We start from the raw sequence: 144,179 nt of genomic DNA, 5'->3' as shown, positions 1-144,179 counted from the left end.
GGCGGAGAGCGAGGGGGGCGGAGAGCGAGGGGGGGCGGAGAGCGAGGGGGGGCGGAGAGCGAGGGGGGGCGGAGAGCGAGGGGGGGCGGAGAGCGAGGGGGGGCGGAGAGCGAGGGGGGGCGCAGAGCGAGGGGGGGCGCAGAGCGAGGGGGGCGCGCAGAGCGAGGGGGGGGCGCAGAGCGAGGGGGGGGCGCAGAGCGAGGGGGGGCCGAGAGCGAGGGGGGGCGGAGAGCGAGGGGGGGCGGAGAGCGAGGGGGGGGCGGAGAGCGAGAGGGGGGCGGAGAGCGAGGGGGGGCGGAGAGCGAGGGGGGGGCGGAGAGCGAGGGGGGGCGGAGAGCGAGGGGGGGGGCGGAGAGCGAGGTGGGGGCGGAGAGCGAGGTGGGGGCGGAGAGCGAGGGGGGGCGGAGAGCGGGGGGGGGGCGGAGAGCGAGGGGGGGGCGGAGAGCGAGGGGGGGCGGAGAGCGAGGGGGGGGCGGAGAGCGAGGGGGGGCGGAGAGCGAGGGGGGGGCGGAGAGCGAGGGGGGGGCGGAGAGCGAGGGGGGGGCGGAGAGCGAGGGGGGGGCGGAGAGCGAGGGGGGGCGGAGAGCGAGGGGGGGCGGAGAGCGAGGGGGGGGCGGAGAGCGAGGGGGGGCGGAGAGCGAGGGGGGGGCGGAGAGCGAGGGGGGGGCGGAGAGCGAGGGGGGGGCGAGAGCGAGGGGGGGCGGAGAGCGAGGGGGGGGCGGAGAGCGAGGGGGGGCGGAGAGCGAGGGGGGGGCGGAGAGCGAGGGGGGGGGCGGAGAGCGAGGGGGGGGCGGAGAGCGAGGGGGGGGGCGGAGAGCGAGGGGGGGCGGAGAGCGAGGGGGGGCGGAGAGCGAGGGGGGGGCGGAGAGCGAGGGGGGGGCGGAGAGCGAGGGGGGGGCGGAGAGCGAGGGGGGGGCGGAGAGCGAGGGGGGGGCGGAGAGCGAGGGGGGGGCGGAGAGCGAGGGGGGGGCGGAGAGCGAGGGGGGGGCGGAGAGCGAGGTGGGGGGGGAGAGCGAGGGGGGGGCGGAGAGCGAGGGGGGGCGGAGAGCGAGGGGGGCGGAGAGCGAGGGGGGCGGAGAGCGAGGGGGGGCGGAGAGCGAGGGGGGGCGGAGAGCGAGGGGGGGCGGAGAGCGAGGGGGGGGCGGAGAGCGAGGGGGGGGGCGGAGAGCGAGGGGGGGGCGGAGAGCGAGGGGGGGGCGGAGAGCGAGGGGGGGGCGGAGAGCGAGGGGGGGGCGGAGAGCGAGGGGGGGGCGGAGAGCGAGGGGGGGCGGAGAGCGAGGGGGGGCGGAGAGCGAGGGGGGGCGGAGAGCGAGGGGGGGGCGGAGAGCGAGGGGGGGGCGGAGAGCGAGGGGGGCGGAGAGCGAGGGGGGCGGAGAGCGAGGGGGGCGGAGAGCGAGGGGGGCGGAGAGCGAGGGGGGCGGAGAGCGAGGGGGGCGGAGAGCGAGGGGGCGGAGAGCGAGGGGGGCGGAGAGCGAGGGGGGCGGAGAGCGAGGGGGGCGGAGAGCGAGGGGGGCGAGAGCGAGGGGGGCGGAGAGCGAGGGGGGCGGAGAGCGAGGGGGGCGGAGAGCGAGGGGGGGCGCAGAGCGAGGGGGGGGGCACAGAGCGAGGGGGGGGCACAGAGCGAGGGGGGGGGCGCAGAGCGAGGGGGGGGGTGCAGAGCGAGGGGGGCGGAGAGCGAGGGGGGCGGAGAGCGAGGGGGGGGCGGAGAGCGAGGGGGGGCGCAGAGCGGGGGGGGGCGCAGAGCGAGGGGGGGGCGCAGAGCGATTTGATTTGATTTATTAGTGTCACATGTATTAACATGAAGTGAAAAGTATTGTTTCTTGCGCGCTATACAAAGCATACTATTCATAGAGAAGGAAATATGAGTGTGCAGAATGTTGGGTTCCAGTGGCGCAGAAAGCGAGAGGCAGAAACAGAGAGAGAGGGAGCGAGATTGGGAGAGGGAGACAGAGAGGGAGCGAGAGAGAGGGAAAGGGAGCAAGATTGGGAGAGGGAGACAGAGAGGGAGAGGGAGCGAGAGAGGGAGCGAGAGAGGGAGCGAGAGAGGGAGCGAGAGAGGGAGCGAGAGAGGGAGCGAGAGAGGGAGCGAGAGAGGAGCGAGAGAGGGAGCGAGAGAGGGAGCGAGAGAGGGTGCGAGAGAGGGTGCGAGAGAGGGTGCGAGAGAGGGTGCGAGAGAGGGTGCGAGAGAGGGTGCGAGAGAGGGAGCGAGAGAGGAAGCGAGAGAGGGAGCGAGAGAGGGAGCGAGAGAGGGAGCGAGAGAGGGAGCGAGAGAGGGAGCGAGAGAGGGAGCGAGAGAGGGGGAGAGGGAGCGAGGGAGAGGGAGCGAGAGAGGGGGAGAGGGAGCGAGAGAGGGGGAGAGGGAGCGAGAGAGAGGGAGAGGGAGCGAGAGAGAGGGGGAGGGAGCGAAGGAGAGGGGGAGGGAGCGAAGGAGAGGGGGAGGGAGCGAAGGAGAGGGGGAGAGGGAGCGAGGGAGAGGGGGAGGGAGCGAAGGAGAGGGGGAGGGAGCGAAGGAGAGGGGGAGGGAGCGAAGGAGAGGGGGAGGGAGCGAAGGAGAGGGGGAGGGAGCGAAGGAGAGGGGGAGGGAGCGAAGGAGAGGGGGAGGGAGCGAAGGAGAGGGGAGGGAGCGAAGGAGAGGGGGAGGGAGCGAAGGAGAGGGGGAGGGAGCGAAGGAGAGGGGGAGGGAGCGAAGGAGAGGGGGAGGGAGCGAAGGAGAGGGGAGGGAGCGAAGGAGAGGGGGAGGGAGCGAAAGAGAGGGGGAGGGAGCGAAAGAGAGGGGGAGGGAGCGAAAGAGAGGGGGAGGGAGCGAAAGAGAGGGGGAGGGAGCGAAAGAGGGGGGGAGGGAGCGAAAGAGGGGGGAGGGAGCGAAAGAGGGGGGGAGGGAGCGAAAGAGAGGGGGAGGGAGCGAAAGAGAGGGGGAGGGAGCGAAAGAGAGGGGGAGGGAGCGAAAGAGAGGGGGAGGGGAGCGAGAGGGGGAGCGAGCGAGAGGGGGAGGGAGCGAGAGGGGGAGGGAGCGAGAGGGGGAGGGAGCGAGAGAGAGGGGGAGGGAGCGAGACAGAGGGGGAGCGAGAGAGGGGGGCAGCGAGAGAGGGGGGGAGCGAGAGAGGGGGGGAGCGAGAGAGGGGGGGAGCGAGAGAGAGGGGGAGCGAGAGAGAGGGGGAGCGAGAGAGAGGGGGAGCGAGAGAGAGGGGGAGCGAGAGAGAGGGGGAGCGAGAGAGAGGGGGAGCGAGAGAGAGGGGGAGCGAGAGAGAGGGGGAGCGAGAGAGAGGGGGAGCGAGAGAGAGGGGGAGCGAGAGAGAGGGGGAGCGAGAGAGAGGGGGAGCGAGAGAGAGGGGGAGCGAGAGAGAGGGGGAGCGAGAGAGAGGGGGAGCGAGAGAGAGGGGGAGCGAGCGAGAGGGGAGCGAGCGAGAGGGGGAGCGAGCGAGAGGGGGAGCGAGCGAGAGGGGGAGCGAGCGAGAGGGGGAGCGAGCGAGAGGGGGAGCGAGCGAGGGGGAGCGAGCGAGAGGGGGAGCGAGCGAGAGGGGGAGCGAGCGAGAGGGGGAGCGAGCGAGAGGGGGAGCGAGCGAGAGGGGGAGCGAGCGAGAGGGGGAGCGAGCGAGAGGGGGAGCGAGCGAGAGGGGGAGCGAGCGAGAGGGGGAGCGAGCGAGAGGGGGAGCGAGCGAGAGGGGGAGCGAGCGAGAGGGGGAGCGAGCGAGAGGGGAGCGAGCGAGAGGGGGAGCGAGCGAGAGGGGGAGCGAGCGAGAGGGGGAGCGAGCGAGAGGGGGAGCGAGCGAGAGGGGGAGCGAGCGAGAGGGGGAGCGAGCGAGAGGGGGAGCGAGCGAGAGGGGGAGCGAGCGAGAGGGGGAGCGAGCGAGAGGGGAGCGAGCGAGAGGGGGAGCGAGCGAGAGGGGGAGCGAGCGAGAGGGGGAGCGAGCGAGAGGGGGAGCGAGCGAGAGGGGGAGCGAGCGAGAGGGGGAGCGAGCGAGAGGGGGAGCGAGCGAGAGGGGGAGCGAGCGAGAGGGGGAGCGAGCGAGAGAGACGGAGAGAGAGAGAGCGAGACAGAGAGAGAGAGAGCGAGACAGAGAGAGAGAGACGGAGAGAGAGAGAGAGACGGAGAGAGAGAGAGAGACGGAGAGAGAGAGAGAGACGGAGAGAGAGAGTGAGACGGAGAGAGAGAGTGAGACGGAGAGAGAGAGTGAGACAGAGAGAGAGAGAGAGAGACGGAGACCGAGGGGGGAGACCGAGAGGGCGGGGGACAGAGAGGGGGGACAGAGAGGGGGGACAGAGAGGGGGGACAGAGAGGGGGGACAGAGAGGGGGGACAGAGAGGGGGGACAGAGAGGGGGGACAGAGAGGGGGGACAGAGAGCGGGGACAGAGAGCGGGGACAGAGAGCGGGGACAGAGAGCGGGGACAGAGAGCGGGGACAGAGAGCGGGGACAGAGAGCGGGGACAGAGAGCGGGGACAGAGAGCGGGGACAGAGAGCGGGGACAGAGAGCGGGGACAGAGAGCGGGGACAGAGAGCGGGGACAGAGAGCGGGGACAGAGAGCGGGGACAGAGAGCGGGGACAGAGAGCGGGGACAGAGAGCGGGGACAGAGAGCGGGGACAGAGAGCGGGGACAGAGAGCGGGGACAGAGAGCGGGGACAGAGAGCGGGGACAGAGAGCGGGGACAGAGAGCGGGGACAGAGAGCGGGGACAGAGAGCGGGGACAGAGAGCGGGGACAGAGAGCGGGGACAGAGAGCGGGGACAGAGAGCGGGGACAGAGAGCGGGGACAGAGAGCGGGGACAGAGAGCGGGGACAGAGAGCGGGGACAGAGAGCGGGGACACACCCCTCTCATCCATGTACCCGTCCAAGTTTTTCTTAAATGTTATTTACCACTTTATCCGGCAGCTCATTCCACACTCCCACCACTCTCTGCGTGAAGAAGCCCCCCCTAATATTCCCTTTGAACTTTTCTCCTTTCACCCTTAACCCATGCCCTCTGGTTTTTTTTCTCCCCTAGCCTCAGCGGAAAAAGCCAGCGGAAAAAGCCTGCTTGCATTCACTCTATCTATACCCATCAAAATCTTATACACCTCTATCAAATCTCCCCTCAATCTTCTACGCTCCAGGGAATAAAGCCCCAACCTATTCAATCTCTCTCTGTAACTCAGCTTCTCAAGTCCCGGCAACATCCTTGTGAACCTTCTCTGCACTCTTTCAACCTTATTTACATCCTTCCTGTAACTAGGTGACCAAAACTGTACACAATACTCCAAATTCGGCCTCACCAATGCCTTATATAACCTTACCATAACACTCCAACTTTTATACTCGATACTCCGATTTATAAAGGCCAATGTACCAAAGGCACTCTTTACGACCCTATCCACCTGTGACGTCACTTTTAGGGAATTCTGTACCTGTATTCCCAGATCCCTCTGTTCAACAGCACTCTTCAGAGTCCGACCGTTTACCCTGTACGTTCTACTTTGGTTTGTACTTCAGTAATCACCTTCAAACATGCATCCAGCCCGCTTTTGAAACCTCCACTTGACTGTGCCTTCACCTCTCTCCCTGGCACATTCCAAATCCCGACAACTCTTGGAGTAAAGAAGAGTGTCCTTTGCTCTCTCCTACTACCGGCCCAGTCACTGCCATAGCAACTAGTGGGCACCTCAATGAGGTCAAACAGGTCCATAGCTGCTTGAGAGTGGAGTCACAGGTGGACAGAGTGGTGAAGGAGGCTTTCAGCATGCTTGGTTTCATCGGTCAGAACATTGAATCCCTCCTCGTGAACCTGCTCCTGGGCCTGGCAAAACTTGCCACCTCCAGGTCCAGGCAGCGGGCGACCGAGGGGGGTCGTCCGACCCGACTGTCTGCCCCTCTAACACGGTTATAATCGCGGTGGGGTGCCCCTGGAGAGGGAGCATGCGGTGTCCGAGGACACCGTTATAACATCTTCCGTGCCCGTTGGGCACTGCTGGAACTGGGGTACATTACTGATCTTTAATCACATTTTAATTTAATGTTTTAAGTTTCCTTTCCGCTTTGTCCTTTGTCTTGGGCCGTTCCCCTCCATTTGGGAGCTGCCCATTTTAATTTGTCCCCTCATTAATTGGAGTCAATTGATGGGGCCAATAGGGGGGGAGGGGGTCTTTTCCTTGCATTTAACCGGGAGTGTCAGTTGCTCTGACACTCCCGAAGGTCTCTGCTGACTGATAGCACTCTGTTTACTGCTGTTGGAATTGTAAATAAAGGGATTTTGGTGAAGGGACTTCTGCATCCGAAGATTAATTACAGAAAGAGTACAGAAAAGAGTTACGAGGATGCTACCGGGACTTGATGGTTTGAGTTATAAGGAGGGGGTGGGTAGACTGGGACATTTTTTTCCCTGGAGCGTAGAAAGTAGAGGGGTGATCTTACAGCGGTCTATAAAATAGTGAGGGACATAGATGACGTGGATAATCAACATCTTTTCCCAAATGTAGGGTCTAAAACTAGAGGGCATGGGTTTAAGGTGAGAGGGGAGAGATACAAAAGTGTCCAGAGGGGCAGTTTTTTTCACACAGAGGGTGGTGAGTGTCTGGAACAAGCTGCCAGTGGTAATAGTACAGACAGGTATAATTTTGTCTTGCAAAAAGCATTTAGACAGTTACATGGGTAAGATGGGTATAGAGGGACATGGACCAAATTGGGACTAGCTTAGTAGCTTTTTTAAAAAGAGGCGGCATGGACAAGTTGGGCCGAAGGGCCTGTCTCCATGCTGTAAACCTCCAATGACGCTAAGGTCACCTTTTCATCTTCTCTGCTCCAAGGAGAATAAGCTCAGTTTCTCTAATCACTCCTTGTATCTAAAATTCCTTAAAGTCCAACAGGTTTATTTGGTAGCAAACGCCACTAGCTTTCGGAGCGCTGCTCTGACGAAGGAGCAGTGCTCCGAAAGCGAGTGGAGTTTGCTACCAAATAACCCTGTTGGACTTTAACCTGGTGTTGTTGAACTCCTTACTGTGTTTACCCCAGTCCAACGCCGGCATTTCCACATCTAAAATTCCTCACAGACGAATCATAGAATCCCTACAAGTACAGAAGGAGGCCATTCGGCCCATCCAGTCTGCACTGATAACGATCCCACCCAGACCCAATTCCCCGAAACCCCAAGTATTTACCCTGCTAATCCCCCTAACCAGCAAGTCTTTCGGACTGTGGGAGGAAACCGGAGCACCCAGAGGAAACCCACGCAGACATGGGGAGAGAACATGCAAACTCCACACAGACAGTGACCCACGCCGGGAATCGAACCCGGGTCCCTGGCGCTGTGAGGCAACAGTGCTAACCACTGTGCTACCTGGTATGATTCCTGGTATCATTCTAGTGAATATCCTTTGCACTCTCTCTGGGGCTTTAACATCCTTCCTTAAATAAGGCACCCAGAACTGAACAGAGTCCTCCAAATGTGGTCTGACCAATGATTTGTCGAGGTGTAGCATCACTTCCTTGCTTTTATACTCTCTGCCCCTATTTATAAAGTAAGAAGTCTCACAACACCAGGTTAAAGTCCAACAGGGTTATTTGGTAGCAAATACCATAAGCTTTCGGAGCGCTGCTCCTTCGTCAGATGGAGTGGAAATGTGCTCTCAAACAGTGCAAACAGACACAAAATCAAGTTACAGAATACTGATTAGAATGCGAATCCCTAAAGCCAGCCAGGTCTTAAAGGTACAGACAATGTGGGTGGAGGGAACATTAAACACAGGTTAAAGAAATGTGTATTGTCTCCTGTGTGTCCTGCTGTGAGACAACACACATTTCTTTAACCTGTGTTTAATGCTCCCTCCACCCACATTGTCTGTACCTTTAAGACCTGGCTGGCTTTAGGGATTCGCATTCTAATCAGTATTCTGTAACTTGATGTTGTCTCTGTGCCCTGTTTGAGAGCACATTTCCACTCCATCTGACGAAGGAGCAGCGCTCCGAAAGCTTATGGTATTTGCTACCAAATAACCCTGTTGGACTTTAACCTGGTGTTGTGAGACTTCTTACTGTGTTCACCCCAATCCAACGCCGGCATCTCCACATCATGACTACCTATTTATAAACTCAAGGATCCTTTCAGCCTTCTGAGCAACTGTTTCACCTTGCCTGGCCAACATCAGAGAATGATGCACTTGAACCCTGCTATTACATTGTCACAGAAGCACAGATCTCTGACGGCCCCATCAAGTCTGCATCAACAATAACTCCCAATAAAGTCACACTAATCCCATTTTCGAGCACGTGTCCCATGTCCTCAAATGTTATGATATTTCAAGTGCTTATCCAAATGAGTCAGATATGGATGGCACGGTGGCACACTGGTTAGCACTGCTGCCTCACAGCGCCAGGGACTCGGGTTCGATTCCCAGCTCGGGTCACTGTCTGTGCGGAGTCTGCACATTCTCCCCGTGTCTGCGTCCACCGGGTGCTCCAGTTTCCTCCCGCAGTCCGAAAGACGTGCTGGTTAGGTGCATTGGCCATGCTAAATTCTCCCTCCGTGTACCCGAACAGGTGCTGGAGTGTGGCAACTAGATATTGTCACAGTAACTTCATTGCAGTGTTCATGTATGCCTACTTGTGGCACTAATAAATAAACTTTAACACTGCAATGAAGTTATAGTGAAAATCCTCTAGTCACCACCCTCCTGCACCTGTTCAGGTACACGGAGTGAGAGCATGGCCAATGCACCTAAATAGCATGTCGTTCGGACTGTGGGAGGAAACCGGAGCACCCGGAGGAGACCCACGCAGACATGGAGAGAACATGCAAACTCTGCACAGACAGGTACCCAAGCCGGGAATCAAATCCAGGTCCCTGGTGCTGTGAGGCAGAAGTGCTGACCACTGTGCCGCCGTGATCCCAGTGTAAGCCTACTTGCGACACCAAGAAAATAAACTTTAAACTTAAACAGAGGGTCCTCGGTGTAGCTGTGAGAAAGACGTGCTGGTTAGGAACATTAGCCATGCTAACAGGCGTCGGAGTGTGGCAACCAGGGCATTTTCATAGTTACTTCATTGCAGTGTTAATGTAAGCCTACTTGTGCCACTAATAAATAAAAATTTAAAGTACACGAACAAACAATGTGACGCAGCACTGATTCCTGCGGCATACCACTGCATACAAGCTTCCAATCACAAAAACAACCTTTCACCATCACACTCTGCCTCATCAGAGAATTTTAGATCCACATTGTCCAGCTGCTCTGGATCCCATGGACTCCTACCTTCTTGATCAGATGTGGGACCTTGTCAGAAGCCTTACTACATCAACTGCATTGCCCTCATCTGCACACCCAGTCATCTCCTCGAAACATTCAATCGATTTTGTTCGATATGATCTCCCGCTGACAAAGTTATGCTGACTATCCTTGATTAATCCTTGCCTCCCCAAGTGGGGATTAATTCTGTCCCTCAGAAGTTTTTCCAATAAATTCCTCCCACTGACGTTCGACTCACTGGCTTGCAATTTCCTGTTTTTTTCCCTACTTCCCATGGAAACTAAAGGTACCACATTAGCTGTCCTCCAGTCCTCTGGCACCTCTCCCGTAAGGAGTCTCACAACACCAGGTTAAAGTCCAACAGGTTTATTTGGCAGCACAAGCCACAAGTTTTCGGAGCGATGCCCCTTCATCAGGTGAGTGGGAGTTCGGGCAGCGCTCCGAAAGCTTGTGGCTTGTGCTGCCAAATAAACCTGTTGGATTTTAACCTGGTGTTGTGAGACTGCTTACTGTGCTTACATTGAACATAGAACATTACAGCGCAGTACAGGCCCTTCGGCCCTCGATGCTGCGCCGACCAGTGGAACCAATCTAAAGCCCCTCTAATCTACACTATTCCAATATCATCCATATGTTTATCCAATAACCATTTGAATGCTCTTAATGTTGACGAGTCCACTACTGCTGCAGGCAGGGCATTCCAAGCCCTTACTACTCTCTGAGTAAAGAACCTACCTCTAACATCTGTCCTATATCTCTCACCCCTCAATTTAAAGCTATGTCCCCTCGTGCAAGCCAACACCATCCGAGGAAAAAGGCTCTCACTATCCACCCTATCTAATCCTCTGATCATCTTGTATGCCTCAATTAAGTCACCTCTTAACCTTCTTCTCTCTAACGAAAACAACCTCAAGCCTTTCCTCATACGATTTTCCCACCATACCAGGCAACATCCTGGTAAATCTCCTCTGCACCCTTTCCAACACTTCCACATCTTTCCTATAATACGGCGACCAGAACTGTACGCAATACTCCAAATGCGGCCGCACCAGAGTTTTGTACAGTTGCAGCATCACCTCCTGGCTCCGAAACTCAATCCCTCTACCAATAAAAGCTAACACACCGTACGCCTTCTTAACAACCCTATCAACCTGGGTGCCAACTTTCAGGGATCTATGCACATGGACACCGAGATCTCTCTGTTCATCCACACTACCAAGTATCTTACCATTAGCCCAGTACTCTGTATTCCTGTTACTCCTTCCACAGTGAATCACCTCACACTTTTCCGCATTAAACTCCATTTGCCACCTCTCAGCCCAGCTCTGCAGCTTATCTATGTCCCTCTGTAACCTGCCACTTCCCTCCGCACTGTCTACAACTCCACCGACTTTAGTGTCATCCGCAAATTTACCCCAGTCCAACGCCGGCATCTCCACATCACCTCTCCTGTGGCCAGAGAAGGTTTGAAAATTAGCGTCAGAAGCTCGGCAATCTCCTCCCATGCCTCACTCAGCAGGCTGGGACGTCAGGGCAGCATGGTGGTTAGCACTGCTGCCTCATAGCGCTTAGGACACGGGTTCAATTGCAGCATCGGGTGACTGTGTGGAGTTTGCATGCTCTCTGCCTGGGTTTCCTCCGGGTGCTCCAGTTTCCTCCCACGCTCCAAAGATGTGCAGGTTAGGTGGATTGGCCATGGTAAATTGCCTCTTAGTGTCCAAAGATGTGTAAATTTGGGCAATTAGCACGGTAAATATATGGGGTAACAGGGACCAGGGCCTGGGAAGCTCTGGCGGAGAGTTGGCGCAGACCTGATGGGCTGAATGGCCTCCTTCTTCACTGTAGGGATTCTATCATCTCATCTGGGGATTTATCGACTTTTAATCTTGCTGCAACCTCAAACACCGCCCCCCCCTCGATGCTAATCCATTCAATTATATCACTGTACCCGCCCCCCCCCCAAATCCCCGCATTCTATAACTACATCGTCCTTCTCCACAGTGAACGCAGATGCAAGAATATGCATTTAAAACCTCACCATGTCTTTCAGCTCCATACACATTGCCACTTTCATAGAATCATGCAGTGCAGAAGAGGCCCTTCGGCCCATCGAGTCAGCACCAACATGTTAGAAATACCTGACCTCCCACCTAATCCCATTTACCACCATTTGGCCCAAAGCCCTGAATGTTATGATGTGCCAAGTACTCATCCACACACACAATAATCTCAATGTCAGTAAAATGAAGGAGATAGTCATCAGCCTCAGGGAGGACATACATCTGGGAGGACCACATCTACAGTGATGAAGTGGAAATGGTTGAAAACTTCGAGTTTCGAGGTGTCAAGATTACCAACAACCTGTCCTAATGCCTCCACGCCAACGCTGTAGTTAAGAAAGCCCATCAACTTTCTCAGAAGGCATGTCCGCTACGACTCTCACCAACTTTTACAGATGCATCATAGAAAACATTCTTTCTGGTTGTATCACAGCTCGGTATGGCTCCTACTCTGACCAAGACCACAAGAAACTACAAAGGGTTGTGAACGAAGCCCGGTCCATCACACAAACCAGCCTCCCATCTATTGACTCTGTCGACACCTCCCGCTGCCTCGGCAAAGCAGCCAGCATAATCAAGGACCCAACGCACCCCGTACAGACTCTCTTCCACCTTCTTCCGTCGGAAAAAAGATACAAAAGTCTGAGGTGACATACCAACTGACTCCAGCACGGTAGCACAGTGGTCAGCACTGCTGCTTCACAGCTCCAGGGACTTGTGTTCGATTCCCGGCTTGGGTCACTGTCTGTGTGGAGTTTGCACATTCTCCTCGTGTCTGCGTGGGTTTCCTCCGGGTGCTCCGGTTTCCTCCCACAGTCCAAAGATGTGCGGGTTAGGTTGATTGGCCAATGCTAAAATTGCCCCTTAGTATCCTGAGATGCGTAGGTTAGAGGGATTAGTGAGTAAATGTGTAGGGATATGAGGGTAGGGCCTGGGTGGGATTGTGGTCGGCGCAGACCCGATGGGCCGAATGGCCTCTTTCTGCACTGTAGGGTTTCTATGATTTCTAATTTCTTCCCTGCTGTCATCAGACTTTTGAACGGACCTACCTCGCATTAAGTCGATCTTTCTCTACACACTAGCTATGACTGTAACACTACATTCTGCACTCTCCTTTCCTTCTCTATATACGGTATGCTTTGCCTGTATAATGTGCAAGAAACAATACTTTTCACTGTGTACTAATACATGTGACAATAATAAATCATTCAGATACTTTTTAAAGGATGAGGAGGCACGGTGGCACAGTGGTTAGCACTGCTGTCTCACAGTGCCAGGAACCTGGGTTCGATTCCCAGCTTGGGTCACTGTCTGTGTGGAGTTTGCACATTCTCCCCATGTCTGCATGGATTTCTTCCGGGTGCTCCGGTTTCCTCCCACGGTCCAAAGATGTAACGGTTCAGTGGATTGGCCGTGCTAAATTGCCCCTTGGTGTCAGGGGAACTAGCTAGGGTAAATGCATGGGGTTATGGGTATAGAGGCTGGGTGGGATTGTGGTCGGTGCAGACTCAATGGGCCGAATGGCCTCCTTCTGCACTGTATGATTCTACGTGAGGCAACCCATCTCCACCACCCTTCCAGGCGGCGCATTCCAGACTGTCACCACCCTCTGGGTAAAAATATCTTTCCTCTCATCCCCCTAAACATCCTGCCCCTCACTTTTAACTTGTGCCCCTACGTGGCTGACCCTTCAACTAAGGGGAACAGCTGCTCCTTATCCACTCTGTCCATGTCTCTCATAAGAAAGGATGTACTGGCCTGGAGAGGGTCCACAGGAGGTTTAAGAGAATGATCCCAGGAATGAAAAGCTTGACGTATGAGGAGCTAAACTCAATGGAGTTTAGAAGGTTGAGAGGGTATAGAACAAAGAACAATACAGCACAGGAACAGGCCCTTCGGCCCTCCAAGCCCACGCCGCTCCCTGGTCCAAACTCGACCATTCTTTTGTGTCCCTCCATTCCCACTCCGTTCATGTGGCTATCTAGATAAGTCTTAAACGTTCCCAGTGTGTCCGCCTCCACCACCTTGCCCGGCAGCGCATTCCAGGCCCCCACCACCCTCTGTGTAAAATACGTCTTTCTGATATCCGTGTTAAACCTCCCCCCCCCCTCACCTTGAACCTATGACCCCTCATGAACGTCACCACCGACCTGGGAAAAAGCTTCGCACCGTTCACCCCATCGATGCCTTTCATAATTTTCTACACCTCTGTTAGGTCACCCCTCATCCTCCGTCTTTCCAGTGAGAACAACCCCAGTTTATCTAATTAAAACTTACAGAATACTGAGAGGCCTGTATAGAATGGATATGGAGAAGATGTTTCCATGAGTAAGCGAGACTATGATCAGAGGGCACAGCCTCACCGTAAAGGGACGACCCTTTAGAAGGGAGATGAGGGGGAATTTCTTCAGCCAGAGAGTGGTGAATCTGTGGAATTCATTGCTGCAGAGGGCAATGAAGGTCCGGTCATTGAGTGTATTTAAGACAGAGATAGATAGGTTCTTGATGGGTAAGTGGATCAAAGATTACAGGGAAAAGGCAGGAAAATGGGGTTCAAAAACTTATTTGATTTTTGATTTGATTTGATTTATTATTGTCACATGTATTAACATAGTGAAAAATATTGTTTCTTGCACGCTATACTGACAAAACATACCGTTCACAGAGAAAGAAACGAGAGAGTGCAGAATGTAGTGTTAGTCATAGCTAAGGTGTAGAGATCAACTTAATGCATCAGCCATGATCAAATGGCGGAGCAGACTCAATGGGCCGAATGGCCTGATTCTGCTCCGATATCTTATGGTCAGAGTCCTGACTGCCAAAGCAAATCTTCTTCGTCCAGCTCAAAGAAGACTCCAGAAGAACAGGAGGGCAAAGAGTGCTTCAAAGACACGCGGAAGACTTACCTCAAGTAATGCAACGTAGACATCAACCCCTGGGGGACCCTTGCTCAGAATCCCTACAGTGCAGGAGGAGTCCATTGGGGCCATCGAGTTTGCACCAACAGAGCATCTTAGTCACGTCCCAGCCCCATAGCTCTACGTGTGTACCCCACCAATCCCCCTAACCCACACATCCTGGCACACTGAGGGACAATTTACCACAACTAATCCATTTAACCTATACATCTTTGAATCTTTGGACACGATGGGGCAATTAAACATGGGCAATCCACCTAACCCACACATCTTTGGAGTGTGGGAGGAAACCGGAGCACCAGGAGGAAACCAACACAGGCACAAAGAGAATGTACAGACTCCACACAGTCACCAGAGGCCAGCATTGGACCCAGATATATGAATGTGAGGTTGTCCACTTTGGTAGCAACAATAGGAAGACAGATTATTACGTGAGTGGGTGTAAATTGAAAGGGATGGATACACAACAAGACCTTGGAGACCTCGTGCATCAGTCGCTGAAAGTAAGTGCGCAGGTACTGCAGGCAGCAAAGGAGGCAAATGGTATGTTGGCCTTCATAGCGAGAGGATTTGAGTATAGGGATAGGGATTTTTTGCTGCAATTGTACAGGGCGTTGGTGAGGCCACACCTGGAGTATTGTGTGCAGTTTTGATGTCCTTATCTGAGGAAGGATGTCCTTGCTATAGAGGGAGGACAGCAAAGGTTAACCAGGCTGATTCCTGGGATGGCAGGTCTGCTAAGACCGAAGTCAGCGAGGATTATATTAATTGGAGTTTAGAAGAGTGAGAGGGGATCTCATAGAAACTTATAAAATTCTAACAGGGTTATACAGGACAGAAAGAACGTTCCCAATACTGGGGGAGTCCAGAACTAGGGGTCATAGTTTGAGGATAAGGGGTAAACCTTTTAGAACTGAGGTGAGGAGAAACTTCTTCACCCAGAGGGTGGTGAATGTATGGAATTCACGACCACAGAATGTGGTTGAGGCCAAAATGTTGCCTGATTTCAAGAAGAAATTAGATATAGCTCTTGGGGGTTAAAGGGATCAAGGGATATGGGAAGGGGGGGGATCAGGATATTGAATTTGATGATCAGCCATGATCAAAATGAATGGCGGACGGCAGGCTCAGAGGGCCGAAAGGCCTACTCCTGCTTCTAGTTTCTAGCAGTGAGGCAGCAGTGCTAACCACTGTGCCGTCCGAGCAGGGACCTCCTGACTGAAGGGAAACAGTACTTCGGGGACACCCATTGGTAAGGGGAGAGCAGGAGAGGAGCCTGAGAAAGGAATCCCAGCAATCTTGTGTCCAAGGACCGAAGCCACTCCTGGAAACACCTGCCGAGTGCGCAGTCGGAGAGGTGGCTCTAGGATTGGCCTCAAGTACCTCCAGAACCTGCGACCGGTAACACCGAGTTTCTTAGATGGACATAGTTAGTCGTTCACGAGAGATCGCCGAAGATATACGACCACAAAACCGTGTTAGCTGTCATTGAGTCATACAGCTTGGAAACAGGCCCTTGACCCAACGAGTCCACGTCGACCAGGTTTCCTAAACTGAATGCCTCCCATTTGCCTGCATTTGGCCCATATCCCTCTAAACCTTTCCCTATTCATGTACCAGTCCAAATGACTTTTAAATGTTGTAATTGTACCCACCTCTATCACCTCCTCTGGCAGCTCATTCCATATACGCACTACCCTCTGGGTGAAAATGTTGCCCCTTGAGTCCCTTTTAAATCTGTCCCCTCTCACCTTAAACCTGTGCCCTCTAGTTTTCGACTCCCCGACCCTGGGGAAAAGAACTTGGCTATTCACCTTATCGATGCCCCTCATGATTTTATAAACCACTTTTTTTTTGTGTATTTTATTAGTGCCACAAGTAGGCTTACATTAACACTGTAATGAAGTTACTGTGAAAATCCTCTAGTCATCACACACTCGGGCGCTTGTTCAGATACACTGAGGGAGAATTGAGCACGGCCAATGCACCTAACCAGCACGTCTTTCAGACTGTGGGAGGAAACCAGAGCAGCCAGAGGAAACCCACACAGACACAAGGAGAACGTGCAGACTCCACACAGATAGTGACTCAAGCCAGAAATTGAACCTGGATCCCTGGTGCTGTGAGGCAGCAGTGATAACCACTGCCCCCCCCCCCCCACCCCCCCCAAATCGGGTCACCCCTCATCTTCCCACTCGCCAAGGAAACTAGTCCCAGCCTATTCAGCCTCTCCTTGTAATTCAAACCTTCCAGCCCCGGTAATATCCTTGTAAATCTTTGTTGCACCCTTTCCAGTTTAATCACATCCTCCCTATAGCAGGGCGACCAGAATTGTACACAGTACTCCAAATGTGGCATTACCAATATCTTGTACAGTTGTAACATAACATCCCAACTCCTGTATTCATTGCTCTGAACAATGAGGGCAAGTGTGCCAAACACCTTCTGCATCACCCTGTCTACCTGTGATGCAACTTTCAAAGAACCTTGTACCTGCACCCCTCAGTCTCTCTGTTCGACAACATTCCCCAGGACCCTCCCATTTACCTGCAAGTCCTCCCTTGCCACTTTTTTTACTTCAATCATGGAGGATGGGCATCGCTGGCTGGCCAGCATTTGTTGCCCATCCCTTGACAAGGTGCTGGTGAGCTGCCGTCTTGAATCGCCGCAGTCCACATTCTGCGGGTCGACCCACAATGCCATCAGGGAGGGAATTCCAGGATTTTGACCCAGCGACTGCGAAGGAACGGCGATATATTTCCAAGTCAGGATGGTGAGTGGATTGGAGGGGAACTTGCAGGTGGGGGTGTTCCCATTCATCTGCTGCCCTTGTCCTTTTAATTGGAAGTGGCCGTGGGTTTGGAAGGTGCTGTCTAAGGATCTTTGGTGAATTGCTGCAGTGCATCTTGTAGATAGTACACACTGCTGCTACTGAGCGTCGGTGGTGGAGGGATTGAATGGGGTGTCAATCAAGTGGGGCGGCTTTGTCCTGCATGGTGTCAAGCTTCTTGAGTGTTGTTGGAGCTGCGCCCATCCAGGCAAGTGGGGAACATTCCATCACACTCCTGACTTGTGCCTTGTAGATGGTGGATAGGCTCTGGGGAGTCACGAGGTGCGTTTCTCGCCACAGTATTCCTAGCCGCTGGCATGCTCTTGTAGCCACGGTATTTATATGGCTGGGTCCAGTTCAGTTTCTGGTCAACGGTAACCCCAAGGGCATTGACAGTGTGAGATTCAGTGATGGTGACACCATTGAATGTTTAAAAGGGCAATTCTGACTGTCAGGCCAGTATGTTGTTCCCAATGTAGGATGTGGGAGGTCCTGGAGGCTCCTAGCCTCCCGGACGACCATATCTGTGCTGGGTGTGTTGAGCTGCGGTTCCTAAGGGACCATGTTAGGGAACTGGAATTGCAGCTCGAGGACCTTCGCCGGGTTAGGGATAGTGAGGAGGTCATTGACAGGAGCTATCGGCAGGTGGTCACACCGGGACCACGGGAGGAGGGTAACTGGGTAACAGTGAGGAAGGAGAAAGCTCGGGTGATGGTGAGCACCCCGGTGGATGTGCCCCTTAATAATAAGTACTCCTGTCTGAGTACTACTGGGGTGGACAGCCCACCTGGGGGAAGCAGCGGTGGCAGTGTCTCTGGAGCTGAGCCTGGCCCAGTAGTGCAAAGGGGTAAGGAAAGGAGGGTAGTGCTAATTGGGGACTCTACGGTGAGAGGGTCAGATAGGCGTTTTTGCGGACACAGACGGGACTCTCGGATGGTGGTTTGCCTCCCTGGTGCAGGGGTCCGGGATGTCTCTGGTCGAGTCCCAGAAATCCTGAAGGGGGAGGGAGAGGAGCCCAAGGTCGTGATGCATATAGGTACTGCTGACATCGGTAGGAAGAGGGAAGGGGTCATGAAAAGAGAATATAGGGAGTTGGGTAGACAGCTGAGAAAGAGGAATGCAAAGGTAGTAATCTCGGGATTGCTGCCTGTGCCGCGGGAGAGTGAGAACAGGAATCGGTGGAGAATTAATGCGTGGCTGAGGGACTGGAGCAAGGGACAAGGATTTGGGTACTTGGATCATTGGGACCTCTTTAGGGGCAGGTGTGACCTGTTTAAAAAAGACGGGTGGCACTTGAATCCCAGGGGGACCAATATCCTGGCGGGAAGGTTGGCTAAGGCTACTGGTGAGACTTTAAACTAGAAAGGTTGGGGGGAGGGAATCGAAATGAGGGGACTGAGAGCGAGGAGGTTAGCTCGCAAATAGATAAGGAATGTAGACAGGGTAAGAGGGAGGTTAGACGAGTGAGGGAGAAGGGAAGTGCTCAGGCTGAAGGTCTGAGATGTGTCTATTTTAATGCCAGGAGTGTAGTGAATAAAGTGGATGAGCTTGGAGCGTGGATTGCTGCTTCGAATTGTGATGTGGTGGCCATTACGGAGACTTGGATGTCTCAGGGACAGGACTGGGTGCTTCAGGTGCCAGGTTTTAGATGTTTCAGGAAGGACAGGGAGGGAGGCAAGAGAGGGGGGGGAGTGGCACTGTTGATCAGGGATAGTGTCACGGCTGTAGAGAAGGTGGACGCCGTGGAGGGACTGACTACGGAATCTCTGTGGGTGGAGGTTAGGAATAGGAAGGGGTCGGTAACTTTGCTGGGTGTTTTCTATAGGCCGCCCAATAGTAACAGAGATGTTGAGGAGCAGATGGGGAAACAGATCCTGGAGAGATGTAGGAATAACAGAGTTGTCGTGATGGGAGATTTTAATTTCCCAAACATAGATTGGAATATCCCTAGGGCTAGGGGTTTGGATGGAGAGGAGTTTGTTAGGTGTGTCCAGGAGAGTTTCCTGACACAGTATGTGGATAAGCCTACTAGAGGAGAGGCTGTTCTTGATCTGGTGCTGGCTAATGAACCTGGACAGGTGGAGGATCTCTCGGTGGGTGAACATCTTGGGGATAGCGATCATAATTCTATCTCCTTCACGATAGCATTGGAAAGAGATAGGGTCAGGCAGGCTAGGAAAGTGTTTCTCTGGAGTAAAGGGAAATACAGTGTCATCAGGGAGGAAATTAGACGGGTAAATTGGAAGGAGGCATTCTTGGGGAAAAGTACCGAAGGAAAGTGGAGGATTTTCAAGGAATGTTTGTCTGGAGCTCTGCATGACAACGTTCCGATGAGACAGGGGGGTGTTGGTAGGGTACGGGAACCGTGGTGCACGAAGGTTGTGATGAACCTGGTAAATAAGAAAAGAGAGGCGTACAGAAGGTTCAGAGAGCTAGGAGGTGTTAAGGATTTAGAGGAGTATACGGGATGTAGGAAGGAGCTTAAGAAGGAAATTAGGAGAGCGAGAAGGGGTCATGAGAAGGCCTTGGCGGGTAAGATTAAGGAGAATCCCAAGGCTTTCTACAAATATGTCAAGAGTAAAAGGATGAGATGTGAAGGCATAGGACCCTTAAAAGGTGAAGGGGGAAAAGTTTGTGCGGAACCGTTAGAAATGGCGGAGCTGCTTAATGAATACTTTACCTCGGTATTCACGGTGGAAAGGGATCTGGGTGGTTGTACTGCTGGATTGCGGAGGACAGAAAGGATCGAGCATGTGGACATAAAGAAAGAGGATGTGTTGGAACTATTGAATGGCATCAAGGTTGGTAAGTCGCCGGGACCGGATGGGATGTACCCCAGGTTACTGTGGGAGGCGAGGGAGGAGATTGCGGAGCCTTTGGCGATGATCTTTGCATCGTCAATGGAGACGGGAGAGGTTCCGGAGGATTGGAGGATTGCGGATGTGGTCCCTATATTCAAGAAAGGGAACAGGGACAGCCCGGGAAATTACCGACCGGTGAGTCTAACCTCAGTGGTTGGTAAGTTGATGGAGAGGATCCTGAGAGACAGGATTTATGATCATCTAGAGAAGTTTAGTATGATCAAAAGTAGTCAGCACGGCTTTGTCAGGGGCAGGTCGTGCCTTACGAGCCTGGTTGAGTTCTTTGAAAATGTGACCAAGCACATTGACGAAGGAAGAGCGGTGGATGTGGTCTATATGGACTTCAGCAAGGCGTTCGATAAGGTCCCCCATGCAAGACTTCTTGAGAAAGTGAGAGGGCATGGGATCCAAGGGGCTGTTGCCTTGTGGATCCAGAACTGGCTTGCCTGCAGAAGGCAGAGAGTGGCTGTGGAGGGGTCTTTCTCTGCATGGAGGTCAGTGACCAGTGGAGTGCCCCAGGGATCTGTTCTGGGACCCTTGCTGTTTGTCATTTTCATAAATGACCTGGATGAAGAAGTGGAGGGATGGGTTGGTAAGTTTGCTGACGACACCAAGGTAGGTGGTGTTGTGGATAGTTTGGAGGGATGTCAGAAGTTGCAGCGAGACATAGATAGAATGCAAGACTGGGCGGAGAAGTGGCAGATGGACTTCAACCCGGATAAGTGTGTAGTGATCCATTTTGGCAGATCCAATGGGATGGAGCAGCAGTATAAAATGAAGGGTACCATTCTTAGCAGTGTAGAGGATCAGAAGGACCTTGGGGTCCGGGTCCATAGGACTCTTAAATCGGCCTCGCAGGTGGAGGATGCGGTCAAGAAGGCGTATGGCGTACTAGCCTTCATTAATCGAGGGATTGAGTTTAGGAGTCGGGAGATAATGCTGCAGCTTTATAGGACCCTGGTTAGACCCCACTTGGAGTACTGCGCGCAGTTCTGGTCACCTCATTACAGGAAAGATGTTGAAGCCATTGAAAGGGTGCAGAGGAGATTTACAAGGATGTTGCCTGGATTGGGGGGCATGCCTTATGAGGATAGGTTGAGGGAGCTTGGTCTCTTCTCCCTGGAGAGACGAAGGATGAGAGGTGACCTGATAGAGGTTTACAAGATGTTGAGGGGTCTGGATAGGGTGGACTCTCAGAGGCTATTTCCAAGAGCTGAAATGGTTGCTACGAGAGGACACAGGTTTAAGGTGCTGGGGGGTAGGTACAGGGGGGATGTCAGGGGTAAGTTTTTCACTCAGAGGGTGGTGGGTGAGTGGAATCGGCTGACGTCGGTGGTGGTGGAGGCAAACTCGTTGGGGTCTTTTAAGAGACTTCTGGATGAGTACATGGGATTTAATGGGATTGAGGGCTATAGATAGGCCTAGAGGTGGGGATGTGATCGGCGCAACTTGTGGGCCGAAGGGCCTGTTTGTGCTGTGACTTTCTATGTTCTATGTTCTATAAACATAGAAAAACTACAGCATAAACAGGCCCTTCAGCCCACAAGTTGTGCCGAACACATCTCTACCTTCTAGACCTACCTATAACCCTCCATCCTATTCATCCAGGAGTCTCTTAAAAGACCCTATTGAGTTCGCCTCCACCACCACTGACGGCAGCCGATTCCACTCGCCCACCACCCTGTGTGTGAAAAACTTCCCCCTAACATCTCCCCTGTACCTACCCCCCAGCACCTTAAACCTGTGCCCTCTCGTAGCAGACATTTCCACCCTGGAAAAAAGCCTCTGAGAGTCCACCCGATCTATACCTCTCAACATCTTATATACCTCTATTAGGTCTCCTCTCATCCTTCGTCTCCCCAAAGAGAAAAGACCGAGCTCCCTCAGCCTATCCTCATAAGGCATGCCACTCAATCCAGGCAACATCCTTGTAAATCTCCTCTGCACCCTTTCAATCTTTTCCACATCCTTCCTATAGTGAGGCGACCAGAACTGAGAACAGTACTCCAAGTGGGGTCTGACGAGGGTCTTATATAGCTGCATCATTATCCCCGGACTCCTAAACTCAATCCCTCGATTGATAAGGGCCAGCACACCATACGCCTTCTTAACCACCACCTCCACCTGCGGGGCCGATTTCAGAGTCCTATGGACCCGGACCCCAAGGTCCTTCTGATCCTCTACAGTACTAAGAGTCTTTCCCTTTATGTTGTACTCCTTCAAGCCATTTGACCTGCCAACATGGACCACGATGCATTTATCAGGGTTGAAGTCCATCTGCCACTTCTCCGCCCAGTCTTGCATCCTATCTATGTCGCTCTGTAACTTCTGACATCCCTCCAGACGATCCACAACCCCACCAACCTTCGTGTCGTCGGCAAACTTACCAACCCATCCCTCCGCTTCCTCATCCAGGTCATTTATGAAAATGACAAACAGCAAGGGTCCCAGAACAGATCCCTGGGGCACACCACTGGTGACCGACCTCCATTTAGAAAAAGACCCATTTATACCCACTCTCTGCCTCCTTTGGGCAAGCCAGTTCTGGATCCACCGGGCAGCAACCCATTGGATCCCATGCCCTCTCACTTTAACTCATGGGGCGCTGGTTAGTGTTTCTTATTGGTGAAGTTCGTTGACTGACATTTGACCCATGACCCAAACATGAAACTGGAATCAATGGATGTGCTTGATTATTCTACCATCTCAGGACCCAGCCTGAGCAGCATGTGAAGGCACAAACCTCCATACTCACTCCAAATAAAATTCCTTTCTCTCTGGTACACTAGCTCTGCCTATTCCACCCCGCCGCCTCCCCCCACTAATCTGCCTTCGCCTCTATTCCCTCCCTATTCACGTATCTACCAAGATGCCTCTTAAATGTTGCTATTGTATCTGCTTCTACCACCTCCGCTGGCAGCGCTTTCCATGTACTTACCACCCACTGCGTGAAAAACACCTGCCTCTCACTTCTCCTTTAAACTTTCCCCTTTTACCTTAAACTTATGTCCCCGAGCAATTAACATTTTTACCCTGGGAAAAGGATTCTATTTAATTTAGATAAAGACGAGGTGATGCATTTTGGTAGATTGAACCAGGGCAGGACTTACTCAGTTAATGGGCATTGGGGAGAGTTACAGAACAAAGAGATCTAGGGATACATGTTCATAGTTCCTTGAAAGCGCAGTCACAGGTGGACAGAGTGGTGAAGAAGGCATTCGGCATGCTTGGTTTCATCAGTCAGAACATTGAATACAGGAGTTGGGACGTCTTGTTGAAGTTGTACAAGACATTGGTAAGGCCACACTTGGAATACTGTATACAGTTCTGGTCACCCTATTATAGAAAGGATATTATTAAACGAGAAAGAGTGCAGAAAAGATTTACTAGGATGCCACTGGGACTTGATGGTTTGAGTTATAAGGAGAGGCTGGATAGACTGGGACTTTTTTCTCTGGAGCGTAGGAGGCTGAGGGGTGATCTTATAGAGGTCTATAAAATAATGAGGGGCGTAGAGGAGATAGATAGTCAATATCTTTTCCCAAAGGTAGGGGAGTCTAAAACTAGAGAGCATAGGTTTAAGGTGAGAGGGGAGAGATACAGAAGGATCCAGAGGGGTGATTTTTCACACAGAGGGTGGGGAGTAGAAGGTAGTAGTAGAGGCGGGTACAATTTTGTCTTTTAAAAAGCATTTTGAGCGTTACATGGATAAGATTGGTATAGAGGAATATGGGCCTAACGTGGGAAATTGGGACCAGCATAGTGGTTAAAAAAAAAGAGCAGCATGGACAAGTTAGCCGAGGGGCCTGTTTTCATGCTGCAAACCTCTATGACTCTATCCATTTTATCCGCACCTCTCATAATTTTGTAAACTTCTATCCGATCGTCCCTCAGCCTCTATCGTTCCAGTGAAAACAAACCAAGTCTGTCCAATCTCTCCTCATAGCTAATACAAAAAGTAAAAAGTTTAGTTGTTAATCACAAGTAGGCTTACATTAACACTGCAGTGAAGTTGCTATGAAAATCCCCTAGTCATCACACTCCGGCGCCTGTTCGGATTCACGTCTTTTTGACTGTGGGAGGAAACCGGAGGAAACCCACGCAGACACAAGGAGAATGTGCAGATTCCGCACAGACAGTGACCCGAGCCGGGAATCGAATCTGGGGTTCCTGGCGCTGTGAGGCAGCAGTGCTAACCGCCGTGCGCTCCAAACCAGGCAAAGTCCTGGTAAACCGATTCTGTACCCTCTCCAAAACCTCCACATCCTTCTGGTAATTAGATGTAGGGCATCGCTAGCAAGGTCACCATTTGCTGACCAAACCCTTACTGCCCTTGAACCGAGTGGCTCCCTCAGCCATTTCAGCGTGCCTTTAAAAGAATCAGCCACGATTTAAAAATAAATAATGCTCATCACATCCATTTCGGACAGGAGAAATTTTGCAAACATTCTTTCACGCAAAGGAACTCTTTTCCTCTAAAGGCAGCAGAGTTAGATAGGCCAGCATGGTGGCACAGTGGTTAGCACTGCTGCCTCACAGCTCCAGGGAGACAGTGTTGCTGCCTGACGCAGACACCCAGACGCTCGGTAATGACTAAGGCAAGCCAGCCAGCTTACCTGGGTAAGGGCAAGATCACTTTCCTCTTCCCCGGCTCCTCGGCCTCAGTCCCAGGAAGAGCTGCAGGAGACGGAGAAAGCAAACAAAGAGAGGTTCTGTTACAATCCGGAGAGAAAGAGGCACGATACATTTCAGTTTCAAATAATTCCACACATTCCTGAGTATCGCTGGCCGAGGCAGCTTCTGTTCCCCACCCCTGGTTACTCCTCGGCCAGTTCGGAGGGGCAGTTAACAGCCACGCACTCTGCGCTGTGGTTCTGGAGCCACATGTCAGCCAGACCCGGAAAGGACGGCCGTATTTCCCTCCCTAAAGGACAGCAGTGAACCAGATGGGATTTTCCGACAATCGATGATTGACACCATTAAATTTTAAATTCCAGATTATTATTGAATTCACATTTAAACATCCATCATAGAATTCTGACAGTGCAGAAGAGGCCTTTCAGCCCATCGAGTGACAGAGTATCTCACCCAGGCCCTCTCCTCTACATATCCCCATAACCCCACACATTTCCCATGGCAATCCACCTAACCTGCACATCTTTGGACTGTGGGAGGAACACAGTCAGAAGTTTAACAACACCAGGTTAAAGTCCAACAGGTTTATTTGGTAGCACAAGCCACACAAGCTTTCGGAGCCCCAAGCCCCTTCTTCAAGTGAGTCTTCACCTTCTTCACCTGAAGAAGGGGCTTGGAGCTCCGAAAGCTTGTGTGGCTTTTGCTACCAAATAACCCTGTTGGACTTTAACCTGGTGTTGTGAGACTTCTTACTGTGTTTACCCCAGTCCAACGCCGGCATCTCCACATCTGTAGGAGGAAACCAGAGCACCCGGAGAAAACCCACGCAGACACGGAGAGAAGGTGCAAACTCCACACAGTCACCTGAAGCTGGAATTGAACCTGGATTCCTGGCGCGGTGGGATTTGACTGGATTAATTATTGTCACTTGTATTGGGGTACAGTGAAAGGTATTGTGTGCTATATGGACAGAACATACCGAACAGAGTACATAGGGCAGAAGGAAAGGAGAGAGTGCAGAATGTAGTATTACACTCATAGCTGGGGTGTAGAGAAAGATCAACTTAACATAAGGTAGGTCCATTCAAAAGTCTGACAGCAGCAGGGAAGAAGCTGTTCTTGAGTCGGTTGGTATGTAATGTCAGACCCTTGTATCTTTTTCCCTTTTCTATGTGAGGCAGCAGTGCTGACCACTGTGTCACCGTGCCACCATGGTGGGATTTCAGGGCATGACCCCACGTTTGTGGATCATTAACCCAGCAACAATACCAAAGAACAATACAGCGCAGGAACAGGCCCTTCGGCCCTCCAAATCTGTGCTGACAAGACGAGTAGGTGAGGTAGATTGGCCATGCTAAATTAGTGTGTAAAGATGTGCGGGTTAGCTGGATTGACCACGGTGAATTGCCCTTTAGTGTCCAAAGATGTGCAGGTCGGGGAATAGTGGGGTAAATACATGGGATTAAGGGAATGGGGTGAGGGGCGGGTCCTGGCGTGATGCTCTATGGGAGAGATGGTGCTGTCTCGATGGGCCGAGTGCCTGCTGCTAATTCATCTGTTCAGAGAGACTGGAATGTGACAAACCGGTCGGTCTAACCGATGCTGAGATTCATTTACTGAAAATCTTCAAACAAGCAGTGAGGGAGCGGGTGTTTGGATAAATGTAACCCAAGCGCAGAAAGGCATAGATCTGTCAGAGTTAAAGCGGGCCTGATGACAGGAGTGTGTTCTCTATTCCTGGGAGAAGCGACTCGCATCAGACAAATGGCACAGAAACCGGTCAGACACTCCTGACTGGAGTTTCTGCTCCTGTTTGTACCTCAACCTTCTGTCCCTCTTGTTACAAGACCCAACCCACCGCACCGCACCCCACCCCATCCGATTCACTGCAACCTTTCCCTGTGCTCATGAGGTCCGTCTTTTCATAAATCATACAATCCCGACAGTGCAGGAGACCATTCGGACCATCGAGTCTGCACCAACTCCCCACCGAGGATTTGACCCAGCCACATCCCTGGATTTACAAGGGCTTATAATTGTCATGTTTGGCCCATATCCCTCTATCCCCATCTTACCCGTGTAACTGTCTAAATACTTTTTAATGGACAAAATTGTGCCCGCCTCTACCAGTATCTCTGGCAACTCATTCCAGACACTCACCACCCTCTGTGTCAAAATATTGGCCCTCAGACCCTTTTGTATATCTCCCCTCTCACCTTAAACCTATGCCCTCTAGTTTTAGACTCCTCTACCTTTGGGAAAAGGTATTGACTATCTAGCTGATCTGTGCCCCTCATTATTTTATAGACCTCTATAAGATCACTCCTCAGCCTTCTACGCTCCTGAGAAAAAAGTCCCAGTCGATCCAGCCTCTCCTTGTAACTCAAACCATCAAGTCCCGGTAGCATCCATCCCAGTAAATCTTTTCCGCACTCTTTCTAGTTTAATAACAGGTTTTCTAACAGGGTGACAAGAACGGTACACAGTATTCCAAGTGTGGTCTTAGCAATGTCTTGCACAACTTCAACAAGTCCTAACTCCTGTATTCAATGTTCTGACCAATGTTCTAAGGGGCATTTAGCATGGCCAATCCACCTAACCTAAAAAATCTTTGGACACAATGGTACAGTGGTTAGCACTGTTGCCTCACAGGAACCCAGGTTCAATTCCAGCCTCAGGTCACTGTCTGTGTGGAGTTTGCACATTCTCCCTGTCTGCGTGGGTTTCCTCTGGGTGCTCCCGTTTCCTCCCACACTCCAAAGATGTGTGAGTTAGGTTGATTGGCCATTCTAAATTGTCCCTTAGTGTCAGGAGGTTAGTAGGGTAAATAAGTAGAATTATGGGGATAGGGCCTGGTGAGATTGTGGTCGGTGCAGACTCGATGGGCCAAATGGCCTCCTTCTAAAATGTAATGATTCTCTGACTTTATGACTAAGGAGCAATTTAGCATGGCCAATCCACCTAACCTGCACATCTTTGGACACTTACGAACAATTTAGCATGGCCAATCTACCTAACCTGCACATTTTTGGAGTATGGGAGGAAACCGGAGCGCCCGGAGGAAACCCACGCAGGCATGGGGAGAACGTGCAGACTCCATTGGAATTGAACCCAGGTCCCTGCTGCTGAGAGGCAGCAGTGCTAACCACTGTGGCACCGTCCCATAAAGACTCATAGAAGACTCATAGAAACCCTACAGTGCAGAAGGAGGCCATTCGGCCCATCGAGTCTGCACCGACCACAATCCCACCCAGGCCCTACCCCCACATATTTTACCCGCTGAGCCCTCTAACCTACGCATCTCAGGATTCTAAGGGGCAATTTTTAACCTGGCCAATCAACCTAACCCGCACATCTTTGGACTGTGGGAGGAAACCGGAGCACCCGGAGGAAACCCACGCAGACACGAGGAGAATGTGCAAACTCCACACAGACAGTGACCCGAGCCGGGAATCGAACCCGGGACCCTGGAGCTGTGAAGCAGCAGTGCTAACCACTGCGCTACCGTGCTGTAAAGGGGTTGCCAGATCATCGTTTGTGGAAAAGTGGAACCTGGACCTTGCTGAAAAGAGGCGTCTCATCTTGCATCCATCAGGGGAGACACAAGAATAGCAAATCAGAAAATCGCCAGCTGCCCGAGAGGGACTGGTTACCAAGTTGGCCGATTGGTTGCGACATTGCCATGGTGAAAGCATCAGAGGGCAACTGTTCCCACACCCACACCCCCCAAATGGGAGCTATCGGACATATTCCTTTCACCTGCATTTCTTCTTGGCCAAATCAAATAACAAAATCCAACAAACTCAGCGACAAAGCAAGACGGGCACCCTTAAAAAAGGAGGGAGCCGTCAGAAGCAAAAGACAAAGCGGAAAGGAAACTTAAAGCATCAAACCAAAATGTGATTAAAAGGCTCAATAAATCAAGATGTGGAGATGGCGGCGTTGGACTGGGGTAAGCACAGTAAGAAGTCTCACAACACCAGGTTAAAGTCCAACAGGGTTATTGGGTAGCACAAGCCACACAAGCTTTCGGAGCGCTGCCCCTTCATCAGGTGAGTGGGAGTTGTGTTCACAAACAGGGCATATATGGCAATGCATTGTCTGTACTTTTAAGACTTGATTACCTCTAAAGAGTCGCATTCTAACCATTATCTTGTAAATTGAGTTTGTGTCTGTATATGCCCTGCTGGGCAGCGCTCCGCAAGCTTGTGGCACCAAATAAATCTGTTGGACTTTAACCTGGTGTTGTGAGACTTCTTACTGTCAATAAATCACCCCAGCCCCTGTTGTGCCGAACGTGCACGGAAGGCCTCAACGTGCCTGTGGACTCCACATGCTCGCTCTCCAGGGAGACCCGGCCACGAATGTAGCCGCAGTGAAGGGGCGGACAGTCAGGTCGGCCGACTCCCTCGGTTGCCCGCTGCCTGAATCTGTTGATGGCGAGTCTGGCCAGGCCCAGGAGCAGGTTCACAAGGAGGTCCTCTGCCTCCCCCCCACCCCCTGCACCAGGTGCCCGTAAATCAGGAGCGTGGGGCTGAAGTGGAAACAGATTAATCAAAGGGGAGTGCAGCCTTTAACATAGACAAAGGGGCAAGTTTCTGGGCAGCCCATGAACTGGTGCAACTTACGGTTGTAAGGGACTGCTGCGTGCGCCATCCTCTACCCCAGGTCCCTGTAGTGGGGGACCTTCCCTCCGTAGAGGGACTTCCACTGGAGACCTCCACCGCCGGACGGCAACAAGGCGCACCTAGTCGTGTCCGTGCGACGGCACGATAGTGGAAGGTGTACAGCAGCAACCCATACAGGAAACCCCGTCTGTGCATTTCCGTGAGGCGGCTCAAACCGTGGCACTCCAACCCCAGGTTTTTATTGAGGACTGGTCTCTGTCATTAAATGTTTGGTGGCTGCAACAAGCTCAACAAAGTGTTAAATCGTTCGTTAGTGTAAACGTCAGTGCTGTCCAGTCACATCTAATGACATTAGAAAATGCGGGGTAGTAGTAAATCTGAAATTTACAGATGGAGTTGAACATGGATCAGCGTGAGGTTATCCAATTTGGTAGGAAAGATGCAAAGGTAATAATCTAAATGGAGAGAAATTTCAGAGTGCTTGGGTGCAGAGAGACCTGGGTATCTGTGTGCATGAATCACGCAGAGAATCATAGAAACCCTACAGTGCAGAAAGAGGCCATTTGGCCATCGAGTCTGCACCGACCACAATCCCACCCAGGCCCTACCCCCATATCCCTACATATTTTACCCACTAATCCCTCTAACCTACACATCTCGGGACACTAAGGGCAATTTAAGCTTGGCCAATCAACCTAACCCGCACATCTTTGGACTGTGGGAGGAAACCGGAGCACCCGGAGGAAACCCACGCAGACACGAGGAGAATGTGCAAACTCCACACAGACAGTGACCCAAGCCGGGAATCGAACCCAGGTCCCTGGAGCTGTGAGGCAGCAGTGCTAACCACGGTGCTACCGTGCCGCCCACAAAATTAGTATGCAAGTGCCGCAGGTAGGCAAATGGAATCTTTCATTTATTGCGAAAGGATTAGAAAATAAAAGTAGTGAAGTGTTGCTGCTACTAAAGCATTAGTGAGTTTGCACTTAGATCAAGGACCCCACGCACTCTGGACACAGCGGCAAGCACTGCTGCCTCACAGTGCCAGAGACCTGGGTTTGATGCCAACCTCAGATCACTGATTGTGTGGAGTTTGCACGTTCTCCACGTGTCTGCGTGGGTTTCCTCCGGGTGCTCCGGTTTCTTCCCACATTCCAAAGATGTGCGGGTTAGGTTGACCGGCCATGCTAAATTGCCCCTTAGTGTCCTGTGTAGGTCAGGGGGATTGGCCATACTAAATGGTCCCTCAGCGTAGAAAGATGTGTAGGTTAGGTGGATTGGCCATGGTAAATTGCCCCTTAGTGTCCAGAGATGTGCAGGTTAGGTGGATTGGCCATGCTAAATGGGAGGCTAGCAGGATAAATGCGTAGGGTTACAGGGATAGAGCCTGGTTGGAGATTGTTGCTGGTCCAGGCTCAATGGGCCAAATGGCCTCCTTCTGCATTGTAGGGATTCTATGAACATGAGCAAAACTCCAAGCCAACACCTCAGCCTGTACCCAGAGAACATTCGGGAAGCAAAATGTACTTTGATCATGTTTCTTCGCAGGTTTTGTTCATGCAGCTCCTAGCATTTTATTTTGGCACTGTAAGTGTGCAGAGGACAAAGTCTGCAGAGAGATATAGATTGTTTAAGTGAGTGAGCAAGAGTCTGGCCATTGGAGTACAATGTTGGTAAATGTGAGGTCATCCATTTTGATAGGAATAACTGCAAAATGGTCTATTATTTAAATGGTAAAAAATTGCAGCATGCTGCTGTGCAGAGGGACCTGGGTGTCCTTGTGCAAGAATCACAAGGAGTTGGTTTGCAGGTGCAGCAGGTAATTAAGAAGGCAAATGGAATTTTGTCCTTCATTGCTAGAGGGATGGAGTTTAAAAACAGCGAGGTTATGTTGCAGCTGTATAAGGTGCTGGTGAGGCCACATCTGGAGTACTGTGTACAGTTTTGGTCTCGTGACTTGAGAAAGGATATATTGGCACTGGAGGGGGTGCAGAGGAGATGCACCAGGTTGATTCCGGAGTTGAGAGGGTTGGCTTATGAGGAGAGACTGAGTAGACTGGAGCTATACTCATTGGAAGTTAGAAGAATGAGGGGGGATTTTATAGAAACATATAAAATTATGAAGGAATAAATAAGATAGAACCAGGGAACTTGTTTCCAGTGGCGGGTGAAACCAGAATTAGGGGGCATAGCCTCAAAATAAGAGGCAGCAGATTAAGGACTGAGTTGAGGAGGAACTTCTTCACCCAAAGGGTTGTGAATCTGTGGAATTCTCTGCCGAGTGAAGCAGTCGAGGCTACTACGTTGAATGTTTTTAAGGCAGAGATAGATATTTTTGAACAGTAAAGGAATTAAGGGTTATGGTGAGCGGGCGGGTATGTGGAGTTGGGTCCACGAAAAGATCAGCCATGATCTTATTGAATGGCGGAGCAGGCTTGGGGGGCCAAATGGCCTACTCCTGCTCCTAGTTCTTATGTTCTTAATATCTGTAGCCAGTCTCCTAGAATCACAGAATTCTGCAGTGGAGACGGAGGCCATTCAGCCCATCGAGTCTGCACCGACCCAAATCCCATCCAGGCCCTAATCCCATAACCCCATGCATTTACCCTAGCTATTTCCCTGACACCAAGGGGCACTTTAGCATGGCCAATCCACCTAACCCACACATCTCTGGGAGGAAACCGGAGCACCCGGAGGAATCCCACGCAGACACGGGAAGAATGTGAAAACTCCACACAGGCAGTGACCCGAGCCGGGAATCGAACCCGGGTCCCCGGCGTTGTGAGGCAGCAGCGCTAACCACTGTGCCACAGTGCCGCCCCCAACGTCGTCTAACTGTTACTGAATCAATATACTAGACCATAGAACCATAGAACTTTTAGACAGCTTGTTTATTTTTAATCTGGAGGAATGCAGTGTCCTGGGGCTTTATGATCCTTTTGGAGTAGCTGGCTGGAGCATGATTGACAGGTCAGATAGACAATTCTTTCCCCACAGAAAAGTCCAAGGCTTTAGCTTCATTTCTCTCGTGGAGGAAGGCAGTGTGTTTCTGCTCCTCTCTCTCTCTCTCTCCAGAGCCTTTTTGGAAAGTTCCAGGACTGTAAAGCTTCAGAGTTTCAATTCAACATGGAAAGGACCAATTCACAGCAGGTGTTAAAAAGCTGCAAAATCCGGCATCATGTGAGCATATTTCCTTTTTGTGCCAAGTCACAGGTGGATAGGGTCGTAAAGAGTGCCTTTGGTACACTGGCCTTTATAAATCAGAGTATCGAGTATGAAAGTTGGAGTGTTATGGTAAGGTTATATAAGGCATTGGTGAGGCCGAATTTAGAGTATTGTGTACAGTTTTGGTCACCGAGTTACAGGAAGGATGTAAATAAGGTTGAAAGAGTGCAGAGAAGGTTCACAAGGATGTTGCACCGACTTGAGAAGCTGATTTACAGAGAGAGATTGAATAGGTTGGGACTTTATTCCTGGAGCATAGAAGAATGAGGGGAGATTTGATAGAGGTGTATAAGATTTTGATGGGTATAGATAGAGTGAATGCAAGCAGGCTTTTTCCGCTGAGGCTAGGGGAGAAAAAAAAACAGAGGGCATGGGTTAAGGGTGAAAGGAGAAAAGTTCAAAGGGAATATTAAGGGGGGGCTTCTTCACGCAGAGAGTGGTGGGAGTGTGGAATGAGCTCAAAGAACAAAGAACAATACAGCACAGGAACAGGCCCTTCAATGCCAGATAAAGTGGCAAATGCACTTTTAACATTTAAGAAAAACTTGGCACGGGTTCATGGATGAGAGGGGTGTGGAGGGATATGGTCCAAGTGCAGGTCAGTGGGACTAGGCAAAAAATGGTTCGGCACAGACAAGAAGGGCCAAAAGGCCTCTTTCTGAGCTGTAATTTTCTATGGTTCTATAGAAAGGGTTGTATTTTGTGGGTGTTTGACTTGGAGCATCATAGGTTGCTCGCTATGAAGGTGTAAACTGTATCATGTTTGATTCTTATAATTGGTAAAAGTTATGCCATTTTTTCTTCTATGGGCAGCACAGTGGCGAGCGCTGCTGTCTCACAACGCCAGGGAGCCGGGTTTGATTCCTGGCTTGAGCGGAGTCTGCATGCGTTTCCTCCCACAGTCCAAAAGACCTGCTGGTTAGCTGTATTGGCCATGCTAAATTCTCCCTCTGTGTACCCAAATAGCTGCTGGAGTGTAGCAACTGGGGGATTTTCATATTAGCTACATTGGAGTGTTCATGGAAGCCTACTTGCGACACTAATAAATAAACTTTAAGCTTTAACTGTGTTCTTGAACAAACAGTATTTGATAAAAGGCTTCCTAGTGGGTCACTTGAATTATACCTGGAATGAAACACCTTACGCTCACCCACAGAACAAGGACAAGTACAGCACAGGAACAAATCTCTTCTGTACCCTCTTCGGCCCTCCAAGCCTGCACCGATCATGATGCCCGACCGAACTAAAACCAAATGTATTTACGGAGTCCGTATCCTTCCATTCCCACCCTATTCATGTATTCGTCCAGTTGCCCCTTAAATTCCACCTTCTTCCGTCGGGAAAAAGATACAAATGTCTGAGCTCATGTACCAACCGGCTCAAGAACAGCTTCTTCCCTGCTGCCGTCAGACTTTTGAATGGAATTACCTTGCATTAAGTTGATCTTTCTCTACACCCGAGCTATGACTGTAACACTACATTCTGCACTCTCTCCTTTCCTTCTCTATGAACGGTATGCTTTGTCAGTATAGTTCGCAAGAAACAATACTTTTCACTGTATGTTAATACATGTGACAATAATAAATCAAATTGTCGCTATCGCACCTGCTCCCACCACCTCCCCAGGCAGCACATTCCAGACAGTCACCACCCTCTGCGTAAAAAACCTGCCTCACACATCTCCTATAAACTTTTCCCCACACACCTTAAACCTATATCCCCGAGTGCTTCACTTTTCTAACCTAGGAAAGAGCATCTGACTATCTACTCAGTCCATGCCACCCATAATCTTGTTGACTTCTATCAGGTCCTCAACTTAGAGTCAGAGAGGTTTACAGCATGGAAACAGGCCCTTCGGCCCAACTTGTCCATGCCGCCCATTTTTTTTTAAAAAACCCTTAAGCTAATCCCAATTGCCCGCATTTGGCCCATATCCCTCTATACCCATCGTACCCATGTAACTATCTAAATGCTTTTTAAAAGATAAAATTGTACCCGCCTCTACTACTACCTCTGGCAGCTTGTTCCAGACACTCACCACCCTCTGTGTGAAAAAATTGCCCCTCAGGACACTTTTACATCTCTTCCCTCTCACCTTAAACCTATGCCCTCTAGTTTTAGACTCCCCTACCTTTGGGAAAAGATATTGACTATCTACCTTGTCTATGCCCCTCATTATTTTATAGACCTCTATAAGATCACCCCTCAGCCTCCTGCGCTCCAGAGAAAAAAGTCCCAGTCTATCCAGCCTCTCCTTATAACTCAATCCATCAAGTCCCAGTGGCATCCTAGTAAATATTTTCTGCACTCTTTCTCGTTTAATAATATTCTTTCTATATTAGGGTGACCAGAATTCCACACAGTATTCTAAGTGCGGCCTTACCAATGTCTTGTACAACTTCAACAAGACATCCCAACTTCTTTATTCAATGTTCTGACCGATGAAACCAAGCATGCTGAATGCCTTCTTCACCACTCTGTCCACCTGTGACTCCACTCTCAAGGAGCTACGAACATGTACCCCTAGATCTCTTTGTTCTCTCCCCAACGCCCTACCATTAACTGACTAAGTCCTGCCCTGACTCAACCATCGTCGTTCCAATGAGAACAAACCGAGTTTATCCAACCTCTTCTTATAGCCAATACCCTCCAGACCAGGCAACATCCTGGTAAATCTCTTCTGTACCCTCTTCAAAGCATCCACATCCTTCTGGTAGTATGGCGACCAGAATTGTACACAATATTCTAAATGAGGCTTAACTAAGGTTCTGTATAGCTGCAACATTTATACTCATTGCCCCGACCGATGAAAGCAAGCATGCCGTATGCTTTCTTGATCACATTATCCACCCGCGTTGCCATTTTCAGTGATCAATGGACATGTACGCCCAAATCTCTCTGCCTGTCAATACACCAAAGGGTTCTACCATTTACTGTATAATTCCTACATGTATTGGACCTTCCAAAATCTCACACTTGCCCAGATTAAACTCCATTTGCTATTTCTCCACCCAAGTCTCCAACCGGTCTATATCTTGCTGTATCCTCTGATAATCGTCTTCACAATCTGCAAACTCCACCAATTTTTGTGTCGTCTGCGAACTTACTAATCAGACCAGCTACATTTTCTTCCAAATCATTTGTATATACTGCGAACAACAAAGGTCCCAGAACTGATCTCCGTACCAAATTCAAATGTAAAACCTTGATCTAGGCTACCTTCATAAAACACCTTGGAGTTTCTGACCTGGGTCTTAACGCTACTGTTTCCTTTGTTATCCTCTTTCCTTTTTGATTTCACCCCTCTACTCCTCTGGACTTCCTGCAATATCGAGTCCTGTTTTCCATTTCCATTTCACCTTCCCCGTTACGTTGCTTGACAGCCAGGGCGCTCGAGACGTGGCTGTGCCACTCTTTTACTTTGCAGGAACTCGTTCACTCTGAGCTGTCTGAATTTATTTGGTTATTAGTGTCACAACTAGGCCTATATTAACACTGCAATGAAGTTACTGTGAAAATCCCCAAGTCGCCACACTCCGGCACCTGTTCGGGTACACTGAGGGAGAATTTAACATGGCCAATGCACCCAACCAGTATGTCTTTCGGACTGTGGGAGGAACTGAATCACCCAGAGGAAACCCACGCAGACACGGAGAGAACGTGCAGACTCCGCACAGACAGTGACCCAAGCTGGGAATCGAACCCGTGTCCCTTACACTGTGAGGCAGCAGTGCTGACAACTGTGCCACCCTATTTCGTGTTTCTTGGCCAGGGTAGGAAGGTTCGCAGTAGGCAGCAGTGGATAACCCATCAGCTGGGGGTAAGGGGGGGGGGGGGGGGAGCAGTTCCATCACCCCAACAACACGGTAACGACAATGAGCCAACGAATAATGGATCAACATCCTATCCTCACATAGCATAAACTGTTGCTCGCTTTGAAATTTAGTATTCTTGTGTCAGTCCAGATGACTAAAAACTTTGCCAACCAATCAGGAACAGGCTGGAGATCGGGAGGGGAACATGCTCAGAGACAGGGTGGTGATCGGGAGGAGGACACACTCAGGGACAGGGTGGTGATCGGGAGGGGAACATGCTCAGGGACAGGGTGGTGATCGGGAGGGGAACATGCTCAGGGACAGGGTGGTGATCGGGAGGAGGACATGCTCAGAGACAGGGTGGTGATCGGGAGGAGGACACACTCAGGGACAGGGTGGTGATCGGGAGAAGGACACACTCAGGGACAGGGTGGTGATCAGGAGGAGGACACACTCAGGGACAGGGTGGTGAGCGGGAGGAGGACACACTCAGGGACAGGGTGGTGATCGGGAGGAGGACACACTCAGGGACAGGGTGGTGATCGGGAGGAGGACACACTCAGGGACAGGGTGGTGATCGGGAGGAGGACATGCTCAGGGACGGGGTGGTGATCGGGAGGAGGACATGCTCAGGGACAGGGTGGTGATCAGGAGGAGGACACACTCAGGGACAGGGTGGTGAGCGGGAGGAGGACACACTCAGGGACAGGGTGGTGATCGGGAGGAGGACATGCTCAGGGACAGGGTGGTGATCGGGAGGAGGACACACTCAGGGACAGGGTGGTGATCGGGAGGAGGACATGCTCAGGGACGGGGTGGTGATCGGGAGGAGGACATGCTCAGGGACAGGGTGGTGATCGGGAGAAGGACACACTCAGGGACAGGGTGGTGATCGGGAGGAGGACATGCTCAGGGACAGGGTGGTGATCGGGAGGGGAACATGCTCAGGGACGGGGTGGTGATCAGGAGGAGGACACACTCAGGGACAGGGTGGTGATCGGGAGGAGGACACACTCAGGGACAGGGTGGTGATCGAGAGGGGAACATGGTCAGGGACAGGGTGGTGATCGGGAGGAGGACATGCTCAGGGACAGGGTGGTGATCGGGAGGGGAACATGCTCAGGGACAGGGTGGTGATCGGGAGGAGGACATGCTCAGGGACAGGGTGGTGATCGGGAGGGGAACATGCTCAGGGACAGGGTGGTGATCGGGAGGAGGACACACTCAGGGACAGGGTGGTGATCGGGAGGAGGACATGCTCAGGGACAGGGTGGTGATCGGGAGGAGGACACACTCAGGGACAGGGTGGTGATCGGGAGGAGGACACACTCAGGGACAGGGTGGTGATCGGGAGGAGGACATGCTCAGGGACAGGGTGGTGATCGGGAGGGGAACATGCTCAGGGACAGGGTGGTGATCGGGAGGAGGACACACTCAGGGACAGGGTGGTGATCGGGAGGAGGACATGCTCAGGGACAGGGTGGTGATCGGGAGGAGGACACACTCAGGGACAGGGTGGTGATCGGGAGGAGGACACACTCAGGGACAGGGTGGTGATCGGGAGGAGGACACACTCAGGGACAGGGTGGTGATCGGGAGGGGAACATGCTCAGGGACAGGGTGGTGATCGGGAGGAGGACACACTCAGGGACAGGGTGGTGATCGGGAGGAGGACACACTCAGGGACAGGGTGGTGATCGGGAGGAGGACATGCTCAGGGACAGGGTGGTGATCGGGAGGAGGACACACTCAGGGACAGGGTGGTGATCGGGAGGAGGACACACTCAGGGACAGGGTGGTGATCGGGAGGACACACTCAGTGACAGGGTGGTGATCGGGAGGAGGACACACTCAGGGACAGGGTGGTGATCGGGAGGGGAACATGCTCAGGGACAGGGTGGTGATCGGGAGGACCACATGCTCAGGGACAGGGTGGTGATCGGGAGGAGGACATGCTCAGGGACAGGGTGGTGATCGGGAGGAGGACACACTCAGGGACAGGGTGGTGATCGGGAGGAGGACACACTCAGGGACAGGGTGGTGATCGGGAGGAGGACATGCTCAGGGACAGGGTGGTGATCGGGAGGAGGACATGCTCAGGGACAGGGTGGTGATCGGGAGGAGGACACACTCAGAGACAGGGTGGTGATCGGGAGGAGGACACACTCAGGGACAGGGTGGTGATCGGGAGGTGGACACACTCAGGGACAGGGTGGTGATCGGGAGGAGGACACACTCAGGGACAGGGTGGTGATCGGGATGAGGACACACTCAGGGACAGGGTGGTGATCGGGAGGAGGACACACTCAGGGACAGGGTGGTGATCGGGAGGACCACATGCTCAGGGACAGGGTGGTGATCGGGAGGAGGACATGCTCAGGGACAGGGTGGTGATCGGGAGGAGGACACACTCAGGGACAGGGTGGTGATCGGGATGAGGACACACTCAGGGACAGGGTGGTGATCGGGAGGAGGACACACTCAGGGACAGGGTGGTGATCGGGAGGACCACATGCTCAGGGACAGGGTGGTGATCGGGAGGAGGACACACTCAGGGACAGGGTGGTGATCGGGAGGGGAACATGCTCAGGGACGGGGTGGTGATCGGGAGGAGGACACACTCAGGGACGGGGTGGTGATCGGGAGGACCACATGCTCAGGGACAGGGTGGTGATCGGGAGGAGGACATGCTCAGGGACAGGGTGGTGATCGGGAGGGGGTCATGCTCAGAGACGGGGTGGTGATTTTGGGGGGGGGGGGAGAGGACACGCTCACCACCCTCTCTCTGAGCAGAGCACCCTGTGGGGTCAGGGGTCACCTGTAATTGGGTGATAGGGAGGGGGTAAGACATTGTGACCTCATGCAGTAGGCCCACCCTTGATTGGTCAAGGGTGATGTGGGTAGGCCCACGTGTGATGGGTCAGTGCAGCAGACCAAGCAGTGATTGGTCAATAGGGGGAGGTTTGTGATGTTAGCTGTGATTGGTCATTGAGGGGGGCGGTGATGCTGCAGCCCCACTGCAAACCGTCAAGAAGGCCCGTGACATCATCGGGAAGCCTAAACTGTGATTGGTCAATTAGGATTGTGATGTCATGGAACAGAGCAAACTCTGATTGGTCAGCCAGAGGAGGAGGCGGATCTTGTGACGTCAGCAGGCAGACTATGACTCGAGGCGGCGCAGGCGTGCGGTGGGATCCCGGCCGAGCGTTCCCCTGTTCGGACAGAATTCCACATTGGCCCAAAGCCTCAACCCCCCTCCCTGGGTGAGGTGCCCCACAGCCTGAGCCGCCTCGCGGAAATGTCCTCCGTGCCTTTTTCTACCGCGCGGAGGCGTTTCCTGTACGGGCTGCTGCTGCACACCTTCCACGACCGCCTCCTCGCCTGTCGCCCGGATACACCTTGGCGGGCCTTGTTGCCACCGGGCGGCGGAGGTCCCCGCTGGAGGTCCCTCTATGGAGGGATCTCCCCCAATTACGCCGGGGACCTGGGGTGGAGGGTGATGCATGCAGCAGTGCCGCACAACTGTAGGATTCACTGGTTCACGGGCTCCGAAGACTGCCCTTTCTGTGGCCTTGTGGAGTCCGTGGACCACGTCTATGTTTTGTGTCTTAGGCTGCACTCCCTTTATGTTTTCCTAAAGAACCTTTTATTGATGTTTTGTTTGCACTTCAGTCCCACACTCCTGATCTACGGACACCCGGTGCGGAGAGGAGAGGGTCGGGATGGCGACCTCCTCGTGAACCTGCTCCTGGCGAAACGCGCCATTTATCGGTCCAGGCAGCGGGCGATCGAGGGGGTCGTCCATCCTGACTGTCTTCCCCTCTACCGCGGCTACGTTCGCGGCCGGGTGTCCCTGGAGAGGGAGCATGCGGAGTCCACGGGCACGGTTGACGCCTTCCGTGCCCGCTGGGCACCGCAGGGGTTGGGGTGCGTTATCGACCCTGGCAATCACATTTTAATTTGATGGTTTTAAGTTTCCTTTGTACTTTGATTTCTGTTCGGGCTGTTCCCCCTCCTTTTTGGGGAGCTGCCCCTTTTACTTTGTCCCGACTTAATCTGAGTTTGTTTATTTGGTTTGACCTAAAAAGAGGGCAGGCAGACTATGACGTTGATTGCAATGTCACGCCTCAGACTCCGTTGTGATTGGTCAATAAGGGCGGCACGGTAGCGCAGTGGTTAGCACTGCTGCCTCACAGCGCCAGGGACCCGGGTTCGATTCCCGGCTCGGGTCACTGTCTGTGTGGAGTTTGCACATTCTCTTCGTGTCTGCGTGGGTTTCCTCCGGGTGCTCCGGTTTCCTCCCACAGTCCAAAGATGTGCGGGTTAGGCCATGCCCCTTAGTGTCCTGAGATGTGTAGGTTAGAGGGATTAGCGGGTAAATGTGTAGGGATATGGGGGTAGAGCCTGGGTGGGATTGTGGTCGGTGCAGACCCGATGGGCCCAATGGCCTCTTTCTGCACTGTAGGGATTCTAAGTTAAGGGCTGTGACGTCATCGGACACAGCCCGGAGTCGGGCTCCTGCAGTAAGATGGCGGCTGCGCATGATCCGTGCAGCTCCGGCTCCGTCCAATTGCAAGATGGCGGTCGGAGTTCCCTCCATCTCCCCCCCGCCCCCCCGACACTGTCCGCCGCCATTTCCCCGAGTCCGCACCGAGCCACTCAGGAGCCAGCGCTGCTGCTGCCGATAAAGGAATGCAGGGGAGGAGGGGGGGGACTCTGTGAGCAGGAGGCGCTGAGCCTGGTGTCCTACCTGCTCGGCTGGACCTGGCTGAGGTCCCGCTGTCGGCGGCCAGACCACTCGCGCCCGACGACATCCTCCTCCGGCGGCTCCAACAATGGGCCTCGCCCCCGCGCCTGCGCCCTCCCCTCCCCTCCCTCCGCTGCGCCTGCGCACTCCCCATCCGCCTGCGCGCCGGCCCTGACAATCGGCGCCATGGCAACCGGGCTGCCGAACAATGGGAGCGCGGGACCGCCTCCGGGGCGCCGCCAGTCGGTAAAGCAGGACGATGGATCAAAAGAGAAATGTCACACCCCCCACTGCTTAAAGGGGCAGGGTCACTCCCCCCACTGCTTAAAGGGGCAAGGTCACTCCCCCCACTGCTTAAAGGGGCAGGGTCACTACCCCACTGATTAAAGGGGCAGTGTCACCCCCCCCCCACTGCTTAAAGGGGCAGGTCACTCCCCCCACTGCTTAAAGGGGCAGGGTCACTCCCCCACTGCTTAAAGGGGCAGGGTCACTCCCCCCACTGCTTAAAGGGGCAGGGTCACTCCCCCCACTGCTTAAAGGGGCAGGGTCACTCCCCCCACTGCTTAAAGGGGCAGGGTCACTCCCCCCACTGCTTAAAGGGGCAGGGTCACTCCCCCCACTGCTTAAAGGGGTAGGGTCACTCCCCCACTGATTAAAGGGGCAGTGTCACTCCCCCACCTGCTTAAAGGGGCAGGGGCAGGGTCACCCCCTCCCCACTGCGTAAAGGGGCAGTGTCACTCTCCCCACTGCGTAAAGGGGCAGGGTCACCCCCCCCCCCCACTGCTTAAAAGAACAGTGTCACCCCCCCGCCTAAAGGGGCAGTGTCACTCCCCCACTGCCTAAAATGGCAGTGTTACTCCCCCATTGCCTAAAGGGGCCGTGCCACTCCCCACTGCTTAAAGGGGCAGTTTTACCCCCCCCCCCCCCCCCCCCCCACTGCTTAAAAGGGCAATGTGGCTCCTCCACTGCTTAAAGAGACAGTGTCAACCCCCCCCCCCCCCCCCCGCACTGTTTAAAGGGACAGTATCATAGGCAGTAATACCCCCTCCATGATCATTCACCACAGCGATGCCCCACAAGGCTGTGTTCTGTGCCCCCTACTATTCTCTGTGCCCACTATGACTGTGTGCTCAAATTCCTCTCCAACTTGATTTTCTGCACTCGTTTCCTTCTCTATGAATGGCTGCTTTGTCTGTATAGCGTGCAAGATATAATACTTTTCACTGTATACTAATATGTGGCAATAATAAATTAAATCAAAAAGGGGCAGTGTCATCCCCCCCACTAAAAGGGACAGTGTCACCTCCCCACTCCTTAAAGGGGCAGTGTCACCCTCCCCCCCCCCACTTAAAGGGCAGTGTCACCACCCCATGCTTAAAGGGGAAGTGTCACCCCCTCCCCCACTGCTTAAAGGGCCAATGTCAGCCTCCCACTGCTAAAAGGGGCAGTGTAACACCCTCTTAAAGGGTCAGTGTCATCACCCCACTGCTTAAAGGGGCAGTGTCGCTCTTCAGCTTAAAGGGGCAATGCCACTCCCCTTAAAAGGACATTGTCAACCCCATTAAAGGGGCAGTGTCACCCCCGCTTCACTTAAAGGGGAAGTGTCAGCATGTGGGGCGGGGGGGGTAATGGAGACTGGGGTGGGCACGGGAAGCTGCATTTGCATCAATCATTATTCAAATTGCCTTTCACTCACTATTGGGGCATTTTGGGAATGTTCAGCTTCCAGGAAGGCTGGGAATGAGGCCAATTTCGGATCTGTTGACTTGGCAGAGCTGGTGGGGGCTTGGGGCTGGGGGGAGCAGAATCTGTCTCCCGTCCCAAACCTCCCTTCAAACTCAGCAGTGGGGGTCAGAGAAGACAATTAGAAATCATAGAAACCCTACAGTGCCATGCAGCCATTCGGCCCATCGAGTCTGCACCGACCACAATCCCACCCAGGCCCTACCCCCACATATTTACCCGCTAATCCCTCTAATCTACGCATCACAGGACTCTAAGGGGCAATTTTTAACCTGGCCAATCAACCTAACCCGCACATCTTTGGACTGTGGGAGGAAACCGGAGTACCCGGAGGAAACCCACGCAGACACGAGGAGAATGTGCAAACTCCACACAGACAGTGACCCGAGCCGGGAATCGAACCCGGGACCCTGGAGCTGTGAAGCAGCAGTGCTAACCACTGTGCTACCGTGCTGCCCAGAGTGAGAGAGATTCCTGTGTCTGGAGACATTAGGAGCAGAAGGAGGCCACTCGGCCCCTCGAGCCTGCTCCGCCATTCAATCAGATCTTAGCTGAGGTGATTGGAACCTCAACCCCACATTCCTGCCAACCTCCCTCCCCACCCCCCCCAACCCCATACTCTTACAATCCCCTTGTTAATGAAGAATCTATCGAAATATGCCTTAAAAATTTCCAAAGATTCTGCTTCTACTTTTCAATTCTCTGCCATCCAGCATAACAGAGAGAAGGAGAGAGAGAGAATAGCAGAAAGATGGAGAGAGAATAGCAGATAGGCGGGAGTATAGCAATGGAGTGAGTGCCACAGAAAGAGAAATGGGGACAGAGAGAGGCAGAGAGAGTGAGAGCGACAGAGACCGAGAGAAAGAGAGATGGAGAGAGAGGATAGAGATGGAGAGAGACAGAGAGCAGTATAGAAGTGGAGTGAGTGCCAGAGAGAGAGAGAGAGACAGAGTGAAAGACAGAGCAATGGAGAGAGAGAGAGATTTTTGGTGTCGGACAGAGAGAGGACATGTCCCCTTTTCTTTGTGCTCTGCCACCTTTCTTTCGACTCACGTCCAACTCTTGTTGCTCCCCATGATGCCTTGCCTTTATTCTGTGGCTTGTTGTCTTCTTGCCTCCTGGGCCTTTTTCTTCATCATATATGATTATAACTGTTAGTTTTTTCTTGTGTGGGGTGGAGAGAGAGAGAGAGACGGACACAGACATAGAAAGAGAGATGGAGAGACAGACAGAGACCTCGAGAAAAGGAGATGGAGAGAGACCGAGAGAGAGAGATAGGGAGAGAGGATAGAGATGTAGAGAGATAGGAAGATGGAGAGAGAGAGAGGATAGAGATGTAGAGATAACAACTGACAGAGTGGAGTATAGCAATGGAGTGGGTGCCACAGAGAGAGGGAGAGAGATGGGGGGGGGCAGCGGTGGGGAAGAGAGAGACAGAGAGAATGAGATGGAGAGAGAGTGAGACAGGCAGAGGGATGGAGAAAGGGGGAGATGGAGAGAGACAGGGAGAGAGATGGGGAGAGAGAGAGAAACAGACAGACAGAAAGAGAGAGAGACAGAGAAAGATGGAGAGAAAAATAACAGAGGTTGGATAGCAATGGAGTGAGTGCCACAGAGGGAGAGAAAGACAGACAGATGAGAAGAGAGAGAAACAGAGAGTGGGGAGGATAGCAATGGAGTGAGAGTCCCAGAGAGAGAGAGAAATGATTGAGATGGAATGTGTTGGGCAGTATTCCTGAGAAGCTGGGTGCTGCGGCCTTGAACGTCCCGCCCAGAACCTAAAAAATAGGAGAATTAAGAGGCCATTGTGCCTCTCGTGTCTGCTCCTGCAGTCGATGAGATGAACGAACTTGCTGTGCGAGTACAATAGATATATCTTAACTCGAATTGTCCAGCATTTGCGTGGCTGCAGCCACCTTCCTGCCTGTCTCCTGCCTCAGAGGGCTCGACATCCTGGGGTGATTTCCCCCGTCCCGAGTCCCAGTTACTCCCCTCAGGGCAGTTCACCCGTTATCTGTCTGTCTCCCTTAAAGGGACAAGTACCACTGGGCAGAGGCTGAGAATCGAAGGTCGATTCTGTAACTGGAAGCCTGATGAATGAACACCGCTCGACAATCACCAGGCAAGACTGTTCTCTTCCTGTTGGGGAGCACTTCAGCGGTCACGGGCATTCGGCCTCTGATATTCGGGTAAGCATTCTCCAAGGCGGCCTTCGCGACACACGACAGCGCAGAGTCACTGAGCAGAAACTGATAGCCAAGTTCCGCACACACGAGGACGGCCTCAACCGGGATATTGGGTTCATGTCACACTATTTGTAACTCCCACAGTTGCGTGGACCTGCAGAGTTTCACTGGCTGTCTTGTCTGGAGACAATACACATCTTTTTAGCCTGTCTTGATGCTCTCTCCACTCACATTGTTTTGTTTCTTAAAGACTTGATTAGTTGTAAGTATTCGCATTCCAACCATTATTCATGTAAATTGAGTCTGTGTCTTTATAAGCTCTGTTTGTGAACAGAATTCCCACTCACCTGAAGAAGGGGCTTAGAGCTCCGAAAGCTTGTGTGGCTTTTGCTACCAAATAACCCTGTTGGACTTTAACCTGGTGTTGTTAAACTTCTTACTGTGTTTACCCCAGTCCAACGCCGGCATCTCCACATCCAGTGGTGTTCCGCAGGGATAGGCACTGGGTTCCTCGCTATTTGTAGTGTACATTAATGATCCAGATGTGGGAGACAGGATGAGCGAGTTCATAGATGACACAAAAATTGGTGGTGTGATAAATAGTGAGGGCAGTCAGATGGACAGAACAGCGGCAAATGGAATTTAATCTGGAAACGTGATGCATTCTGGAAGGATTAAGGAAATACACAATGAACGGAAGGATGCTCGGAAGTACAGAGGACCAGAGGGAGCTTGGGATGCATCTCTATATGTCTCTTAAGGCAACAGGACAGAAAAATAAACATAGAAACCCTACAGTGCAGAAGGAGGCCATTCAGCCCATCGAGTCTGCACCGACAACAATCCCATCCCAAGAGGTTTGGATTATGAGGAGAGGCTGAGGAGATTGGGTTTGTACTCGTTGGAGTTTAGAAGGATGAGGGGGGATCTTATGGAGACTTATAAGATAATGCGGGGGCTGGATAGGGTGGAGGCGGAGAGATTCTTTCCACTTAGTAAGGAAGTTAAAACTAGAGGACACAGCCTCAAAATAAAGGGGGGTCGGTTTAAGACAGAGTTGAGGAGGAACTTCTTCTCCCAGAGGGTGGTGAATCTCTGGAATTCTCTGCCCACTGAGGTGGTGGAGGCTACCTCGCTGAATATGTTTAAAGCGCGGATGGATGGATTCCTGAGCGGTAAGGGAATTAAGGGTTATGGGGATCAGGCGGGTAAGTGGTACTGATCCACGTCAGATCAGCCATGATCTTATTGAATGGCGGGGCAGGCTCGAGGGGCTAGATGGCCGACTCCTGCTCCTATTTCTTATGTTCTTATGTTCTTATCCCAGGACCTATCCCCACAACCCCACACATTTACCCTGCTAATCCCTCTAACCTACACATCCCAGGACACGTAAGGGGCAATTTAGCATGGCCAATCAACCCAACCTGCACATCATTGGAGCGAGGCAGAAAACTGGAGCACCCAGAGGGGGGAAATGTGCAAACTCCACATTGCCGTGGCTCTGGAGTCACATGTAGGCCAGACCGGGTAAGGATAGCAGATTTCCTTCCCTAAAGAACATTAGTGAACCAGATTGGTTTTCCGACAATCGATAATGGTTTCACAGTCATCAGTAGATTCTGCATTTCAGACTTTTTTTTATTGAACTCAAATTTTGGATTTGGATTCGAACCAGGCTCCCCAAAACATTACCCTGAGTCTCTAGATTACTTGTCCAGCCACAATACCACTGCGCCACCTCCTCCCTCTATCCCCTAGTGAGGAACTGACTGGAACAAAAATCTATCCGATTGATAAAAGATGATTGGAGCCTCTCTATAATTCAGTTCTGATTGGCCTTCAGAGAGTCACAGAGATATACAGCACGGTGGCATAGTGGTTAACACTGCTACCTCATAGTGCCATGGGGACCTGGGTTCAAATCTGGCCGCGGGTGACTGTCTGTCTGGAGTTTGCACATTCTCCCACCCAGTGTCTGCATGGGTTTCATAGAAACCCTACAGTGCAGAAGGAGGCCATTTGGCCTATCGAGTCTGCACCGACCACAATCCCACCCAGGCCCTATCCCCACATATTTGCCCGCTAATCCCTCTAACCGCCACATCCCAGGACTCTAAGGGGCAATTTTTAACCTGGCCAATCAACCTAACCCGCACATCTTTGGACTGTGGGAGGAAACCGGAGCACCCGGAGGAAACCCACGCAGACACGAGGAGAATGTGCAAACTCCACACAGACAGTGACCCAAGCCAGGAATCGAACCCAGGACCCTGGAGCTGTGAAGCAGCAGTGCTAACCACTGTGCTACCGTGCCGCCGTTTCCTGCCACACTCCAAAGATGTGCGGGTTAGGTTGATTAGCTAGGCTAAATTGACCTTTAGGGTCAGGGGAATTAGCAGGATAAATACGTTGAGTTACAGGGATACAGCCTGGGTGGGATTGTTATCAGTGCAGACTCAATGGGCCAAATGGCCTCCTTCTGCACGGCGGTGATTCTATGATTCTATTCTATGAAACAGATCCTTCAGCCAAACTCCTCTATGCCAACCAGGTTTCCCAAACTGAATGCATCCCATTTGCCTGCATTTGGCCCATATCCCTCTAAACCTTTCCCTATCTATGTACCTGTCCAAACATCTTTTAAATGTTATAATTGTACCCACCTCTACCACCTCCTCTGGCAGCTCATTCCATACACACATCACCCTGTATGAAAATGTTGCGCCCCAGGTCCCTTTTAAATCTTTCCCCTCTCACCTTAAACCTGTGCCCTCTAGTTTTCTCCCCTACCCTGGGGAGCATACCTTGGCTGTTCCATCAGCTAGTACTCCAGGTACTTTTAGAAACCTTTGGGGCAGTACAGTGGCACAGTGGTTAGCAATGCTGCCTCACAGTGCCAGGGATCCAGGTTCAATTCCAGCCTCAGGTGACTGTCTGTGGAGTTTGTAGGTTCTCCCCATGTCTGTGTGGGTTTCCTCCGGGTTGACTGGTTTCCTCCCACAGTCCAAAAATGTGCAGATTAGCCAGATTGACCATGATAAATTGACCCTTAATGCCAAGGGGATTATCAGGGTGAATACACGCGGTTAGGGCCTACATGGGATTGTAGGCTTTGCAGGCTCAATGGGCCAAATGGTCTCCTTCTGCACTGCAGGGATTTTATACCCCTCCTAATTTTCTAAACCTCCATAAGGTCAGCCTTTGATTGGACCCTTTCCTTCTCCCTCTATCATTGCAATCTGATTGGTCATGAACTTTTTGGAGTCTTTCTATAAGAAAGATCTGATTGGCTGTCAGGCAATTGGCATCTCTCTATGATTGAATCTGATTGGCCAGTAACTGATTGGAGTCTCTCTATAAATGAGTGTCCAGCACAGCTGTGTTTTCTTTATTTGTAGGGGTTTCAAGAGGACCTGGAGTGCTGGTTGACGATAGGATAAACCTCAGACTCAGTAAGTTGTATTTTATTCATTTTTCTCTTGTTATTTCACATATTAATCGGCAACCCAACTGGTTTGAGTTGAATCTGGCAAAGGTTCTTGAGTGTTGATTGCAATGAATTGATTTGTTACTAGTGTCACAAGTAGGCTTACATTAGCACTGCATGAAGTTATGTTTAGGTACAGTGAGGGAGAATTTAACATGTCCAATGCACCTAGCCAGCGTATCTTTCAGACTGTGTAAAGAGACTGGAGGAAACTCTGCAGACTCCACACAGACAGTGACCCAAGCTGGGCATTGAACCTGGGTCCCTGGCACTGAAGCGGCAGTGCTCGCCACCGTGCTGCCAATAACTCCTAATTCCAATTAGATCGTGGCATTAAGATTTTCTTCAAGATGGAGTGGATTTTTAATTTTTTGTTTTCTGGTTCAGATTTTGAATACACTTACAAGGAGGAGTAGGCCATTCTGCCATTCATTGAATAGTTGGTGTTGATTAGCTCAGTTGGCTGGATGGCTAGTTTGTGATGTAGAATAACACCAGCAGTGTGGGTTCAATTCCTGTGCTGGCTGAGATTATTCTTGAAGGCCTGCCTTACCCCCTTGGTTGAGGTGTGGTGATCCTCGGGTTAAAATTGCCAGCAGTCAGTTCTCCCTCTCTTCTCGCGGCCGCCCTCCCCCCCCCCCCCCCCCCTTCAAAGGAGAGAGCAGCCTATGGTGACTTTACCTTTGCTGTTGGGTGGCACAGTGGTTAGCACTGCTGCCTCGTAGTGTCAGGAACCCGGGTTCAATTCCAGCCTCGGGTCACTGTCTATGTGGCATTTGCATGTTCCTGCCTTGCCTATGTGGGTTTCCTCCGGGTGCTCCAGTTTCCTCCCACAGTCCAAAGATGTGTGGGTTAGGTGGATTGGCCATGCAAAAATTACCCTTTAGTGTCAAGGGGACTAGCTAAGGTAAATGCATGGGGCTAGGGACTGGGTGGGATTGTGGTCGGTGCAGACTTGATGGGCCGAATGGCCTCCTGCTCTACATTTTTCTATGATCCTCAAATTCAATATCCTGTTTTTTTCCCCACTTGTCCCTTCTCTGAAATATCATTTTAGCTCCCAGAGTTGTATCTAATTTCTTCTTGAAATCACACAATGTTTTGGCCTCAATGCACCCCAGATATAACTCTCTCCCATCAGAGAAAGATACAAAAGTTTGCGGACACGTATCAAGCGCTTCAAGAACAGCTTCTTCCCTGCTGTCATTAGATTTTTGAATGGCCCCAAGTTGTTCTTTCTCTACACTCTCTCTAGCTATGACTGTAACAACATTCTGCACCCTCTCCTTTCCTTCTCCCCTATGTTCTCTGTGTAAGAAACAATACTTTTTTTCACTGTATCCCAATACGTTTGACAATAAATCAAACTTTTAAAAAACTACTTTCTGTGGTGAATTCCATACATTCGCCACTCTCTGGATGAGGAAATTTTTCCTCCCCTCGGTTCTAAACGCTTTACCCCTTACCCTCAAACTATAACCTGAAGTTCTGGACCCCCCACCCCCAAACCCTGCTAATTCTCCCTCCGTGTACATGAACAGGTGCCAGAATGTGACGACCAGGGGAATCTGTGACCACATTGCAGTGTTGATTTAAGCCTACTTGTGACGCTAATGAATAAGCGCTTAAACTTTTAAGTTTGATGACCAGGAATGCATACAATTTATAGTCCTCAGTTTCATTTTTAGTCGTGTCTTGTATTTACTGATTATGGTGTTCTCGACCTGGTTGACGTTAAAGTGCTGCTTGTTTGCAATACAGGTTAGATGAAAACACCAGCCAGTAACAGTGAGGGGAGTGCCTTCAAATGCCGAATTCCACCAAACTGAGTTTGCCATTAACACCTTTGAAGTGTGGAGTGCCAATGGTGATTCTTCGTCCCATAGTTCATCAGGAAGAGTCTAATCGGTCAGGTATGGATTTGTATCAGTTGCCTACTCAATGGATCTTTGAGCACCAGTTACTTGTTAAAAAATCTGTACAGTGCAGTAGGAGGCCATTTGGCACATCAAGTGCGCACTGAAAATGATCCCACCTGGGCGCTAATCCTGTGACCCTACATATTTACCCTGCTAGTCCCCCTGACAGTAAGGGGCAATTTGGTTTGGCTAGGCCATCTAACTGACACATCATACTAGTGAGGGAGGGCGGGCATGGTGGCACTGCTGCCTCACAGCGCCAAGGATCCGGTTCAATTCCCAACTTGGGTGGCTGTCTGTGTAGAGTTTACAGGCTCTCTGCGTGGGTTTTCTCCCACAGTCTGAAGAGGTGTGGTTAGGTGGATTGGCCATGCTCAATTGACCCTAGTGGTGGACCATGTCTATAGAACATAGAACATAGAAAGCCACAGCACAAACAGGCCCTTCGGCCCACAAGTTGCGCCGATCACATCCCCACCTCTAGGCCTATCTATAGCCCTCAATCCCATTAAATCCCATGTACTCATCCAGAAGTCTCTTAAAAGACCCCAACGAGTTTGCCTCCACCACCACCGACGTCAGCCGATTCCACTCACCCACCACCCTCTGAGTGAAAAACTTACCCCTGACATCTCCTTTGTACCTACCCCCCAGCACCTTAAACCTGTGTCCTCTCGTAGCAACCATTTCAGCCCTTGGAAATAGCCTCTGAGAGTCTACCCTATCCAGACCTCTCAACATCTTGTAAACCTCTATCAGGTCACCTCTCATCCTTCGTCTCTCCAGGGAGAAGAGACCAAGCTCCCTCAACCTATCCTCATAAGGCATGCCCCCCAATCCAGGCAACATCCTTGTAAATCTCCTCTGCACCCTTTCAATGGCTTCAACATCTTTCCTGTAATGAGGTGACCAGAACTGCGCGCAGTACTCCAAGTGGGGTCTAACCAGGGTCCTATAAAGCTGCAGCATTATCTCCCGACTCCTAAACTCAATCCCTCGATTAATGAAGGCCAGTACGCCGTACGCCTTCTTGACCGCATCCTCCACCTGCGAGGCCGATTTAAGAGTCCTATGGACCCGGACCCCAAGGTCCTTCTGATCCTCTACACTGCTAAGAATGGTACCCTTCATATTATACTGCTGCTTCATCCCATTGGATCTGCCAAAATGGATCACCACACACTTATCCGGGTTGAAGTCCATCTGCCACTTCTCCGCCCAGTCTTGCATTCTATCTATGTCTCGCTGCAACTTCTGACATCCCTCCAAACTATCCACAACACCACCTACCTTGGTGTCGTCAGCAAACTTACCAACCCATCCCTCCACTTCCTCATCCAGGTCATTTATGAAAATGACAAACAGCAAGGGTCCCAGAACAGATCCCTGGGGCACTCCACTGGTCACTGACCTCCATGCAGAGAAAGACCCCTCCACAGCCACTCTCTGCCTTCTGCAGGCAAGCCAGTTCTGGATCCACAAGGCAACAGCCCCTTGGATCCCATGCCCTCTCACTTTCTCAAGAAGTCTTGCATGGGGGACCTTATCGAACGCCTTGCTGAAGTCCATATAGACCACATCCACCGCTCTTCCTTCGTCAATGTGTTTGGTCACATTTTCAAAGAACTCAACCAGGCTCGAAAGGCACGACCTGCCCTTGACAAAGCCGTGCTGACTACTTTTGATCATACTAAACTTCTCTAGATGATCATAAATCCTGTCTCTCAGGATCCTCTCCATCAACTTACCAACCACTGAGGTTAGACTCACCGGTCGGTAATTTCCCGGGCTGTCCCTGTTCCCTTTCTTGAATATAGGGACCACATCTGCAATCCTCCAATCCTCCGGAACCTCTCCCGTCTCCATCGACGATGCAAAGATCATCGCCAAAGGCTCCGCAATCTCCTCCCTCGCCTCCCACAGTAACCTGGGGTACATCCCATCCGGTCCCGGCGACTTACCAACCTTGATGCCATTCAATAGTTCCAACACATCCTCTTTCTTTATGTCCACATGCTCGATCCTTTCTGTCCACCGCACACCAGCAGTACAACCACCCAGATCCCTTTCCACCGTGAATACCGAGGTAAAGTATTCATTAAGCAGCTCCGCCATTTCTAACGGTTCCGCACAAACTTTTCTCCCTTCACCTTTTAAGGGTCCTATGCCTTCACATCTCATCCTTTTACTCTTGACATATTTGTAGAAAGCCTTGGGATTCTCCTTAATCTTACCCGCCAAGGCCTTCTCATGACCCCTTCTCGCTCTCCTAATTTCCTTCTTAAGCTCCTTCCTACATCCCGTATACTCCTCTAAATCCTTAACACCTCCTAGCTCTCTGAACCTTCTGTACGCCTCTCTTTTCTTATTCACCAGGTTCATCACAACCTTCGTGCACCACGGTTCCCGTACCCTACCAACACCCCCCTGTCTCATCGGAACGTTGTCATGCAGAGCTCCAGACAAACATTCCTTGAAAATCCTCCACTTTCCTTCGGTACTTTTCCCCAAGAATGCCTCCTTCCAATTTACCCGTCTAATTTCCTCCCTGATGACACTGTATTTCCCTTTACTCCAGAGAAACACTTTCCTAGCCTGCCTGATCCTATCTCTTTCCAATGCTATCGTGAAGGAGATAGAATTATGATCGCTATCCCCAAGATGCTCACCCACCGAGAGATCCTCCACCTGTCCAGGTTCATTAGCCAGCACCAGATCAAGTACAGCCTCTCCTCTAGTAGGCTTATCCACATACTGTGTCAGGAAACTCTCCTGGACACACCTAACAAACTCCTCTCCATCCAAACCCCTAGCCCTAGGGATATTCCAATCTATGTTTGGGAAATTAAAATCTCCCATCATGACAACTCTGTTATTCCTACATCTCTCCAGGATCTGTTTCCCCATCTGCTCCTCAACATCTCTGTTACTATTGGGCGGCCTATAGAAAACACCCAGCAACGTTACCGACCCCTTCCTGTTCCTAACCTCCACCCACAGAGACTCCGTAGTCAATCCCTCCACGGCGTCCACCTTCTCTACAGCCGTGACACTATCCCTGATCAACAGTGCCACTCCCCCCCCCCTCTCTTGCCTCCCTCCCTGTCCTTCCTGAAACATCTAAAACCCGGCACCTGAAGCACCCAGTCCTGTCCCTGAGACATCCAAGTCTCCGTAATGGCCACCACATCACAATTCGAAGCAGCAATCCACGCTCTAAGCTCATCCACTTTATTCACTACACTCCTGGCATTAAAATAGACACATCTCAGACCTTCAGCCTGAGCACTTCCCTTCTCCATCACTCGTCTAACCTCCCTCTTACCCTGTTTACATTCCTTATCTATTTGCGAGCTAACCTCCTCGCTCTCAGTCCCCTCATTTCGATTCCCTCCCCCCAACCTTTCTAGTTTAAAGTCTCTCCAGTAGCCTTAGCCAACCTTCCCGCCAGGATATTGGTCCCCCTGGGATTCAAGTGCCACCCGTCTTTTTTAAACGGGTCACACCTGCCCCTAAAGAGGTCCCAATGATCCAAGTACCCAAATCCTTGTCCCTTGCTCCAGTCCCTCAGCCACGCATTCATTCTCCACCGATTCCTGTTCTCACTCTCCCGCGGCACAGGCAGCAATCCCGAGATTACTACCTTTGCATTCCTCTTTCTCAGCTGTCTACCTAACTCCCTATATTCTTTTTTCATGACCCCTTCCCTCTTCCTACCTATGTCAGCAGTACCTATATGCATCACGACCTTCGGCTCCTCTCCCTCCCCCTTCAGGATTTCTGGGACTCGACCAGAGACATCCCGGACCCCTGCACCAGGGAGACAAACCACCATCCGAGAGTCCCGTCTGTGTCCGCAAAAACGCCTATCTGACCCCCTCACCGTAGAGTCCCCAATTAGCACTACCCTCCTTTCCTTACCCTTTTGCACTACTGGGCCAGGCTCAGCTCCAGAGACACTGCCACCGCTGCTTCCCCCAGGTGGGCTGTCCACCCCAGTAGTACTCAGACAGGAGTACTTATTATTAAGGGGCACATCCACCGGGGTGCTCACCATCAACTGAGCTTTCTCCTTCCTCACTGTTACCCAGTTACCCTCCTCCCGTGGTCCCGGTGTGACCACCTGCTGATAGCTCCTGTCAATGACCTCCTCACTATCCCTAACCCGGCGAAGGTCCTCGAGCTGCAATTCCAGTTCCCTAACATGGTCCCTTAGGAACCGCAGCTCAACACACCCAGCACAGATATGGTCGTCCGGGAGGCTAGGAGCCTCCAGGACCTCCCACATCCTACATTGGGAACAACATACTGGCCTCACACTCATAATTGCCCCTTTAAACACACAGGGAAAAAAAAAGTGAATGAAAATTTTAAACTTACCTTTCCTCCTCCTGTTTTCTCCAAAGCCCTGCTCTCACTGGGTCTTTTTTTTTAGGTTAGAGGAGGAGGGAGGGTGGGATACTCTACAAGTGTAGAGTATCGGGATTCCCCTCTGTTCCAATTTATTGTGGAAAAAAAAAATCTATCTCTCCCAGACCTCCCTGCGCGACCACTTCCGGGTTTAGATATTTTTAAAGAAAAAACCCGCGAAAAAGTAAGTTAAAAATAACAGCGCTTACCCGCAGCACTCCTCTCGCGAATCTCTCCCTCTCTGCTGCACTTCCAAGACGCAATGAGTCTATGTTTTGTGTCTTAGGCTGCACTCCCTTTTTGTTTTCCTAAAGAACCTTTTATTGATGTTTTGTTTGCACTTCAGTCCCACGCTCCTGATCTACGGACACCCGGTGCAGAGAGGGGAGGGTCGGGATGGCGACCTCCTCGTGAACCTGCTCCTGGGCCTGGCGAAACGCGCCATTTACCAGTCCAGGCAGCGGGCGATCGAGGGGGTTATCCATCCTGACTGTCTGCCCCTCTACCGTGGCTACGTTCGTGGCCGGGTGTCCCTGGAGAGGGAGCATGCGGTGTCCACGGGTGCGGTTAACGCCTTCCGCACCCGTTGGGCACCGCAGGGGTTGGGGTGCGTTATCGACCCTGACAATCACATTTTAATTTGATATTTTTAAGTTTCCTTTGTACTTTGATTTCTGTTCGGGCCGTTTCCCCCCTCCTTTTGGGGAGCTGCCCCTTTTACTTTGTCCTAACTTAATCTGAGTTTGTTTATTTGGTTTGCCCTAAAAAGAGGTCAAGGGGACTAGCAAGGGTAAATGCATGGGGTTATGGGGATAGGGCCTGGTGGGATTGTGGTTGGTGCAGACTCTCGGCTGAATGGCCTCCTTCTGCATTGTGGAGATTCTAGGATTCTGATCTTTGGCTTCCTGTCTCCAGTGGACTCCTATTTTTTTGGTCAAAATTTGCCATGACAGTCTTCTGCCTTCATTAATTTTGGGCACCTTGGTTATGTACTTGGTTTGTGCTCAGGTTCTAAAATTTGCCATGCCGCCAGTGGAGGATACGTAGAAACTAGAAGCAGGAGTAGGTCCTTCGAGCCTGCACTGACATTAATTTTGATTATGGCTGATCATTGAGTTCAGTACCATGATCCCCCATATTCATTAGCCCCAAGAGTTGTATCTAATTTCTTCTTGAAATCAGACAACGTTTGGGCCTTAACTACTTTCTGTAGTACAGTAAGAACATAGAACATTACAGCGCAGTACAGGCCCTTCGGCCCTCGATGTTGCGCCGACCAGTGGTACCAATCTAAAGCCCCTCTAATCTACACTATTCCAATATCATCCATATCCAATAACCACTTGAACGCTCTCGACGTTGCTGAGTCCACCACTGTTGCAGGCAGGGCATTCCACGCCCTTACTACTGAGTAAAGAACCTACCTCTAACATCTGTCCTATATCTCTCACCCCTCAATTTAAAGCTATGTCCCCTCGTGCTAGCCAACACCATCTGAGGAAAAAGGCTCTCACTATCCACCCTATCTAATCCTCTGAAGTCTCCACACCAGGCTAAAATCCAACAGGTCTATTTGGTATCGCGAGCTTTCCGAGTGCAACTCCATCAGGTGAGTATAGTAGTCCCCCTGACACTAAGGGGCAATTTATCATGGTCAATCCACCTAACCCCCACACCTTTGTAGTGTGGGAGGAAATTATTGTACCCGGAGGAAACCCTTGCAGACACTGGGGGAATGTGCAAACTCCATGCAGTCACCCAGGTCCCTGGAGCTATAAGGCAGCAGCTCGAGCCACTGTGCGCACTTAGAATTTAATAAGTTTCTGAGATACCCTCCTCACAGAATTTCCAGTGAATACAATCCTAACCGACCATGGTCTCTCCATGTATGACAGACCTGCGATCCCAGGAATCAACCTGGCTCACCCAGACCCTTCTGAGTCCTGTGGAGCCTTGCTCATTACCCAGGTTGCACATTCTTCTTTCTTGGTGACTGTGGACTCAATGCAGGGACTTGTTGGGGGATGGCTGCTAAAAGCTCTTGCACTCTTCAGGGTTTGAGTCATTAATAGCTGAAATGTTTCCTCTTTGCAACAGACTGCAGAGTTACTGAAAACCAGACTACACCTCCAGCCAGGAGACCATCCACAGACCTGAGACCCAACATGGCTGAAATCCCAGCTACACCTCCAGCCAGGAGACCATCCACAGGCCCGAGACCCAACATGGCTGAAATCCCAGCTACACCTCCAGCCAGGAGACCATCCACAGGCCCGAGACCCAACATGGCTGAAATTCCACCTACACCTTCAGCCAGGAGACCAGCACTGGTCGCTCAGACACCCCTGATGGAGAATGCTTCTCAGTCCTTGTGAGTACGAAGAACAGCACAGGAACAGGTCCTTCAGCCCACTAAACCTGTGCTGATCATGTTGTCCTATCTAGACCATCTGCCTCTATCCCTCTATGCCCTGCTTGTTCATCTACCTACCAAGATAAGTCTTAAATGTCACTTAACGTATCTGCCTCAACCATCTCACTTGGCAGTGCTTTCCAGGCCACCACCACCATATCTCTACTGAACTTGCCTTGAACTTGTGCCTCCTTGTGATTGTCATTTCTGCCCTGGGAAAAAGCTTCCAACTGCTCACCTTATCTATCCCCCTCATAATTTTTTATAAATTTCTACCAAGTCCCCCCTCAACCTTCATATTTCCAGGGAGAACAATCTCTCCTCATAGCTAAGACCCTCCATACCAGGCAACATTCCTGGTAAACCTCTTCTGTCCTCTCTCTCCCAAGCCTCCATGTCCTTCTGGTAGTGTGGCCAGGATTGATTTGATTGATTTTGGTCACATGTATTAGTATACAGTGAAAGTATTGTTTCTTGCATACTGTACATAAAGTACATGGGGGAAGAAGGAAAGATCAGGGTGCAGAATGTAGTGTTAGTCATAGTTGGGTGCAGAGAAAGATCAACTTAATGTGAGGCAGGTCCATTCAAAAGCCTAATGGCAGCAAGGAAAAAGCTGTCTGAGTTGGTTGGTATGTGATCTCAGACTTTTGTATCTTTTTCCCGACGAAAGAAAGTGGAAGAGAGAATGTCTGGGGTGCGTGGGGAGCTTATTTATGCTGGCTACTTTTCCGAGACGGTGGGAAGAATGGATGGGAGGCTGGTTTGAGTGAAGGACTGGGCTACATTCATGACCCTTTGTAGTTTCTTGTGGTCTTGGACAGAGCAGGGGTAATACCAAACTGTGATGCAATCAGAAAGAATGCTTTCAATGGTGCATCTGTAGAAGTTAGTTGTTGCAGACATGCCAAATTTGCTTAGTTTCTTGAAAGTAGAGGCATTGGGCTTCCTTGCATAAACATGGAGGGACCAGGATAGGTTGTTGGTGATCTAGACACCTTAAAAACGTGAAGCTCTCGACCATTTCTACTTCGCCCCTGTTGCTGTAGATAGGGGCATGCCCTCCACTATGCTTCCTGAAGTCGATGACTATCTCCTTCATTTTGTTGGCATTGTGGGAGAGATTATTGTTGCACTAGTTCACCAGATTCTCTATCTCTTTCCTGTACTCTGTCTCGTCTTTGTCATTGTTTGAGATCCAACCCACTATGGTGGGTCGTCATCAAACTTGAAAATGGACAAAGTATTCCAAATGCGGCCTAACCAGCATTTTAATGTAGTACATGAGAGATGGGAGCAGGAGTGGCCCACACTGCCTGTTCGGCATTGTAGCTGATCTTTGGGCTTCGACACTGTTCTTGCCCACTCCCCATCTCCCTTTAATTTGTGTCCCATCTGGGAAAATGTGTCCAAGCACTTCCACAACAGTGAGGTCAAGAATTCCAAATATTGGCAACCCTTTCAAGTGGAGAAATTTCTCCTCTCGGTCAAAACCATCAGCCCCTTGTCCCGAGACTGTGCCCTCATTGTTTCTGACTCCCGAGACCTGTGGAACTGACCTTCCTGCCCACCCTACCGAGTGTTTCCACAAGTCCTGAAGCCGATTTATTCAGTGTCCATAGAACCATAGAAAATTACAGCTCAGAAACAGGCCTTTTGGCCCTTCTTGTCTGTGCCGAACCATTTTATGCCTAGTCCCACTGACCTGCACTTGGACCATATCCCTCCACACCCCTCTCATCCATGAACCCGTCCAAGTTTTTCTTAAATGTTAAAAGTGACCCCACATTTACCACTTTATCCGGCAGCTCATTCCACACTCCCACCACTCTCTGCGTGAAGAAGCCCCCCCTAATATTCCCTTTAAACTTTTCTCCTTTCACCCTTAACCCATGCCCTCTGGTTTTTTTCTCCCCTAGCCTCAGCGGACAAAGCCTGCTTGCATTCACTCTATCTTTCCCCATCAGAATCTTATACACCTCTATCAAATCTCCCCTCAATCTTCTACGCTCCAGGGAATAAAGTCCCAACCTATTCAATCTCTCTCTGTAACTCAGCTTCTCAAGTCCCGGCAACATCCTTGTGAACCTTCTCTGCACTCTTTCAATCTTATTTACATCCTTCCTGTAACTAGGTGACCAAAACTGTACACAATACTCCAAAATTGTCAAATGACAAGACAGTCACCTCATCCCGGAGCCCAGTCTCGTGAACCATTCGCTGTGCCTGCATTGTAAGCATCGGGTTTAAATGTGGGGATCAAAACTGTGCACTGTATTCCCGATGTGGGGTCTATGAAACCCCATCTCTCTCTCCGCCTTGGGTTAGTGGTCACCCATTCAGCCTTTGAACCTGATCTGATTTGATTTATTATTGTCACATGTATTTGGATGGAGTGAAAAAGTTGTTTCTTGCACACTATACAGACAAAGCATACCGTTCATAGTGTGCATAGGGGGGAAGGAATGGAGAGGGTGCAGAATGTAGTGTTACATAGAATCCCTACAGTGCTGATGGAGGCCATTTGGCCCATCGAGTCTGCACTGACCACAATCCCACCCAGGCCCGATTCCCATAACCCCACGTATTTATCCAGCTAACACTGCTGCCCCCCTCCCCGGGAGAATGCAAGCTCCACACTGACATTAACCTGAGGCTGCAATTGAACCCAGGTCCATGGTGCTGTGAGGCAGCAGTGCTAACCACTGTCACCCCCAATTATAGTTGCAGAAAGGGTGTAGAGAAAGGTCAACTTCATGCAAGATAGGTCCATTCAAAAGTCTGATAGCAGCAGGGAAAAAGCTGTTTTTGATTCAGTTAGTACGTGAACTCTGACTTTATCTTCTGTTGGAAGAAGGTCCAGGGTGCATAGGGTCTCTGATTATGCTGGCTGCTTTTCTGAGAAAGCAGGAAGTGCAGACAGTCGATGGTTGGGGGGTGGTTTGTGTGATGGACTGGGCTGTGTTCATGACCCCTTGCAGTTTCTTGCAGTCTTGGACAGAGTGGGAGCCATATCAACCTGTGATACAACCAGAAAGAATGCTTTCCATGGTGTATCTGTGAAAATTGAGTCAGAATGGACATGTTGAACTTTCTGCTGACAGAGGTGTTTATGGGTTGTTTAACTGTCAGGTTGGTGTGAAGGGACCAGGACATGTTGTTATCTGGGCATGGTCAGGCTCAGGAGGATCCTCGCCTTCCTGACCAGGATATCCCTACTGGTATAGTCATACAGCATAGAAAAAGGCCCATCAGCCCATCCACTCTGTGCAGATCAAAGACAAGCCATGCAACAGTTCTAATCCCATTTTCCAGCACTTGGGGCCTTAGCCGTGTCATTGTAAATACACATCTAAATACTTCCTAAATGTTAAAAGGGTCTCTGCCTCCACCACCACCCTTTCAGGCACTGAGTCCCACCACCCTTTTTTATTTAAAAAATATTTCCCCTCATCCCTTCTCAACCCCCTGCCCCTTGCAGTGAATCTATGCCCCCTGGATGTGATCCCTCCAAAAAGGAAAAGTTTCTTCCTGTCTATTTAAGCCCCTTGTCTTTCTACATCTCCATCTTGTCCCATCTCAGTCTCCTCTGCTCCAAGGAAAACAATCTATCCAATCTCTCTTATAATTCAAACTCTCCAGATCTACCAACATCCTGGTTAATCTTCATAAGATATAGGAGCAGAATTAGGCCATTCGGTCCATCAAGTCTGCTCCGCCATTCGATCATGGCCGATATGCTCCTCATCCCTATTTTCCTGCCTTCTCCCCATAAACTTTCAACCCATTACCAGTGAAAAATCTGTCTAACGCCTCCTTAAATTTACTCACTGTCCCAGCATCCACCGCACTTTGGGGTAGCGATATCCACAGATTCAGAACCCTTTGGGAGAATTAGTTTCTCCTCAACTCTGTTTTAAATTTGCTACCCCTTATCCTAAGACTATGACCTCTCGTCCAAGAATGCCCCACAAGAGGAAGCATCTGCTCCACATCTACTTTATCCATACCTTTCATCATCTTGTATACCTCAATTTGATCTCCCCTCATTCTTCTAAACTCCAGAGCCCAGTCTCGTGAACCCTCTGCACTCTTTCCAATGTGGTCATAACCCTCCTATAATATGGATTCCAGAACTGCACACTATACTCTAGCTGTGGCCTAATCAATGTCTTGTATATTTCTCCCTGCTCTTCAACTCTATGCCTTGGCCAAAAAGGGCAAGTATACCATATGGCTTATTAACCACTTTATCCACCTGCCCTGCTACCTTAAGGGACCACTGTACATGCATACCAAGGTCCATCTGATCCTCGGATCTTGCCAGGGTCCTGCTGTTCATGTTTACCTTGTTTGTCCTGCCCAAGCACATCACCTCACATTGATCTGGATTGAATTTCATTTGCCACTGATCAGCCTTTCTAACCAGCTCGTCTATATCCTCCTGTAATCTCGGGCTATCTTCCTCCTTAACCCCCACAAATTGTTGTATCATCCACAAACTTGCTGACCAACCTTTCTACATTCTACATTTGATTTATCATTGTCACATGCATTGGGATGCATTCATATAAACCACAAACAGCAAGGGCCCCAAAACTGATCCTTGTGGGACCCCACTGGACACAATCTTCCAGACTGAAAATCACCCCTTGGCCAGCACCCTCTGCTTCCTGCCACCCAGCCAATTCTGGATCCAATTTGCCAAATTTCCTTGCATCTCGGGCCCTTATCTTTGCTATCAGTCTCCCATGTGGGATCTTAAAAGTCTTGCTGAAGTCCACATGTTAAAGTGCTAAATTGTAATGACTGAGGTTTAGTGCAGCGTTTCAAAAGAAAACATGAATAATGAACCAGAAGTTCTGAGAAATATGATGGAGGAGCTGGTGGAAATCAGCATGATGTGGAGATGTTGGCGTTGGACTGGGGTGAACACAGTAAGAAGTTTAACAAGACCAGGTTAAAGTCCAACAGGCTTATTTGGTAGCAAAAGCCACACAAGCTTTCGGAGCTCCAAGAAGGGGCTTGGAGCTCCGAAAGCTTGTGTGGCCTTTGCTACCAAATAAACCTGTTGGACTTTAACCTGGTCTTGTTAAACTTCTTGCGGAAATCAGCATTAGCAGAGAAGTGGTTTTGAGAAATAGGTGGGATTGAAGGTGGATATATCTCCAGTTCCTGATAATCTTCATCCCACAGTACTTTGGCCTCTGGGCAGGTTCCTACATATTGGAAGGTAACTAATGTAAGGCCACTATTCAAAAGGAAGGTAGAGAGAAAACGGAACTATAGATCAGCTGAATAGTCAATATATTTTCCCAAAGGTAGGGGAGTCTAAAACTAGAGGGCATAGGTTTAAGGGGAGAGATACAAAAGGGTCCAGAGGATGGTGAGTGTCTGGAACAAGCTGCCAGAGGTAGCAGTAGTGGCGGGTACAATTTTGTCTTTTATAAAGTATTTACAGTTACATGGGTAAGATGGGTATAGAGGATATGGGCCAAATGGGGGCAATTGGGACTAGCTTAGGGGTTTAAAAAAGGGTGTCACAGACAAGTTGGGCCGAAGAGATTTACAGCATGGAAACAGGCCCTATGGCTCTGACTCTATAGAGCAGTGAGCCTAATGTCGGTACTGGGGAAGTTGCTAGAGTCCATTATCAAGGATTTCATAACTTGTTTGGGCGGCACGGTAGCACAGTGGTTAGCACTGCTGCTTCACAGCTCCAGGGACCTGGGTTTGATTCCTGGCTCAGGTCACTGTCTGTGTGGAGTTTGCACATTCTCCTCGTGTCTGCGTGGGTTTCCTCCGGGTGCTCCGGTTTCCTCCCACAGTCCAAAGATGTGTGGGTTAAGTTGATTGGCCATGCTAAAATTGCCCCTTAGTGTCCTGGGACGCGTAGATTAGAGGATTAGCGGCCTAAAATATGTAATGATATGGGGGCAGGGCCTGGGTGGGATTGTGGTCGGTGCAGACTCGATGGGGCGAATGGCCTCCTTCTGCACTGTAGGGTTTCTATGAAGTTTGGAAGGCACTGGTACAATCAGACCGAGGTAGCATAGATTTACAAAAGGGAAATCATGCTTGACAAATCTATTGGAATTTTTGGAGGCTGTAACCAATTACTAGGGGGCACAGGTTTAAGGTGTGAGGGGCAAGGTTTAAAGGAGATGTACGAGGCAGTATTTTTACACTGAGGGTGGTGGGTGCCTGGAACTTGCTGCTGGTGGAGGCAAATACGGTAGTGACTTTTAAGGGGCACCTTGACAAATGCATGAATAGGATGGGAATAGAGGGATATGGTCCCTGGAAGGGTAGGGGGTTTTGGTTAAGTCGGGCAGCATGGTCGGTGCAGGCTTGGAGGGCCAAAGGGCTTGTTCCTGGGCTGTAATTTTCTTTGTTCTGTGTTTTGTTTGTTCTTTGTAGAGTTATGGAGGAGAACCAGTGGATGTGGTTTATTTAGACTTTCAGAAGGTGTTCAACAAGGTGTCACATAACTGACTGCTATGTAAAGTTAAAGCTCATGGGATTGCAGGTCATGTCTTGAGATGGACAGGAAGCAGAGTTGGCACAAATGGGTCTTTTTCTGATTAGCAGTCAGTGACTAAGGGATTCAGCAGGGATCTGTTAGGGCCCCAACTGTTCACATTATATATTAATATTTTGGATGAGGAAACTGAATGCATCATCTCCAAATTTGAAGTTGATACAAAATTGGGTGGTAGGGTGATCTGTGAGGAGGAGGCAGAGATGCTTCATTGTGATTTGGACAGGCTGAGTGTGTGAGCATCTGCATGGCAGATGCAGTATAATATGTATAAATGTGAGGTTATCCACTATGGTAGCAATAAGAGGAAGATAGATTGTTACTTGAATGGGTATAAATTGAGAAAGGTGGATACTCTGAGACCTTGGTGTCCTCATGCATCAGTTGCTGAAAGTAAGCGCACAGGTACAACAGGCAGTAAAGAAGGCAATGGTATGTTGGCCTTCATAGTGAGAGGATTTGAGGATAGGGATGTTTTACTGCAATTGCGATGGTAGTCATGATGTGGAGATGCCGGCATTGGACTGGGGTAAGCACAGTAAGAAGTCTCTCAACACCAGGTTAAAGTCCAACAGGTTTATTTGGTAGCTCCATCTGACTCACTCCATCTGACGAAGGGGCAGCGCTCTGAAAGCTTATGGTATTTGCTACCAAATAAACCTGTTGGACTTTAACCTGGTGTTGTGAGACTTCTTACTGTGCTTACTGCAATTGTAGTGTTCCTGAGTATTGTGTACAGTTTTGGTGTCCTTATTTGAGGAAGGATGTTTTTGCTGTAGAGCAAGTACAGCAAAGGTTTTGCAGGTCTGTCATGAGCAGACACTAAATCAGTTAAGATTATATTCACTGGAGTTCCAAAGTGAGGGGATCTCATTAAAAATTCTGACAGGCTTAGACAGGGTAGATTCTGAAAGAATGTTCCTGATGGTGGGGGAGTCCAGAACGTGGTCATAGTTTGAGGATAATGAGTAAACCTTTTATAACTGAGGTGAGGAGAAATTTCTTCACCCAAAGGGTGGTGAATGTGTGGAATTCACTGCCACAGAATGTAGTTGAGGCCAAAACATTGTGATTTTAACGGCAAATTAGATATAGCTCTTGGGACTAAAAGGATCAAGGGATGTGCTAGGTGGGGAAAGAATCAGGATATTGAATTTTATGTTCAGCCCTGACCAAAATGGTGGTGCAGGCTCGAAGGGCCGAATGACCTACTCCTTCTAGTTTCTATGTTTACTGACTGATACAAGACCCAGATTGGAGGTTGAGTGCACTGTTTACTGACACAAGGCTGAGAATCAGGAGAATGTGAGCCTGACGGGTACAGCCAGCAATGAGGAACACAGAATGTTGGCTTTTACCACAGGTTTGAGTACACGAGTAGTGAGGTCTGGTTCGGCCGTGAACAAAGAACAGTACAGCAAAGGAACAGGCCCTTCAGCCCACCAAGCCTGCGCCAACCCATGACGTCTTTCTTAACTAAAGACCTTTTGCCTCTACGCAGTCCCTATCCCTCAATTCCCATGTCCCCTCGTAATTGACATTTCTACCCTGGGAAATAGACTCTGAATATCCATTCTATCCGTGCCTGTCATAACTTTGTAAACTTCCATCAGGTCGCCCCCTCAGCTTCTGATGTTGAAGAGAAACCAAACCAAGTTTATCCAGTCTCTCTTCATAGCTAATACCCTCCAAATCGGACAACATCCTGGGGTTTTCTGTACCCTCAAGTCTTCACATCCTTCCAGTAGTATGGCGACCAGAACTCTACAGTCTTCCAAATGTGGCCGGGTACAAAGAACAATACAGCACAGGAACAGGTTCCTTCAGCCCACAGAAGTTAAGCTAACTGGCCTATAGTTACCCATCTTTTGTCTCCCTCTTTTTTTAAACAGTGATGTTGCATTTGCTGTTTTCCAATCTGTGGGAACCACTCCAGAGTCCAGCAAACTTTGGTAAATTACCACTGGTGCATTTGTTATTTCCTCTGACAGCTCTTTTAGTACCCTGGGATGCATTCCATCAGGGCCAGGAGACTTGTCTACCTTTAGCCCTGTTAGCTTGCCCAACGCTACCTCTTTCGTGATGATGAATGTTGAATGTTGCTAACATGCCTGCTTCCACCAACTCCTCTGGCAGCTTGTTCCAGGCACCCACTGCCCTCTGAAAAACTTTCCCTGCACATCTTCCTTAACCTCTCCCCTCACCTTGAACCTGTGCCCCCTTGTAATTGACACTTCCACCCTGGGGGGGGAAAGCCTCTGACTATCCACCCTGCCTATGCCCCTTATAATTTTGTAGACCTTTGTTTTCACTGGAAAGACTATCTGAGTTTATTCAACCTCTTTCATAGTCAACATCCTGGTGAACCATCTTTGCATTCTCTCCAAATTATCCATGCTCTTCACATAGTGGGTGACCAGAACTGCATGCAATATTCTAGTAAGAAGTTTAACAACACCAGGTTAAAGTCCAACAGGTTTAAATAAACCTGTTGGACTTTAACCTGGTGTTGTTAAACTTCTTACTGTGTTTACCCCAGTCCAACGCCGGCATCTCCACATCATGCAATATTCTAAACATTGCTTAAAAGTTTTGCACAGATGTAATGAAACTTGCCAACTTTTATACTTGAAACTCGGGCTGATGAAGGCAACCACCATATCCACCTCCATTGTCACTTTCAAGACCGTGGACCTGTATGGCCAGATGCCTCTGTTAATGTTCCAAGGGTTCTGCCATTTACTGTATAATTTGATCCTTCAAATTCCATCACCTTGCATTTGTCCAGGTTAAACTCCATCTGTTATTTCTCTGCCCAAGTCAGCAATTTATTGATATCGTGCTGTATCCTTCGACAACCGTCGTCACTATCTGCAACTCTGCCAATTTTTGCGTCATCTGCAAAGTTATTATCAGATGTGTCAAACCTTGGTTAGGCTGCATATGGAGTAGTGTGCGCAGTTCTGATTGCCACATTATCAGAATGATGTGGAAGCTTTGGAGAGTGTGAAGAAGGTTCACCAGGATGTTGCCGGGTCTCAAGGAGGCTGGCTGTGAGGAGAGGTTGAATAAACTGGGATTGTTTTCACTGGAAAGATGGAGGCTGAGGGGAGGCCTGATAGAGCTCTACAAAATGATGAGGCATGTGGATAGTCAGAGGCTTTTTCCCAGGGTGGAAGTGTCAATTACAAGGGGGCACAGGTTCAATGTGAGGGGGGAATTTGAGATGTAAGTTTTTGTGTGGTGGGTGGCTAGGATTTGGTGGAAGTGGGCATATTCGCAACATTCAAGAGGCATCTGGATAGGTAAATGAATAGGGAGGGAATAGAGGCACATGGAACAAGTAAGGGCAAAAGACTTTTGTTTAGCGCATCATGATCCGCACAAGCTTGGAGGGCTGAAGGGCCTGTTCCTGTGCTGTACTTTTCTTTGTTTTTTCTTCTCATTCTCTGATGTACTCAAGTTTGCATCCTCTGTCCTAGGTTACTGCTGCTTTGTCTTTCCTTTTTAATTACCATATCTCCGGTTTCCTCCACTCCAAAGGTTAGGTTGATTGGCCATGCTAAATTGCCCCTTAGTGTCAGGGGGACGAGCTAAGATAAATATGTGGGGTTATGGGAATAGGGCCTGGGTGGGATTGTTGTTGGTGCAGACTTGACGGGCTGAATGGCCTCCTTCTCCACTAGGGTTTCTATGACATCCTGCTCCATGTAATTGCTGGAATTACTCAGCTTGTATTGCCCTTAAGGGGCAGAATATATCTTCACATGGATAGATGTCGATTAATCTGGCATAGTCAGCATGAATTTAAGGGGAGATTTGATTTATTATTGTCACTTCTATTAGCATAGTGTGAAAAATATTGTTTTTTGTGCACTATAGTAACAAAGCATACCATTCAGAGAAGGAAACGAGAGGGCAGAATATAGTGTTAGTCATAACTAGAGTGTAGAGGAAAGATCTGTTTGTGTGAGGTAGGTCCATTCAAAAGTCTGATGGCAGCAGGGAAGAAAGTCAGTTGGTACATGATGAGTTATGTATCTTTTTTTTCATACTGGGAGAAGGTGGAAGAGTGTCTGGGTGTGTGGGATCCTTGATTATGCTGGCTGCTTTTCAGAGACGGCATCAATGGGTGGGGGGTTGGTTTGTGTGATGGACTGGGCTTGATTCATGATCCTTTATAGTTTCTTGCGGTCTTGTGCAGAGCAGGAGCCATACAAAGCTGCGATACAACCAGGAAGATGGTGCATCTGAAAGTTGGTGAGTTGTAGCGGACATGCCGAATATTCTTGGCCTCCTGTGAAAGAGATGTTGGTGGGCTTTCTTAACTGGAGGGACCAGGTGATCTGGGCACCTAGAAACTTGAAGCTCTTGACTGTTTCCACTTCACTGTTTATGTGGATGGGGGCATGTCCTCCACTGCTTCCTGAAGTCAATGACAATCTCCTTTGTTTTGTTGACATTGCGGGAACAATAATCTCTCCCTCACCAGTTCACTCTATTCTCTATCTCAGTCCTATTCTCTATCTCAGTCCTATTCTCTATCTCAGTCCTATTCTCTATCTCGGTCCTATACTCTATCTCGGTCCTATACTCTATCTCGGTCCTATACTCTATCTCGGTCCTATACTCTATCTCGGTCCTATACTCTATCTCGGTCCTATACTCTATCTCGGTCCTATACTCTATCTCGGTCCTATACTCTATCTCGGTCCTATACTCTATCTCGGTCCTATACTCTATCTCGGTCCTATACTCTATCTCGGTCCTATACTCTATCTCGGTCCTATACTCTATCTCGGTCCTATACTCTATCTCGGTCCTATACTCTATCTCGGTCCTATACTCTATCTCGGTCCTATACTCTATCTCGGTCCTATACTCTATCTCGGTCCTATACTCTATCTCGGTCCTATACTCTATCTCGGTCCTATACTCTATCTCGGTCCTATACTCTATCTCGGTCCTATACTCTATCTCGGTCCTATACTCTATCTCGGTCCTATACTCTATCTCGGTCCTATACTCTATCTCGGTCCTATACTCTATCTCGGTCCTATACTCTATCTCGGTCCTATACTCTATCTCGGTCCTATACTCTATCTCGGTCCTATACTCTATCTCGGTCCTATACTCTATCTCGGTCCTATACTCTATCTCGGTCCTATACTCTATCTCGGTCCTATACTCTATCTCGGTCCTATACTCTATCTCGGTCCTATACTCTATCTCGGTCCTATACTCTATCTCGGTCCTATACTCTATCTCGGTCCTATACTCTATCTCGGTCCTATACTCTATCTCGGTCCTATACTCTATCTCGGTCCTATACTCTATCTCGGTCCTATACTCTATCTCGGTCCTATACTCTATCTCGGTCCTATACTCTATCTCGGTCCTATACTCTATCTCGGTCCTATACTCTATCTCGGTCCTATACTCTATCTCGGTCCTATACTCTATCTCGGTCCTATACTCTATCTCGGTCCTATACTCTATCTCGGTCCTATACTCTATCTCGGTCCTATACTCTATCTCGGTCCTATACTCTATCTCGGTCCTATACTCTATCTCGGTCCTATACTCTATCTCGGTCCTATACTCTATCTCGGTCCTATACTCTATCTCGGTCCTATACTCTATCTCGGTCTTTGAGATCCAACCAACTACGTTTGTCATCAGCAAACTTGTAAATGGAATTGGAAGGGAATTTGGCCACAGTCATGGGTGTATAAAGAGCATAGTAAGGGACTGAGGACACGGCCTTGTGGGACAGTGGTGTTCAGGATGATTGTAGAGGAGGTGTTCTTGCCTATACTTACTGATTTTAAGGTTTGTCTGTTGGGAAGTTTTGGATCCAGTTGCAGAGGAGGAGCCAGGCCCCAGGCCAGGAGTTTGGAGATGTTTTGTTGGGATTAAGGTGTTGATGGCTGAGCTGATAAATAGGAGTCTGACATGGGTGTCTTTGTTATCTAGGTGTTCCAGAGTTCAGTGTAGGGCCAGGGAGATGGTGTCTGCTGTGGACCTGTTGTGACAATAGGCACACTAGTGGATCCACACAATCTGGTGTGATGCAAAGTTGTCTCTTTATCGGAGTAATAATACAATTGTGTTTGTGGCAGATGAGGTAAACTCTATTCATTCCTGGCATCAAGGACTTGCCTGATGAAGAGAGCTTTGGTGTAAACGCATTGGGAGCTTAGAATGAGGGGTGATCTTGCAAAACACATGGTGCTGAAAGTAGTAGATGAGGGTGTGGATACAAGGCGAACACTCACTCTTGTGGGAGGAGAGTTCTGAAGACTGTGGAGGAACGGAGAGATCTTGGGGTCCATATCCACAGATCTCTGAAGGTTGCCACTCTAGTGGATAGAGCTGTGAAGGTGGCCTATAGTGTGTTAGCTTTTATTAACGGGGTTGGAGTTTAAGAGCCGTGGGATTATGCTGCAACTGTACAGGACCTTGGCGAGACCACATTTGGAATATTGTGCGCAGTTCTGGTCACCTCACCATAAGGAGGATGTGGAAGTGCTGGAAAGAGTGCAAAGGAGATTTACCAGGATGCTGCCTGGTTTGGAGGGTAGGTCTTATGAGGAAAGGTTGAGGAAGCTAGGGCTGTTCACTCTGGAGCGGAGGAGGCTGAGGGGAGACTTCATAGAGGTTTATAAAATGATGAAGGGGATAGATAGAGTGAACATTCAAAGACTATTTCCTCGGGTGGATGGAGCTATTACAAGGGGGCATAACTATAGGGTTCGTGGTGGGAGATACAGGAAGGATATCAGAGGTAGGTTCTTTACGCAGAGAGTGGTTGGGGTGTGGAATGGACTGCCTGCAGTGATAGTGGAGTCAGACACTCTAGGAACATTTAAGCGGTTATTGGATAGGCACATGGAGCACACCAGGATGATAGGGAGTGGGATAGCTTGATCTTGGTTTCAGATAAAGCTCGGCACAACATCGTGGGCCGAAGGGCCTGTTCTGTGCTGTACTGTCCATGTTCTATGAGAGCAAAACATCAGAGCATCAGTGTAAAGATGAGGTGTCCATTGACGATGAGGTTGGTCAGTAACTCTTGTGTCATTGTATTTATTCAAGGCAGAGTTAGTTTGTTGATTGTGTCAAATTTATTTATTAGTCACACATGGGCTTGCATTAACACTGCAATGAAGTTACTATGAAAATCCCCTAGTCACCACACTCTGGTGCCTGTTCTGGTACATGGAGGGAGAATTTGCCATGGAGAATACACCATGTCTTTCTGACTGAGGAAACCCACGCAGACATGGGGGAGAGCATACAAACTTCGTGCGGACTGTGACCCCAGGTCGGAATCGAACCAGGGACCTTGGTGCTGTGAGGCAGCAGTGCTAACCACTGCCGCCATGCTGCCCCAAGCAATGAGGTTGTCATTGCATTTATTCAAGAAAAAGTTGGTTTGTTGATTGAGTCAATGAAAATGGGGTGAGAGGAGGTAATAAATGACTTGAAACTGCAATCCAACAGTCATTGTGTCATTGGCCTATTTTGAATTGTTTTCTGTGCTGCAGCTAAAAATTCAGATTCTCTGCCAGCTCCTTGCAATCTAATTTTTTTTTTAAAGTAGTCTTGTTTTGCAACCTGCTATCCAATGTGCTGCAAACATAGAAACTAGAAGCAGGAATAGGCCATTCAGCCCATTGAACCATATCCCTCCACACCCCTCATCCATGAACCCATCCAAGTTTTTCTTAAAGTGGTAAATAACATTTATCTGGCAGCTCATTCCACACTCCCAACACTCTGTGTGAAGAAGCCCCCCCTAATATTCCTTTTAAACTTTTCTCCTTTCACCCTTAACCCATGCCCTCTGGTTTTTTTTCTCCCCTAGCCTCAGTGGAAAAAGCCTGCTTGCATTCACTCTATCTATACCCATCAAAATCTTATACAGCTCTATCAAATCTCCCCTCATTCTTCTACGCTCCAGGGAATAAAGTCCCAACCTATTCAATCTCTCTCTAACTCAACTTCTCAAGTCCCGGCAACATCCTTGTGAACCTTCTCTGCACTCTTTCAACCTTATTTACATCCTTCCTGTAACTAGGTGACCAAAACTACACAATACTCTGAATTCGGCCTCACCAATGCCTTATATAACCTTACCATAACACTCCAACTTTTATACTCGATACTCCGATTTATAAAGGCCAATGTACCAAAGGCACTCTTTACGACCCTATCCACCTGTGACGTCACTTTTGGGGAATTCTGTACCTGTATTCCCAGATCCCTCTGTTCAACTGCACTCTTCAGAGTCCTACCATTTACCCTGTACGTTCTACTTTGGTTTGTCCTTCCAAAGTGCAATATCTCTCACTTGTCTGCGTTAAATTCCATTTGCCATTTTTCAGCCCATTTTTCTAGTTGGTCCAAATCCCTCTGCAAGCTTTGAAAACCTTCCTCACTGTCCACTACATCTCCAATCTTTGTATCATCAGCAAATTTGCTGATCCAATTTACCACATTATCATCCAGATCATTGATATAGATGACAAACAACAATGGACCCAACACCGATCCCTGCGGCACACCACTAGTCACAGGCCTCCACTCAGAGAAGCAATCCTCCACAACCACTCTCTGGCTTCTTCCATTGAGCCAGTGTCTAATCCAATTTACTACCTCCCCATGTATACCCAGCGAGTGAACCTTCCTAACTAACCTCCCATGAGGGACCTTGTCAAAGGCCTTGCTGAAATCCAGGTAGACAACATCCACCGCCTTCCCTTCATCCACTTTCCTGGTAACCTCCTCGAAAAACTCTAATAGATTGGTCAAACATGACCTACCACGCACAAAGCCATGTTGACTCTCCCCAGTAAGTCCCTGTCTATCCAAATATTTGTAGATCCTATCCCTTATCACACCTTCCAATAACTTGCCCACCACCGACATCAAACGTACTGGCCTATAATTTCCTGGATTTCTTTTGGGACCTTTTTTAAACAACGGAACAACATGAGGCACTCTCCAATCATCCGGCACCTCCCCCGTGAATACTGACATTTTAAATATGTCTGCCAGGGCCCCTGTAAGTTCAATACTAGCTTTCCTCAAGGTCCATGGGAATTTTGAGTGCAGAGTTTATGTTCCTGTCAGGATTAAAGGCAAAGTAAATAAGAACCAAGGTTCCTTATTCCTGAGGGAGATTGTAGCACTGATTAAGAGGAAGAGAGTTGTATGAAATGTACAGGCAGCAAGGAACAGATCAGATGCTTGAGGTCTGGTCCTGGGGATTTATCCACTCTGATTTGCCTCAAGACAGCAAGCACCACCTCCCCTTTAATCTGTAAAGGTTCCATGACCTCCCTACCTGTTTGCCCTATTTCCGTAGACTCCATGCCCATTTCCTCAGTAAATACGGATGCAAAAAACCCATTTAGTATCTCTCCCATCTCTTTTGGTTCCATACACAGTCTACCACTCTGGTCTTCAAGAGGACCAATTTTATCCCTCACTATCCTTTTGATCCTAACATACCTATAGAAGCTCTTTGGATTTTCCTTCTGTCTGCCAAAGCAACCTCATGTCATCTTTTAGCCCTCCTGATTTCCCTCTTAAGTAGCTTCTTGCACTTTTTATACTCCTCGAGCATCTGATCTGTTCCTTGCTGCCTGTACATTTCATACAACTCTCTCTTCCTCTTAATCAGTGTTACAATCTCCCTTGAGAACCAAGGTTTCTTATTCCTATTTACTTTGCCTTTAATCCTGACAGGAACATACAAACTCTGCGCACTCAAAATTTCTCCTTTGAAGGCCTCCCACTTTCCATTTACATCCTTACCAGAGAACAGCCTGTGCCAATCCACGCTTCCCAGATCCCTTCTCATTTCATCAAATTTGGCCTTTTTCCAGTTCAGAACTTCAACCCGAGGACCAGATCTATCCTTATCCATGATAGTCCTTGTAAATCTTTTAATTTTTGCACCCTTTCCAGTTTAATGGCATACACCATACTCCAAATGTGGCCTTACCAATGTCTTGTGCAGTTGTAACAATGTCCTATAATCTGATGGAGCAGAGCATCTTTGTATAAGCTGCTAAATCTTTGTCATGAATTCTCTGGCACATTGTGTGAATTCTGTTATCATTTAGAACATAGAACATAGAACAGTACAGCACAGAACAGGCCCTTCAGCCCACGATGTTGTGCTGAGCTTTATCTGAAACCAAGGTCAAGCTATCCCACTCCCTATCATCCTGGTGTGCTCCATGTGCCTATCCAATATAGCTTAAATGTTCCTAAAGTGTCTGACTCCACTATCACTGCAGGCAGTCCATTCCACACCCCAACCACTCTCTGCGTAAAGAACCTACCTCTGATATCCTTCCTATATCTCCCACCACGAACCCTATAGTTATGCCCCCTTGTAATAGCTCCATCTACCTGAGGAAATAGTCTCTGAACGTCCACTCTATCAATCCCCCTCATTATTATATGAACCTCTATTAAGTCTCCCCTCAACCTCCCCCGCTCCAGAGAGAACAGCCCTAGCTCCCTCAACCTTTCCTCATAAGACCTACCCTCCAAACCAAGCAGCATCCTGGTAAATCTCCTTTGCACTGTTTCCAGCGCTTCCACATCCTTCTTATAGTGAGGTGACCAGAACTGCACACAATATTCCAAATGTGGTCTCGCCAAGGTCCTGTACAGTTGCAGCATAATCCCACGGCTCTTAAACTCCAACCCCCTGTTAATAAAAGCTATCACACTATAGGCCGCCTTCATGGCTCGATCCACTTGAATGGCAACCTTCAGAGATCTGTGGATATGGACCCCAAGATTTCCCTGTTCCTCCACAGTCTTCAGAACCCTACCTTTGACCCTGTAATCCACATTTTAATTTGTCCTACCAAAATGAATCACCTCACATTTATCAGGGTTAAACTCCATCTGCCATTTTTCAACCCAGCTTTGCATCCTATCTATGTCTCTTTGCAGCCTACAACAGCCCTCCACCTCATCCACTACTCCACCAACCTTGGTGTCATCAGCAAATTTACTGATCCACCCTTCAGCCCCCTCCAAGTCATTAATAAAAATTACAAAGAGCAGAGGACCAAGCACTGATCCCTGTGGCACTCTGCTAGCAACCTGCCTCCAGTCTGAAAATTTTCCATCCACCACCACCCTCTGTCTTCGATCAGATAGCCAGTTACCTATCCAATCGGCCAACTTTCCCTTTATCCCACACCTCATTTGTTTAAAAAGTTACAGCCTTCCATCTCGAGTGGTGATTCAGAAAGAATCCTATAATCTGAGAATTACAAAACAGGGAATGTGATGGCACTATGGTATTATCAATGGATTAGTAATCCAGAGACCCAGAGTAATGTCCTGGGGACCTGGGTTCGAATCCCACCACAAAATGGTGAAATTTGAATTTGATAAAAAAATCTGGCATTTAAAAATCTACTGATGACCATGAAGCCATTGTAAACTGTCAGAAAAAGCCATCTGGCTCACTAATGGCCTTTGGGAAAGGGAATCTGCTGGTCTAATTGTGACTCCAGAGCCACAGCAATGTTGCTAACTGCCCTCTGGGATGGGCAACAAGTGCTGGCCCAGCCTGTGATGCTCTCATCCTTCTGAATGAATAAAAGACAGCGAATGTTTGAGATTTGAATTCCATAAGAGTCAGAGGTTTACAGCATGGAAACAGGCCCTTCAGCCCAACCTGCTGCCCAGTTTTTAAAACACAGCTGGTCCCAATTGCCTGTTTGGCCCATATCCCTCTGTACCCGTGTAACTGTCTGTACCTGCCTCTCCCACACTCGGCTCATTCCAGACACTCTCCATCCTCTGGAAAGAATTGACCCTTTTGTGTATCTCCCCTCACCTTAAACCCTCGAGTTTTAGACTCCCCTACCTTTGGGAAAAGATGTTGACTATCTACCTCCTATTTGTCCCTCATTATTTTATAGACCTCTAAGATCACCACTAAGCCTCCTACACTCTAGGAGAAAACATCCAGCCTCTCTTTATAACTCAAATCATGAAGTCCTGGTAGCATCCTCGTAAATCTTTTCTGCACTCTTTCTAGTTGAATAATATCCTTTCTATAATAGGGTGACCAGAATTGCACACAGTATTCCAAGTGTGGCCTTACCAATGTCTTGTACAACTTCAAGTTGTCCCAACTCCTGTATTCAATGTTCTGACCAATGAAGCCAAGCATGCTGAATGCTGCCTTCACCACTGTCAACCTGTGCCTCCACTTTGGAGGAGCAATGAACCTGTACTCCTAGGTCTCTGTTTTGTCGCTCTTCCCAATGCCCTGCCATTAACTGAGTAGGTGCTACCCAGATTTGATCTACCAAAAGTATCCCATTTGCTGCCTTAATCGTAACTATCTTTCCTGCTGTCTTCCAGGACATAGGGAGATGCATCCCAGCTGCCTTTGGTCCACTGTACATCCAAGCATCGGATTGTTCATTGTGTACTCCCTTGGCAAGTGTCAATCCTTCCAAAATACATCACCTCAACCATTTATCTAAATTAAACTCCATCTGCCATTTATCAGCCCACGGTCCCAATTGATCAAGCCCCTGTTGCAATCAGAACTTTCTTCACTGTCCACTATACCACCAATCTGTCATCTGCCAGCTTACTAACCATGCCTCCAAAATTCATTAATATAAATGGCAACTAACAGCGGACCCAGCACCAATCACTGAAGCACGCTGGTTACAGACCTCGAGTTTGAAAAACAGCCCTTCAACCACCCCGTGTCTTCTGTCATCATCCAATTTGCTACCTCGCCCTGGATCCCATGAGATTTAACTTTGTGCAACAATCTACCATGCCCTGTCAAAGGCTTTGCTAAAGTCCGTGTAGACAACATTAACTGCACTGCCCTCATCAACCTTCTTGATTACCCCTTCAATCAATGATGACCATGGAACCATTGTCGATTGTTGTTTTGACCTATCTGATTTACTAATGCTCTTTAAGGAAGAAATCTGACGTTTACCGAACTAAAATTTCTCTTTGCATCCCCTCCACTTCTCTCTCCGGCTCTGTTACATTTCCTTTTCACTGTTGGCTTTGCCCTTTAGCCAGTTGAGAAGAGACATTTTGGATGATTTTTTTCTATTTTCTTTTCATCCTTTCTATGTAGCAAGACAGTTAGCACTGCTGCCTGACAGAGCCAGGGACCTGGGTTCAATTCCACCTGTAGGTGTCTGTAGAGTCTACATGTTCTCCCTGTCTCCATGGGTTTCCACCCACACTCCAAAGATGTGAAGGTTTGTGGATTGGCCATGCTGAATTGCCCCAAGGGAATTCTCAGGGTAAATACATGGGTTTATGGGGATAGTTGAAGTAAGATTTTCTCTTGGAGAGTTGCTGCAGACTTGATTCTCCTCCACTGAGGAGAAAGGTTTCTTCTGTATCCCTCAGTTTTGTACTCCTCAATCAGGTCCCCCCCCCCTCAGCCTTCTCTGCTCTAAGGAAATCAACCCTAGCCCCTCTTTATAGCTGAAACACTCCAGCCCACGCAACATCCTGAGGAATCTCCTCTGCACCCTCTCCAGTGCAATCACATCCTCCTTAGTGTGGTGACCAGAACTGCATGCAGTACTCCAGCTGTGGCCTGACCAGCGTTTTATCCATCTCCATCATAACCTTTCCTGCTATTGTACTCTATGCCTTGGCTACTAAAGGAAAGTATCCAATTTGCTGCCTTAATCATAACTATCTTTCCTGCTCTCTTCCAGGACATAGGGAGATGCATCCCAGCTGCCTCTAGTCCACTGTACATCCAAGCATCGGATTGTTCATTGTGTACTCCCTTGGCAAGTGTTAATCCTTCCCAAATACATCACCCCACACTTGTGTCAAATTCAATTTGCTGCTGTTCAGTTTGCCAAACCTGCCTGTTTTATAATCATCCTGTAATCGAAGGCTTTCCTCCTCCCTATTTACACTCCACTAACTTTGGTGTCATCTATCAACTTTCTCATTTTACCTCCCACATCTGGATCATTAATGTACACTGCAACTACTGTATTGGAAGAGTAAAGAACAAAGAAAAGTACAGCACAGGAACAGTCCCTTCGGCCCTCCAAGCCCATGCCAATCATGATGGCTGAGCTAATTTCTGCCCTCACTCGGTCTGTATCCCTCTATTCCCCTCCCTATTCGTGTTCCCATCCTCTTAAATGTTGCTAATGTGTCTGCTTCCACAACATCCTCTGGCAGCATGTTCCAGGCACTCGCCACTCTCTGATTGATTGGAAAAACTTCCCCTGCACATTCTCAAACATTCCCCTCTCACATTGAACATGTGCCCCCTTGTAATTGACACTTCCACCCTGGGGAAAAAGCCTCTGACTATCCACCCGGTCTATGCTCAAGTTTGTAGACCTCTATCGGGTCTCCCTCCGCCTGTGTCTTTCCAGTGAAAACAATCCTAGTTTATTCAACCTCTCATAGCCAATACCAGGCAACATCCTGGTGAACCTTCTTTGCACTCCTGGTAATCTGGCGACCAGAAGTGCACGCAATAATCCAAATGTGGCCGAACCAAGATTTGATTATAGCTGCAACATGATTTCCCAACTCTTGTACTCGATGCTGCAGCCAGTTATCTATCTCTTGTAATGTAATGTAATGTAATGTTGTCATTTATCTCAAGAGGCTTGGAATACAAAAGCAGGGATGTACTTCTGAGGCTTTATAAAGCACTGGTTAGGCCCCATTTGGAGTACTGTGAGCAATTTTGGGCCCCACACCTCAGGAAGGACATACTGGCACTGGAGCGGGTCCAGCGGAGATTCACACGGATGATCCCAGGAATGGTAGGCCTGACATACGATGAACGTCTGAGGATCGTGGGATTATATTCATTGGAGTTTAGGAGGTTGAGGGGAGATCTAATAGAAACTTACAAGATAATGAACGGCTTAGATAGGATGGACATAGGGAAGTTGTTTCCATTAGCAGGGGAGACTAGGACGCGGGGGCACAGCCTTAGAATAAAAGGGAGTCACTTTAGAACAGAGATGAGGAGAAATTTCTTCAGCCAGAGTGGTAGGTCTGTGGAATTCATTGCCACAGAGGGCTGTGGAGGCCGAGACGTTGAGCGTCTTCAAGACAGAAATTGATAAATTCTTGATTTCTCGAGGAATTAAGGGCTATGGGGAGAGAGCGGGTAAATGGAGTTGAAATCAACCATGATTGAATGGTGGAGTGGACTCGATGGGCCGAATGGCCTTACTTCCGCTCCTATGTCTTATGGTCTTATGGTCTTTATCTGCTCTGGCCTAAATGTGACTCCAGACTCTTAATTGGCCTGTGAAATACCCTGGTAAGTCATGCAGTCATATCCCTTTGAAACATATTGAATTTTTAAAGGGTTTGACAGGGTAAATGCTGAAGTGTTGCTCTCCTTCATGGGAGAGTCTAGACCAGAAAGCAGTTTCAGAATAGTGATGCCAATTTACTACTTATGTCTTTGGAACTCATTGCCACAGAGCTGTGGGGGAAATGTCTTGTGTATATTTAAGGCTGAGATAGATTTTTGATCAGTAAGGGAATCAAGTTATGGGAAATGTCAGGGAAATTTGAGGAATGTCGATCAGCCACGGTCCTATTGAATGGCAGCACAGGCTTAAGGGGCTACTTTACTGAGCTGAGATTGATTTCCACTTGCACATGGAAGCTGGCCAGGTTTTTGCCACGTAGACTTTCTCCTCTTTCCACATGTGGTCTTACCCCTGGGTTCTACACAATGCCCCAAGCCCTTTTGTGTTAGCATAAAAGGCTGATGAAAACATGTAGAATCATGAATTTAAAATACTGACGTGGAGTGCATGATCTTGGATTAGAGTTATACTAACAAGAGACTCTATGTAAAAGGCAGTTTGATTAAACAACAAGTCTTGCTTATGTAAACATGTATTATTTCTTAGAATGTATTTTGTGAATTTTGGAATGTATTGGGTGGCACGGTAGCACAGTGGTTAGCACTGCTGCTTCACAGCTCCAGGGACCTGGGTTCGATTCCCGGCTTGGGTCACTGTCTGTGTGGAGTTTGCACATTCTCCTTGTGTCGGTGTGGGTTTCCTCCGGGAGCTCCGGTTTCCTCCCACAGTCCAAAGATGTGCGGGTTAGGTTGATTGGCCATGCTAAAAATTGCCCCTTAGTGTCCTGGGATGTGTAGATTAGAGGGATTAGCGGGTAAAATATGTAGTGATATGGCGGTAGGACCTGGGTGGGATTGTGGTCGGTGCAGACTCAATGGGCCGAATGGCCTCTTTCTGTATTGTAGGGTTTCTATGATTCAGCCAATGGCAAGGTCTGATGGGATAAGGCACATGGAAAGAAACCACATTTTTGTGGAACAATGGACTGTTGAATGTGGACATTTTTATCAGGAGATGTCAGGAACAAAATGGCTGCCAATGCCACCTCCATGAATAGAACGACACAACTCAAAGCTGATAACACAGGTGCAAGACAGAAGGATTTTCTGTGTCAGACGGGACATGTGGGATTGAGTCTGTGGGAATATTGCCTTAACCTTACTGTCCAGCAGGAAATAATATCTGGATGATTTAAGCTAATGAAATACCATGAAACCAAGGTGTGACTTGTAATTGGCTGGAATTGATGACGGGGTGAGTTATTGACTGATTTTGTATTAATGTTTACTGGATCGTACCTACCGAAAAATATGATTTTGAAAATGCATAATTGCCCTCCGAGGCATTGTTTTTCAGTGGTATTGGGTTTGTCAGCCTCCCAGTGCAGTGCTGAACCATCTAATATCATCTTGCATTTGATTGATTGATCAATAAAGTTGCACCTTTAAATCTGGACACTGAGTTTGAGTCGTGCATTTAGCCCAGCAATGCACAGCCTCAAAAGAAAGCACCCCCCCTGCCCCAGTCAACAATAGTTCAAGCTCCAGTTCCTTGGCAGTCAGCCAATGAATTGATCAGAAAGCATTGTTTGATTCGGCCAATCAAATGAGCCAGGGCAGAGGCACTGGTCATTAGACCCCATCATGTTGAGGCTTTTAAGTGCATTTAGTTTAAATTCCAATACCCAATTAAGGAAAGTTCAAAGTTTGTAACTAACTCCTTTCTGCTAAGAATGAGCTGTTACCCCAGCACCGTTTGTCCTTTAAATTCCACGCCAACTTAGCCACACGAAAATCCCGGCACACTTAAAATCTTTGGCCCAAAATCGGGTTTGCTTGATTGGAAATCTTTAGCATATTTCTCTGCAGCCCATTCAGCCACATGCCAGGATGGAATAACTTTTGACTCTGAACAGGACAGGATTTTCGAGTCTTGTTAAGTTAGTGGAAATTGGCATTGATGTTAATGACTGGCTGTTGGGACGATGGATGGTGTTGCTCAGATTGGGGAATTTAACTGCTCCATCTTTCTTCCCTTGCAGGAGTGCCACTGTGTCAAGGCGATCGATGTACCTATTGGAAAGGGAGCTGGCCATAATCTCTCTCATGCAGGAGGAGGTAGCAGAGCAGATAAGGTTCTACAGGAGGAACAGTGGCTCCAGGAGACTGAAGGATATGCTGGAGTTGCAAATGATCACCATCTTGCGGCTGCAAGCAGGGACAATGGAACGCATCCAATCCAAGGAGACCATGATGGCGAACGGCTCAAGTAGGTGCTAACTGGAGTCGCGTGGTCCCACTTGACCGGATTATCTGTAGCTCGGAGCAGAAATTGTCTGCCTCACACTGAGGAAGGAGTCTAACAACACCAGGTTAAAGTCCAACAGGTTTATTTGGTAGCAAACGCCACTAGCTTTCGGAGCACTGCTCCTTTGTCAGGTGAGTGGGAGTTCTGTTCACAAACAGGGCATATAAAGATGCCAACTCAATTTACAGAATAATGATTGGAATGTGAGTCTTTACAGCTAATCAAGCCTTGAAGGTACAGACAATGCGAGTGGAGAGAGCATTAGCACAGGTTAAAGAGATGTGTATTGTCTCCAGACAGGACAGCCAGTGAGACTTTGCAAGTCCAGGCAAGTTGTGTGAGTTACAGATAGTGTGACATGAACCCAAGATCCCGGTTGAGGCCGTCCTCCTGTGCGGAACTTGGCTATCAGTCTCTGCTCAGCGACTCTGCGCTGTTGTGTGTTGTGAAGGCTGCCTTGGAGAACGCTTACCTGAAGATCAGAGGCCGAATGCTCATGACCGCTGAAGTGTTCCCCAACAGGAAGAGAACAGTCTTGCCTGGTGATTGTCGAGCGGTGTTCATTCATCCGTTGTCATAGCGTCTGCATGGTTTCCCCAATGTACCATGCCTCGGGACATCCTTTCCTGCAGCGTATCAGGTAGACCATGTTGGCCGAGTTGCAAGAGTATGTACTGTGTACCTGGTGGATGGTGTTCCCATGTGAGATGATGGCATCTGTGTCGATGATCCGGCACATCTTGAGGCAGTTGCTGTGGCAGGGTTGTGTGGTGTTGTGGTCACTGACCATGACACCACACAACCCTGCCACAGCAACTGCCTCAAGATGTGCCGGATCATCGACACAGATGCCATCATCTCACATGGGAACACCATCCACCAGGTACACGGTACATACTCTTGCAACTCTGCCAATGTTGTCTACCTGATACGCTGCAGGAAAGGATGTCCCGAGGCATGGTACATTGGGGAAACCATGCAGACGCTATGACAACGGATGAATGAACACCGCTCGACAATCACCAGGCAAGACTGTTCTCTTCCTGTTGGGGAGCACTTCAGCGGTCACGGGCATTCGGCCTCTGATATTTGGGTAAACGTTCTCCAAGGCGGCCTTCACAACACAGCGCAGAGTTGCTGAGCAGAGACTGATAGCCAAGTTCTGCACAGGAGGACGGCCTCAACCAGGATCTTGGGTTCATGTCACACTATCTGTAACCCCCACGACTTGCCTGGACTTGCAAAGTCTCACTGGCTGTCCTGTCTGGAGACGATACACATCTCTTTAACCTGTGCTAATGCTCTCTCCACTCACATTGTCTGTACCTTGAAGACTTGATTACCTGTAAACTCATTCCAATCATTATTCATTATTTTGTAAATTGAGTTTGTGTCTTTGTATGCCCTGTTTGTGAACAGAACTCCCCCTCACCTGATGAAGGAGCAGCGCTCTGAAAGCGAGTGGCATTTGCTACCAAATAAACCTGTTGGACTTTAACCTGTTGTTAGACTCCTCCTTACTGTTTACCCCAGTCCAACGCTGACATCTCCACCTCATCATGGCATGAGGGACAGGTTCAATTCTGGCCTTGGCTCATCCTGGAGTTTGCATGTTCTCCCAGTGTCTGTTTCCTCTAGGTGCTCCAGTTTCCTCCCACAGTCTGAAAGGTGTGCTGGTTAGGTGTGTTGGCCATGCTAAATTCTTCCTCCTGTGTACCTGAACAGGCACCAGAGTGTGGCAATGAGGGGATTTTCACAGTAATTTCATTGCAGTGTTAATGTAAGCCTACTTGTGACAACTATTTTTTTACTTTAACAACTGCTCTTTCACTAACCAATACTTCGAGTCATAGAATCCCTACAGTGCAGAATGAGGCCATTCAGCCCATCAAGATTGCACTGACTCTCAGAGCATCCCACCCAGGCCCTATCCCCATGTATTTTTGGGGGAGTGTATCAAGGATAAATTGAGCAGTGTGGGAGTCTATCTTCACAATGTTACTACATTCAGAATGAACCTTCTGCCCCTTTTGTTCTTTCAGTGAGACGGGAAGATTCCAGGCAAAGACACTCCAACCAGTGAATTCCTGATCGTGTACATCAGTCCTTTTTTCCTGTTGCCTTCACATTGTCACCTCTCTTTGCATGGCACTTGTCCTCCAGGGTGACCCCCTTTTTGGAACGCACAATCGAATGTCTTCCACCCTCCTGGGACCCTGATTTCTTCCGAGATCCTGGCTGGAATTGTTCTCAATCGCAAGTTTCCAACGTTCAAAAGCTCGGCCTCTACACCCTATTTATTTGCTCACGGGATGTTTGGCCAGCCAGTCGGGGTTTTTAAAGATTTGCCTAAAATACTTGTCAATTTGCCCCTTGTTCGATTTGTCAACTGTTGACCAATTGAGTATTGATTTTTTTTTTACCAAAATCACGCTTGCTCTATTTGGACCCAGCCTGGTGAAGTTGAGCAAAGGCATTTTGGATGACTTTGCTGTTCTTTAATCTTTTCTACACATTAAAATAATTTAATTTATTATCCTAGTCTCGAGTCATTTCCGTAGATCCCAAAACAGCTACCTCTTATTCATTGTAATGAGAAATCTGCATGAAATGTTTTTACTTTATTCCTGGATTTTATGGGACCCTTTGAGGATGGGTCAGGTGACCGAAGGCATTGGATGACCTGCCCAGGAAACTGCCCCTACAACCACTCTAGAGCTGAAGTGTGAGGAGGACAGTTCTTCAATAAGTCCTATTGTCACTGGCTTGACTTTCTGTGTGACTTCTTTGGAGCTACCTCCCTGGTCACCTCAGACTTCACACTGGCGACAAGGATGGGATGTCTTAATTGAGGGAGGAGTGAGGATTTTCCTCTACTGTGGTCCAGTGAAGGACCCATGGCAAGTGCAGTGCTTCAGGGGTGGGGGACTGTCAGGATAACATGGCAGCCACAGGAAAGGGTTGGACAGACAGTGGAGGAAGGAAACGTGTACTTGGTTGCAGCGACAGAATGACTCAGTGCAGCACTGCTGATTGCTGGGGATTCTCACAACACCAGGTTAAAGTCCAACAGGTTTATTTGGTAGCAAATACCATAAGCTTTCGGAGCGATGCCCCTTCGTCAGACGAAGGGGCATCGCTCCGAAAGCTTATGGTATTTGCTACCAAATAAACCTGTTGGACTTTAACCTGGTGTTGTGAGACTTCTTACTGTGCTTACCCCAGTCCAACGCCGGCATCTCCACATCATGATTGCTGGGGATGGCAGTGTGTCTGGAGTCCCGTGGTCATTGAGGAACCACAATCGGCAGCCAGGAGTCAGCATGGGAGGAACAGGCCAAGTCATGCTGAGGCAAGAAACATTGCCGCTGCCAAGGCAAAATGGTGGGAACATCCAGGACAATGAGTTACACAAGGAGGCTGAAGTTGTGTTTCAGGTTAAAAACTCTGCCTAAATCATAGGTTTTCTGGTCGCTGCACTACCAGTGGAGGCTTTAGAGAGTGCAGAGAAGGTTTACCAGGATGTTGCCTGGTATAGAGGGTCTTTGGCTATGAGGAGAGATTGGGTAAACTGGGCTTGTTCTCCCTGGAAAGACAGAATGAGGGGAGACCTAATAGAGGTGTACAAGATTATGAAGGGTATAGATAGGGTGAACAGTGAGGAGCTTTTTCCCAGGTCGAAGGTGACGATCACAAGGGGTCATGGGCTTAAGGTGAGAGGGGCGAGGTATAACTCTGATATCAGAGCATTTTTTACAGTGGTTGGGGCAGACACCCTGGCACGTTTAAGACTTACCTGGATAGTCACATGAGCAGTCTGGGAATGGAAGGATACAAACGAATGGTCTAGTTGGACCAATGAGCGGCACAGGCTTGGAGGGCCTGTTTCCTGTGCTGTACTGTTCTTTGTTCTTCTTAGTTCTGTCTTCTATGGCCAAGCCAGTTCTGTACCCATCTAGCTAGTTCACGTTTGATCCTGAGATTTAACCTTTTGCACCAGCCTGCCAACAGAGACCTTGTTTTGCACCTTGAATTTGGCTAGGATAAGCATGATATGTTTCACTTCAAGTATGATTCAAGTGACTAATTAGGGAGCTTTTATTAAACAAAGTTTATTTAAGAATATATTTAACATGTATAGTCAAAACTGGGAAGAACTTTTATCAATTACAAACAATCTCAATGTACAACCCTTAATGAATATGTAAACAGTCACAATCAAAACCTCCCATTGACCAAAGGCCCTTTTCTCTGGTTTAACAGTACAGACTAATGGAAATTTGAATCTCTTGATTGAAATCTGCAGTTTCTCTAGATTCACTCAATATTTTGAAGACTGGACAGCTTCTGAAAGCACCAGGGACACTATTGCAGCATGACAACAAGCCTTTCAGTTAACTGGTAGAATTTTCAAAGCAAAACTGAGCAAGAGACGACTTTTCCAGCTTCCTTCTAAGACTGCCTCTAACCCTGCAGCCCCAAATGAAACTGAAACCTGACCTCTTGTCATTTGAGCTGCCAACAGCTTTTCTCCTCCCACAGTGACATCACCTAAAGATGTGATAATTTTTAAAAAAAACCTCAAAGGTACACTGCCATCACAACTCTCTCTCCTTTTTTCTATGTATGGTATGCTTTGTCTGTATAGTGTGCAAGAAACACTACTTTTCATTGTACACCAATACATGGTTGGCAGATGGAGTTTAATTTAGATAAACATGAGGTGATGCATTTTGGTGGTTTCACATCTGAGCAGGACTTCCTCAGTTAATGGTAGGGTATTGGGAAGAGGTATAAAACCGAGATCTAGGGTTACAGGTTCATAGTTCCTTTAAGTGGAGTCACAGATGGACAGGGTGGTGAAGAAAGCATTTGGTTTCATTGGTCAGAACATTGGCTACAGGAGTTGGGACATTTGTTAAAGTTGTACAAGACATTACACACGCCACACTTGGAATACTATGTACAGTTCTGGGCATCCTTTATAGAAAAGATATTAAACAAGAGTGCAGAACAGATTTACTAGGATGCTACCAGGACTTGGTTTGAGTTATAAGGAGAGGCTGGATAGACTGGGACTTTTTTCCCCTGGAGCATAGGAGACTTAAAGGTGATAATCATAGAAACCCTACAGTACAGAAAGAGGCCATTCAGCCCATCGAGTCTGCACCGACCACAATCCCACCCAGGCCCTACCCCCATATCCCTACCCCCATATCCCTATATATTTTACCCACTAATGCCTCTGATCTACGCATCCCAGACACTAAGGGGCAATTTTAGCATAGCCAATCAACCTAACCTGCACATCTTTGGACTGTGGGAGGAAACCGGAGCACCCGGAGGAAACCCATGCAGACACAAGGAGAATGTGCAAACTCCACACAGACAATGACCCAAGTTGGGAATCGAACCCAGGTCCCTGGAGCTGTGAAGCAGCAGTGCTAACCACTGTGCTACCGTGCCGCCTAGAAGTCTATAAAATAAAGGGGCATAGATTTAAGGTGAGAGGGGAGAGATACAAAAGGGTCCAGAGGGGCAATTTCTTTCACACGGTGTTGTGTCTGAAATGAGCTGCCAGAGGCAGTAGTCAAGGCAGGTTCAATTGTGTCTTTTAAAAAGCATTTAGACAGTTCCATGGATAAGATGGGGGGAGGGATATGGGCCAAATGTGAGCAATTGGAAGTAGTTTTGTGGTTTTTTTTAAAAAAAGGGTGTCATAGACAAGTTGGGCCAAAGGGCCTGTTTCCATGCTGTAAATTTCTAAGACTCTAACACATGTGACAATAAATCAAATTGTCCTAACTCTCAAAGCTTAGCAGGATGTTGGGAGCCTTGCTTCAGGAAGTGCTGTAGAACTGTTCTGTATGTGTGTTATTGCAGGAAGAAATTAGGCAAGGGTTGTTAATGGAGGAGCAATTCAATTTCAAAGACTTTCAGGATTGCAGTGTGCATGCAGCAGAAGCCTCATCTAGACTCGAGAGCAATGGCATACAAAATGGCAGATGCCCCAGGAAATCAGTTGAAGCTGAGTTGTCAGTATGATAAAAAGGACTACACAGAGGCTGGTGGCTGGATGAGGAGAGCTTAATGTTGGAACTGTGGGAGAAGGGGTTACTTTACCTGCAATTGCAGAGCATCAGGGTCCCAAGAAGGGAGAAAACGGAAGGAACCCAGCCTCTGCAACCTGGAGGAAGTGACAAGTAGCAACTGTTGAAGGGGACAAATAACTGGCAGGATCCACAGACAAAAAGGAACTGACGGAGTGATTGAAATTTAAACAATGCGCTTGCTGTCAGTCCATCCTGATGCAGAGCAGTTTTGGGCAATGGAAGGGAAAGTGGTGAGGATGGAGGTGGACACGGGGGCAGCGGTGTAATTGATTCCAGAGTCCATTTTGTTATGGTTTTGGTTAGAAACTCCCAAAGTGTTTTATGAAGCCTGACTGAATTATCATTTTTGCATTTGGAATTTGGTTAGGATAAGCATGATGTTTCACTTCAGGTGTGATTCAAAAGACCGACGAGGGAGCTTTCATCAAAGTTTATTTCAGAATATAGTTAACATATGTGGAACAGAAATTAGCAATAAGTTTTATCAGTTACAAACGAGAAACAAAACAGCCAATATAATAATTCTTATTGAATATCTTAGAAACCCTACAGCACAGAAAGAGGCCATTCGACCCATCGAGTCTGCACCGACCACAATCCCGCCAGGCCCTACCCCCCATATACCTACATATTTACCCACTAATCCCTCTAATCTACGCATCTCAGGACACTAAGGGGCAATTTTAGCATGGCCAATCAACCAAACCCACACATCTTTGGACTGTGGGAGGAAACTGGAGCACCTGGAGGAAACCCACACAGACACGAGGAGAATGTGCAAACTCCACACAGACAGTGACCCAAGCCGGGAATCGAACCCAGGTCCCTGGAGCTGTGAAGCAGCAGTGCTAACCACTGTGTATTCCAATTAAAACCAAACCCCAATAGACAAAATAAAAACCTTTTTCACAAGTTTAACACAGCACAGTCTAATTCTCTCTCGATACTGGGATCGAGGCTGTTTGTTGAATTCTGCAGTCCAATGTTCTTGAGAATCAGAACAGGTTGAAGACGAGACAGTTTTCCAACGCACCAGAGTGACTCTTTACTGCAGTGTAGCAACCAGCCTTTCTTTTAGCTAACCGATAAAATGTTCAAAGCAAAATTAAGAAAGAGACTTATTTTCCAACTGCCTCTAACACTGCAGCCCAACACAAAACTGAAACCTGACCTGCTCACTGCTTCATCCTCCCACAATGACATCACCTAAGGCTATGATCATTTTTTAAAAACCTCTGAAAGGCACAATGTATAAAGAGAAACTGAATCACCTTTCCTTGAAACCTGTGAATATTGTCCTGAGAACACATACGGATCAGGTGGTGCCTTTGAAGGGTTAGGTATCCACTGTGGTGCAGCTGAAGGACGAGTGTGCACGTCTCTCCTTGTATGTCAGAAAAGGAAATTACCCTGCGTTATTTGGAAGAACTTGAATGAAGCAATTGAGATGAAATTAGGAAGTAGTAAACAGACACTCTCATAAGCTTGTTCAGGCCTGGATGAAATATTAGGCATATACCAGGAGGTGTTTAATGGAACCCGAGGAGAAATGAAAGATGTGAAGGTGAAAATATGGTTAAAATCAGGAGTTTGCCCCAGGAACATGAAAGTTCAGCTAGTACCCAACTGGAGAGCTTGATCGTGTTGGGTGCTTTGGAACCAGCGGCCATGAGTGAATGGGCCACGCTAATAGTTCCAGCCATGAAGACTGATGGATGTGTGAGACTGTGTGGTGATTTAAGGTCACGATGAACCCAAAACTTTATTTGTGGAACAGTATCTGTTACTGAGGAACTCTTGAGTGTCCTGGCCAGGGGAAAAAAGATGGATCTTTCCCAATGCGTCTGCAAGTGGGGGTGGCTGAAGATTCACAACTGTTGTTAATGAATATCACTCAAAAAGGATTGTTTCGCTACAAGCGATGACCCTTTGGAATTACATCAACTCTGGCCACTTTCCAGGGGGCAATGGATCAAATTCTAACTGGTCTTCAGGGAGTACAGTGCCACTGAGATGATATAGTAATCACAGGTGTCACTGACGAGGAACATTTCCATAATCTGGAAGAGATGCCTGTGATGTTAGTGTCCCTTTAAGAGGTTTTTTAAAATCATGATCTCTGAAGTTCTCAAAGTCAGTGTTTCTCAGTTCACAGCCTCAGCTGATGTTGGTGGGAGGAGAAAATAAACTGTGAGCCGGTCAGGTGATAAGGGTTGTTTTTAGTTTTGTTTTGTTGGCAGTGTTAGAAGTATGGCTGAAAGGAGTCTCTCGCTCAATTTTTATTTTGAAAGTTTTACCAATTAGCTGAAAGTACATCTTGTTTGTCATCCTGCAGTAAGGGGTCTCTCTGGTGTTTTGGGAAGCTATTTTGTCTTCAAATTGTGCTGAGTCTCAAGAGCATTGGACTCAAATAAGGCCCTCGATCCCAGTATCACAGGAGCATTATTCTGTGCTGTGTTAAACCTGTTTCAAGGTTTTTGTTGATTGGATACTGGTTTTGATTGGGATAGTTTATATATATTCATTAAGGGTTATACATTATTATTGTGTTTCTTGTTTGTAATTGATAAAAGTACTTGCCAATTTTCTTACTTTACACGTTAACTATATTCTTAAATAAACTTTGAATCTATTGCTCACTAGTGGGTCACTTGAGTCATGCCTCAAGTGAAACATCTCTTTCTTATCCTCGTCAAACTTTTTTTGATTATCCTCAACACTGGTGCCCCATAAGGTTGTGTCCTAAGCCCCTTGTCATAGCCCTTATACACTTATGATGTGTGCTAAATTCCCCTCCAAATTGATTTTTAAGGTTGCTGATACCACCGTATAGTGGATTGGATCTCAAACAAAGATGAGACGGAGAACAGCGAAGAGATTGAGAATCTGATGAACTGGTGCGACGACAATAATCTCTCCCTCAAGGTCAACGAAACGAAGGACATTGTCATCGACTTCAGACAGTGTAGTGGAGGACATGCCCCTGTGTAGGGGCTTCCTCTCGAGGCTATGTATAGCTATTACAAAGACTCAAAATACAGTGTACTGATGTTGAAGACGTGACTTTATTTAACCAAACGATCAAATGGGAGAATGATATGAGGAAACCCTGCACTCAAGTAATGAATGCGGGCAGCTGGAGATCAGTCTGAAGAACAATGCCCCTGTTCAGTAGGATTATAGATTCCCAAAATCATATTGCCCACCTTTCTGGTGGGCATTATCTTGTAAACATTCATACAAATGAGTTAATAACCATCCTGTCATTAACTCCAGCCAATAACAATTCACAGCATGACCTCATGGGATTTCATTTGTTATTAAATTATGGATGTTACCTCCCTTCTGTTGCCCAGCAATATGGGATGCTGGACAGAGAAATGATTCCCACCGAATTGAACCCACGTGACTCTCGTCCAACCCCGAGAAATTCTTCATGTCTGCTCACAACCTGCATTATCTCTTGGAGTTATATGACCCTATTCATAAGGCTCGCATTGGTAGCCATCTTGCTCCCGACCATTGCTGATAGCATTACTGCTTTCAGTGAATCTATTGTTCCTTCCCTCTCCCTGTATTTTGTCACTGACTGAAGGTTCACAAAACGTAACCAAAAGCAAAACACATCCATCTTGTAAATTCAAAATACATGTTTTAAATAAGAAGTATTTGTTAATTATGCAGAGCTGTCTTCTATGGCAACAGCCCTGGCTGGACCATAGTCCAAGGACCAGCCCTGGACCATAGTCCAAGGATCAGCCCTGGACCATAGTCCAAGATCATTCATTCAAGTTAGTATCGTGTTAGTGTTCCTAAGTCTATGGTTATGTGTTTATTAGCCTAATTCTCCCCCCTACATCAGTCCCCCCTTTTGGCCGTTGGCCAAGGACCAACTGAGGCTACTAAATTGATGTATCTAAGTAAGCAATCTTAATTCTTACTAACTGTTTCGAATTCAGAATCTCTCTTTACCCTACCTGCTGTCACTGATGCTGTTCCTCTTGTGGACCTAGAAAGTTGTGCACTTCCATATTTGATCAGGTATACAATTACTACTAACACCAGGATCACGATGAAAATAATATAATCCCTTCCAGGGTCGACGTTCCCGGTGAGCCTATCCAGCCTGAGAGCCAACCACCCAAGGTAAATGGGTCAGGGTCTTTGAGTTTCTCCCTTTCCCCCTTGATGGGTACAACCAGATTAGTTATGTTTACTGAACTGTCTGGTATGTAAGCGCAACACGCTGATCCAATTACTGCACATGTCCTTCCCCTTGCTGCCAAGACGCTATCCAATGCCATTATAATCCCTCTGTATGCATGGCAACCATCTCACCATTGATCATTGCGAGGGCAGCTTCTGTATTGGCAACTTCTTCCCAATGGAGCACACAATGATCTGTCACACTGTTCTAACTACTCCATATTGGGTAAATATTATGCCAAAAACCATTCTCCTTCTGTCATAGCTCGCCGGCGTCTTGGCAGATAAAGGAGTTTATATGTGCGGAAGTTTCTTTAGGGTAACAAGATCCCTTCCATCCAACAGGGAGCCAAGCCTAGGCTCTATCTCCACGAATCCAATGTACCATTTTTAAGTTGGATATTATGGTTCACTGAAGCAATATGATGTATTACATGACTGGTCATTATTGGGTGGATTCAGGCATAGCATACTCCTCGGGCTTATTGTATAATCACTTTCGCTTACCCCTAAGTTTTCCCAGAACCTCCCAACTTCTCTGTGCAATAGATTTCTCTCAGTGTAGGTGCTGCTTTAAATCTAGACTAGGAGCTGATCCTATTAAATTATAAACAAGTGTGTACCTCCAGATACAGTTAGCCTTCCTGCACAGGCCTCACTGTTGTGAAATTACTCCCTTACCTCCTAACTTAAAAATCCTAATATGTAATGTTCTCCCGTGTGTGCCAAAAATAAGTATTAACCTGTGTTTCCTGATGAAGATGCGGAATGATCTTAGGTGCTGGTCCCGTTTGAGCCAATATCTGCATATTCAGTACTAGAATAAAATGGAATCACATACATTCATGATAAAAATTACCATGATTCGCCCTTTACACAAGTTTCAACCATTAGTCAATGTCAAATGAGCAAAATTCAATTATATCTCGCATTACATCACGGTACACTTGATGTGGTCTTCTTGTCATCAGTGTTGGGTGTAGTTCCATTGCCCTGCTACTGGGATGTGAACTTGGGCTTGGTTTGTTTTCTTTTTCCAAGAGCTCTCACAACCATAAAACATAAGTCTGATGCCTCGCAGCATTAAGTTAGTTCCTTATCAATTCAATCATTTTCCCTTGTTGTGCCTGCCGCACAGTCTGCTTTTAACCCTTACACGGTGGACAAAGAATTGCAAGTAGACTTCTTGTTAGTACCACAATATTTATTTACACACACAATTAATAATCACCCACCCAATCAACAATAAGTAATCTTACAGAAATACTAAAGTTCAAGTCCAATACAAGACCTTGACTTAACTTTGCGTGACTGGCAAGTACCCAGGCAGATATTGGCCTTTATCTGTGCGCTGGTCTCCGTAGTCCTCTGCATAGTCTGGTCCTTTAGTCGGGTCTGGCACTCTGGCTCTGGTCTTCCTTCCTTCTCGGGTGTGGTGGCTCTCCTCGTGCTGGTCGTCGCTGGCGATTGTCACTGTTGTTGTAGCTCATTCGTGAGGGAGAGAGAGAGATTCTTCTGTTGGTTGGTTGGTTTTTGCGCCCTTTTGGCCATTGCCAATCAATCGATCAGGATTGATCACCCTGATCGATAAAGTCCAATTGGATGTTGCCACACCAACCTCTGGGTGTGTCCCCAACAGCCATGTCTGTCGGTGCTGGGGGCACGTAGGTCACATACCTCCCTCCCAAATAAGGGGTTATGGTGCCTCTATGTCTGGTAAACAATCCAGTTTAACCAGAAAGTTTCCTTTATCCTGGAGATGCCCATATCCTGTGTATTCCAGCTCCTGCAGTTGCAGCCTGTCTTTCTTTGACCAATTTCTTTTGAGGCTGCAGCCTGTCTGGGTTTCCTCCGGGTGCTCCAGTTTCCTCCCACAGTCCAAAGATGTGCGGGTTAGGTTGATTGGCCATGCTAAAATTGCCCCTTAGTGTCCTGGGATGCGTAGATTAGAGGGATTAGCGGGTAAAATATGTAGGGATATGGGGGTAGGGCCTGGGTGGGATTGTGGTCGGTGCAGACTCGATGGGCCGAATGGCCTCTTTCTGTACTGTAGGATTTCTATGATGATTTCTATGAAACATCAGCATTGGTCTTGGTCTTGGTCTGTTCCAGCGCTTGTCCAATTATCCCAGCATGCTCTTGAAAACCACCATCTTAGGTGGCCCATTTGTCCACAGTCCCTCCCGTTGATCCTCAACGTGAAGCGTGATGGATGACAAACTCAGGACTAATATCTGTCAGGAAATTCCCAGTCACTCAACAGTTAAGCAAGGCCCAGGTATTGGCATGCAAAGTAATAATACATCTCTATAACATACTTACATTCCAGAAGCTATAGACAGCAACATTCTACAAATACAAACAACCACATATTCTAAAACACCATCGTTACAATAAGCGAATTACAAACCAAAACATTCAAACAAACATTACAATAAAGTGTCCGTGAATCCGAGGTACATTTCGATATAACGATTACTGGGCGGCACGGTGGCACAGTGGTTAGCACTGCTGCCTCACAGCGCCAGGGTCCCAGGTTCAATTCTGGCCTCGGGTCACTGTCTGTGTGGGGTTTGCATGTTCTCCCCATGTCTGCGTGGGTTTCCTCTGGGTGCTCCGGTTTCCTCCCACAGTCCAAAGACGTGCGGGTTAGGTGGATTGGCCATGCTAAATTGACCCTAGTGTCAGGGGAATTAGCAGGGTAAATGCGTGGGGTTACAGGAATAGGCCTGGGTGGGATTGTGGTTGGTATAGACTCGATGGGCTGAATGGCCTCCTTCTGTACTGTAGGGATTCTATGATTCCCAACTGTTCATTAGTGCAAAATCGCAAACCAGCCGGTTTCCTGCAAACATTGCTCTACTGAATTAGGGGAGACCGTGATTCGAGGGCAAACCTTATGTCCTGCCTCCAGGTGATCCTCTTTTTCCATCGGCTGAATTGGACTGTGAGGATGATTAGGTATAACCAGGGTGAACAAAATCAGTAATACCGCCAGGTGTGACATTATGCGAACAAATCGGTGGATTTGGATGTTTGAGCCCCAGTTCCAAAGGTCATCCCACTAAGAGGCCTTAATTTCCCTTTTCACCTCTTGGGTCTGCTGTATTACTTTGGTGAAGGTTCTGTGGGCTGTAGCCAATTTTATCCGAATCTGGTTCAACTCCTCCGGGAGGGGTTTTAGGCTTGTGTCATATTTCTCATGGTACTCCCCTGGAATCTGTCGGAGCTCGTCAGTGGCGGTTAAAGCTACCCTCTCCCTCTTGTGAATGTCTATTCGTTGAATGAGACCCACCCTGGCTGCTATGTCTGGTTTGATGCAGAATGTAGTGTTAGTAATATTACAATGTGTCGTGCCATACTGATATTGTTTCAGGGAGGTGGTGAGACAGTATCTCCCTGCTCCCTTGTAAGCCACCCGAGTTATGTCTGTGTCCAGGCTACGAGCTTCTACCGAGCAATTTAGGCTCGTGTTTGTTCTGAAGCCACACAGTGCGTGTTCATTTAAGTAAACAGGGTACGGGCATGCGATTATTTCATCAGTTTGCTGACATCTGTCCAGAGTAGTGCCTATGAGCCTCCCTTCTTTCTCCATTGTACACGGTAAAGTGCCGTCGTGCCCTGTCCAGATATCCTCATGGATAGTCTTATATTTTCCACTTCATAGACCCTCAGTCCGACTGGTCGTCAGTGATTGTGGGGAGCCCTAATATCATTCCCAGAGCTTTCCATGGAGTCTCTTTGCAGTCGTCATGGAACCAGACTTTGGTTAACTGTGGCATCTGGCAGCCAGATAACTCGGGGTGTTTCTTACCTGTAAATAGGTGTTCCATCTGTTCCTCACTGATCCAAAATGGAACCTGTCCACTGCGTATCTGCTCTGGGTTTTCCCTTAGCTGTTCTATCATCCACTGTCCATTTGCACTACATAAAGTCCGGTTCCATTGTCGGTCATCATCCTCCAATTTTTTCCTAATAATTTGATTGATTGTCCTGGCATGTCCTTCTAAGTAAGAGTTTTAACAACACCAGGTTAAAGTCCAACAGGTTTATTTGGTAGCAAACACCATTAGCTTTCAGAGCGCTGCTCCTTCGTCAGATGGAGTGGAAATGTGCTCTCAAACTCCATCTGACGAAGGAGCAGCACTCTGAAAGCTAATGGTGTTTGCTACCAAATAAACCTGTTGGACTTTAACCTGGTGTTGTTAAAACTCTTACTGTGTTCACCCCAGTCCAACGCCGGCATCTCCACATCATGTCCTTCTAATACAGTGACCATAGCTGCTGGCTGTGTTCCCAGTCAGTTCCCCTTCAGCATCTTGCTGATTGTCCTCATTAATGGAATTTAGTGTCTGTTTAACCTGTTGGGTCAGAATCCTAAGGTTATTGTCCAGGTCAGCTAAATCAAGGCGTTGATAGTTGCTCCCCCTGCCCCGTATGCTGTGGCCATGTCATTAACTAACACTTTCTTGGATCTTTCCTGTCTTTCGTCCATTCCTATCTTCTGTCCTAACAGTCTGCGAGTGAGGTGGAGGTATAGTCTCTTAAGTTGGGGAGAGCACCACTCTGGCAGTTGGGTCCCAGCTCTATCCACCACCACAGGTACCAATTCATGGTGGATGTTGTCAGGGTTTTCCCTGTGTGCTTTAGTATCAATCCATTCTGTGGTCCGGGGGTGGCTTCAGGACAAATAGAGTGAGATGACTTTGGGGTTGGCTTCAGCCCATTTCTTATTTCATCCAAGGCAAAGTTCCCTTCTTTGAGTGTCCCGCTGCCCAAGCTCCAATCCTTTTTCTGGGCTGTTGGCCAGACATCCAATTTCAGAGCACCCGTTATTTGAAAATCCCCACCAATCCCCTGCTACGGTGACACTCAGATAACATTCAGCTGAACTGCCATTTGGTTTTTTGTATATCAGCCGCTGGTTGTTACACCCAAACATCATACTCTTATCGAGTGCACCCATAACACACCCTCCTCACATTCCCCCGCGTCAGGTGGGGGCAAACCATAAATAGCCGGGATACAAAAGGTTCATCTTGCTTGGGGTGTCCTGCGTGCTTATCCTGATGATGAGTCTGATGAGGTAGATCCTAAGTTGCATCTTTTGTCGTTGTCCGTTATTGTCCTGAGGAGATCTATGTAATTTCTGCTGTTATCGCGTCTAGTATTTGATGTATATACATAGATTTAAACTGTCCATGTCCCCACCCCCTTTTTTTTCCTCTTTTGAACACTATCGACAGCGGTGTGCTCAGGAGGACCCGGGTATATCGATTGTCACTTGCGCTTGTTGTTGTCTTTTTTTTTCCAATTATGAACCACTGCCGAGCAAAACTTTTGTTCAGATTGATAAGTGTACAAGTTGTGGGGTGGTCAGAAAAGAGCTTGTTGGCCAGTAAAATCAAGGTGGCCTGTTTTATTTTAGCAGCAGTCACTATTGGCCCTAGGGATTCGAATAGCACTGGAGTCGGTCTGTAATGACCTGAAGAGGTTGGCATTGGTACGTCTTGCGGGACGTGGGTTAGATAAGGTGCCCGTTCCATGAGTGCCTTGGGGTTCGAAGGCAGAACGAATTTAAAATTTGGCCCAAGTGCCTCTAGGAATTTAAAACATAGCACAGTTGCCTTAACGATTTTAAAATTTAGCACAGTTGCCTCGATATTTAAAAATTTAGCCTTTGCCTTGATATTTTAAAATTTGCACTGTTGCCTTGGTGATTTTAAGATTTGGCACCATGGCCTAGAAGTTGTGTCTTAACTGAAGAAAGGTGGTGAAAGAGCACGGTATTGGACTGTGTAAGTAACCCGGTTAATCGTACTCGCATTATACAGACGGCATGGGAATGAATTGGTTACATTTAACCGTGGACATTTCAATGTCGGTTGGTCACGGTGGACCTGCAGGTTGAGAGATTCGTAAGTGGGTGCTTCCATCAGAGATTCTTGTCCCTTGCATTGGTCTGCATTGTAGGCTGAATTTTATCATTTGGAGCACCTTAGATTTCGTCATTCAGCATTTCTGTTAACAAATTGCCCTGATGTGGAGATGCCGGCGTTGGACTGGGGTAAACACAATAAGAAGTTTAACAACACCAGGTTAAAGTCCAACAGCCCCTTCCTCAGGTGAGGAAGGGGCTTGGGGCTCCGAAAGCTTGTGTGGCTTTTGCTACCAAATAAACCTGTTGGACTTTAACCTGGTGTTAGAACATAGAACAGTATTTCTGGTGTTGTTAAACTTCTTACTACAAATTGCCCAACAGAGACTCATCCTCTAAATCATTTGTCTCATGGGTCTCCATCATTACCTCCTCACCTGGCCTCCATACCCGTACCTGTTTGTTGGACTGCACTGCGGGGCCTGTGTTCGGATCTGGGTTCGGGGGTCCTTCATCCTCATCTCCCATCCTAATCAATCTGTGTCTGGTTCCTTATCCATGTGGGGAATGCAGCATCGGGTGTCCCCATCAAAATAACCCGGTGTCATTTAGTCAGGTCCTCACTGTTGGGTCTGGGGCTGTTTAGGCTTATGTTTATAGGAGAATCCATAATGCTGCGAGGGTCGATATCTGGCGAGTCGCGCCAGTCCACTAGGGTGCGCAAGTCTCCTGTTATGTCTGGGTCATGATGTGGAGATGCCGGCGTTGGACTGGGGTAAGCAGAGTAAGAAGTCTCACAACACCAGGGTCGATCAGGACCCCAAGGGACACTTCAGGTGTGGACGAGGCTCTGGGCTGTAGTGTGGTCGGGGTAGGCGTCTGGTCTGAACCTGAAAGTGGATGAGAAGGTGTCCAGAAAAATATGTTTCCTGGGTGGGGCCATTCCGGTCGCCTAGTGTGATACTCCCTTATCTCTAATGTGAGACGCTGGAAGTGATTATTCTGAGTCCCGTAAGGTTTCAGTTGATTGATGAGGAACCAACCAGTTTTCCCATTGGCGATCAGGACCTTATACACCGAGGGGCTTATTTTGTCGGGCCTGCATATCTCGGGGACAAGAAAGAACTGGGGTTATAGAAGGGAATCATCACCTGCTGGCCAACCGTATATTCTACCGGGTGTTCCCTTTTATCAAAATATGCCTTGCTCTGTTTCCTTTTAACTCCTAATTGGACAGCCGCGGCGAACTGGGCTGCTTTAATGTTTTCAGTTATCTGCTGGACGGATTTCCCGTGGGTGAGCGCTGTTATAGCAGGCTCAGTTAAATCAAACTCCAATAAATATTCAGCTCCCCTCATAGGTCGGACAGTCATTAATGTGAGGGGAGTGAATCCAGTAGAGCTGGAAATAGCTGCGTACCATCATGAGGGCAAAGGGAAGTACTATATCCCATGTTGTGTTGTTTTGCTGCACTGTCTTCCTAATGATCCCTTTTAGCGTTCGGTTCATGCGCTCTATGATTCCACTGGATTGTGGCTGGTAGGCGATATGGAATTTCTGCTTGATGCCAAACACAGCCATAACGTTCTGCATCACCCGCCCGGTGAAATGTGTCCCTTGGTCGGACTCTATGCTGCGGGGAAGACCCCATCGTGTAAACACCTGCTGGGCTAATATCTTTGCGGTGGCCTTAGCTGTGTTGGATCTAGTGGGGAATCCCTCAACCCATTTGGTGAAAGTGTCTATTATTACCAGGACGTATTTAAATCCATTCCTGCATGGTGGTAGTGGGCTGATATAATCAATTTGGTGGTTTGTCCAGGGGTCTTCTCCTGGGCGTGTGTGCCTTAGATCTGCTTTTCTGACGTACCTATCGGGGTTGTTTTGGGCGCAAATTAAGCAATTTTCAATATAATGGTCTCTCTATCTCTCCCCGGGGCTGCTGTGTAAGGTGGAGCTGTACCTCTCTGGTGTTGGTGATCCCCTCTACCCTCATTCCTCCATACCGGACCCTGGCTCGCCCTCATCGGAAGCATTCTCGTTTCCCTATCCGACCATGATGTTGGGGGTCCCTGAACTTCCTGTTCCCAGACTTGAGCTAACCGTCAGAGAACCCATGCTTCATAATGTGTGGTCTCTGCGGGGTCAAAATCAGCGCAGGCTTTCTTGCCTTCCTGTGTGGTGTGCGAGACTAATGTCCTCGCCCATTTGGATGAATCAGCTTCATTCAATCTAGCCCGATCTAATTCCCCATGTACTCCCGTGAAGTGGATCCATAAACGACCGGCAAAGGCAGTCGGATGTTCCCCTTTCCTCTGTCTGCATTTATTTAACCCATCTACAGGATCCCCTTTATTTAACTCTACTGCAGTCAATACCGTTTCCTTGATCTCGTTTAAGGTTCCTTCCCCGACATTTTGAGGGGTTGGCAGGGCAGACCGTACAGACTTGCTTAAGCACATGACTATCAGCTTCACCTCTTCCCTTTCATCTCGCCCATGCATTATCTTCTGCTGCCGAACATCCTCAAAGAAACTGTGTGGATCAACCGATGGCTCAAAAGATGGGATTTTATTTGCAATTTTGGCCAATTGTGCCCTCGTAAACGGGGTCGTGTCTGTAACAGCTGGGCCCTGAGACTCTCCTACCCAACGTTCAGTCGTCACTGGGTGCATCGGTACTGGAGATGAATCTGGGGGCGCGATAGGTATGACTTCCCCTGGGAAAGATGGTGGTGAACCCCAATCCTCGGTTCGTGTAACGTACAGCTTAGCATTCTCCACTAACTCTCCCCAATCCGCATTCTCTATCCCCTCTTCCTCTACTGTCCCGAAGGTTCACATAAATCCATTCTGAACCGATAATAGGGATTCCAGCCATGAAATTTCTCGCTGGCATTTGGAGTGGTCAGCGTTTGCCTGTCTCTGTTCTTTACTGGCTTGATGTAGCGCTTTTATTGCCGCCTGCAGATCAGTGCACTTCACTTCCAATCGTGCTACCGCCCGCTCGGCTTCACCTTTGGCCAAGACAGCGCGCTGGGCGTCTTGGTAGACTCTCTCATACTGTGTGATGCGCGATTGATTCACACGGGAGGCTAGGACATACCCAGGAATAAAGGCTTTTATTCACAACAAGATAGGAGCACACTGCTTAACAATACTATCCCAGACTAAGGGCTACTAGGAAGTAGCAGTGACCTTTATACTCCTGTAAGAAGGCGGAGCCGAACGGAGTGTACCACATAAACAATAATAACAGGTGGAACACCCAAACCCTAACCCCAACAGTAACAAGAGTAACATATGTACAAGTACCCATAGTGGTAACCGTCTATGGTTCACCACACTGTGTTTGAAAATTGCCCAGATGTAATAAATTTGCCCGGTTGGTTCTCCTTAATTCATCCACCTCTCTGTCCTTTTCAGCTCTTATCTGTTCTATCCTCTCCTGCTGTTGTTCCTTTAGTTTATTAATCTCCTCCTTTTCCTCCTGTGCCCGCTTCAATTCCTCCAGTTCCTTACGAACTGTGTTTAATTCTTTTTCTGTTCCTAGCAGCTGTCCTAAGCAGCTCACAATGGCAGTCGCTTTCTCACATTTGACTGCCCGTTTTCCCTGAACCTTCCTCAGATCGTCCCAATACTTCTGCTCTCGGGATCCCGGTCCCGTCTCAATATTGGCACAAGATTCTGCCCATATTTTAATGTATTCTCTGATTTTTATTTCCCCATATGGGACACTTCTCTGTCCCTGTGCTTTTCCTGCCATTCTATATTTTTGACGACAAGGGGTAGGGAGTTGATCGGACTGCGGGTACGACTTTGGGCTGTTCCGGTCCTAATCCCTCCGGATTCTAATGTAAACCTATGGAGTTTACCCTATCCTCCTTGTTAGTAACAATGCATACACAACAAACAATTCCCCGAAAGCAGTAATTTGTCCAATAAGGAGTTTACACCTGTTGGCTCTGAGTTTTAAATAATCGTTCAATATAGACCTTACACTCCCTTAAATTCACTTGAAATCCAAGCCGTCACATGGGGCATTTGCCGTCTTAATTCGGGCTCAGGCTAAATCTCCAGGAATATTAGGTTCTGTGGGATTCGATATCGGAGCAACAAAGTTACTTCTTGTCGAGGTCCCACCAGAGTTGCCAATTTGTTGTGCCTGCCACACAGTCTGTTTTAACCCTTACACGATGGACAAAGAATTGCGAGTAGACTTCTTGTTAGTACAACAATATTTATTTACACACACAATTAATAATCACCCACCCAATCAACAATAAGCCATCTTACAGAAATACTAAAGTTCAAGTCCAATACTAGACCTTGACTTAACTTTGTGTGACTAGCAAGTACCCAGGCAGATATTGGCCTTTATCCATTTGTTGGTCTCCGTAGTCCTCTGCGTAGTCTGGTCCTTTGGTCTGGTCTGACGCTCTGGCTCTGGTCTTCCTTCCTGCTTGGGTTTGGTGGCTCTCCTTGTGCTGGTCGTTGCTGGCGATGGTCCGTTGTTGTTGCTCGTTCATGGGGTCAGAGAGAGAGAGATTCTTCTGGTTTTCGCGCCCCTTTTGGCCATTGCCAATCAATTGATCAGGACTTGATCACCCTGATCGATAAAGTCCAATCGGGTGCTGCCACACCAACCTCTGGGTGTGTCTCAATGGCCATGTCTGTCGGTGCTGGGGGCACGTAGATCACACACATCTCCCTCCCAAATAAGGGGTTAAGGTGCCCCTATGTCTGGTAAACAATCCAGTTTGACCAGAAAGTTCCCTTTGTCCTGGAGATGACCCTTTCCTGTGTATTCCAGCTCCTACAGCTGCAGTCTCTTTCTTTAACCATTTCTTTTGAGGCTGCAGCCTGTCTGTTCCAGCGCTTGTCCAATTATCCCAGCATGCTCTTGCAAACCACCATCTTTGGCCTCGCCCTCTAATGCTACCCTGATTATTTTGCGCTATTATCCAACTTAGCTTAATTGCTAATCTACAAATTCAAATTACTCCACCAAAGTTCTCAAGCTACACAAGAGCCATTATTACCCCTGTTCAGTAGGATTCAAAAATCCACTAGGGTGATCTACTGATACTTACCCCTTCAGGATTACTTATTGAGATAAGGTTTTAACTGAGTCCAGTGTCGCCACCGTGGCCTGGGTTTCTCATCAATGAGGGCACATGTTTGTCCCGCAATGGTTACATTGAGGACCTCCCCACTTGATCCCCAACCTTTTTCTGTCTAAAAGTTTCACCATTACCTTATCCCCTGGCGTAAGTAACCTGGGAGTTCTCCTCTGCTAGTTTTGTTCAGTCTACGTGCTGCTGTAGGGTAAGCGTATGTATTTTAAGAGAATGTAAATGATCAATTAATTCTCTCATACACTGAAACACTGCGCTTCGGCTGATACGCTCTCCCTCACCTGACATCGTATCCCCTGGGAGGCGCATTGCTCTTCCCGTCATCAGTTAATCCTGTTCCTCGTGAAGAAGTAGCTCTTTGTCGTAACAATATTGCAGGTAAAGCCCGCACCCAATTGTTTCCTTCCTATAAATTAGCTTTGGCTAGACTGTTCTTTAACGTCCTGTTCATCCGCTCTACCATTCCTGAACTCTGGGGGTAGTATGGTATGTGAAATATTTGCTTTATTCCCAATATTTTACAAGCTTCTCTTAAAGCTTTCTCTGTAAAATGGGTTCCCTGGTGTGGTGAACCATCGTTGGTTCCCACTAGATAGTACTGAGCCAGGGTCTGGCCAGTACTACGAGTATGTATATATGTTGCTGTTGGGGTTAGGGATGGGTTGTTCTACTTGTTGCTGTTGGGGTTAGGGTTGGGTTGTTACACCTTTGTACTGTAGTGTTGTGGTACATCCCAGTCGGGCTCCGCCTCCTGGGAGAGGTATAAAGGTCTCTGCTCTGTCTGGGACCCCTCAGTCTGGGATTGTGTATATAATTAGTAGCTGCCTTGTTACAGCAAATAAAAGCCTTTATTTCCTGAGCATCTCAAGCCTCGTGTGTGATAACGCGCATCAATTTTATTTGCTGTAAATAAACTCTCGTCGAAGAAGAAAAAAAAAGAGAGTATGGAGCAGATACTGAAGCCTGAACACCTTACACTAGATCCACGTGCGGTGGGTGCCTCTAACACCTTCGACCACTGGCTGAAGTGTGTCGAGGACTACCTGGCAGCCTCCGCAGCGGTCACCACAGATGATGACAGACTCCGGGTCCTTCATGTGAGGGTAAGCGACACTGTCTACCTCGCGATCCGTGCGGCCACCGACTACACAAGGGCCCTCGAGCTTCTTAAGAAGCGTTATATTAAACCGCCCAACGAAATACACGCTCGTTACCTCTTAGCCACTCGACGACGGCAGTCCGGCGAAACGATGGAGGAATACGCGAACGAGCTCCTACAGCTAGCCAGGGGCTGTAACTGCAAAGCTGTGTCGGCTGAGCAGAGCATGAACGACCTCGCTCGAGATGCGTTTGTGGCGGGAGTCGGATCGTCGTACATTCGACTCAAACTACTGGAGAAAGGTAACCTCGACCTTACCCAGGCAATAGAACTAGCGGAGATGCTGGAGACGGCCTCCAAAAGCCTAGTATTGTATCCTGAAGACCACGTGGAGACAACGTGGCAGGAGCAGTCGCCAATCCCTCCTCGTCCCTCGGGTTCGAAATGCTGCGTAATGGCGTGCTCACACTCGGGCCAGACGACGGCAGCAGCTCCGGGCGGCCCGCGGTGTTACTTCTGTGGGGGAGCAAAGCATACTCGGCAACGGTGTCCCGCTAGAGCTGTGTTGTGCTCCGCCTGCGGTAAGAAGGGGCACTATTCGAAAGTGTGCCGATCTAAATCTGCTTCTCGGAACAGCAGTGCGGCCTGCGATTCCTCAGAGCCCGGTTCTTCGTCGTCGAAATCGTCGAGGGTTTCGTCCACGTGCGAGGCCAGGACGACTCCATTACGGTCGAAGGATTCGGAGATGTGTGACCACCAGGAGTCGCTGAGTTTGGCGCCATCACCCACGTGCGACCTATGGGAGCGGCCAGGTTGGTCGGCACCGACCGCGAACGACCAGCAGGGGTCATCCTCGTCAATTTCAGCTGCCTGCAGTGGCGCTCATGAACCAATGGTGGCGTCGATCATGCTGGACCAGGCCAAGCCTCATAGACTTGACAAGTCTATGATGGACATTCAGGTAAACGACCACTTGATTTATTGTCTGTTTGACAGCGGGAGCACTGAGAGCTTGATCCACCCAGATGCTGTGAAGCGGTGTGGACTCCGGATTCAACCTGTCAAACAGACAATTTCTATGGCATCAAGGTCCCGGTCTGTCACCGTGCTAGGGAGTTGCGTGGTAACTTTAACGGTGCAAGGCACAGTTTACGAGCGTTTCAAGCTCCTAGTGTTGCCGCACCTTTGCGCGCCAATACTTCTCGGACTAAACTTCATGGTCCACTTGAGGAGTGTAACCCTACAGTACGGTGGGCCACTCACTTCGCTTTCAGTGGGAGAACAGCAGCCTCCAAATTGCCCAACGCGCCCCGCCTGTAGCCTCTCAACGCTGAAGATCACCACACCCTCCCTGTTCCAGAATCTTGTGCCAGGCTGCAAGCCCATTGCGACTAAGAGTAGGCGTTACAGCGCTGAGGATCGGATCTTCATTCGATCTGAAGTTCAGCGGCTCCTTAAGGAAAGGATCATACAACCCAGCGCTAGTCCGTGTAGAGCGCAGGTCGTGGTGGTCAAGAGTGGGAACAAACCCCGGATGGTCATTGACTATAGTCAGACCATTAATAGATACACGCAGCTGGATGCGTATCCCCTCCCGCGCATATCTGATATGGTCAATCAGATTGCGCAGTACCGGGTGTTCTCCACCATAGACCTCAAGTCTGCCTACCACCAACTCCCCATTCGCCCAGAGGACCGACAATACACGGCTTTTGAGGCGGATGGTCGCTTGTATCACTTTCTCAGGGTTCCCTTTGGTGTCACCAATGGGGTCTCGGTCTTCCAGCATGCTATGGACCGAATGGTGGACCATAACGGGCTGCGGGCTAGCTTCCCGTACCTGGATAATGTCACCATCTGCGGCCATGACCAGCAGGACCACGACACAAATCTCCTGAATTTCCTACGCACTGCATCTCGCCTGAACCTGACCTACAACAGGGAGAAGTGTGTGTTTCTTACGCGCCGTTTAGCCACCCTCGGATACGTGGTGGAAAACGGGGTCATTGGCCCTGATCCAGACCGTATGCGCCCCCTCTCTGAACTTCCCCTGCCCGCTAGTGCAAAAGCACTGAGAAGATGCTGAGGCTTCTTCTCTTATTATGCACAGTGGGTTCCCAATTACGCGGACAAAGCCCGTTCGCTCATTAAGTCCACTACTTTTCCCCTAACACCAGAGGCCCGATTGGCCTTTGATAAACTAAAAGCCGAAATCACGAAAGCTACGATGCACGCTGTTGATGAGTCCATCCCCTTTCAGGTGGAGAGCGATGCATCTGATTTCGCCCTGGCCGCCACACTTAACCAGGCGGGCAGACCCGTCGCATTTTTTTCCCGCACCCTCCAAGGCCCCGAAATTCGGCATTCAGCGGTGGAAAAGGAGGCCCAGGCCATTGTGGAGGCCGTCAGGCACTGGCGCCATTACTTGGCGGGAAAACGGTTCACCCTGATCACGGACCAGCGGTCCGTGGCGTTAGAACATAGAACATAGAACAGTACAGCACAGAACAGGCCCTTCGGCCCACGATGTTGTGCCGACCTTCATCTGAAACCAAGATCAAGCTATCCCACTCCCTACCATCCTGGTGTGCTCCATGTGCCTATCCAATAACCGCTTAAATGTTCCTAAAGTGCCTGACTCCACTATCACTGCAGGCAGTCCATTCCACACCCCAACCACTCTCTGCGTGAAGAACCTACCTCTGATATCCTTCCTATATCTCCCACCATGAACCCTATAGTTATGCCCCCTTGTAATAGCTCCATCCACCCGAGGAAATAGTCTTTGAACGTTCACTCGATCTATCCCCTTCATCATTTTATAAACCTCTATTAAGTCTCCCCTCAATCTCCTCCGCTCCAGAGAGAACAGCCCCAGCTCCCTCAACCTTTCCTCATAAGACCGACACTCCAAACCAGGCAGCATCCTGGTAAATCTCCTCGGCACTCTCTCCAGCGCTTCCACATCCTTCTTATAGTGAGGTGACCAGAACTGCACACAATATTCCAAATGCGGTCTCACCAAGGTCCTGTACAGTTGCAGCATAACCCCACGGCTCTTAAACTCCAACCCCCTGTTAATAAAAGCTAACACACTATATGCCTTCTTCACAGCTCTATCCACTTGAGTGGCAACCTTTAGAGATCTGTGGATATGGACCCCAAGTTCATGTTTAATAACACGCAGAGGGGCAAGATCAAGAATGACAAGATCTTGCGGTGGAGAATTGAACTCTCCACCTATAACTATGACATCATGTATCGTCCAGGGAAACTCAATGAGCCCTGGGATGCCCTCTCGCGTGGAACATGCGCCAGTATACAGGAGGACCGTTTGCAGGCTCTCCATGATGACCTATGCCATCCTGGGGTCACTCGGTTCTACCACTTTATAAAAGCCCGCAATCTGCCCTGCTCGGTGGAGGGTGTCAGGTCCATAACAAGAAGCTGCCGGGTATGCGCGGAATGCAAACCGCACTTTTACCAACCTGACCGGGCACATTTAGTCAAGGCCACTCGTTCCTTCGAAAGACTGAGTGTCGATTTTAAGGGCCCCCTTCCCTCAACAGATCGGAATGTGTACTTCCTCAACATCATTGACGAGTACTCTAGATTCCCTTTTGTTGTTCCCTGCTCTGATACATCCGCTGCCACGGTTATCAAGGCATTCCGTGATCTTTTTACCCTGTTCGGGTACCCCAGCTACATTCACAGTGACAGGGGCTCGTCGTTCATGAGCGATGACTTGAGGCAATACCTGCTCTCATACGGGATTGCCTCTAGTAGAACCACGAGCTACAACCCTAGGGGTAACGGACAGGTGGAACGTGAGAATGCTACAGTCTGGAAGGCTGTCTTACCGGCGTTGAAGTCAAAAGGCCTTCCAGTCTCTCGTTGGCAAGAGGTGCTCCCTGATGCGCTCCATTCCATACGCTCACTCCTGTGTACGGCAACCAACGCTACTCCCCATGAGAGGATGTTTTCATTCCCTCGGAAGTCTTCCTCGGGGACCTCCTTACCGTCTTGGTTGACGTACTCAGGACCTGTCCTCCTGCGGCGACATGTAAGGGCCCGCAAGTCCGACCCATTGGTCGAACAGGTCCATCTCCTCCACGCCAACCCTCAGTATGCCTATGTGGCATACCCTGACGGGCGAGAGGACACGGTCTCGATCCGAGACCTGGCGCCAGCAGGGGACGTAGCAACCCCTGTCGCTCCCATACCCCCTGTTACAAACCCCATAACTCTTGTTTCCCCTCCAGACACGGCGCGGGCAGCATCGGGACCATTACTTAACCCTTTTACTCCCGTGTACAGCTTGCCTGAGCCCAGAGGATGGTCGCCACTTCAGGGCGTGTCGGAACTCCATGGATTACCGTCACCTCAGGGTCAACCGGCCCGTGAGTCTGTGGAGGAACAGTTGGACATCGCCTTGGGAGAACGCCACCGCGAGTGCCTACTCCGGTGTCATCGCCGGTATTGAGGAGGTCACAACGACGGTGCGGTCCCCCTGACCGTCTGAACTTATAGACTGATGACAAATTATTCTGTTTTTGTACCCCGCCGGCCTTTGTCTTCAAAGGAGGGGTGAATGTGGTGAACCATCGTTGGTTCCCACTAGGTAGTACTGAGCCAGGGTCTGGCCAGTACTACAAGTATGTAATATGTTGCTGTTGGGGTTAGGGATGGGTTGTTCTACTTGTTGCTGTTGGGGTTAAGGTTGGGTTGTTACACCTTTGTATTGTAGTATTGTGGTACATCCCAGTCGGGCTCCGCCTCCTGGGAGAGGTATAAAGGTCTCTGCTCTGTCTGGGACCCCTCAGTCTGGGATCGTGTATATAATTAGTAGCTGCCTTGTTACAGTAAATAAAAGCCTTTATTTCCTGAGCATCAAGCCTCGTGTGTGATAACGCGCATCACCTGGTCTGTGTCTTACTGAAGAGGCATACCTCACCTAGGTATTACCTCATTTACTAATATCAAAGCCACTGTTTTGACTGTAACATTTCTGCATGGGAATGCCTCTACCCACTGAGTAAACTGATCAATAATTACCAGGTCTTCGCTCCTGGGTAAGGGCCCTGTAAAAGACTGTGGTTGATTACCCATCTTGACCTTGCAGGGACAACCTGGCTCCACTAGGGTGCACTGCAGGCACTTTTGACAATGCGGTCCCTGCCTCTGTGTGCTAATCCATGATATGCCTCCAATGAGGCCTGTTGCATTACTTTCGGGGTTATTCTACCTTCCCTTCTCCATACACCATCTCGTCCTCCCTGTCCTCCATGTTTTCCCTGTTCCTGTTTCTCTTCCTCTGATGCCTGTTCCTGTATCTGTTTCACATCAATGTCTGTCACTTCCCTGGCTTGTGCTGCTGCCGCACTTGCTGTTTGGATTCCTCCCAAATTCTGTTGTAACAGGCTTTTAGCTGCCTTATCTTCTCTACTGTTTTCTTCTTGGGCCTTCTTGCAGGGTCAGTGAGAAATATTATTAACATTTACCAAGATATATTTATGGATAGATTTGCGTAAATTTACATTGGAGGAGAGAGAAAATATGTCTATTATTGGGAGGTGAGTGTGGGCTTTGCAGAGAGGCGGAGAATTAGAAGATTAAGTTTTTCCTGGTCGTTACAGATATTAGTTTTATTTCTACCATCTGGAGATTCTGTCCATTTAGTGAATATGAAACTAGGAGGAGCGGAGATCATTCATAAACTCAAGCCAGGTACGTTATCTATTATAAAGGCAAAATACTGGAATCTGAAACAAAAACAGAAAATGCTTGAGAAGCTCAGCAGGTCTCACATCATCTGTGGAGAGAGAATGGAGCCGATGTTTCGAGTCCCGATGACCCTTCGTCAGCGCCGGTAGATCATTGTGAAACTTTCCAGGATAATTTATCTCGGGATTGTTCCATGTCCATCTCTGTATTTCTGATGATGTCAGCTTTGAACAGCTTATCTTGCACGCGTTTCTGTAACATTCTGAAATCATCTTTGTCGTCCTTTACGAACGTCTGCCAACTTCTTCTTCTTTAAATTCAGGATCTTCAAAAACAGATTCCTGAAAGTCAGGAACAAATCTAACTCCATGAACCAAATTTGCAAATGATAGAAAGTTGGGTGAGAAGGTGGGAGGGTGAGCAGTGAGGAGGCTGCAGCGATACTTTGGCGTGATTTGGACAGGCTGAGCGTGTGGGCATCTACATGGAAGATGCAGTGTAATGTGGATAAATGTGAGGTTATCCATTTTGGTAGCAACAACAGGAAGGAAGATTATTATTTGGGTGTAAATGGAGAAAGGTGGATACTCAGCGAGATCTTGGTGTCCTCGTGCATTAGTCTCTAAAAGTAAAGACACAGGTACAGCAGGCAGTAAAGAAGGCAAATGGGATGTTGGCCGTCATAGCGAGAGGATTTGTGTATAAGAATCGGGATGTTTTGATGCAATTGTGCAGGGCGTTGGTGAGGTCACACCTGGAGCATTGTGTGCAGTTTTGGTGTCCTTATCTGAGGAAGGATATCCTTGCTATAGAGGGAGGACAGCGAAAGTTTGCCAGGCTGATTCTGGGATGGCAGGTCTGTCATATGAGGAGAGAGTAAGTGGATTAGGATTATATTTGCTGCAATTTAGAACATAGGGGATCTCATAGAAGCTTATAAAATTCTAACAGCCTTAGACAGGGTAGATACAGAAAGAATGTTTCCAACGGTGGGGGAGTCCAGAACGAGGGGTCATAGTTTTAGAAAAATGGTAAACATTTTAGAACTGAAGTGAGGAGAACTTTCTTCACCCAGAGGTTGGTGAATGTGTGGAATTCACTGCCACAGAATATAGTTGGGGCCAAACCATTGTGAGACTTCAAGAAGAAATTAGACATAGTTCTTGGGTCTAAAGGGATCAAGGGATATGTGGGGAAAGGGGGGTTAGGATATTGAAGTAGATGATCAGCCTTGATCATAATGAATGGAGGAGCAGGCTCGAAGGGCTGAATGGCCTACTCCTGCTTCTAGTTTCGATGCTTCTATGTTAACCAGACACAATCCTTTAATCATGTGTACACAGCCACCTGATCATCATTCGATCTTATATATTCAAGACAACATAAGTCATGTAAATGCCACTGGAACACTGTCACCTCATGACTTCCTGCCAGCTTGTAATCATATCGGAGTTCCTTTACTGTCACTGGGTCAACATCCTGGAACTCACTTTCTCTCACAGCACTTTGGGTGGACAAACATCACTGGACCCGAAGTCGTCATTGAGTTGTTGGCGGTCTGTCAAGATTGAGTATGGCATCCAGGTAACTGTCATTGTACTGTGATAGGTGCCACAGGTGAGCGATCTCTGATTCTTTGAGAGCTTTAATCCTGAAGCAGCTCAGGGCAAGGTTTGTTTTTCAGAGGGGGAAAAAAACAGAAGTGTAACTCAGCGAGCCCCATAAAGACAGGAGGTCTCTTTCCTGAGCTGCAGTGTGCATCCCCTAGGATCAGATCGGGGCAAGAACAAACACCTGAAATATTATCCAGCTCAACTGCCTGCTCAGCATGGCACAGGTGGGAGGCACCCGATCACCATGATTATAAATCAGTCACAAAATAGTGATAGCAGTCGCCACTGGCACATGGCATGCAACCATTCTCATGTTTAGCACACTAACCTGAGAGTGAGATCGAAACAGAGAGGTAAGGAGCAGGAATCAGTCATTGGCCCCTTTGAGCTTTCGCCTCCATTTGTTTTTTATCATGGCTGATCGAATTCAATATCCCGGTCCCCCTTCCCCTCCTATATCCCTTGATCACTTTGGCCCCAAGAGTTGTATCTCATTTCTTCTTGAAATCACACAAATTTTTGTCCTCAACTATGTGATATGATAATGACTTCCACACATTCACCACTCTCTGGATGAAGAAGTTTCTTCTCACCTCAGTTCTAAAAGTTTTACTCCTTACCCTCAAAATATGACGCCTAATTCTGGACTCCTCCACATCGTGAAGACGCTTTCTGAATCTAAACTGATCATGGCTCATCCTCTATCTCAATGCCATGTTCCCAATTTGCTTCCATAACCCTTGATGCCATCAAAATCTTAAAGAAAATCTATCTCCTTCCTGAATGCACTCAGTGACCTGAAATCCACATCCATGATAGAAAATTCCACAGGTTCACTACCCTTTGAGTGAAGATATTTTTCCTCATCTGAATCCTAAATGGTTCATCCTGTCCGTATCTTGCTAATTATCGCCCTGCATGTGTTTTTTAATTCAGTAGGTTAATGTTACGGTCGTGTTTATAGATTAGACGCTATGTTGTTCCTTTTGTGTGTGAGTGCAGTTAGGAATGGTGTTGAGATTGGTGCAGGATTTGCTTTCATGGGTCATTTTCTCAGTATGTTTGTGCTCCTTCCCAGGGATTCGAATGATCTTCTGATGCTGTGCAAAACTCAAACTGAGACTTAACTTTCATCAGTGTGCTTGCCTTGATAAGGAGCAACAACCAGGATGATACATTATATGATGCTATCCATTCCATGAATGTCAATGTGGCAAATTCAGACTGACTAACCATTCATGGTGAATATCAAGAGCTATTCTGCAGATCACCTGGCCTGGGAAGTGAGTATTTGCTGGAGAATTGGGATGAAAGAGGTAAAATCTCGTCTTGATTTGAATTGATTTCATTTATTATTGTTACAGGTATAATTTTAGAGTGAAAATTGCTGTTTCTTTGAATCACAGAAACCCTGCAGTGCAGAAAGAGGCCATTCGGCCCAACAAGTCTGCACCAACCCTTTGAAGGAGCACCCAGCCTCGGCACTATCTCCCGCCCAAATCCCATAACGTTCTGCATTGATCATGAACAATCCACACATCTTTGGACTGTGGGAAGAAACCAGAGCACCCGGAGGAAACCACACAGACATGGGAAGAATGCTCAAACTCCACAGAGAGAGAGTGACCCGAAGCCAGAATCAAACCCGGTGAGCTAGCAGTGCTGTTGCGGAGTCTCTTCAGAGACTAAGTCAGCTAATTGCAAAGACTCACAAAGCTAGTGTCCCGGTTAAATATGTATCTTTATTTGACCAATGATCGAAGGGGGAGATTAGCATTGGGCAGTCTAATACCTTACCCAGAAGATAAGGCCTTGAGTATTCCAATACATCCGTCAAAAAACTGTTCTGAAGTTTGCTTTTCCCACCCATCCAGCAGTTATGATCCAGCCATCATTAGTACAAATCAATCAGTGCTAACAGTTGTCATGTACCTTAGCCAATTGCATTCTACCCTCGGACATCATGGGATTTCATTGGTCCATAGAATCTGGATGCTTCTTTCCCCGTCGCTTAGCAACCCCAGACGCTTAACCACAAAGGTCAAAATTACTGTTCCCACCAATTCTTATTTGCGCCAATGGCCGAACCAGACAACTGATATTCTCACGTCTGAGAAGAACTGTCTTATCAGGACAACTTGAACAGCCCTATTCATAAAGTGGCTTTGGGAACCATACTGTTTGTAACTTTTGCTGATAATGTTATACACATTCTGTGGTTTCATTGTTCCAAAGAATGTGGTTTGTCTGCTAATGCTTCATCCCATCATCCCTTGCAGCAGCCTGCCTTTGGCCAAAGTGTACAATTACTTCAAAAATACAGCTAAAATACATTTTAAAATACAAAAATACATGTTTAAATCCGAAATACTTTTCAAATCTCATACTTATTTAAACCTCTTACTGTATTCATATCATTTTCATGCAGACAGTTCCCCTGTTAGTCAGATCTGAGACCAGTTCACTTATTGCTAGCAGTTTAATTAGTGGCTTAAATCCCTAATTATGTGAAATTTCTCAAACCAACTCTGAATTTCTCCAACACCGTGCTGCCCAGTGTTCCTGTTTGGCGCAAAAGTAAAACTGGAAAGGTGGCCAAACCAGGGCTTACAAGGGAAATTAGAGATTGTATTGGATTCAAGGGAGAGGCATAAAAATTGGGCAGAAACAGACAGACCTGAGGATTGAGAGCAGTTTAGAATTCAGCAAAGGAGGACCAAGGGATTGATTAAGAATGGACTTTGTGGTGAAAAAGAAACTTAAGCCAGTCCTGACATTTTTAAGCCCAATGCTTTACCATGTCCAGTGTTCAAAGAACAAAGGCCAAACAACAAAGAAAAGTACAGTGAAGGAACAGGCTCTTTGGCCCTCCAGGCCTGTGCAGATCATGATGTCCTTACTAAAAAAAAGGGCAAGGCTGGCAGAAGTCGGGAACCCTGGATGAGTCGGGATATTGAGGCCCTGGTCAAGAAGAAGAAAGAGGCACATGATGTGCATAGGCAGCTGGGATCAAGTGAATCTCTTGAAGAGTACAGGGGGTGTAGGAGTAGAGTTAAGAGAGAAATCAAGAGGGCAAAAAGGGGACACAAAATTGTTTTGGCAGATAAGGCAAAGGAGGATCCAAAGAGCTTCTACAAATACATAAAGGGCAAAAGAGTAACAAGGGAGAGAGTAGGGCCTCTTAAGGATCAACAAGGTCATCTATGTGCGGATCCACAAGAGATGGGTGAGATCCTAAATGAATATTTCTCATCAGTATTTACTGTTGAGAAAAGCATGGATGTCAGGGAACTCGGGGAAATAAATAGTGATGTCTTGAGGAGTGTACATATTACAGAGAAGGAGGTGCTGGAAGTCTTAAAGCGCATCAAGGTAGATAAATCCCCAGGACCTGATGAGGTATATCCCAGGATGTTGTGGGAGGCTAGGGAGGAAATTGCGGGTCCCCTAGCCGAGATATTTGAATCATCGATAGTCACGGGTGAGGTGCTTGAAGATTGGAGAGTGGCAAATGTTGTGCCTTTGTTTAAAAAGGGCTGCAGGGTAAAGCCTGGGAACTACAGGACAGTGAGCCTCACATCTGTGGTGGGTAAATTGTTGGAAGGTATTTTGAGAGGCAGGATCTACAGGCATTTAGAGATGCAAGGACTGATTAGGGGCAGTCAGCATGGCTTTGTGAGTGGAAAATCATGTCTCACAAATTAAATTGAGTTTTCTGAAGGGGTAACCAAGAAGGTAGATGAGGGCAGTGCAGTTGATATTGTCTACATGGACTTTAGCAAGGCCTTTGACAAGGTACCGCATGGTAGGTTGTTGCATAAAGTTAAATCTCATGGGATCCAGGGTGAGGTATCTAAATGGATACAAAATTGGCTTCTTGGCAGAATGTGGAAATGCCGGCGTTGGACTGGGGTAAACACAGTAAGTTTCGCACAGGGTCCCATTGCCCGATACGATGGGACGGCCGGGTGTGTTTGCCTTGTGTATCTTCGGGAGGCAGTAGAGATCTCCAACGCGGGGAGTACGTGGGATGAGAGCACAGAGGGTGTTCTGAAGGTCCGGATCAAAGGTCTTGATCAGAGTGTTGAGTTGATGGGTGTGTTCTTTGGTCAGATCTGCAGGTAACTGTCTGTAGTGTTCCTCGTTGTTCAGTTGTCGGTACTTGTCAGTCGGTACTTGTTCTTGACAGAAGCCAGAGGCTGGTTGTAGAGATTTGTTTTTCAAACTGGAGGCCTGTGACCAGCGGTGTGCCTCAGGGGTCAGTGCTGGGTCCACTGTTATTTGTCATTTATATTAATGATTTGGATGAGAATATAGGGGGCATGGTTAGTAAGTTTGCAGATGACACCAAGATTGGTGGCACAGTGGGCAGTGAAGAAAGTTATCTCCAATTGCAATGGGATCTTGATCAATTGGGCCAGTGGGCTGACGAATGGCAGATGGAGTTTAATTTAAACAAATGCGGGTTAATGCATTTTGGTAGATTGAACCAGGGCAGGACTTACTCAGTTAATGGTAGGGCGTTGGGGAGAGTTATAGAACAAAGAGATCTAGGGGTACATGTTCATAGTTCCTTTAAAGTGGAGTCACAGGTGGACACAGTGGTGAAGAAGGCATTCGGCATGCTTGGTTTTATCGGTCAGAACATTGAATACAGGAGTTGGGACGTCTTGTTAAAGTTGTACAAGACATTGGTAAGGCCACACTTGGAATACTGTGTGCAATTCTGGTCACCCTATTATAGAAAGGATATTATTAAACTAGAAAGAGTGCAGAAAAGATTTACTCGGATGCTACCGGGACTTGATGGATTGAGTTATAAGGAGAGGCTGGATAGACTGGGACTTTTTTCTCTGGAGCGTAGGAGGCTGAGGGGTGATCTTATAGAGGTCTATAAAATAATGAGGGTCATGCACAAGGTAGATAGTCAATATCTTTTCCCAAGGGTAGGGGAGTCTAAAGCTAGAGGGCATAGGTTTAAGGTGAGAGGGGAGAGATACAAAAGTGTCCAGAGGGGCAATTTTTTCACACAGAGGGTGGTGAGTGTCTTGAACAAGCTGCCAGAGGTAGTAGTAGAGGCGGGTACAATTTTATCTTTTAAAAAGCATTTAGATAGTTACATGGGTACGATGGGTATAGAGGGATATGGGCCAAATGCGGGCAATTGGGATTAGCTTAGGGGTTTTTTAAAAAATGGGCGGCATGGACAAGTTGGGCCGAAGGGCCTGTTTCCATGCTGTAAACCTCTCTGGCTCTATGATTATGACTCTATGACCTTCTGCCCTTACTCGGAGCGTATTCTCGATTCCCTCCCTATTCATGGACCCATTCAGAGGCCTCTTAAATGTTGCTAATGTGCCTAATTGTACCAGCTCCTTTGGCAGCACGTTCCAGGCACTCAACACTCTCTGTGAGAAACCTCCCCCGCACATTTCCCTTCGCCTTTCCCCCCCTCACCTTGAACCTGTGTCCTCATGTCACTTCCACCCTGGAAATGAACCTTTGTCTATCCAACCTGTCTGTGCCTCTCATAATTTTGTAGACCTCTAACAGGTCTCCCCTCAGTCTAGAATAGAAGACTAGACCTCTATTCACTCGTCTTTCTAGTGAATCGAATACCGGTCTGTTCAACCTCTCCTCGTAGCCAAACAGTCCTCCTCCCCCCGACCCGGGACACTCTGACCAGTTCAACTCCCCCGTTCTCCCTATTTTTTTTGTCGGAAGAAATACACATTTTTAACAAAACAGGGTTCTCATTCAAGAGCAGAATCAAAACAGGGTTCTCATTCAAGAGCAGAATCAAATCACTGGAAGAACATTAAACTCTATCAAAACAGAAACACAGATCTCAGAAAGAGTTGTGCAAATCTCCAATTAGTGGAACTAAACTGATAACAAAACAGCTCATCATCTCTCTGGAGACTGACATCAAGTATAAATGTGCCAACCTTTCAGTGCAGTGCAGACGGCGCACAAAATTTCTGTTAGAAATGCATGGATCACCAAAAGGCCTGCTGTTTGCCATTTACTATCCCATCCTTGCAATCATCGGGGTTCCAGGTGATGTTTTGGTTTAATTTATTATTGTCATTTGTATTGTGATGCAGTGAAAAAAACTGTTTCTTGTGAGCTTTTGAGACAAAATATACCATCATAGAGTTCATTGGGAAGAATGAAAGGAGAGGGTGCAGAATGGAATGTCATAGCCACAGCTTGGGTGTAGAGAGAGATCAGGGTATGTCCTTTCAAAAGACTGATTGCATTAAGGAAGAAACTGTTCTTGATTCGGTTGATATGTGATCTCAGGTCGGGGTGGTGGGGGAGTGGCAGAGATGTGCAGAGTGTGCAGAGAATCGCAGATCCTGGTGGAAAGTAAAAAGTAACAAACAGGAAAGTGGCAGCTGCTGGAATAATAGAAGGTTTCCAGTAAGTGACAGAGATAGATGGGATGAGATGAAATGGATGGTGGTCACGATTCCTGTGGGTGTAAGTGAACGGTCCAGATGGAAAACTTAAGGATTGAAAGTACAGAATTGAAAGATATATGGAGATTTGAAAAGCAAAGTGAAGAAAGGATAAAATATGGCTGTTAAAATCCAAGAAATTCCAAAGGCATTTTATCAGAAACTTCATAGAGTCATAGAATCCCTAAAGTGCAGAAAGAGTCCATTTATAAGAACATAAGAAATAGGAGCAGGAGTAGGCCATCTAGCCCCTCGAGCCTGCCCCGCCATTCAATAAGATCATGGCTGATCTGACGTGGATCAGTACCACTTACCCGCCTGATCCCCATAACCCTTAATTCCCTTACCGCTCAGGAATCCATCCATCCGCGCTTTAAACATATTCAGCGATGTAGCCTCCACCACCTCAGTGGGCAGAGAATTCCAGAGATTCACCACCCTCTGGGAGAAGAAGTTCCTCCTCAACTCTGTCTTAAACCGACCCCCCTTTATTTTGAGGCTGTGTCCTCTAGTTTTAACTTCCTTACTAAGTGGAAAGAATCTCTCCGCCTCCACCCTATCCAGCCCCCGCATTATCTTATAATGTGATATGAGGCTTATGTTCGGATGAGACGTGAGCACTCGGGTAGTGCACTAGAAAGCTTTAGATTGGCTAAGAGGGAGTTGAAGAGCGAGCTTAGAAGGGCTAAAAGGGGACATGAGAAGACTTTGGCGGATAGGGTTAAAGAGAATCCTAAGGCGTTCTATAGGTATGTCAAGAACAGAAGGTTGGTTAGGGCAAGTTTAGGGCCAGTTATAGATGGCAGAGGGAAGTTATGTGTGGAACCGGAGGAGATTGGTGAAGCATTGAACCAATATTTCTCTTCGGTGTTCACGCAAGGGGACATGAATATAGCTGAGGAGGACACTGGGTTGCAAGGGAGTAGAATAGACAGTATTACAGTTGATAAGGAGGATGTGCAGGATATTCTGGAGGGTCTGAAAATAGATAAATCCCCTGGTCCGGATGGGATTTATCCAAGGATTCTCTGGGAGGCAAGAGAAGTGATTGCAGAGCCTCTGGCTCTGATCTTCAGGTCGTCGTTGGCCTCTGGTATAGTACCAGAAGATTGGAGGTTAGCGAATGTTGTCCCATTGTTTAAGAAGGGGAACAGAGACTTCCCCGGGAATTATAGACCGGTGAGTCTCACTTCTGTTGTCGGCAAGATGTTGGAAAAAATTATAAGGGATAGGATTTATAGTTATTTGGAGAGTAATGAATTGATAGGTGATAGTCAGCATGGTTTTGTGGCAGGTAGGTCGTGCCTTACTAACCTTATTGAGTTTTTTGAGAAAGTGACCAAGGAGGTGGATGGGGGCAAGGCAGTGGACGTGGTATATATGGATTTTAGTAAGGCGTTTGATAAGGTTCACCATGGTAGGCTTCTGCAGAAAATGCAGATGTATGGGATTGGGGGTGATCTAGGAAATTGGATCAGGAATTGGCTAGCGGATAGGAAACAGAGGGTGGTGGTTGATAGTAAATATTCATCATGGAGTGCGGTTACAAGTGGTGTACCTCAGGGATCTGTTTTGGGGCCACTGCTGTTTGTAATATTTATTAATGATCTGGATGAGGGTATAGTTGGGTGGATTAGCAAATTTGCTGATGACACCAAAGTCGGTGGTGTGGTAGACAGTGAGGAAGGGTGTCGTAGTTTGCAGGAAGACTTAGACAGGTTGCAAAGTTGGGCCGAGAGGTGGCGGATGGAGTTTAATGCGGAGAAGTGTGAGGTAATTCACTTTGGTAGGAATAACAGATGTGTTGAGTATAGGGCTAACGGGAGGACTTTGAATAGTGTGGAGGAGCAGAGGGATCTAGGTGTATGTGTGCATAGATCCCTGAAAGTTGGGAATCAAGTAGATAAGGTTGTTAAGAAGGCATATGGTGTCTTGGCGTTTATTGGTAGGGGGATTGAATTTAGGAGTCGTAGCGTTATGTTGCAACTGTACACAACTCTGGTGCGGCCGCACTTGGAGTACTGTGTGCAGTTCTGGTCCCCACATTACAGGAAGGATGTGGAGGCTTTGGAGAGGGTGCAGAGGAGGTTTACCAGGATGTTGCCTGGTATGGAGGGGAGATCCTATGAGGAGAGGCTGAGGGATTTGGGATTGTTTTCGCTGGAAAGGCGGCGGCTAAGAGGGGATCTTATTGAAACATATAAGATGATTAGAGGTTTAGATAGGGTGGATAGTGATAGCCTTTTTCCTCTGATGGAGAAATCCAGCACGAGGGGGCATGGCTTTAAATTGAGGGGGGGTAGTTATAGAACCGATGTCAGGGGTAGGTTCTTTACCCAGAGGGTGGTGAGGGATTGGAATGCCCTGCCAGCATCAGTAGTAAATGCGCCTAGTTTGGGGGCGTTTAAGAGATCCGTAGATAGGTTCATGGACGAAAAGAAATTGGTTTAGGTTGGAGGGTCACAGTTTTTTTTTTTTTAACTGGTCGGTGCAACATCGTGGGCCGAAGGGCCTGTTCTGCGCTGTAATGTTCTATGTTCTATGTTCTATAAGTCTCCATAAGATCCCCCCTCATCCTTCTAAACTCCAACGAGTACAAACCCAATCTCCTCAGCCTCTCCTCATAATCCAAACCCCTCATCTCCGGTATCAACCTGGTGAACCTTCTCTGCACTCCCTCCAATGCCAATTTATCCTTCCTCATATAAGGGGACCAATACTGCACACAGTATTCCAGCTGCGGCCTCACCAATGCCCTGTACAGGTGCATCAAGACATCCCTGCTTTTATATTCTATCCCCTTCGCAATATAGGCCAACATCCCATTTGCCTTCTTGATCACCTGTTGTACCTGCAGACTGGGCTTTTGCGTCTCATGCACAAGGACCCCCAGGTCCCTTTGCACGGTAGCATGTTTTAATTTGTTTCCATTGAGATAGTAATCCCATTTGTTATTATTTCCTCCAAAGTGTATAACCTCGCATTTCTCAATGTTATACTCCATTTGCCATATCCTCGCCCACTCACTCAGCCTGTCCAAATCTCTCTGCAGATCTTCTCCGTCCTCCACACGATTCACTTTTCCACTTATCTTTGTGTCGTCTGCAAACTTCGTTACCCTACACTCCGTCCCCTCCTCCAGATCATCTATATAAATGGTAAACAGTTGCGGCCCGAGTACCGATCCCTGCGGCACGCCACTAGTTACCTTCCTCCAACCGAATTCATTTGATTTGATTTGGTTTATTATTGACACATGTATTGGGAAACAGCAAAAAGTATTGTTTCTTGTGCACTATACAGACAAAGCATACTGTTCATAAAGTACATAGTGGAGAAGGAAAGGAGATGGTGCAGAATATAGTGTTGTACTCATAGATAGGGTGTAGAGAAAGATCAACTTGATATATGGGAGGTCCATTCAAAAGTCTGATGACAGCAGGAAAGAAGCTGCTCTTGAGTCGGTTGGTACATGACTTCAGACTTTTATTGGCTTTATTTTTCCTGACAGAAGAAGGTGGAAGAGAGTAAGTGATGCGTGATATAACACACGAGAGGCGTGATGTACTCGGGAAATAAAGGCTTTTATTGCCAACAATAACAGAGCTACCATATACAGTATACGATCCCAGACTAAAGGGTCACCAGGCAGAGCAGTGACCTTTATACCTCTCCCAGGAGGCGGAGCCGACTGGGTGTACCATAACAACTATATTAACAGGTAGAACAGCCCAACCCTAACCCCAACAGTAACATGTAGAACAGCCCAACCCTAACCCCAACAGTAACATATATACAGACTCATAGTACTGGCCAGACCATGGCTCAGTACTACCTGGTGGGAACCAACAATGGTTCACCACAGTAAGTCCGGGGTGAGTGGGCTCCTTGATTATGCTGGCTGCTTTTCCGAAGTGTAGACGGAGTCAATGGATGGGAGGCTGGTTTGCGTGATGAACTGGGGTTCGTTCACAACACTTTGTAGTTTTTTGCGGTCTTGGACAGAACAAGAGCTCTGGTGCATCTGTGAAAAGTGTTGAAAGTTGGAGCTGACATGCTGAATTTCCTTAGCCTCCTGAGAAAGATGAGGCATTGGTGGACTTTCTTAACTGTCGTGTCAGCTGGGAGGAACTAGGACAGGTTGTTGGTAATATGGAAATAGTCGACAACTTGTAGCTCTCCACTATTTCCATTTCATCCATGTTGATGTAGACAATGCATTATTAGTAAAGGAAACTATGGTGAATTGTATCACCATTTACCTCAAATACTTCTTCACATTACCAATTCTTCCATGAAATGGAAAAGAAAATTGCCTCTCTGAGAGTGCGCATTCGAGCATTTAATGGTCTAATTTACCTATTCAGGGCAAAGTTAACACTTTGAACAACATGAATGAACATTTATTATCTTTGTCGTGGAAATTTCTTCCCATTAATGACATTTTATCCACTTTAACAGCACTCATTTTCATATAGAATGGCATATAGTCTTCACCTTGCCAATATATATCATTTAACAATAATTATGCAGTTTGTCCAAGTGAAGCTGCTATCTGATGATATCTGTTCGCTGCTGTTATGCCACTGAACATGCCAATGTGGGTTAAGCATCATACTGCGATTGTGTTGTTAGCATTGTATCCATTGGATGTTAGAAGAGTGAGAGGGGATCTGATAGCAGCTTATAACATTCGAAGAGGGTGAGATAGGACAGATTCAGAAAGAATGTTGCGATGGTGGGTGAGTCCTGAACGAGGGCTCATAGTATGAAGTAAGCATTGTAGGATTGAGGGTGAGGAGAAATTTCTTCACCCAGAGAGTGGTGAATGTCATAGAATCATAAAATTCCTACAGTGCAGAAGCAGACCATTCGGCCCATCGAGCCTGCCCCGAAAACAATCCCACCCAGGCCCTATCACCGTAACCCCCGTATTTATTCTGCTCGTTCCCCCTGACACCAAGGCACAATTTTATACGGCCAATCAACCTAACCTGGAGTTGGGGAGGAAACCAAAGCACCCGCAGGGGAAAGCCACACAGACATGAGGAGAATGTGCAAACTCCATGCAGACAGGGACCCGAGGCTGGACTTGAAGCCAAGTCCCTGGTGCTGTGAGGCAGCAATGCGAACTGTTGTATCACCTGCCGCTCCATGTGGTGAATGTGTGGAATTCACTACCACAAAAAGTAGTTGAGGTGAAAAAGTTGTGAGATTCCAAGAAGAAATTCGATATACCTTTTGGGGGTAAAGGGATATGGGAGGAAGCGGGAATCAGGATATTGAATTATGATCAGGCATGATTATAATTTTGGTGGAGCATGCTCGAAGGGCTGAATAACCTCCTGCTGCCTCTATGTTTATGTTTCTATGTTACGGTGTGTTATTGCCACTGCCTCATGTCTGCTGAATCTGATCACATTGCCATTATAGTGGTACGGTCATTCGATTATGCTATTGGCATTCGTACCACGGGTGAATTGTCACACACTGTAAGCAGTTCCATTATGCAAATTTGCATAATAACATAAGACCTAGGAGCATGAGTCGGCCATCTGGCCCCTCGAGCCTGCTCCGCCATTCAATAAGATCATGGCTGATCTTTTCGTGGACTCAGCTCCACTCACCCACCCTCTCACCATAACTCTTTATTCCTTTAGTGATCAAAAATCGATCTATCTTTGCCTTAAAAACATTCAAGCCTCAACTGCTTCACTGGGCAGTGAATTCCTCAGATTCATAGCCCTTTGGGTGAAGAAGCTCTTCATAGAATCATAGAAATCATAGAAACCCTACAGTGCAGAAAGAGGCCATCTGGCCCATCGAGTCTGCACCGACCACAATCCCACCCTGGCCCTACCCCCATATCCCTACACATTTACCCGCTAATCCCTCTAACCTACACATCCCAGGACACTAAGGATTGATCCACTGGAGCAAGCTGAGAGGGGTGATTGAAAAGCAGCAGTGCTGGTAAGAGATTAATTGGATTAATTGAATTGTTTATTTATTTAATTAGTCAGCTAGTGTGTGTATTTTTTTGGCCTTTACTTTAACAGCAGTTTTTCAAGTTTAAAGTGAAAACTAGAAGTGGGCAGCAAAGGAGTCTGGGAAGGGTTTTTATTTTAACTTTAAAAGTCAGTTACCTGGGAGGTTCCCCCTCATTGATCCACTGGAGCAAGCTGAGAGGGGTGATTGAAAAGCAGCAGTGCTGGTAAGAGATTAATTGGATTAATTGAATTGTTTATTTATTTAATTAGTCAGCTAGTGTGTGTATTTTTTTGGCCTTTACTTTAACAGCAGTTTTTCAAGTTTAAAGTGAAAACTAGAAGTGGGCAGCAAAGGAGTCTGGGAAGGGTTTTTATTTTAACTTTAAAAGTCAGTTACCTGGGAGGTTCCCCCTCATTGATCCACTGGAGCAAGCTGAGAGGGGTGATTGAAAAGCAGCAGTGCTGGTAAGAGATTAATTGGATTAATTGAATTGTTTATTTATTTAATTAGTCAGCTAGTGTGTGTATTTTTTTGGCCTTTACTTTAACAGCAGTTTTTCAAGTTTAAAGTGAAAACTAGAAGTGGGCAGCAAAGGAGTCTGGGAAGGGTTTTTATTTTAACTTTAAAAGTCAGTTACCTGGGTGGTTCCCCCTCATTGATCCACTGGAGCAAGCTGAGAGGGGTGATTGAAAAGCAGCAGTGCTGGTAAGAGATTAATTGGATTAATTGAATTGTTTATTTATTTAATTAGTCAGCTAGTGTGTGTATTTTTTTGGCCTTTACTTTAACAGCAGTTTTTCAAGTTTAAAGTGAAAACTAGAAGTGGGCAGCAAAGGAGTCTGGGAAGGGTTTTTATTTTAACTTTAAAAGTCAGTTACCTGGGTGGTTCCCCCTCATTGATCCACTGGAGCAAGCTGAGAGGGGTGATTGAAAAGCAGCAGTGCTGGTAAGAGATTAATTGGATTAATTGAATTGTTTATTTATTTAATTAGTCAGCTAGTGTGTGTATTTTTTTGGCCTTTACTTTAACAGCAGTTTTTCAAGTTTAAAGTGAAAACTAGAAGTGGGCAGCAAAGGAGTCTGGGAAGGGTTTTTATTTTAACTTTAAAAGTCAGTTACCTGGGAGGTTCCCCCTCATTGATCCACTGGAGCAAGCTGAGAGGGGTGATTGAAAAGCAGCAGTGCTGGTAAGAGATTAATTGGATTAATTGAATTGTTTATTTATTTAATTAGTCAGCTAGTGTGTGTATTTTTTTGGCCTTTACTTTAACAGCAGTTTTTCAAGTTTAAAGTGAAAACTAGAAGTGGGCAGCAAAGGAGTCTGGGAAGGGTTTTTATTTTAACTTTAAAAGTCAGTTACCTGGGTGGTTCCCCCTCATTGATCCACTGGAGCAAGCTGAGAGGGGTGATTGAAAAGCAGCAGTGCTGGTAAGAGATTAATTGGATTAATTGAATTGTTTATTTATTTAATTAGTCAGCTAGTGTGTGTATTTTTTTGGCCTTTACTTTAACAGCAGTTTTTCAAGTTTAAAGTGAAAACTAGAAGTGGGCAGCAAAGGAGTCTGGGAAGGGTTTTTATTTTAACTTTAAAAGTCAGTTACCTGGGTGGTTCCCCCTCATTGATCCACTGGAGCAAGCTGAGAGGGGTGATTGAAAAGCAGCAGTGCTGGTAAGAGATTAATTGGATTAATTGAATTGTTTATTTATTTAATTAGTCAGCTAGTGTGTGTATTTTTTTGGCCTTTACTTTAACAGCAGTTTTTCAAGTTTAAAGTGAAAACTAGAAGTGGGCAGCAAAGGAGTCTGGGAAGGGTTTTTATTTTAACTTTAAAAGTCAGTTACCTGGGTGGTTCCCCCTCATTGATCCACTGGAGCAAGCTGAGAGGGGTGATTGAAAAGCAGCAGTGCTGGTAAGAGATTAATTGGATTAATTGAATTGTTTATTTATTTAATTAGTCAGCTAGTGTGTGTATTTTTTTGGCCTTTACTTTAACAGCAGTTTTTCAAGTTTAAAGTGAAAACTAGAAGTGGGCAGCAAAGGAGTCTGGGAAGGGTTTTTATTTTAACTTTAAAAGTCAGTTACCTGGGAGGTTCCCCCTCATTGATCCACTGGAGCAAGCTGAGAGGGGTGATTGAAAAGCAGCAGTGCTGGTAAGAGATTAATTGGATTAATTGAATTGTTTATTTATTTAATTAGTCAGCTAGTGTGTGTATTTTTTTGGCCTTTACTTTAACAGCAGTTTTTCAAGTTTAAAGTGAAAACTAGAAGTGGGCAGCAAAGGAGTCTGGGAAGGGTTTTTATTTTAACTTTAAAAGTCAGTTACCTGGGTGGTTCCCCCTCATTGATCCACTGGAGCAAGCTGAGAGGGGTGATTGAAAAGCAGCAGTGCTGGTAAGAGATTAATTGGATTAATTGAATTGTTTATTTATTTAATTAGTCAGCTAGTGTGTGTATTTTTTTGGCCTTTACTTTAACAGCAGTTTTTCAAGTTTAAAGTGAAAACTAGAAGTGGGCAGCAAAGGAGTCTGGGAAGGGTTTTTATTTTAACTTTAAAAGTCAGTTACCTGGGTGGTTCCCCCTCATTGATCCACTGGAGCAAGCTGAGAGGGGTGATTGAAAAGCAGCAGTGCTGGTAAGAGATTAATTGGATTAATTGAATTGTTTATTTATTTAATTAGTCAGCTAGTGTGTGTATTTTTTTGGCCTTTACTTTAACAGCAGTTTTTCAAGTTTAAAGTGAAAACTAGAAGTGGGCAGCAAAGGAGTCTGGGAAGGGTTTTTATTTTAACTTTAAAAGTCAGTTACCTGGGTGGTTCCCCCTCAGTAGTAGTTTTTTTTTTTCTCTCGGGCCCCTAGCCCTATAAATTGGTGCAGAGGAGATACCCGATCCTCTACACTGGTAGAGGATCCCACCCTTCCATCCTCCTCTAACCTAATTATAAGTGTGGGGAAGTTTTTTGTTTTCTTTTTTTCTTGCTGGTAATGGCTTCAGGGATGGCAGTTCAGGCAGTATGCTGCATCTCCTGTGGGATGTATGTGGTGAGGAAATCCAGTAGTGTTTCAGGAGATTTTAGTTGTAAGAAGTGCATTAGATTGCAGCTTCTGGAGGAGCGTGTAAAGGAGCTGGAGGGGGAGGTAGAGGAACTCCGCATAATTCGGGAGGCGGAGGTGGAAGTTGATAGGAGTTATAGAGAAATAGTAACTCCTAGAAATGAGGCTTGGGTCAATGCCAGGAGGAGGGGTAAGAAGCAATCGGGAAGACAATCCCCTGGGGCGGTTCCCCTCCATAATAGGTTTTCGGTGCTGGAGGCTACAGTTGAGGAGGAATCAACTGAGCATAGAGAGCAGATCTCTGGGGGTGAGCCGAGTGAGAAAGCTCAGGTGGTTAGGGGCTGTAAAAGACTGGGCCTTGTGATTGGGGACTCCACAATTAAGGGGACAGATAGGAGGGTCGGAACTAAAGGTAGGGACTCAGGGTTGGTGTGTTGCCTACCAGGGGCTGGGGTCCGGGATGTGTCTGACAGGGTATTCAGGACTCTTAGGGGGGAGGGAGATAAACCACAAGTTATTGTACATGTGGGGACACACGACATAGGGAGGATAGGGGAAGGGGATATTAGGCAGGGATTTATGGAGTTGGGGTGGAAACTAAAGGCCAAGACTGACAGAGTGGTTATCTCTGGACTCTTGCCTGTACCACGGGATAGTTTAGAGAGGAATAGGGAGAGGGAAGGTTTGAATTCATGGCTGAGGGGATGGTGCAGGAGGGAGGGGTTCAGGTACTTAAGCAATTGGGGCTCGTACTGGGGAAGGTGTGACCTCTATGAGAAGGATGGTCTACACCTTAATCAGAAGGGGACCAATATCCTGGGGGGTAAATTTGCTAAGGCCATGCAGGGAGGTTTAAACTGATTCGGGGGGGGGGAGGGATCCTGAGTAGTGGGGCTGAAAGTGAGGGATGCATGGATGGGGACTGCAATGCACGGCATTGCAGAGGTGGGGTGGAGCAGGGTTTGAAATGTGTATACTTCAATGCCAGGAGTATTCGCAATAAAGTGGGTGAACTTGCAGCGTGGATCAGTACCTGGGACTTCGATGTTGTGGCTATTTCAGAGACATGGATAGAGCAGGGGCAGGAATGGATGCTGCAGGTCCCGGGGTTCAAATGTTTTAGTCGAAGTAGGGAAGGAGGTAGAAGAGGGGGAGGGGTAGCATTATTGGTCAGAGATTGTATCACAGTGTCAGAGAGGAGGTTTGATGAGGACTTATCTGTTGAGGTAGTATGGGCGGAGATTAGAAATAGGAGAGGAGAGGTCACCCTGTTGGGAGTCTTTTATAGACCTCCTAAAAGTTCTAGAGAGGTTGAGGAAAGGATTGCGGAGTCAATCCTGCTTAGGAGTGAAAGTAATAGGGCAATTGTTATGGGGGATTTTAACTTGACTAATATTGACTGGAATTGTTATAGCTCTAGCTCGTTAGAGGGGTCAGTTTTTGTTCAAAGCGTGCAGGAAGGTTTTTTGACTCAGTATGTAGACAGGCCAACTAGAGGTGAGGCTATATTGGATCTGGTGCTGGGAAATGAGCCAGACCAGGTGCTAGACTTGGAAGTTGGTGTGCATTTTGGTGATAGTGACCACAATTCGGTTACGTTCACCTTAGTGATGGAAAGGGATAGGCATGAACCTCGGGCCAGTGGTTTTAGCTGGGGGAAGGGTAATTATGAGGCTATTAGGAGAGAATTAGGAAACATAGGTTGGACTAGGAGATTACAGGGACTGGGAACGTCCGACATGTGGAGTTTTTTCAAGGAGCAGCTACTGCGAGTCTGTGATAGGTATGTCCCTGTCAGGCAAGGAGGAATTGGTAGGGCTAGGGAACCGTGGTGCACCAAAAAAGTTTCTTTGTTGGTTAAAAAGAAAAAGGAGGCTTATGTTCGGATGAGACGTGAGCACTCGGGTAGTGCACTAGAAAGCTTTAGATTGGCTAAGAGGGAGTTGAAGAGCGAGCTTAGAAGGGCTAAAAGGGGACATGAGAAGACTTTGGCGGATAGGGTTAAAGAGAATCCTAAGGCGTTCTATAGGTATGTCAAGAACAGAAGGTTGGTTAGGGCAAGTTTAGGGCCAGTTATAGATGGCAGAGGGAAGTTATGTGTGGAACCGGAGGAGATTGGTGAAGCATTGAACCAATATTTCTCTTCGGTGTTCACGCAAGGGGACATGAATATAGCTGAGGAGGACACTGGGTTGCAAGGGAGTAGAATAGACAGTATTACAGTTGATAAGGAGGATGTGCAGGATATTCTGGAGGGTCTGAAAATAGATAAATCCCCTGGTCCGGATGGGATTTATCCAAGGATTCTCTGGGAGGCAAGAGAAGTGATTGCAGAGCCTCTGGCTCTGATCTTCAGGTCGTCGTTGGCCTCTGGTATAGTACCAGAAGATTGGAGGTTAGCGAATGTTGTCCCATTGTTTAAGAAGGGGAACAGAGACTTCCCCGGGAATTATAGACCGGTGAGTCTCACTTCTGTTGTCGGCAAGATGTTGGAAAAAATTATAAGGGATAGGATTTATAGTTATTTGGAGAGTAATGAATTGATAGGTGATAGTCAGCATGGTTTTGTGGCAGGTAGGTCGTGCCTTACTAACCTTATTGAGTTTTTTGAGAAAGTGACCAAGGAGGTGGATGGGGGCAAGGCAGTGGACGTGGTATATATGGATTTTAGTAAGGCGTTTGATAAGGTTCACCATGGTAGGCTTCTGCAGAAAATGCAGATGTATGGGATTGGGGGTGATCTAGGAAATTGGATCAGGAATTGGCTAGCGGATAGGAAACAGAGGGTGGTGGTTGATAGTAAATATTCATCATGGAGTGCGGTTACAAGTGGTGTACCTCAGGGATCTGTTTTGGGGCCACTGCTGTTTGTAATATTTATTAATGATCTGGATGAGGGTATAGTTGGGTGGATTAGCAAATTTGCTGATGACACCAAAGTCGGTGGTGTGGTAGACAGTGAGGAAGGGTGTCGTAGTTTGCAGGAAGACTTAGACAGGTTGCAAAGTTGGGCCGAGAGGTGGCGGATGGAGTTTAATGCGGAGAAGTGTGAGGTAATTCACTTTGGTAGGAATAACAGATGTGTTGAGTATAGGGCTAACGGGAGGACTTTGAATAGTGTGGAGGAGCAGAGGGATCTAGGTGTATGTGTGCATAGATCCCTGAAAGTTGGGAATCAAGTAGATAAGGTTGTTAAGAAGGCATATGGTGTCTTGGCGTTTATTGGTAGGGGGATTGAATTTAGGAGTCGTAGCGTTATGTTGCAACTGTACACAACTCTGGTGCGGCCGCACTTGGAGTACTGTGTGCAGTTCTGGTCCCCACATTACAGGAAGGATGTGGAGGCTTTGGAGAGGGTGCAGAGGAGGTTTACCAGGATGTTGCCTGGTATGGAGGGGAGATCCTATGAGGAGAGGCTGAGGGATTTGGGATTGTTTTCGCTGGAAAGGCGGCGGCTAAGAGGGGATCTTATTGAAACATATAAGATGATTAGAGGTTTAGATAGGGTGGATAGTGATAGCCTTTTTCCTCTGATGGAGAAATCCAGCACGAGGGGGCATGGCTTTAAATTGAGGGGGGGTAGTTATAGAACCGATGTCAGGGGTAGGTTCTTTACCCAGAGGGTGGTGAGGGATTGGAATGCCCTGCCAGCATCAGTAGTAAATGCGCCTAGTTTGGGGGCGTTTAAGAGATCCGTAGATAGGTTCATGGACGAAAAGAAATTGGTTTAGGTTGGAGGGTCACAGTTTTTTTTTTAACTGGTCGGTGCAACATCGTGGGCCGAAGGGCCTGTTCTGCGCTGTAATGTTCTAAGGGCAATTTTAACATGGCCAATCAACCTAACCCGCACATCTTTGGACTGTGGGAGGAAACCAGAGCACCCAGAGGAAACCCACGCAGACACGAGGAGAATGTGCAAATTCCACACAGTGACCCAAGCCGGGAATCGAACCCAGGCCCCTGGAGCTGTGAAGCAGCAGTGCTAACCACTGTGCTACTGTGCCGCTCTTCCTTAACGCAGTCCTAAATCTGCTCACCCTTAATTTGTGGCTATGCTCCTCGTTCTAGTTTCACTGCCAGTGGAAACAACATCCCTGTTTCTATCTTATCTATTCCCTTCATTATCTTATATGTTTCTATAAAATCCCCCCTCATACTTCTGAATTCCAATGAGTATAGCTCCAGTCTACTCAGTCTCTCCTCATAAGCCAACCCTCTCAACTCCGGAATCAACCTCGTGAATCTCCTCTGCAACCCCTCCAGTGCCAGTATATCCTTTCTCAAGTAAGGAGACCAAAACTGTACACAGTACTCCAGGTGTGGCCTCACCAGCACCTTATACAGCTGCAACATAACCTCGCTGTTTTTAAACTCCATCCCTCTCGCAATGAAGGACAAAATTCCATTTGCTTTCTTAATTACCTGCTGCACCTGCAAACCAACATTTTGCGATTTATGCACAAGGACACCCAGGTCTCTCTGCACAGCAGCATGCTGCAATTTTTAACCATTTAAATAACAGCCATTTTCTGTTATTCCTATCAAAATGGATGAGCTCACATTTACCAACATTGTGCTCCATCTGCCAGACCCTCGCCCACTCACTTAGATTATCTATATCTCTTTGCAGACTTTCACTGTCCTCTGCACGCCTTGCTCTACCGTCCATCTTACTGTCATCTGTGACTTGGACACCGTACACTTGGTCCCCAACTCTGCATCATCTCTATAAATGTGAACAATTTCACTGTTTCTGTTCCGTGAGGTATCAATACCTTTTGGTAGAAATATTGTTTCTCAGGTGCTTTTGTCACTATTACTGTGCGACAGTTACCTTGTTGTTTGTACAGTTTAATGTTGATCTGTTAGGATTTCGGCACTTGTGTGGTAGGAATAATTAGAAACATAGAAACATAGAAAAACTACAGCACAAAACAGGCCCTTTGGCCCCACAAGTTGTGCCGAACATATCCCTACCTTTTAGGCCTACCTATAACCCTCCATCCTAATAAGTCCCATGTACTCATCCAGGAGTCTCTTAAAAGACCCTATTGAGTTCGCCTCCACCACCACTGACGGCAGCCGATTCCACTCGCCCACCACCCTCTGTGTGAAAAACCTCCCCCTAACATTTCCCCTGTACCTACCCCCCCAGCACCTTAAACCTGTGTCCTCTCGCAGCAGCCATTTCCACCCTGGGAAAAAGCCTCTGAGAGTCCACCCGATCTATGCCTCTCAACATCTTATATACCTCTATTAGGTCTCCTCTCATCCTACGTCTCTCCAAGGAGAAAAGACCGAGCTCCCTCAGCTTATCCTCATAAGGCATGCCACTCAATCCAGGCAACATCCTTGTAAATCTCCTCTGCACCCTTTCAACCTTTTCCACATCCTTCCTGTAATGAGGCGACCAGAACTGAGCACAGTACTCCAAGTGGGGTCTGACGAGGGTCTTATATAGCTGCATCATTATCCCCGGACTCCTAAACTCAATCCCTCGATTGATAAAGGCCAGCGCACCATACGCCTTCTTAACCACCTCCTCCACCTACGGGGCCGATTTTAGAGTCCTATGGACCCAGACCCCAAGGTCCTTCTGATCCTCTACAGTACTAAGAGTCTTTCCCTTTATATTGTACTCCTTCATCCCATTTGACCTGCCAACATGGACCACGATGCATTTATCAGGGTTGAAGTCCATCTGCCACTTCTCCGCCCAGTCTTGCATCCTATCTAAGATGTGCCCAAAGATGTGCGGGTTAGGTTGATTGGCCATGCTAAAAAGAATTGCCCCTTAGTGTCCTGAGATGCGTAGGTTAGACGGGTTAGCGAGTAAATATGTAGGGATATGGGGGTAGGGCCTGGGTGGGATTGTGGTCGGTGCAGACCCGATGGGCCAAATGGCCTCTTTCTGCACTGTAGGGTTTCTATGATCTATGTCCCTCTGTAACTTCTGACATCCCTCCAGACTATCCACAACCCCACCAACCATGCTAAATTGCCATGTCGTATGAATTGATTAAGGCCATTGAACCATTGAATAATTCCCATCCGATAAAAAATCATTAACGTATTGAAGTAGTATTATGTCGGATTGCGATTTGGGCACAGATATGAGCAATGAATGTGGAATCATATCATGGGTGTAAAGTTTTTCATGATGTTTAGCACGGTTGCGTCACAGCACCAGGGACCCGGGTTCAATTCTAGCTCCTGGTGACTGTATGTATGGAGTTTGCACATTGTGCCTGTGTCTGTGTGGGTTTCCTTTGGGTTCTCTGGTTTCCTCCCACGGTCCAAAGATGTGTGGATTAGGTGGATTGGCCATGCTAAATTGCCCCTTAGTGTCAGGGGGGGTTCTCAGGGTAAATATGTGGGGTTACAATAATAAGGGTGGGATAGTTATCAGTGCTGGCTCGATGGGGCAAATGATGCATCTCTTCCACATTACTTGTTGCTGCTCTTCATTTTGTCCACATTCTCTCTCTGCCTGGCAATGTCAAAGTGGGCTATACTGGATCTAATTCTGGGAAATGAGCCCGGTCAGGTCGTCAAAGTTTCGGTAGGGGAACATGTGGCAAATAGTGATCACAACTCTGTTAACTTTAAGATAGTAATGGACAAGGACAAGTGTTGTCCTAAGGGTAGGGTGCTAACTTGGGGGAAGGCTAACTATAGCTGGATTAGGCAGGAATTGGTGGCCATTGATTGGGAGAGGCTGTTCGGGGGTAAGTCCACGTCTGGCATGTGGGAGTCTTTTAAGGAACAGTTGATAAGGCTGCAGGACAGGCATGTGCCTGTAAAAAGGATGGATAGGAAAGGTAGGATTCGAGAGCCGTGGATAACCAGGGAAATTGAGGATCTGATCAAAAAGAAAAGAGAGGCATACGTTAGGCCCAGGCAACTGAAAACAGATGGAGCTCTGGAGGAATACAGAGAGAGTAGGAAAGAACTCAAACGGGGAGTTAGAAGGACAAAAAGAGGTCACGAGATGTTCTTGGCAGGCAGGATTAAGGAGAATCCTAAGGCATTTTATTCATATGTTAGGAACAAAAGAGTTGTCAGGGAAAAAGTCAGACCTCTCAGGGACAAAGGAGGGGAATTATGCTTAGAACCCAAGGGAATAGGGGAGATCCTAAATGAATACTTTGCATCGGTATTCACAAAGGAGAGGGACTTGTTGACTGGGAGTGTCTCAGAGGGAGCTGTTGACCCATTAGAGAGAATCTCCATTACAAGGGAGGAAATGTTTTAGGTAACATTAAAACTGACAAATCCCCAGGGCCTGATGGCATCTATCCTAGACTGCTCAGGGAGACAAGAGATGTAAGTGCTGGGCCTCTGACGGAAACCTTTGTCTCTTCGTTGGACACAGGTGAAGTCCCTGAGAATTAGAGGATAGCGAATGTGGTACCGTTATTTAAGAAGGGTAGCAGGGATAACCCAGGTAATTATAGGCCAGTGAGCTTGACGTCCGTGGTAGGGAAGTTGTTGGAGAGGATTCTTAGAGACAGGATGTATGTGCATTTAGAACGGAACAATCTCATTTGTGACAGACAGCATGGTTTTGTAAGAGGGAGGTCATGCCTTACAAATTTGGTGGGGTTTTTTGAGGAAGTGACAAAAACGGTTGACGAAGGAAGAGCCGTAGATGTCATCTATATGGGTTTCAGTAAGGCATTTGACAAAGTCCCTCATGGCAGGTTGGTTAAGCAAGTTAAGGCTCATGGGATACAAGGAGAGGTGGCTAGATGGGCAGAAAACTGGCTTGGCCACAGGAGACAGAGGGTAGTGGTCGAAGGGTCTTTTTCTGGCTGGAGGTCTGTGACCAGTGGTGTTCCGCAGGGGTCTGTACTGGGACATCTGCTATTTGTGATATATATAAATGATTTGGAAGAAGGTGTAACTGGTGTTATCAGCAAGTTTGCAGATGTCACGAAGATGATCCATTTTGGCAGATCCAATGGGATGAAGCAGCAGTATAATATGAAGGGTACCATTCTTAGCAGTGTAGAGGATCAGAAGGACCTTGGGGTCCGGGTCCATAGGACTCTTAAATCGGCCTCGCAGGTGGAGGATGCGGTCAAGAAGGCGTACGGCGTACTAGCCTTCATTAATCGAGGGATTGAGTTTAGGAGTCGGGAGATAATGCTGCAGCTTTATAGGACCCTGGTTAGACCCCACTTGGAGTACTGCGCGCAGTTCTGGTCACCTCATTACAGGAAAGATGTTGAAGCCATTGAAAGGGTGCAGAGGAGATTTACAAGGATGTTGCCTGGATTGGGGGGCATGCCTTATGAGGATAGGTTGAGGGAGCTTGGTCTCTTCTCCCTGGAGAGACGAAGGATGAGAGGTGACCTGATAGAGGTTTACAAGATGTTGAGAGGTCTGGATAGGGTAGACTCTCAGAGGCTATTTCCAAGGGCTGAAATGGTTGCTACGAGAGGACACAGGTTTAAGGTGCTGGGGGGTAGGTACAGAGGAGATGTCAGGGGTAAGTTTTTCACTCAGAGGGTGGTGGGTGAGTGGAATCGGCTGACGTCGGTGGTGGTGGAGGCAAACTCGTTGGGGTCTTTTAAGAGACTTCTGGATGAGTACATGGGATTTAATGGGATTGAGGGCTATAGATAGGCCTAGAGGTAGGGATATGATCAGCGCAACTTGTGGGCCGAAGGGCCTGTTTGTGCTGTGGCTTTCTATGTTCTATGTTCTATGGCTGGACTTGCGGATAGCGATGAACATTGTCGGACAATACAGCAGGATATAGATAGGCTGGAAAGTTGGGCGGAGAAATGGCAGATGGAATTTAATCCAGATAAATGCGAAGTGATGCATTTTAGAAGAACTAATGTAGGGAGGAGTTATACAATAAATGGCAGAGCCATCAAGAGTGTCGAAACACAGAGGGACCTAGGTGTGCATGTCCACAAATCCTTGAAGGTGGCAGCACAGGTGGAGAAGGTGGTGAAGAAGGCATATGGTATGCTTGCCTTTATAGGACGGGGTATAGAGTATAAAAGCTGGAGTCTGATGATGCAGCTGTATAGAACGCTGGTTAGGCCACATTTGGAGTACTGCGTCCAGTTCTGGTCGCCGCACTACCAGAAGAACGTGGAGGCTTTAGAGAGAGTGCAGAGAAGGTTTACCAGGATGTTGCCTGGTATGGAGGGTCTTAGCTATGAGGAGAGATTGGGTAAACTGGGCTTGTTCTCCCTGGAAAGATGGAGAATGAGGGGAGATCTAATAGAGATGTACAAAATTATGAAGGGTATAGATAGGGTGAACAGTGGGAAGCTTTTTCCCAGGTCGGAGGTGACGATCACGAGGGGTCACGGGCTCAAGGTGAGAGGGGCGAGGTATAACTCAGATATCAGAGGGACGTTTTTTACACAGAGAGTGGTGGGGGCCTGGAATGCGCTGCCAAGTAGGGTGGTGGAGGCAGACACGCTGGCATCGTTTCAGACTTACCTGGATAGTCACATGAGCAGCCTGGGAATGGAGGGATACAAACGAATGGTTGAGTTGGACCAATGAGCGGCACAGGCTTGGAGGGCCGAAGGGCCTGTTTCCTGTGCTGTACTGTTCTTTGTTCTTTTGTTCTTTGCTCTTTGTTCTTTGTCTCCCTATCTTCCGACATCACAATTAATCTCCACATTGTGTGTTATTAGAGGTATCTGAAGCATCTGAGATGCAGAGGTGTAATTTCAAAATTCACCATCATGAATGAATTCAGTGTAAATGCCCACTGTCCAGAGATACATTGTGGGGAAATAGTGCTGCAGGGGGAGACTTGCTGGTTTTGGAAGTGATCCAGAGGAGGTTCACAATAATGATCCCAGGAATGAAGGGTTTACCACAGGAGGAGGGGTTGAGGAGTCTGGCTCTGCACTTGATGGAGTTTAGAAAGGTGAGGGGGGATCTAATTGCAAATTACAAAATACTGAGAGGCCTGGATAGAGTGGACATGGAGAGAATGTTTCCGCCAGTGGGAGAGACTAGAACTTGAGGGCACAACCTCGGAGTAAAGGGATGCTCCTTTAAAACTGAGATGAGGAGCAATTTCTTCAGCCGAAGGGAGGTGAATGTGTGGAACGCATTGCCACAGAGGGCTGTGGAAGCCAACTCATTGACTGTATTTAAGATAGAGATATATAGATTCTTGATCAATAAGGGGATCAAGGGTTATGGGGAGAAGGCAAGAGAATCATAGAATCATAGAAACCCTACAGTGCAGAAAGAGGCCATTCGGCCCATCGAGTCTGCACCGACCGCAATCCCACCCAGGCCCTACCCCCATATCCCTACATATTTACCCGCTAATCCCTCTAACCTACGCATCTCAGGACACTAAGGGGCAATTTTAACATGGCCAATCGACCTAACCCGCACATCTTTGGACTGTGGGAGGAAACCGGAGCACCCGGAGGAAACCCACGCAGGCACGAGGAGAACGTGCAAACTCCGCACAGACAGTGACCCAAGCCGGGAATCGAACCCAGGTCCCTGGAGCTGTGAAGCAGCAGTGCTAACCACTGTGCTACCGTGCCGAATGGGGATAAAAATCATATCAGCCATGATTGAATGGCAGAGCGCATTCGATGGGCCGAATGGCCTAATTCTGCTCCTATATCTTATGGTCTTCTGGTCTTATGATTTACTCCTGTCACTTGTGTTGGCATGCAGTAGAAAATATTGCTTATTGCGCACTATACAGACAAAATATACAGGACATAGAGTGTATAGGAGAGAGGGAAAGGAGAGGGGGCAAAAGTCCTCCATCTTGTAATCTATGGTGGGATTATTAATGAAAGCAATATTTGTCCTTGAACCTGCTGCAGAAATGCTCCATCAGAGAGGAGAGATCAGGCCATTGTCTTTTCTGACTTTAAGGAGAAGATGTTGATGAAGATGCAGCTCGGCTTCATTTTTCGTGTCAACCTGAAACTGACAGTTGTTGAAGCTTCTCATTCAGAGAAGTCATAGCCAAGTTGTAGAGAAAGATCAGGTTAGTATATGATAGCACCATTCAAAGTCTGATGGCCACAGGGAAGAAACTGTTCTTAAGTGGGTTGGTACGTGATCTCAGGTTTTTGTATCTTTTTCCTGTTGGAAGAAGGTGGAAGAGAGAATATCCAGGGTGCGTGGGGTCCTTAATTATGCTGGCTGTTTTTCCGAGGCACCAGGAAGGGTGCAAAGTGTCAATGGATGGGAGGCTGGTTTGCGTGATGGACTGGGCTATGTTCATAACCTGTGTAGTTTCTTGCGGCCTTGGTTGGAGCAGGAGTCATACCAAGCTGTGATACAACCAGAAAGAATGCTTTCTATGGTGCATCTAAAGAAATTGGTGTGAGTCGTCATGAACATGCCAAATTTCCTTCGACTCTTGACAAAGGAGAGGCGTTGGTGGACTTTCTTAACGATAGCATGGGCATGGGGGGACCAGGACAGTTTGTTCGTTATCTGGATGTGTGGAAACTCCAAATACTCTCAGTTTCAGGTCGATACGAATGATTCAGGTGACGGACAGATGAACTGACATCTTCATCAATATCTCCTCCTTAAGGTCAGAAATGGCAAAGTTCTGATCGCTCGTCTCTGATGGAGCATTTTCTGAGGAAGTTCAAGGCCAAATATTGCCATCGTTAATAATTCCATATTAGATTAAAAAATGGAGGAGTTCTTGGCGCTCAATGTTCTTGACGGCCTCCACACTTGTTGTTCAGTTGACCACCATCTATAAGTTTGTGTTTATTTTTTCATGGATGTGCTTTTTTATGTTGCCACATTGAGTTCAGTGCATTTATGGTCCATTATTCTTCTTTGCTAGCTTTACAGTTTCAATGGCTTTTCCTTATTTTATCTTTATAATGTATTATAATTTTAAACACAGAAATATGTGCCCATAGAGTCATAGAGTCATGAAGGTTTACAGCATGGAACCAGGCCCTTCAGCCCAACTTGTCCATGCCACCCTATTTTTTAACAACGAACCTAGTCCCAGGTGCCCACGTCTGGCCATATTCCTCGATAACCATCTTACCCATGAAACTGTCTAAACGCTTTTTAAAAGACAAAATTGTACCCGCCTCTACTACTACCTCTGGCAGCTTGTTCCAGTCACTCACCACCTTCTGTGTGAAAAAATTGCCCCACTGGACACTTTTGTATCTCCCCCCTCTCACCTTAAAACTATGCCCTCCAGTTTTAGACTCCACTACCTTTGGGAAAATATGTTGACCATCTAGCTGGCCTATGCCCCTCATTATTTTATAGACCTCTATAAATTCACCCCTAAGCCTCCTACGCTTCAGAGAAAAAAAGTCCCAATTTCTCCAGCCTCTCCTTATAACTCAAACCATCAAGTCCCGGTAGCATCCTAGTAAATCTTTTCTGCACTCTTTCTAGTTTAATAATATCCTTTCTATAATAGGGTGACCAGAACTGTACGCACTATTCCAAGTGTGGCCTTACCAATGACTTTTACAACTTCAACAAGACGTCCCAACTCCTGCATTCAATGTTCTAACCAATGAACCCAAGCATGCTGAATGCCTTCTTCACCACTCTGTCCACCTGTGACTACAATTTCAAGGAGCTATGAACATGTACCCCAAGATCTTTTTGTTCTATAACTCTCCCCAGTGCCCTACCATTAACTGATTAAGTCATGCCCTGGTTCAATCTACCAAAATGCATCACCTCGCATTTGTCTAAATTAAACTCCATCTGCCATTCGTCAGCCCACTGGCCCAATTGATCAAGATCCCATTGCAATCTGAGATAACCTCCTTCACTGTCCACTGTGCCACCAATCTTGGTGTCATCTGCAAATTTACGAACCATGCATCCTAAATTCTCATCCAAATCATTAAATATATATGACAAATAGCAGTGTATCCAGCGCTGATCCCTGAGGCACACCGCTGGTCACAGGCCTCCAGATTGAAAAACATCCCTCTCCAACCACCCACTGTCTTCTGTCATCAAGCCAATTTTGAATCCATTTGGCTACCTCACCCTGGATCCCGTGAGAGTTAATCTTATGCAACAACCTACCATGTGGTACCTTGTCAGGCCTTGCTAAAGTCCATGTAGACAACATCAACTGCACTGCCCTCATCTACCTTCTTGGTTACCCCTTCAAAAAAACTCAATCAAATTTGTGAGATGTGATTTTCCACTCACAAAGCCATGCTGACTGTCCCGAATCAATCCTTGTCTCTCTAAATGCCTGTAGATCCTGTCTCTCTGAATACCTTCCAACAACTTACCCACTACAGATGTGAGGCTCACCAGCCTGTTGTTCCCAGCCCGTTTTAAACAAAGGCACGACATTTGCCACCCTCCAATCTTCAGCCACCTCACCTGTGGTTGTCGATGATTCAAATATCTCGGTGAGGGGACCCGCAATTTCCTTCCTCGCCCCCCACAACATCCTGGGATACACTTCATGAGGTCCCAGGGATTTATCTACCCAGAGGAAGTGATATTTTCCAACGGTAGATTTGTATGTGACATACATAAATGATATAGATGAAAATGTTGAGGGAATATAAAGAAAGTTTGCAGTCAACACCATGATTGGTAGGGTGGTTAGTCGTTAAGATGATGTTTTTAGATTACAGGGAGATATAGATGGGTTTGTCAAATGGACAGACCAGTGGCAGATGGTATTTAATCCTGATAAGTGCAAAGTGATGCACATTGGAACATGTAACAAGACAAGGGAGTATTTAAGGGACCCTGGGTGGCTCAGAGAAACAGAGGGATCTTGGGGTACTTGTTTGCAGAACCCTGAAATCGACAGAGCAGGTGACTATCATAGTTAAGAAGGCATATGGGACACTTGCTTTCATATGTCGTGACATAGGATATAAGGGCAAAGAGGTAATGTTGGAGCTGTACAGAGCTTTGGTGAGGCCACAGCTGGAGAACCGTGTGAAGTTCTGGTCACCTCACTATAGGAAGGAAGTAATAGAGACGAGAGGGGGTACAGAGGATGTTCAGCAGGAAGCTGCCTGGAATGAAGCATTTGAGGTATAAGTAGAGAATGGATAGGCTTTTCTTCAGGGCAACATAGGCTAAGGGGGGACATGATTAATGTGCATAAGGTTCTGAGTGTATGGCTAGGAAGGGATCAGCTGTGTTCCTTGGGGAGGGACAATCACGATGAGGTATAGTTTTAGTCAGGGACAGGAGATTCAGAGGGGATTTGAGGAAAAACTTTGCAGTCAGAGGGTGGAATCTGGAATGCACTGCTGGGAAGGGTGCGGAGGCAGGAAAACTTACAACCTTTAAAAATTATCTGGATGAGCACTTGGAATATCATAAAATTCCAGGATATGGGACAAGTGCTGGAAATGAGATTCATGCCATTTTACTGGTAGTTATTGTTGGTGCAGGCTTAGAACATAGAACTTAGAACATCGAAAAGCTACAGCACAAACAGGCCCTTCGACCCACAAGTTGCGCCGAACATGTCCCTACCTACTAGGCTTACCTATAACCCTCTATCTTACGAACTTCCATGAACTTATCCAAAAGTCTCTTAAAAGACCCTATCGAATCCGCCTCCACCACCACTACCGGCAGCCGATTCCACGCACCCACCACCCTCTGAGTGAAAAACTTACCCCTAACATCTCCTCTGTACCTACTCCCCAGCACCCTAAACCTTTGACCTCTTGTGGCAACCATTTCAGCCCTGGGTAAAAGCCTCTGAGAATCCACTCTATCAATACCCCCCAACATCTTATACACCTCTACAGGTCACCTCTCATCCTTCGCCTCTCCAAGGAGAAAGGACCTAGCTCTCTCAACCTATCCTCATAAGGCATGCCACCTAATCCAGGCAACATCCTTGTAAATCTCCTCTGCACCCTTTCTATGGCTTCCACATCCTTTCTGTAATGAGGTGACCAGAACTGGGCACAGTACTCCAGGTGGGGTCTGACCAGGGTCCTATACAGCTGCAGCATTATCTCCCGATTTCTAAACTCAATTCCTCTATTGATGAAGGCTGGTATTCCATTCGCCTTCTTAACCACAGCCTCTACCTGCGATGCTGCTTTGAGCGTCCTATGAACCCGGACCTTCTGATCTTCCACACTGCCAAGCGTCTTACCCTTAATATTATATTCTTTCATTCTATTCGACCTACCAAAATGAACCACCACACACTTATCTGGGTTGAAGTCCATCTGCACTTCTCCGCCCAGTCTTGCATCTTATCTATGTCTCGTTGCAACTGCTGACATCCCTCTACGCTATCCACAACACCACCAACCTTTGCGTCATCAGCAAACTTGCCAACCCATCCTTCCACTTCCTCATCCAGGTCATTTATAAAAATCACAAAGAGCAAGGGTCCCAGAACAGATCCCTGGGGCACTCCACTGGTGACCGACCTCCATGCTGAAAAAGACCCATCTACAACCACTCTTTGCCTTCTGTGGGCAATCTTAGAAATCTTAGAATCCCTACAGCACAGAAAGAGGCCATTCGGCCCATCGAGTCTGCACCAACCACAATCCCACCCAGGCCCTACCCCCATATATTTTACCCACTAATCCCTCTAACCTACGCAACCTAAGGGCAATTTTTAGCTTGGCCAATCAACCTAACCCGCACATCTTTGGACTGTGGGAGGAAACCGGAGCACCCGGAGGAAACCCACGCAGACACAAGGAGAATGTGCAAACTCCACACAGACAGTGACCCAAGCCGGGAATCGAACCCAGGTCCCTGGAGCTGTGAAGCAGCAGTGCTAACCACTGTGCTACCGTGCCGCAAGCCAGTTCTGAATCCACAAAGCAATTTCCCCTTGTATCCCATGCCACTTCACTTTCTCAATGAGCCTTGCATGGGGCACCTTATCAAATGCCTTGCTGAAATCCATATAAACTACATCTACCGCTCTTCCCTCGTCTATGTGTCCAGTTACATCTTCAAAAAATTCAATTAGGCTCGTAAGGCATGATCTGCCTTGGACAAAGCTGTGCTGGCTATTTCTGATCATACTCCAGATGTTCATAAATCCTGCCTCTCAGGATCTTCTCCATCAACTTACCAACCACTGAGGTTAGACTCACTGGTCTATAATTTCCTGGGCTATCTCTTCTCTCTTTCTTGAATAATGGAACCACATCCGCAATCCTCCAATCCTCCGGAACCTCTCCCGTCTCCATTGATGACGCAAAGATCATCGCCAGAGGCTCAGCAATCTCTTCCCTCACCTCCCACAGTAACCTGGGGTACATCCCATCCGGTCCTGGCGATTTATCTAACTTGATGCTTTTCATAACCTCCAACACATCCTCTTTCCTAATGTCCACATGCTCAATCTTCTCAGTCCACTGCAAGTCTGCACTGCAACTACCAAGATCCTTTTCCACTGTGAATACTGAAGCAAAGTATTCATTGAGTACCTCTGCTGTTTCTACCGGTTCTATACAGACTTTCCCACCGTCTCATTTGATAGGTCCTACTCCTTCACATCTTATCCTCTTGCTCTTAACATACTTGTAGAATGCCTTGGGGTTTTCCTTTATCCTGTCTGCCAAGGCCTTCTCATGACCCCTTCTTGCTCTTCTAATTTCCCTCTTAAGTTTCTTCCTACTAGTCGTATACTCTTCTAGATTTCTAACATTACCTAGCTCCCCGAACCCTTGACTAGTAGTGTGCCGCAGGGATCGGTGTTGGGTCCATTGTTGTTTGTCATCTATATCAATGGTCTGGATGATAATGTGGTAAATTGGATCAGCAAATTTGCTGATGATACAAAGATTGGAGGTGTAGTGGACAGTGAGGAAGGTTTTCAAAGCTTGCAGAGGGATTTGGACCAACTAGAAAAATGGGCTGAAAAATGGCAAATGGAATTTAACGCAGACAAGTGTGAGATATTGCACTTTGGAAGGACAAATCAAAGTAGAACGTACAGGGTAAATGGTAGGACTCTGAAGAGTGCAGTTGAACAGAGGGATCTGGGAATACAGGTACAGAATTCCCTAAAAGTGACGTCACAGGTGGATAGGGTCGTAAAGAGTGCCTTTGGTACATTGGCCTTTATAAATCGGAGTATCGAGTATAAAAGTTGGAGTGTTATGGTAAGGTTATATAAGGCATTGGTGAGGCCGAATTTGGAGTATTGTGTACAGTTTTGGTCACCTAGTTACAGGAAGGATGTAAATAAGATTGAAAGAGTGCAGAGAAGGTTCACAAGGATGTTGCCGGGACTTGAGAAGCTGAGTTACAGAGAGAGATTGAATAGGTTGGGACTTTATTCCCTGGAGCGTAGAAGATTGAGGGGAGATTTGATAGAGGTGTATAAGATTTTGATGGGTATAGATAGAGTGAATGCAAGCAGGCTTTTTCCGCTGAGGCTAGGGGAGAAAAAGACCAGAGGGCATGGGTTAAGGGTGAAAGGAGAAAAGTTCAAAGGGAATATTAAGGGGGGGCTTCTTCACGCAGAGAGTGGTGGGAGTGTGGAATGAGCTGCCGGATAAAGTGGTAAATGCGGGGTCACTTTTAACATTTAAGAAAAACTTGGAC

General features: G+C 48.1%; 1 protein-coding gene across 1 annotated transcript; it reads left to right on the top strand.

Annotated features, from left to right (window-relative positions):
* The first annotated feature begins 48,263 nt into the window (after positions 1 to 48,263).
* Positions 48,264 to 83,883, top strand: LOC144480955 (uncharacterized). The gene is made up of 5 exons (XM_078200570.1): positions 48,264 to 48,317; positions 50,114 to 50,265; positions 56,779 to 57,052; positions 81,087 to 81,313; positions 83,395 to 83,883. Exons 2-5 carry the CDS (start codon positions 50,160 to 50,162, stop codon positions 83,433 to 83,435), a joined length of 648 nt encoding a protein of 215 aa, XP_078056696.1. The 5' UTR covers positions 48,264 to 48,317; positions 50,114 to 50,159; the 3' UTR covers positions 83,436 to 83,883.
* Positions 83,884 to 144,179: the final 60,296 nt, after the last annotated feature.

The sequence above is a fragment of the Mustelus asterias genome, chromosome 30, assembly GCF_964213995.1.
Source record: "Mustelus asterias chromosome 30, sMusAst1.hap1.1, whole genome shotgun sequence".
NCBI classification, from domain to species: Eukaryota; Metazoa; Chordata; class Chondrichthyes; order Carcharhiniformes; family Triakidae; genus Mustelus; species Mustelus asterias.
This window is presented reverse-complemented; position numbering and strand designations above follow the sequence as displayed.

Excerpts from the sequence above, each read along its gene's own strand:
- LOC144480955 (XM_078200570.1), top strand. The coding sequence starts at position 50,160 with ATGCCGAATTCCACCAAACTGAGTTTGCCATTAACACCTTTGAAGTGT. Across the intron at positions 57,053-81,086 it reads GAGAATGCTTCTCAGTCCTT|GAGTGCCACTGTGTCAAGGC; the intron begins GTGAGTACGAAG and ends CTTCCCTTGCAG. Across the intron at positions 81,314-83,394 it reads CATGATGGCGAACGGCTCAA|TGAGACGGGAAGATTCCAGG; the intron begins GTAGGTGCTAAC and ends TTGTTCTTTCAG.